The 141,372-nt window shown below is 48.9% G+C and overlaps 4 protein-coding genes across 17 annotated transcripts; 3 read left to right on the plus strand and 1 right to left on the minus strand.

The window, feature by feature from the left end:
* The first annotated feature begins 9,284 nt into the window (after window positions 1-9,284).
* Window positions 9,285-94,763, plus strand: LRP8 (LDL receptor related protein 8). 13 transcript variants are annotated; one of them, XM_007978698.3, is made up of 20 exons: window positions 9,390-9,558; window positions 10,360-10,479; window positions 47,659-47,781; window positions 56,076-56,204; window positions 59,693-60,079; window positions 61,020-61,142; window positions 64,136-64,174; window positions 65,436-65,555; window positions 65,629-65,754; window positions 70,121-70,295; window positions 72,382-72,609; window positions 74,206-74,324; window positions 74,563-74,702; window positions 76,164-76,305; window positions 78,273-78,425; window positions 79,279-79,503; window positions 81,561-81,629; window positions 86,243-86,415; window positions 87,547-87,723; window positions 90,062-94,763. In XM_007978698.3, the coding sequence occupies exons 1-20, from the start codon at window positions 9,444-9,446 to the stop codon at window positions 90,098-90,100; spliced, it is 2,922 nt and encodes a 973-aa protein (XP_007976889.2). In that variant the 5' UTR covers window positions 9,390-9,443; the 3' UTR covers window positions 90,101-94,763. The 13 variants fall into 13 exon arrangements, with proteins under 13 accessions (XP_007976890.2, XP_007976896.2, XP_007976901.2 ...); XM_007978699.3 differs by lacking the exon at window positions 64,136-64,174 and having other exon boundaries at window positions 9,285-9,558; XM_007978706.3 differs by lacking the exon at window positions 79,279-79,503 and having other exon boundaries at window positions 9,387-9,558.
* A 4,005-nt stretch (window positions 94,764-98,768) lies between these two features.
* MAGOH (mago homolog, exon junction complex subunit) lies at window positions 98,769-110,920 on the plus strand. Its single transcript, XM_007978697.3, has 5 exons — window positions 98,769-98,944; window positions 101,974-102,032; window positions 103,907-104,017; window positions 108,801-108,883; window positions 110,701-110,920. The coding sequence occupies exons 1-5, from the start codon at window positions 98,857-98,859 to the stop codon at window positions 110,798-110,800; spliced, it is 441 nt and encodes a 146-aa protein (XP_007976888.1). The 5' UTR covers window positions 98,769-98,856; the 3' UTR covers window positions 110,801-110,920.
* Window positions 110,921-117,112: 6,192 nt separating this feature from the next.
* Window positions 117,113-124,086, plus strand: CZIB (CXXC motif containing zinc binding protein). Of its 2 annotated transcripts, XM_007978714.3 has the most exons (8): window positions 117,113-117,201; window positions 117,426-117,509; window positions 118,847-118,903; window positions 119,265-119,346; window positions 119,557-119,588; window positions 121,300-121,377; window positions 122,107-122,172; window positions 123,440-124,086. In XM_007978714.3, the coding sequence occupies exons 1-8, from the start codon at window positions 117,196-117,198 to the stop codon at window positions 123,515-123,517; spliced, it is 483 nt and encodes a 160-aa protein (XP_007976905.1). In that variant the 5' UTR covers window positions 117,113-117,195; the 3' UTR covers window positions 123,518-124,086. The 2 variants fall into 2 exon arrangements, with proteins under 2 accessions (XP_007976905.1, XP_037856037.1); XM_038000109.2 differs by lacking the exon at window positions 118,847-118,903.
* CPT2 (carnitine palmitoyltransferase 2) lies at window positions 123,987-141,081 on the minus strand. The gene is made up of 5 exons (XM_007978713.3): window positions 140,772-141,081; window positions 137,080-137,160; window positions 135,459-135,565; window positions 126,828-128,132; window positions 123,987-124,927 (listed from the first exon to the last, which is right to left on the minus strand). Exons 1-5 carry the CDS (start codon window positions 140,921-140,923, stop codon window positions 124,596-124,598), a joined length of 1,977 nt encoding a protein of 658 aa, XP_007976904.1. The 5' UTR covers window positions 140,924-141,081; the 3' UTR covers window positions 123,987-124,595.
* Between the last annotated feature and the right edge of the window lie 291 nt (window positions 141,082-141,372).

A 141,372-nucleotide genomic window follows, 5' to 3' on the forward strand; every position in this document is an offset into this window, starting at 1 on the left:
ATGGGTATATGTTCCCCCAAATAAGGCAGTCAACCCAGAAGGGGAGGACATGGGATCTAGCAAGTGAGGGGTTCGACCCAGGAGAAAAGTGCAGAACAGTCTCCAGGTGACAACCAGGGCAGCTGGTCTTGTCATCAACCAGTCCAGGACACGGCAGTCAGAAATCCAAAGGGAATTCTTCAAGAGGAATAAGTTGGTAGAATACGGTAGTCCCCCATTATCCTCAGGGATGCGTTCCAATACCCCCAGTGGAACCTGATTACTGTCAATCAGAACACGTTTCTGTTCGTGTCTAGCACCCACAAATTTAATGCCTTTTCCATCATTACTAAGCATTCATCACACACAGGTGTTGTAACTTTTGCAGCTTGAGGTGCAACAGCAAAACTAGCACAAATTTCTTTCCTTCTTCACAATTTCATGAATAGAATCATTCTTACTGTAGATCTTAGCAACCACAGCACACAATTTTGTTTTTTTAATTTTCTTATTAAGTCAAGTACTTTCACCTTTCTACTTAAAGGAAGTACTTTACAGCTTCCCTTTGGCATATCGGAATCACTAGCAACACTCCTCTTGCACTTTGGGGCCCGTAAAGAAGTAAAATAAGAATTACTTGAACAGAAGCGCTGTGATCCTGCGACAGTTAATGTAGTAACTGGGGCGGCTGCTGAGTGACTGATGGGAGAGTAGTGTCTACAGCATGGATCCACTGGACAAAGGGATGATTCACATTCCAGGTGGGACGAAGCCAGACAGCACAAGATTTCATAGTGCCACTCAGAATAGCACGCCACTGAAAACTTACAAATTGTTTATTTCTGGAATTTTCCATTTAAAATTTTTGGACCATGGTTGACCTCAAGTAAATAAATCTGCAGAAAGTGAAACTTCAGATAAGTGGGGATTACTGTATTGAATGTGGGTGATTGTAGTAGGAGGAGATTTACACAAATGAGGGAGAGTTTAGAGAGGAAGGAGAGATAAATACATAGAAAACTAAGAAAGAAACAAAGCAATAAAGCAAAATATAACAATTATTAATTCCAGGGAAAACACAAAGGCATGCAGGAAAAAAGTATTCATCATGGCACACTACAAATAGCATTTACTTGATCATGATCACATAGAAATATTTTCAGATATTTCAAATATTTTCAGAATATGATACCAAATGCACAGACAACAAAAGAGAAAATAGATTGAACTACATCAAAATTGAAAAATTCTGTGTATTAAAGGACAGAATCAATAGAGTGAAAAGGCTGCCAATGGGATGGGAGAATAGCTAAAATATATAAGAATTCCTACAACTCAACAACAAAAAACTAAACAGCCCAATTGAAAAATGGGCAAAGGACTTTAATAGACATTTCTCCAAAGAAGATATACAAATGGCCAATAAGCATATGAAAATATGCTCAGTATCACTAATTATCAAGGAAATGCAAATTAAAACTGCAATGGAAAAAAACCTCACATTCGTTAGGATCTGTGTTAAAACCAGCAAACAAAAGCAGAAAATAACAAGTTTGGGCCAGGACGTGGAGAAACTGGAACTCTTACACATTGTTGGTAGGGACATGAAATGATACAACTGCTGTGGAAAACACTATGATGGTTCCCCAAAAAATAAAAACTAGAATCACAGTATGATCCAGCAATTCCACTTCTGAGTATATTCAAAAGAACTGAAGGCAAGGACTTGAAGAGATATGTGTACACTCATGTTTATAGCAGCATTATACACAGTAGCTAAAATGTGGAACCAACCCAACTGTCCCTTGATGGATGAATGAAGAAAGAAAATGTGGAAGACATACAATGGAGTATTCTGATCCTTAAAAAGGAAGGAAATTGTGACATGCGCTACAACATGAATGAACCTTGACACTGTTATGCTAAGTGAACTAAGTCACTCACAAAAGGATAAATATTGTATAATTCCACTTACATGAGGTGCCTAGAGTAGCCAAATTCATAAATACAGGAAGTAGAAAGGTGATTTCTGGGGCTGGCAGGGAGGAAGGAAGGGGATTTCGAGGTGGCTCACACCTATACTCCCAGCACTTTGGGAGGCTGAGGTAGGTGGATAGCCTGAGCTCAGGAGCTCAAGACCAACCTGGGCAACATGGTGAAACTCTGTCTCATTAAAAAGACTTAAAAAAAAAAAATTAGCTGGGTGTGGTGGTGTGCATCTGTAGTCCCAGCTACTCAGGAGGCTGAGGTGGAAGGATTGCTTGAGCCTGGGGCTGGTGGAGGGTTGGGGTGGGCGGAGGTTGCAGTGAGCTGAGATGGCACCGCTGCACCCCAGCCTGGGTGACACAGAGAGACCCTGTTTCAACCAATCAATTATCAATCAGTCAATCAATAAAAATATAAAAAACAATTTAAAAAATAAAAACTAACCCAAAATAAAAGCAAACAGAAAAGTACTGAGTCTGCCCCCGAAGGCCATGCAACTCAGGGGGTGGGCACCCAGGGCCTGAGCCACCTGCAAGTCACCTTGAGGAATGCCTGTCATCATGGGCAGAGTGGTCAGGGCTCCTGCCCTCCAATAGTCCAGGAATAAACAGGGAGCTCAGAGCTGATGGCCCTTAGAGAAAAGAGACATATCTGGGTGCACAGAGGCCCATTGTTTACGTGAATAGCCACACATTTATTTTAATATGTACTGGAAAAATATAATGAGCATATCAAGCCTGTGATTTCATGGAGATTATTGCTTAGGATGAAGCTAAATCTACTAAGTGAAAGGATTTAAGGGGAACCCTGGGATGACAGTAGCAGGTAAGGGGAAATAGAGAAAGTCACTCAAGCAGATGGGAATGGCTGCAGTTACGGAAAATACTGACCTAGTTCAGCCCCTCAGGTTAGGGATGGACACCCCAGGCCTAGAGAGGGAGAAGGACCCACTCAGTCTCCTACATAAGGCAGCGGAGGAGGAGGCACTTGTGAGCCCACCCTCCTGAAAGCACACGGCCAGGAGGCAAGAAACTGAGGCTGGGTCTGTCCTGCTAGTCTATGAACCCCTGAACCACCTTCATCCTCTCCTTTCCTTGCAAAATGAAGGGATTCTGCAGTTAATAGCAATAATGTAGCTAATATTAATGGTAACTGCAGATAATTCTTGTGGAGTTCTTACTTACTATGTGGCAGAAACAACCACAATGGCAATAATAATAGCAATGACTTATATAGTGTGTACTTAAGTTCTTAGAAGGTTTTTTAGGCCGGGCGCGGTGGCTCACGCCTGTAATCCCAGCACTTTGGGAGGCCGAGGCGGGCGGATCACAAGGTCAGGAGATCGAGACCATGGTGAAACCCCGTCTCTACAAAAAATAGAAAAAATTAGCCGGGCGCGGTGGCAGGCGCCTGTAGTCCCAGCTACTTGGGAGGCTGAGGCAGGAGAATGGCGTGAACCCGGGAGGCGGAGCTTGCAGTGAACCGAGATTGCGCCACTGCACTCCAGCCTGGGCGACAGAGCTAGACTCCGTCTCAAAAAAAAAAAAAAAAAAAAAAAAAAAGAAGGTTTTTTAGTACATAGTACACACTATATAAGTGTATACATAGTTGCCCCTCTCTATCCATGGGTTCCGAATCCTGGATTCACTCAATTTCAGATCAGAAATATTCAGGAAAAAATAATTGCATCTGTACTGAACATGTACAGGCCTTTTATCCTTGTTATTATTCCCTAAACAATACAATGTAACAAGTATTTACATAGCATTTACATTGCATAGGTATTATAAATAATCTAGAGATGATGTAAAGTATATTGGAGGATGTGTATACATTATATGCAAATACTGTATCATTTTCTATCAAGCACTTGAGCATCTGAGGATTTTGGGATCTGCAGGAGGTCCTGGAACCAGTCCCCCATGGATACAGAGTGAGGACTGTATTAATTCATCCTCACAAATCCTACGACAGTGTGTGGCCGCCAGCCTCCAAGACAGCCTCCAGATAGACCTCCTGGGAGTCACACCCCTACCTAGTTCCCTTCCACATAGAATAGAGCTGGCCTATGTAACCAACAGGATATTGCAGAGATGAGGGAGCATGACTTCCATGGTCAGGTCATACAAGACATTGTGACTTCATCGCTTTCTCTTTCTTTGATCAGTCTCCCTAGGGAAAGCCAGCTATGTCATGTGGACACTCATGCAGTCCTCTGGAGTGAGCCACATGGTGAAAAATGGAGTCCTCCTGCCACCAGCCAAAAGGGACTTGCCAGCCTTGTGAGTGAGCTGGCCCAGACACTCTAGCCCCAGTTAAACCTTCGGAGGACTGTGGCCTCACCAACATCTTGACTGCAACTTCATGACAGACCCAGAGCTACACCCATGCAACCAGGCTGCTCCCCAATTCCTGGCCCACAGACACTGTGAGAGATAATAAATGTTTATTTCTGTTTGAAACTGCTAAGTTTTGGGGTAATGTGTTTGCAGCAATAGGTAATTGATAGCATTAGGAAACATTAGCTAATGCTATCAGTGTTTTGCAGATGAGGGAATTGAGGCATAAAAGTAACTTTCCCCAGGTCACACAGGTAACAAGTGGTTTAAACCATGGCAGTTTGGATCTATGTAGAGTTCAGTAATATATTAGATCTCTCTTTTACAGGAATCAGGACACTTTGCCTGCTCAGAGGGAGAGAGGGAAAGAGACAGACACAAACACAGAGAGACAGTGACACGGAGAAGTGCGCCATGGGCTCACAGTACCATGTGAACGACTGGGGCTGCACTTGCGTAAAGTGAAGGCAGTGGAGAAGTGAAGTGAAGTGTAAGTGAAGTGGAAAGTGAGGGACAGTGGAGAGCATCCTTGCCCTTGCAGCTTGGCTGTGATTGGCTTAGGGCTGCTGGTCTCTGACCCTGGCTGGGCTGGTGACACAGTCTAAGGTACCTAGGGTGGGGGGTAATCTGACGCCCCTGTGCAGACCCCTCCCTGACTCCTGTCCCCCTGTGCTGACACTGTCTGTCCCAGGCGCTCTCTGCCCCCAGACCAGAGCTCCTCCAGGGAAGAGGTGGAGTCTTATTCATCTGTGTCCCTTGCCTAGCACAAGGCCTGCCAGAGCAGGCTGGGCCAGGTGAGCACAGAAGGCCCTCTGGCCCTGGCCCCGGAGAGGCATCATCAGTGGGGACAGAGCGAGAACCAGGATGATCCTGTTTCTGACTGGAGGAGCTCCCATTGGATGGATGAGCCAACAACGACAGTCCAGTGTGATCAGGGAGATTGGGACACACAGTGCCGTGGGGGCCAGAGGAGCAGGGAGGATCTCTTTGGAGGAGACTAGAAGGCTTCCCAGAGGAGGAGGCAGTTTGAAGTGAGGCCCAAATAGTAAACAGAAGCCAACCCATGCAGGAGTGTTTTAGGCAGAGGGCACGGCCTCGCAGAGCACAGCCTGGCAAAGGTCTGAAGCTCCAGTTCCTGGGGGGTAGAGTGAAAGAGTAGAGCGTGCAGAGAGTAGGCTGCTGGGGCTCCCATGGCTCTGGAGGCCAACATGGGACTTGGGAGTGGCAGGGCACCATGCTGACAGCAGGTGAAATGTCACCTACATCTGTCTCATGGGGAATTCATTATATTTGGGGTTGGGTTTGGGAGTTTTCTTTGGAAACCCAGGGTAGGGAGGATCTGTAAGCTTGAGTCAGTCCAGGATGGAGAGGGAGGGTAGGGGAGGACTGGAAGTCACCTGGGCGGCAGAAGTTTTACCAGGACCTCAGTGTCCATTTGGTGTCTTGTGTTCTTGTGTGTTTCAAGGACTGAGCTTTCTCCCTTTGCCCCTCACAGAAATTAACCAGTTTATGTGCCCTGAAAAATTCCCACCCTCTGGGTTTGCACACTGGCTCAGTCACTTACTAGCTGTGTGACCTCTCTGCTGCTTAGTTTACTCATCTGTAAAATGGGATAAACACAAAACCTGCCTCATAAAGATATTGTAAGGATTAAACAGGGAAAAGAATGTAAAACATTTAGAATGGTGCCTGACCCCCAGCAAGTATAAAATAAATACTGGCTATTGTTATTACCTTATGTGGTTTTCTTTTAACTTTTTGAAGTAAAGATAACTTACCTAACGCTTGTTATGTGTCAATCCTTGTATTTATCCTCTGAAGACAAAGATGAGGAAGGCATAGTCCTCCTAGGGGTACAAAAGCCTTCAATAAAGGCAGAAACAAGCATTGGTCAAATGTGCCCTGTGCCAAGAATCCAGGAATGCAGGAGAGCGGGCTCCTGTCCTCCGGCAGCTCGCAGAGTGACGAGGGAGACAGTTGCATAAGCAGACTGTGGCAACACAGGGTGGTCAGGGCTGTGACAAAGGGAAACCCAGTGACTGCAGGAGTCCAGGGAAGTGGCCCAAAGTGGGTGGAGGCTGAGAGGAGCCAGGAGAACCTCTGCTGGGGGGCTGTTGAGAGACAAGGAGTTGCCCACTTTGGCAACTGGCTGTGTGTGTTGATAGTGCGCACAAGGACTCCCCTGGGGAGGTCGGGGGATGCCTGGGCTCAGTCTTGATTCTGGGTATTGGAAAGCCATCAGGGGTTTGTGAACAGGGAATTGCGTTTGAATAACAGTAACAATAACTAACATTTCTCATGCAGCTACCATATACTGTATGATGTGCATGCACAATCTCATCTCATATCCTTACCCTATGAGGTGAGGACTGCCACCTTTTTCATTTTTCACATTTAGAGGCTGAGTCACAGAGATTGAGTTGCCCAAGTTCACATAATTAGAAAGGGAATGAACAGACTCAGACCCAGGCAGTCTCACCCCCAAGGCCTGTACTCTCCATCTCTTTCTCTCTCTTTTTTTTTTTTCCTTCCTTCCTTCCTTCCTTCCTTCCTTCCTTTTATTTCTTTTTTTTTTTTTTGAGACAGAGTCTCTCTCTGTCACCCAGGCTGGAGTGCAGTGGTGCGATCTCGGCTCACTGCAAGCTCTGCCTCCCGGGTTCACGCCATTCTCCTGCCTCAGTCTCCCGAGTAACTGGGACTACAGGCGCCTGCCACCATGCCCGGCTAATTTTTTGTATTTTTAGTAGAGACAGGGTTTCACCCTGTTAGCCAGGATGGTCTCGATCTCTTGACCCCGTGATCTGCCCGCTTCGGCCTCCCAAAGTGCTGGGATTACAGATGTGATCCACTGCGCCTGGCCTCTTTTTCTTTCTTTTTTCTTCATCTGCTGCCTGTAAACTTTAGCCCACACACTAATCTTACAGTTGGAATGAACCTCAGAAATTCCTTATCTCTTCCATTTCCCAGATGAGAAAGTGAGACTTGGAGATAGGATTGACTTTCCTACGACCACAGAGTGGAGGAGAAGGAGGGACTGAGTGGGATAAGCCAGTCTGGGCGGCAAGACAGGCTTCTATCTTTGTCCCACAGTCCCAGGCACCATTGTGCTTGACACAGAATCCAAACTCCCAGCTGTGGCCTACAAAGCCCTAGTGGTCAGGCCCTTGCCAACTCCCTCCAGCCTCACCTGAGGCACCCACTCCTTCCCTGTCACCAGGCCCCGACCCACCTTGAGGTCTCTGCATTGCCGCTCCCTCTGCCAGGAGCACCCTTCCGCTGGATCTTCATGGGGCAGGATCCATTTTGCCATTCAGTGGAATGTCACCTCCTCCGGGAGGCCTTGCCTGATCACTTCCTCTACAGTTACCCCCATTGCTCTCACATCAGTCTGTTTTGTTTTTTCCATAGAAGTTATGATGACCTGAAATAATCTTTTGTTTTCCTGATTTTGTGTGTATCTCTTCCAACTAAGACCTAGCTGCAGGAGAGCATGGAGGGACCTTATCTGTTTCCACACTGTATCCTTGAGCCTTGAACAGCGTTTGGCACATATAGGTGATAGTACGCCTGCATTTCTGTGTGCTAATGGTCTGTCTCCCCACCAGTCAGGGACCTCTCTGGGGCTGGCACCATGCCTGATTCACCTTGGCACCTGCAGGCCCAACACAGGGTTGGCACAGAACAGGGCCTGAAATGCTTGCTGAATGACTGAATGAACCAGGGACAGAAGGAGTGATGATGGCAGGAGCACCGTGCTGGGCTCTCTGGGGGTCTAAGTCCCTATCTGGTGGGGTAGACACAGACATGGCCACTGGGCTGCCCTTTGGGGGACTAGGGCTCAGGAGGCTGCTGATGAGACAGGGTGGTTTCCAAGTCAAGGGCTAATAGCACCCGCCCGTCTGTGAGGCAGGTGAAGGGGCAAGAGGGGAGGCAGGGTGGACCTAACACTGGCTCTTGGCACCTGCGGGCCAGTTGTTTTGCGTGGCCAGTGCCCTGGAATCTCATTCTCTAAAGAAGGTTGTGTGGGTTGGACCCAGCTCACAAGTCTGAGGCTGAAATGGAATCCCAGCTCTGCTCTCGGCACCCGTTCTCCGCAGCGTGGGTGAGGTGGGCTGCAGCCCTCCAGAGGAGGCGCCTTCTTACTGCAGAGGACAGCAGGGGCGGACAGCACGGGCCTAGGTGCGCGGCCCCTAGCGGCAGGGATGGCATCCCTTCCCTGCCCTCCCCCTCCCCCCTCTCCGCCTCTCCACCCCCCACAGACCTCGCCTTTCTCCATCACAGCGAGGATTCCTTGTCGTCCCTGCGGGCCCCCCTGATTGCCCCTCTGCTTAGGCGCCTGGAGCGTACTTACCGACGATGAATATAGTCCGTGCACCAGGCCCAAGCCACCTGCCTCACGTCCCCGCCCATGATCACATGAGCATGGAACATGCACAGATGCACATGGGCACGGAAACCAAACCAGCCACAGGGATTTATAATATCCCAGCCGGAGCCCATGACCGCTGCAGGGGTCCAGCTCTGCGCCCCCAGTTTCTCCCTGCTCATCCACATCTTGGTACCCCACCCCTATCCCTCCCTCCCCCGCCCCACGCGCACACTGCACAGGCCTATTCACACTGGAACATCATTTCCCCTCCCGCCCAGGCTCACTCCTAGACATCCCTCAGCCTCTCATCGGCCTGTCACCTCCTCCAGGAAGCCTCTGCTGCCTCCTCTGGACCTGCTACTTCCGGGGTCAGGGGCTCCCCTGGCCCATCCCTGCGTCTACAGAGCCCAGCACTCAGGCAAGCCCCGAGCGCCCGCTGAGAGAAGAGTGGACGAAGGCTAGGAAGGAGGAGGGCGAGGAGGCGGTGGCAAGCGGAGCGTGGGGCGGAGGCGGCAGCGGGAGGGAGTGCGCGCGCCGGCGGCGGCAGCGCAGGGCCGGGGCCGCGCGCCCAGCCTGAGCCCGCCCCGCCGCCGAGCGTCACCGAACCTGCTTGAAATGCAGCCGAGGAGCCGGGGCGGGCGGCAGCGGCGGCGGCGGCGGCGGCGGGGGCAGCGGCAGCCCCGGCGCCGCGGCAAGGACTCTGAGGACTGAGGCGCGGCGGCGGCGGCGCGGGGAGCGCGGGGCGCGGCGGCCGGAGCCCCGGGCCCGCCATGGGCCGCCCCGAGCGGGGCGCGCTCCGGCCGCTGGCGCTGCTGCTGCTGCTGTTGCTGCTGCGGCTTCAGCATCTCGCGGCGGCAGCAACTGATCCGCTGCTCGGCGGCCAAGGTGCGTGCGGCCGGTTCCTGCCTCGGCTCTGCGCCGCCCTAGCCACCAACAAAGCGCGGCCTAGAGGCCGGGGGAGGGTCAGAGTGGGGGGGTTCCCGAACCAGGGGGCTATCGGGGGCGCAGGGATGGACAAGCTCCCCGCAACGCGGCTATTCCTGAATTTGGCCTCTGCCCCCCGCCCCCGCGGGCCTCCGTGTTGAGGGCTCTGCCCTCTGGGCAGCGGCTCTTGGGAAAGGGGTGCAGGGGGGCTTGGCCAGCGGGGAACTTTGCCGAAGGGGAGGCCATTCATGGTTCCGGATGAGCTGTGTGATTCTCGCCGTTGGGGTTTATTTGACACGCGCGCTCCGCGGCGGTAATGAGCGGAGCCAGGCGGCTTCTTCGCTTGACAATGCGTTTCCGCAGACCCCTGCGCGCGGCGGAGAGAGGGGGCTGCCTGCCAGGGTGATGTGCCCGCGGCTCCCAGTGCGCGTGGCGCGCGAGTGCGGGGACTCCCTATGGGCTGTGTCTGCGCGGATCTCTGACTATGGGTCGCGTGTGCGGGTGAATGGGTCTGAATGGAGGGTACACCCAGGTCGTGTGACACTGTAAGTAGGTGCCTGGTCTCGCCGTGCCACCGAGCGGCCCGACATCCACGGAACCCCTGCCATCGTACCCCCTTTGGAAGGAGTGTGCCCGAAGCCCCGGGGTCTCCATAATCACCCCTTTTCCTCCTCCCCAGCGGGCCCTTCCGGGTGGCCCGGGCCGCATGGTGGGGAGCGGGGCCGAGCCCGCTGATCCAGCTCACGCTCCCTCCCCCCGCAGGACCGGCCAAGGAGTGCGAAAAGGATCAATTCCAGTGCCGGAACGAGCGCTGCATCCCCTCTGTGTGGAGATGCGACGAGGACGATGACTGCTTAGACCACAGCGATGAGGACGACTGCCGTGAGTGGCGGGCCGGGTAGCTCAGACCCGGGGAGAGAAGAGGAACGGTGGGGGAAACCATGCTTGGCGCGCACTTGGCTGCAGCCGCGGCGCTGCCACCTGCGCGGGCCTTGCCGCTGGAGCCTGCGACCGGGAAACCGCCTGGGCGCCGCCTCCCTCGGGGCCGGGTGGCTCTTAGCGACCCGGAGAGGGCAGGAAAGCTGGCGTGTCCTGGTGGGGCCGGGGGAGGAGGGCGCACCAAGCTGGGGAGGCTAGACCGGAGCTGTGGGCGGGGACGTGGCAGTCCCTGCAAAGTCTGGATTCCCGAAACACTGCCCTCTCGGACTCCTGCCTCGGCCCCGCGGGACGCGCGCGTGTTTCAAAGTTCCACGCAGCTCTGGGCCGCACTGCGCTCCTATTCCTGCTCAGTTTTTGTGAATGAATGGGCTCCCCAGGGCCCCTGATTGGCTGGGCGAGGACCACCCCATAGGCCCCCGTGGCCGGAGCGGCCAATCGCGGAGCAGACGGATGTGTGGTATTCGGGTTCCCTGGGCGCGGGGGCCCTGCCCTGGCCCCGCCCCGGCCACACCCCCGCGGACATCCTCAGGGTGGTAGGTGCAGGCGGGGCTCGGGCGCCGTTTTTCTGCCGAGTCACAGTGAAGACCTTTTTGAGCCACCGTGGTTAGCAGACCGTGCTTTCCTGCTAGCCCTGCCTGGCTCTGAGTCATGTGGCACTCCAGGAAGGAGGGTACCAGGAGGGAGAGTTTTTTTCCCGGAAGGGGCCCGAGAAGCCCGAGGCCACGCGTGAAACGGCTGCCGGCTGCCTTTGCTGGGCGTGCGCGACTGATTTTGAAGTTTCTTCTCAGAGTTCACGGGGTTTCAGAGTGTATGTGGGACCAGGAGCTAATTAGCAGGCAGTTGCCACGGTGGAAGAAATGTAGTTCCAGGAACAGAAAAACAGGGCTCTCCTAGAGACATAGACCCAGGCAGTCATTCATTCATCATTCGCGAGCATCTGCTGTGTGCCAGGCGCTGGGGCGCCCTCCAAGACAGGCCAGCCCTGGCAGCCAGGGAACACTGACAGGGTCTGAGGGAGGAGGGCAACAGGTGGACAGGCCCACAGCCCCACACTGCACAGGAAGGGTAGCGGGACAGGTGGACAGGCACCCTCTCTGTTGAATCCTTTTGGTTTTTTACTGTGTTTGTCAGTCTCCCTCCCGTTCACTTTCAGACCTAAGCCAAAGTTGGCTTTGTGACTTGTGCATGGCAGAACTAGACTGCCTGAGTCTATATCTCCTCCCTCAGTTTCCTCACCTGACCACTTGGGTTCACATAATTCCTGCCCCAGCAACCTCATGGGACTGTTTTGAGGACCAGTTCCAGAAGTGAAATTGGAAGTAATGAGACTAATGTGTGCTGACCATTAACTGTGCCAAGCACTGCAGTAAGTACTTATCTTGTATAAACTCCTTTAATCTTCACAATAGTCCTATTTTAGAGATTAAAAAACAAAACAAAACAAAAAACCTGAGGCACTGAACCGTTAAGTTACCTGCTTAGCAGCTACGGAGTTGTTAAGTAGGAGCCTGAACTTAAGCATCTGACTCCAGAGTTCCTAGTCTAATCGTGACCCTGCACCATTTCCCAGTGCTGCTGAGGTTATGAAAATGGCTGTGCCTTGCTAATATATTGCTGTGAATTTCCTCACTGGGAGTTGTTCTGTGGTCTCCTTAGAGTGGGAGTGGTGAGGACGAGGCAAGGAATAGAAACTGTGTTTCTGGGCTGGTTATGCCTTATCTCCCTGGCTCTTTATAACAACTGTCCTTGTGAGGATGGCTGCAGAGAGCAGCAATTCTCTTGTCATTCTACTTTCTAGATAAGGATACCGCCCCAGAGAAGTTGAGTGACTTAGGAAAGGTCACACAGCTCAGGATGACAGAATTTGGTCAGGATCTCTGCCTGCCTCTAGTTCAGGGCACTGTCTGCTGCGGTGGGGAATGTGGTGCGGAAAGCACCAGGAGTGTGATCTAGGAGCTGGAAAGACGGACTGTAAATGTTAGGCCTGGTGCATTTCAGCTCCATGTGAGGCTTTGGACAAGACGGAGGAGTGAGGTAGCTGGGTGCTGAGTGACGCCCAGGTGGGCCAAGAGCGCTCCAATGGCCAAGCTGGGCTCCTGCATGGCTCTGAGATGCATGGGGTAGAGTCACAGGCAGGGAGTTATTAAACAAAAGTGAATGACATCAAGCTTGGAGTGGAAAGGGTGGTGGCACTGCTGATAGTACCAAGTAGCAATCACACATGGCTTGTCTGAGCTTGTTTCCTCATCTGCCAAACAGGGGCAGCTGTCCCTCCAATGCTGGCTGTGCACATAGACACACAGGGCTGGCAAGAAGGGAACAGATGGATGAGTGTTCCCACCTCCACGGCCTTTAGAAATGGACTCCTGGTAGCCACAAAGAGAAACTGAAGAAACGGAGTGGGGCTTCTGTGGCCGTGTTGGGGCCAGGTGCTGGAAAATGTTCTTTCCTCAGCCCTTTCTTCCCCATCTGAGGGTTTCTCGCATTCTAGGCCACCTGCCCAGACTGAATTTCTTTGAACTGTTCTCCCCACAGGAGAGAGAGCTGTTGGCTCCTCCCTGAGGAACTCGTTATTAAACCTGGGATGGAGGGGTGATGGGTGCTGGGATAACAAAAGCTGCTCCTCCCTGAGCAGTCTCCGTGCCTTACCCCTAACCACCTCTTTGGCACACCACCCTGCAAGAGGGCCTGAGTAGCCTACCTTTGTACATCTCTGGGCCTGCAAAATGGGGGGTGAATTTGTAGATAGAGTCTGCGTGAGGCAAAATGAGTCCAAATTCCCAAAGGGGCCAGAATGCAGCCCCTGAATACCAAGAGGCTGGAAGGAGGGGACTTTTAAGGAGGCCAAGGAAGGCTTCCTTCAGGAGGAGACAGCTGAACTAGGCCTTGAAAGATGGTAATTAATAGCATTCCCCCAGAGTTTACCATTTAAAAACAGGTGGTATGGTTCCTATATTATACAGGACATAGACTTGGAGAGGTGAAGTGACTCCCCCAAGTCACAGAGCTCCTCAGGGTTGGAGCTGGAACTCAAACTGAGGTCTTCTAAGTCCTGAGCCTCATCCACAGTGACTGAGACTTGGCTCTTTGGAGACACAGCAGGAACTTGCAGGATGGAAGAGGGAAAAGCTCCTGGGGCTTTAGTTCCCAGCTCAAAGAACCTTCAAAGTGGAGGAAGGAGCTGGAAGCCAGAGAGCCAGGCCCAAGGAAGCCCAACCAGGAGAAGTCGGGTGGGATTCCTGGCTGCGGACCTGGGTCACGTAGGCCAGCTGGCCCCTTGGCCTCAGTTTCCTGTTGCTCCCTAGTGTCTGGGGGCAGAGGCAGAGATTCTCATCTCTGGCCCGGCCTTTACTTCCAGAGTCACAACAACAGTAACCATAGCGCCGATGACACTGACTAAGCACTTGCTGTGGACCAAGCGTCGTGCTGAGATTGTCCACGCACGATGGTGGACAATAGTGGGGCAACACTATGAAGTACCTGAATTAGTCCCATCTCATCGAGGCACAGACGGCTTATGTAACTGTCCCAAGGGTGTAGAACTGCTGGGGTGTGAATGCGGGTGACCAGCTATGGAACTTGTACTGTCTCAAGTACTGGTTGGTGACCTTAGGTAGGTCCTTCCCAGGCCTTCATTTCCCTGTCTTGAGATGACATCTTAAGGCTACTACACCTCGCTTCCTCCTCTAGGAAGTTCTGTGCTTCTCGTGGAAAGGCTGGGTGGACAGATAGATCGGTTTTGTGCTCCCTGACCTCACTTTGTTCAGGCTTCTTTGGACTCTTTTGTTATCCCAGCGCCCATCACCCCTCCATCCCAGGTTTAATAAAGAGTGGCCACAGGGAGGTCTCCCATGGCTGAGAGTTCATTAGCTGGGCAAGGCCAGGCTGCAGGAGTGCTGAGGCTTGCTGGGAAACAGCCTTGTAAATAATTAAAGCTCGGCCACAGCTCCCGGCCTGTGCCGTAGCCCGCATCTGGCCCTCAGTGTGTGTCCTGGACATGTGCTCCTGACACTGGACCCAGCCTCATCTCCTTCATGGATGGAGCCATATGATGACAGTGCGGCTCCTTTCTGAACCTCCCCGTCTTCATCCCAGGCAACTCCACCATCCAGAGTCCTCCTGGGGCTCCCAACTATCCGGAGGATAAAGTCAGTGTAGACTCCTCTGTATTTGGCCCTCTGTGACCTGCTCCTGTTACCCACTTCCCTGCAACCTCTTCCCACCTCTTCCCGTGAGCCTGTGACACCAAACTAGCTTCTGCCACACTCTCACCTTCCTGCTGCTTCTCACCTCGAGGCCTTTGTGTGTGCCATTCCGTCTGCCGGACGCCCTGCTCCCTCACTGGCTAGATTCATTTTATCATCTTAGGAGATTCGGTGCAAGTGTCACCTCCTCTAGGAAGCCTTCCCTGACACCCCATTGCTTCCAGGCTGAGATACAGGAGTTGAGATAAGGGACTTAGAGACCCATGTCAAAATCACAACCCAGACACACCTGGTTTTTACATCCCAGCTGTCGCCTCCTGGATGAATGGCTGTGAGGGTGATACTAGGCCCTTCTTTACAGAGATTAAATGTGAGGATTAAATGAGGTCACGTGGCCGGGCGCGGTGGCTCACGCCTGTAATCCCAGCACTTTGGGAGGCCGAGGCAGGCGGATCACAAGGTCAGGAGATCGAGACCATGGTGAAACCCCATCTCTACTAAAAACAGAAAAAATTAGCCGGGCACGGTGGCGGCGCCTGTAGTCCCAGCTACTTGGGAGGCTGAGGCAGGAGAATGGCTGAACCTGGGAGGCAGAGCTTGCAGTGAGCCGAGATTGCGCCACCGCACTCCAGCCTGGGCAACAGAGTGAGACTCTGTCTCAAAAAAAAAAAAATAAAAATAAAAAAAATAAATGAGGTCACGTGCCTGGTGAGCAGGAGGTGTTCAGTGAGTGGCAGTGGGTGAGGTTGTTCTTGGTGGGAGGGGTTTCACTGAGGTATCTAGGTACCCGACTCTGGTCTTTGCAGACCACCCTAGACCCCCTGCTTCCCCTGCCCCTGTCTGCTTAGCCAGAAGTCTGAGGTTCCTGCAGCTGGTGCTGGCCTCAGCCAGGGAGTTGCCCAACCACTGTGGAGGTGACAGAAAGCTGCTTGCAAAGGAGCTGGGGGAACAAATGAATCAAACAGGCCTATGGCCCTAGGAGGGGCAAGGGCTGGCTTCCCTCTGGCTGTGTGCTGGTCCTAGAGGCTGGCTTCTGTCCTGTCTGTTCCTTTCCTCTTGGCTGTGCCCAGGGAGGAGTGGAGGGCCTGCATCCCCCATGGCACTGCCCAGCAGGCCCTAGCAGGCCTTGGGAGTGTTTGCTGAAGACTTTCCCTTGGGCCCTCCCAGGTCAGCGTTCCCCTGTGTGAGTCCCTTGGGCCTCAGGGATGGTTGGCTTCTTCCTCCCCAATTGTCTGCTGGTGGCCAACTTGACAGCTTTCCTCCTTGGGGAAATGCTGGTAGCAGGTGAAGCCAGAGAGAGGGAGATCCCCAGGGCGAGTGAGGAGCGAGAGCCCAGAGGGCGAATGGAACAGGCACCCCCTCAAGGGATATAAATGCATGCATGCTCTCCCAGCACCGGGTTAGTGATCTACTCCCAGGCCCATGTTGTCCCAGGGGGCCAGCTCTGGGGTCTGTGGGAGGGTGTGGGGTTGTGTCCTTAGGGTTGTGGAGCCAGGCCTTACAGCCCCAGGCCTAAGTAACATTGGTAGCACCTGTCCCCAAAATGACCACACATCCAGATTACCCAGGCTCTGAAGGCCTGGCAGGGATGCCACCTCCTCCAGAGATGCCTTTTTAGACCCCTGTCCTCCAGCCCCTCAGGCCCTGAGCTCCCACAACGTGTCCTTGTTCTTCCTGCAGTCGCAGAGCCTTCTCCACATCGTGCGCTCTGCCAGCCTTGTGCTGGGCACTAGGGACTCCAAAGTCATTTCCTCAAGGGAGTAGCTAATAACAGCTATTGGCTGCCTACATCCCATGCCTGGGACCATGTTGGACAATTCGCATCCTTTAGCTTCGCTACTCACAACCTGTGAGGGCCAGTTTTTCATTATTCTCATTTCGAAGATGATGAAACTGAGGCTCAGAAAGGAGACGGGAGTTGGCCAATGTCATGACTGTTAAGTGGTGGAGCCAGGATCTGACCCAGGTCTGTCTGGTCTGGAGCCCAGACTCTTCTTAAGCTGTTCCCCGCTGAGCGCTGTCTACCCTGGTGGGTCAGAGTCTGGTGCTTGGAGGGTATGGGAGGAAATAGGGAGCAGTTGTAGGACTCAGCAACGCCTCCCTGGGCTACCTGTTTGTGACCTGAGGAGTGGGACTGGGGAGAGACCCTGTTCTCTGGAGACCCCACAGAGCCCTCACATAGGCCTCCCTTTTCCAGCTCCTGTGGGGATGACATTCCAATTTCCATAAGCTTCTCTCAGCCTTTGCCTGTTAGATGCTGATTCTCCTTCTGACTGTACGGAAGGGGAAACTGAGGACCCGATGATATATTAGTGATGCAGATGACCTCAGGGATTGTCTTTTACTCTGTAGTAACACAGGGCCTGGTTGCCTCCTCGCACCCAGGCTTAGAAAGGTGAAACCAAGGCTCTGATGGTCGAATTGGCTCCGTCGTCAGTAGGGACCCATTCTCAGAACTCAGGTGTCCTCATTTCTGGGCAGGACCGGAGTCAGAACTCTATGTGCTTCCCCCTCCCATCCCCACCCTCTCTGTTCCCTGCCGGATCCGGGAACCGGGTGCTCTCAGGCTGAGGGGTGGACTCAGTACCGAAGGGCTTTGGGCTCCTGACTGGGGACCTCAGGTGCACCACCGCTCCCACTGGGCCCTGCTTGCCCACCTCTGGATTGCCAAGAAGTCATCTAAAATACTCACCTTAATACTAAGAAGAGTTAGGGAGTGAGCTAGTGAGGGGACTTTCTCATGCAAGACCTCCTTCAGCCAGTACCTTGAGGTGTCATGACTGCATTTCACAGAGGAGAGAGCCGAGACTCTGAGAGATGAAGTCACTTGTCCCCCGGGTGGCCCCACTGGTCAGTGGCAGGACTGGGCCGTGCCTGTCTGGCTGCAAGTCTGAGGCAGCTAAAAGGGGATATGAATTCACACATCCCAGTCATGACGACAGTAAAGTGTGGCTTGGGGCCGCTCTTCCTTTCCAGGCGTCCCTCTTTGCCAGCATCTGCCAGTGGGTGTGCCAGCTCCCTCCTGAGCAGCCCGGCCCCTGGGGCACCCTCCAGCATGAGCTGGGTCCCCAGGCAGCAGTTTTAATTATCAGCCCTGCTCACCCCAGCTCCTCTCACAAGCTGCCATATGTCATAGACTCCAGTAATCACCCCGCAGCCGGAGTGGCATGGGAGGGGCTTCGGGGCTTCGGGGGAATCCTGCTCAGTCCTGACCGATCTTCTCACTGACTGTACCTGCTCTGACCTCTGTATCTCTGGTGGGGCCCAGCCTGGGTACCCACAATGGGAGAGCCAGGCCTAACTGCTTTGGGGGCATAGAACACAGCATACTCTCAGGTGCCATGGAGTGTCTCAGGTAACTGAGAGTCACCCAGCAAGCCCAGGGCTGTGGGGCTCGTGTGGTGCACACAGTTCCCATGACACCTCATGGCCTCCACACGCCTGCCCCTTGGAACGTGGCATGCGGCAGGACAGACAGCCCAAAGCCGTCTGCCAGTCTGTCTAGGAGTCCACGGGAGTGGTCATGGGGTCCTCATCCTCCCCTGGTCACTGGCCTTGAGGTGCCACAGGGGACTTCATCCCAGCCACTCTGGAGAGCATCTCAGTTTCCACCCCTCTCAACCTGCCATAATCCTTGGATGGCTTTTCCAGTTGGTGCCTTACAGGTGTGCTCCTGCGGGGCAGGCGGTGCAGGAGTTCATTATGATCGCCATTCTCTGATGAGGAAAATGAGGCTCAGAGAGGATAAGAGACTTGCCCAGTTATTGGTAGCTCTGGAGCTAAAACTCATTTCAACTGATTTTACTAATTTAGTTTTCCAGGGTAAGTAACTTCTGGTTAGCTGAAAGTAATTTTATACTGGCAATGAAAAACACAGTTAATAAAGAACAGGAGACGAAGGTTGCAGTGAGCCGAGATTGCACCACTGCACTCCAGCTTGGGTGAAGGTAGTCCCCACCCTTGCTAGTACCACTATTTAAGCAGCATAACCTTCTAGAGATTTTTCTCTCCATGTGAGCTCTTGGGCTTGAACGTATGTATTTTTTTTTAATAAAAATGAGGCCATGTTATGCCAGTTGCTTTCACATATGGCTTTCTATGGCAATAACAGTAGTCCACATCCTTGTTTTAAAGGGCTAGATAGTATTCTATTGTGTAGCTCTTTCATAATTTAATGACATTATCTCCCGTTGATAGATGTGTGTTTGGTTCTTCCATGTTTTTCCCTGCTCTATGCAGTGCTAGGATAGACATCCTTGAACTCCATCCTTGTGCGTTTGCCTGGTCCTTTCCTTAAGATAAGTTCTTAGGAAAGGAGCTGCTGAGTGTGTGCATTTTCGTCATTGCCATGCTGCTCCCTAGAGGGGAGACTCTTCCCCATCTCACAGCCCTCTCCCTCCATGGCCCCACAGCTCTCCTTTCCAGTGAGGCAGACAGCTGAAGGACTTCCCTCTTCTCTGAGCACAGGGCCACCTCATCCTGGTCCCACGGGACAAAGTAGCCATATCCAGGCCACAGAAAGCAAAGCCAGGAGAGAGGACAATGGTGTTCTGGCCCCAAGGGCTTTCACCCCCGCCAAAAAAATAAAAAGCAGAAGAGTACAAAACTGTTCCTTCATTCTTCTCAGATATTGGTAGACGGCATCTCCTCCATAGCATTCTAATTCCTCTATCTATGCCCCTAACTTGCTGTGTGACCTTGGGCGAATGGCTGTCCCTCTCTGAACTTCATTTTCCCTTCACTCATTTGTCCTTATTCCACCTGCTCTGCCCCCAGCACTTCGAGCAGAATCCTGTACCTGGAGCTGGGTTCAGGGCTGGAGTTGGCCAGTCCTGGCCTAGGGCAGGGATCTGTGCCTTACTACCTGGTGACAGTGCGGGGAGTATAGCTGGCTTGGTGGGTTGGATTCTGGGCAGGGAAACAGGGCAGCTGGACTCCTTAGCTCCACTTCCAGAGCTCCACCCTGAGGCCCAGGTTCCTTGGGTGACTTTCCCTGCTGCCTTCTTCCTGCACTCACAATTGGGCCGGATGCAGTGCAGTGATGGAGAAAAATGGAGTGAGGCCCACCAGCTTCATGAGACATTCCGAAAGGGGGAAAATGACCCCATATTCCAGAGGTGTGCGGGCTGATGAAAGCACTTTGCCCAGAGCCTGGCCCTAGAAATGAGCCTTCCCTTCCTGAGCCTGTGATTCCTGCACAGGGAATGGCTGAGTAAAAGGAACCGTCCTCAGCTTTCCTCCTCCTCCACCAAGGACACAACAAGAGGGCAGCGGTGAAATAGCAGCAGGAGAGATTTAGGTCAACTGGCCAGTTGGGAGGACTTGGCTGCCTGAGAGAACAGCAGCTCCTCGGGCTGGGAGGGACTGTTGGAGCCATCTCATTCCACCCCATCTGCACTGGGGCCCCAGGGTGGCTGCTTCCTGAGTGGCCCAGGGGGGCTGGTTAACCAGCCGGGCCTGCCACGGTAGTTAGCCACGCGGGGCCTTGGTTCCCCATTGGGTCGGGGGTAACATCAGAGACTTGGCAGCTGATGAGAGGCAGGAAGGTCCCATCAGGCCCAGGTTAAGCTGCCCAATTGAATAGCTAGAGGCCAAGGGTGGACTTTCCTGGTGGCCTGAATCCAGGGACATTCAAGCCAGCACTCCTCCCCTCCCTCCCTCCCCCACTTCCTGGACCCTGAGCTGCCATCTGCTGCCTTCCTTACACTCTCAGAGCCCTTTCTCGGCCATGGGCACGGGCACATGTGCGTGTGCTTGGGGGTGTGCTTCAGAGGAGGGGGTGTGTACCAGGAAGGAGGTGACTATTCTGGACCCGTGGAGGCTATGGGGCCAAGATGACACTCTTCTCCCATACCCACTAAGTCTGCCCAAACCAAGCCAGAGACCCCGCCCGCCCCACCAGGCTGTTGTGGTGGGGAATGATTTGTAGCTGGAGAGGCGCCAGCAGTCTCTCTTCCCAGCCTGCCCCCCGCCACAGCAGCCTCTCCTCCCCAGGCCACGTGTGCTCCAGCCCCACCCGGAGGGCTGCTTGTTATAAATGGCAGCCTTCCTCCTCGGCTCCCGCCTTGCCAAGTGGCCATTTGGCAGATGCTTGCCCCTCGTGGGGTCTCTGCCCCTTGGGAGTGGGGCATCTCCAGTCCCTCTTAGTCCCGTTCTGTGGAATTCTTTTGTTTTCCCCTAAGAGTCAGGGATTCACGTGGCAGGAGTCTGCCATGGCCAGGCCCCAGGTACGGGGTGCTCCAAGGAGCTGACCCTTTTCTCTGAGGCGCAGGGCTGGAAGCAGGGGGGCAGGAGCTGTGAAATCCAGCCCTATGGGGCCCCAGGGACCCTGCCGCAGCCCCTCACACAGGAGACATGGCCTAAACCATACGACTGTTTGTTAGAGCCTGCATCTACTGGAGGCTTTTTCCGTCTGCTTATTTTTGTGCCGAGCTCTGATGGGGCTGATTTTTTAATACCTATGAGCCAGTGAGAGCAGACTCAACATCAGCTGCCCATGCGACGCTCTTCTGTCTCCCTCCCCTCCCCATTCCCAGCCTGCCTCTACTGCCTGCTTCTCCAGCGTAGGGACCAAGTGGTACAGCGGCCAGCATGGTCTCTCCAGCAGCAGCTAGATCTGGCTTCCAGCTGCAGCTCTCCCACTTCCTGGTTGGGAGACCCCAGGGCAAGCCCCTTGAATGGAACCCCAGACTCCCGCTCTGTACAATGTGGGTAATAAATAATTCCTGGCCTATGTAAAGTACCAGAAACCTCCTTGGCCCTCAGCGTGCGAGTCCCATGAGGCAGTTGGTTCTTTTTACACCACTGAATTGGACCAAACCAGGGCAGAGTGGTCTGGCAGCCCATGTGGCTTGAGCCCTTGTTCTCTCTGCCACCTCCCCCACCATGCCTTGCCCTCCCCTCTGGCCATTGGTCTCTCCCACCCTTGGAGGTCCTGTGCTGATGTCTCCCCTCTGTGACAGAGGCCTGATCCCTTGCTGCTGCTGGCTAACTGACCTACCTGGCTGGCTGCCCTCCAGGCTGTCAGCCTGGTCTTGTCCCCAACATGCCATGTGACCTGGGTATATTCCTGCTCTGGGGCTCTGAGAGACTGAGGATTAGATCAGTGGTTTGCGTCACTAGGGGCAGCTTTTGAAATTCCACCCCAGCCGCTTCCAGGCCCACTTGGTGCAAAGCCAGCTGGGAGGTGTAGATGCGCAAGTCCCCAGGACAGGCCTCTACCTCATCCGTGAGAGGATATATCATGACATGGATAACAGCAGGGCCCTACCAGGCCGCCTAGGGTCAAGTCCACACCTCACTGCTTCCCAGATGTGGGGCCCCAAGCAAATGACTTCACCTGTCTGAGCACCTGCCTCATCTGTAGGATGGAGCCACCCCTCAAGGTGGCTGTGGGATTGATCGGTGAGTTCACTTGTGAGGCACACTAAGAGCGGTGCGTGGTGCACGCGCAGTGCTCAATTCAAGGTTGCCTGGGCTTCTTTTGACCTCGTTCTCTGAACCTCCCTCTCCCATCTGTCCTTCAGGAATCCCCGTCCTTACTGGGCTGTTGCACTGTGGGGTGGAATAGGAGGAGCCAGGGAGCCCCTAGAAAGACTCCTTTATCTCCCCTTCTCCCCTGCCGCTCCAGGCTGTCACTTGCTGGCCCAGTTTAATTAGGGAGAGGCCTTCTAGGGACCTCATTAGGAAATGAGCCCAGAGCCTTAGGGACCTTCAGGAGGGGTGGGGTGCAGAAGGAGATTACATTGTGGTTGGCCCTGCCTGGCCCCTGGCCTTGTGCCCTAAATATGCCCAGGAAGTTACAGACACTTGGTCCTTTAGTGGCCAGGACACAGGCCTGTGATGTGGTACATGGTCAGCCAGGGCTGAAGGAACCCATGCCTCTATCTCCTACTCCCACTGGGCTCTGGCCTCACCTGCCGGATCAGGGTGGAGAAGGGTGACAGAGGAGGCGTATCTGGTTCTGCTCCACCCAGCCCTGGTGCCCACTGTCCCCAGCCTGGCTCAGAGCAGGCCCTGGTGAAGGTGTTGAGTGAATGGATGCGTGATCTGTGGGCCAGGGCAGCATCTTCATTAAGCCAAAGCAGCCTCCCCCTTCCATTCCATGCAGGAGTTTCCTCAGCAGCCTGGTGGGCTGGAGGTCGGGGGTCCAATGCGTCCGGGGACTGGGCGCTCACTCACTGCCAAGCAGCTCCCCGCCCCTGGACTGCTCTTCCTGTTACAAAACCTGCTCTTCTGTCAATCCCAGATCTGTCTCCTACAGCTCTTCTGCCCTCTCTGATTCCAGCTCTGTTAATGGGGCCTCTGCTTACAGAGTCTGCTCCCCGCTTCACTGCAAGCCTGCGCTGTGGCCCTTCCTACCTGCATTCCTGCCACAGCCCCCAGGCTTAGGGAGGCCCAGCCTGTGACAGCTGACCTGTGGTGTGGGCTCGGATAAGGACTATCCTCTCTGGGGCCACTGCTTCTCTGGCTCCCCCAGCGTGGGGCCTGGTGGCCTGCACATTCACAGGCTCTATAAATGTTAGCTGTGTCCTGTGACTTACCTCCCAGGGCTTTGAGAAGTGGAGGGTGAGGACAGAAGTGCCGTGCCTGGAGGCAAAGGTGACATCATTATGGATAACTTGCTCTCCTGGATAGCAGGGCGGCAGTGCCCAGATCCTGCAATGACTGTGGCACAGCACATAGCACTAGGGGGCTGTGGCTGAACCTCTTCCGCCTCTTGGACTAGTCCAGAGCACAGGCATTGCCTGGGCCTTGGGCAGGAACCTGGGAGTCATCACAACTCCTCCCTTCCTTCCCCTGAGCCCTCACCTCGAACAGAGGAAGGAGGAAAGTCCCGACCTGCCTACCTGCTTACCTGCCAGTCTGGGCCTCCCCCCGCCCGCACTGCCGTGCCCTTCCTGGATCTCAGCAGCAGCCCCTACCTAGTTTCTGTTCTCTCCTCTAAACCTATCTTCGCTCTGCAGCTGAGTGCTCTTGAGAGTTGCAAAGCTACACCCTTTCCTTGCTCAGCTTCTGCAGTGACGTCCACCCCTCATAGGACCAAGTCTTCTTAACTGACATTCAGAGCCCTCAAGACCCGACATGCACCTGTCTCCTCTCCAGGTCTCACCTGGCACTGACCCCAAGCCCCAGGCGTCTCCTCTCCAGCCACACCCCCGGAAGAAGCCTCAGGCCCTTTCGCATGCAGGTCCCTAGCCTGGAAGGCCCCACCTCTGCTTGTCCAGCCTCACCTGACCTCCGGAGTCACCATTTCCAGGGTACTTCCTCCCCTGGGTGGGTGAGTGTCCTCTGGGCTCCCCCATCCTTGTGTTTCCCCACACTTGATACCATGATGGCCTGATTTAGAGTCTGTGGTTCATGGTGCAGACCACAAGCCTCAGGGGGACAGGGACCTGTAGAGGATGGCAGAGGAAAGAGGGGTGGAGGGTGCCTCTGGACTCTGAGTGTGCCCTGTGCCACCGACCCCTTGCTAGGTTTCCAGTCCCTCTTGCCGCGCATGACTGTATATGGTTTTCTGTGAGTCCCTGGGAAGCGCCTGCTGTGGACTGGAGCCTTTGGGTCCCAGCTCCAACATTCACTGAGGGTTTGTTCTGTACCAGGTGCCCTGCCAGGACCTGGGGAGGATCCACAGATGGGAAAGCAGGTCACGCCCTAGGAGCACCAGCCCCTAACTCAATGTGTGACCTTTTCTGAACCTCAGCTTCCTCCGCTGTGAAAGGGATGAGGACCTAAGACCCTTCCCTGTTACCTTGGGCACATCTATGCTGTGGCTGGGGGGGTCAGACATGGCCCCACATGACCCTGCGGCTGCAGCTAGACCAGAACTTCCTCTCCACTGGGCCTCTGGAGCCCTGGTCCAAGCTTCACAGGAGCAGGGTGAGCAGAGGTTTTGCTCTGTCTTCAGCGAAAACGTCCACTTCATTTGCCCAGCATGTCAGCATTGCCATGTGCTTACCATACATGAAGTGACCACGCCTCCTCGGCTGCTCAGAACTATCCCAATTTAAAACTCAGCATCCTGCATCTCAGGGACCCCTTCAGTTGTGAGCAAACTGGGACACTTGACCAGTCCAGCTACACCCCCAAGCCCTGGCCACTGCCCCCTCAGGTCCCCAGCAAGTCCTCCCCATCCCTTGTGGACTCTGCTAGCTGGGCATGGCTCACTTAATTGAAAACAAAGAAAAAGGCCAGGCATAGTGGCTCACACCTGTAATCCCAGAATTTTGGGGAGGCTGAGATGGGAGGATCACTTAAGGCTGGGAGTTCAAGACCAGCCTGGGCAATATAGTGAGACTCCATCTCTCCAAAAAAGAAAAAAAATATATATCCAGGTGTCGTAGTCCATGCCTATAGCTACTTGGGAGGCTGAAGCAGGAGGATTGCTTGAGCCCAGGAGTTTGAGGTTGCAGTAGGCTGTAGTCATGCCACTGCACTCTGGCCTGGGTGAGGGAGCCAGACCCTGTCTCAACCCCTCCCTGCCAAAAGAAAAGACTAATTTCTTCCTCACCTTTTGGGAGAATTCAAGAAAGAAACAGAGGCCCTTGGCAGGTCTGGAAGAGCAGGGCCAAGCATCCCGAGTGGGTAGCTGTGTGGATAGGGCCAGGAGACCTGGCTGCTGTTACAGACTGCCTCTAGCCCAGCTGTGTGACTCCCCTCTCTGGCCTGTTTCCCCATCTCTGCCCTGCTCACCTCGTATGACTGTGGTGAGAATGATAACATTCACAGGCCTGCCTGTGTTACCACTGCCATTTCTGTTCTTCCAGGCATGTGGCTATCTGTCCATGTCCCACGCTGGCCTCACTCCTCCCAAGTGGAGGGCAGTACTGAGATCGCCGTTCTCATGATGAATAGAAAGAAGCTGGAGGCGCTGGCCATGTGCATTGTACAAAGCTCTGCAGTGGACAAGGCCCTTCCCACGTGCTGCCTCCAGGCTCATAGTGGCCCTTGGGAGGTGGGCCCGCAGGAATGACTTCACCCATTGTACAGATGGGGACACTGAACCCATAGTCCCACAGTGTCTGACTCCTTAATGGTGGGGAGAAGGGAAGCCACATGGGTGGCCGGACTGTGGTCATGGTGTGTGGCAGTTACGAGTGGGGTCACCGGTTGGCTGGTCCTCTTCCCCTCCCTACGCCCACTCTGTCAACATCTTCATCAGTAGGGAGAGAGGGAGACAGATGGAAGAGAAGGCAGAGACACAGGAGTGGGGAGAGAGAGACGGGATGGGGTGGGGAGCACGCTGGCGAGGCTGGGGGCAGGGAGGGTCCACGCAGCGTCATTCCTTCCTCTGTGGTTCTCACAGTCTGTCTGCACCGATTCCTGACAGATGGAGGGAGGGGAGAGCTGGTGCCAAGAGGCTGTCACCACAGGCGGGCAGAGCTGGGGGAGGGCGCTTTGTGGCCAGGGTTTGTGTGGGGAGGGGAAGCAGCTGGTGGTCTGGCTGCTGGGCCTCCTTGGAGCCCACACCCCAGAAACTGCCGGGGGACAAGAAAGTGGGCAAAGGGTAAGCCTGCCACCTGCCTGGAACTGGCTGTGCCCATGCCCCTGTTCAGGCAGAGACAGCTACCCCTCGCCCCCTCCTCACACCCTGCTGCCAGCAGGGCCCTCCTTGTAAACCACGGATTCCTCCTGCGTACCCCTCACTGGGTGTTGGGGGTGGGCAGGGCCTGGGGACTGACCCGGAGCTGTGATGGAGGTGGACCAGGGCAGGGAGGTCCCCGGGATATCGGAGGGCATGGCAGCTCAGAGCAGGCTGGGGCCTGGGTCTTGCATCTGCTGGCTGGAGCTCAGCCCTCACTGTGCTGCCCTGGGTGTTTCCCGAGCTCCTTTTCATGGCACAGGGCCTCTTGCATTTCCTCCAGGCTCTGAAGCATGTGCAGGGCTGGGCAGGCATGACCCGGGGTCGATTTGGCACCCTTGTCATCTCTTGTGTCTTTATAGTATGGCTTTCTTCAGGCAGGACTGGCTTTCATGCTCCTTCCCAACCCCCCAGTGCCCAACACAGGGCCCAGCACAGAGGAGGGGCCCATTGTAGTTTGTTGAACGAATGAATGGATCGTTGATACCTCCTGGGATGGAGGCTTCACTCCTTTATACAGCAATTCTTTCTAAGATGTTCAGAAACGAAGTTCTTTCTGGTTCTTCCTGAGAGGCTCCATGGCTCCCAGGCCTGGCACAGGGATCACACAGAGACCCTGGCTGATCCTGCTGCCTGGGAGCAGCCCAGAAAAGACCAGAGACCTCTGAGCCAGCCCAGCTCCTCACAGGCTCCTGCAGGGCTGGGTCTCCACTGCACTAACCTCTGGGTTGTCAGTAATCATAGGTGTCACATATTGAGCCCTCACCCAGGCAGCATCTCATTCCATTCACATCAGCCTGTAAGGCGGGTAGTTCTCAGCCCGCATTTACAGAGGAGAAAAATGACTTCTTCTAGGTCACATGGCTTAGCAGGACACAGAATGTCTGAGTCAGGAGGGTGGGAGATGGGCTGGGGTGGGCTGGAGGAAGACCTCCTGGAGCATGGGATTGTAGCAGGGCTTGGGGGTACTGGGGGCTTGGCAGGAGGGGGCAAGGCTGAGGAGGGGCCTGAGGGCTTTACTGGAGGTGGAATCTGCCCCTGCCCCAGCCCCTGTCTCTTCCCTTCTCCCCATGCTGTCCCCAAATGGATCCCTGACACCAAGACTCCAACTGGGTAGTCCCAGAGGTGAGACCTGGGGACCTGGGGCCCAGATCCCTTCCTGTCCCCTGGAGGCCAGGGTGTGGGTATGCTCCAGGGCAGAGCTCAGGGCCGCTAAACTGACAGGAGAGGTCACTGCCCTGTCCAGTGACCTGAGACGCGCAGGGTTACAGCTGGGGGCATGGGGATTGCCATCTCTGGTGAGGCGTTGGGGTAGGTGGGTGGGGCTGGGCTTCCTTTCTGCTGCTGCTCAAAGTTGGTTCTGCTCAGAAGCATCCTCCAACTCATATGAATAATGGCGATCACTGATGATAAATGATGGTGTGCCTGCCCCATGCCAGGGCTGGGCTGGGTGCCCTGAGGACAGCTGATAGGAGTCGGAGGTGGAATCCATCCCGAGAGCAGGGGCACAGCTTTCACCACCTTTATCTTATCCCCGGAGCCTGGCATAGGCTGGGCCCTCGGGGGGCAGCTTAGTAATGCCTGAGTCATTGAAAAACAGTGACCTAGCCTCTCTGACGGGATGCCCACTGCCCAAGGGCACACTGGTCCCCAGCATGGCCCCGCAGCCTGACCTCTCCCTTCACCTTGGCTCTCTGAGTCCTTTGAGGGGCTGCTGCCAGCGACTGTGGTGGGTGGCTGGAGTCTCTTCCCCCAACGCCACACAGCGTGTGAGCTGGGGGAGCCACCTCCCCTCTCAGTGCCTTGGTTTCCTCTTCTGCACAGTGGTGTCATGGCAGGCCCTACCTCAAAGGGCTGTTGGTTGGGAGGGTTAAATGAGATGATGAGCCCCGCGCACCATCACCAATGATGCTTCTGCTTATGGGGAGCGGGGTGGGAAGCACCTCTGCTCTCCATGCATGACTTCATGAATCCTTTTTTTTTAAAAAAAAAGATGGAGTCTCGCTCTGTCGCCTAGCCTGGAGTGCAATGGCACAGTCTTGGCTCACTGCAACCTCTGCCTCCTGGATTCAAGCGATTCTCTTGCCTCAGCCTCCCGAGTAGCTGGGATTATAGGCGCCTGCGACCATGCCCAGCTAATTTTTGTATTTTTAGTAGAGACAGAGTTTCATCACATTGGCCAGGCTGGTCTTGAGCTCCTGACCTCGTGATCCGCCCATTTCAGCCTTCCAAAGTGCTGGGATTACAGGCGTGAGCCACTGTGCCCGGCGGGGGGATCTGTCCTGTCCGTTTACTGATAGAGATGGTGAGGCACAGAGAGGTGGGGAGACTCACCCAGGATCACATAGCATAGGAGTGGCAGCAGCAGGATTTAAACGCTGGTCTCTTGCACTCCAGGGTCCTCGTGTTAGCCAGTGCACCAGGCAAGGGATGAAGGACTTAGTCTGAGAGCTTCTTTGGAATTGGAGTTGCAGAGACTCTGGCTTCCTGTGCTGATCTCCTGCAAGCCGTCAGCCCCCAGTCACGTCTGTCAGCAGCTCTGAGAGCCCTCCCTGGGCCTCTCACCTCCCACATGAGCAGGGAATCAGCAGGCAAGGTCCGGGCGGTGAGGATGGGGGATTTCCCGACTCACTTGAGATCCGTCACAACATTAATGTTAATTAAGCCTCGTTAATTCAGCCCTCTGCTTACACACAGCTCCTGACAGCAAATTATTCATAAGTGAGGCAGTAAATTTATCACTGCTTTTTCCAAACATTTAGCAGCAAAGATGGTGCCCCGGGAAAGGCAGAGAGGAGACCTGGAGGGCCAGTGATGCTTGGTTCCTGCTAGCCTGAACCCCCCAGGATCCTCATGGCCTAGAGAACAAGGTGGGGCTCCCCGGGAGAACTGGGTGAGGATGAACTCTGGCCTGCTCAGAGCAGACTGCCTGGAGATGCGGTGAGCACTGTCTCAGCACTGACTCTCTGCTAGCTCTGTGCTCTGTGAACATCCCGTTCCCTTCGCTGTCCTCCCACAGTGCCTTGAAGCGTGCCCTGCACACAGTAGGGATCAGCAAAGGTGTGTTTGGATTTGGATGTGCAGCCCCAAACCCACCTCCATATCAGGAAAGCCTCGCTGCAGGGCAGTCTGATAGGAGAGTCAGCGGCCTCTGCAGGGACTGAGCGCCCTGCATCGTGAGGTGTGCAGCCAGGGCCAGACCGCTCTGCCGGGGCTGCTGGGAAGGGGTCTCTCCCTGTCATGGGTCATAGGAGCACTGTTGGAACCAGGATCAGACCCACATTCTGGGCCCCTTGCTAGGCTAGGTATCTACTCACCAGGTGAGGGCGAAGCCTCTCCTAGGTGTAGTGGGACCCTCTCGTCCTAGGTCCTGCTTCCTGCCTTGGCCTCAGACTGGGTCATGCCTGGCCCAATTGAGCAAACCTAGGCTTTGGGTACCTAGAATTGAAAAAAATTAATTAGAGCATTAAATGGCAGCCCTCTGGGAGAATCCCGCCATCTGGCTATCACGGGAGAGGCAAGAAAATCTATGCATATTTGTCTGCAGTGTGTGAGCGTCATATGAAGCCAGCTGTGCATGTGTGGGTGTGCAGTCTGTGTGCTGCAGTGTGTGCCCAGCATGACATGCATGTCTGAGTATGTTCAGTATGTGGTGCACACCTGAGTGTGCAAGTGGTGGTGTGTGCCTTGCTGTATGCACAGGTGCCCATCTGCAAGTACCCGTGCTATGTGCATGTGCCTGAGTGTCTGCACGTCTGTCTGAACACACCTCTGTGTGTGTGGTCTGTGCCCAGGCCTGCCTTTTTGGTGCAGTGAGCCAGGCTGGGCTGTGTGCAGATAGGGAAGGCACTCATGACTCCTCCTGGCTGAGGTGGTGGGCACAGACAGCTGTGTGGAAGGTGGGACGGGGTAAGTGTGGCAAGTGCACAGCTGGCCTTGAGTGGGTGAAGCAGGGCAGGCATCCTTGCCCTCATTTGACAGATGGGAAAACCCAAAACTGGAGCCTGGGCTCTGGGACTCCCTGCATGGTGCTCTTTCTGTTCCAGCGGGCTGCGGCCCTGGCTGGCACCTGTGCTTTGGCATCTTTATGCTGTTGGATTTTCATGGTGGCTCGAAGAGGTTCCTGAGAGAGTACCACCCCCACTACTCAGTATTGCTCAGGGGGCAAGGTCAGGATTCCCACTGCACATCCTGTGCAGGAATCTTGAAACAGGATGAAACAGGAATCTTCCTGTTTCATGGAGGAGATATCAGGGCTGCTGGAGAATGCTGGGCCTGATAGTCCTCTGACTGCGGTGTGACCTGGGCCCATCCTGTCCCTGTCTGAACTTCAGGGGTGATTGTAAGAACTAAATGAGGAGATATAGACAAAGGACTTCATAAACCACGAGATGAGGTGAGGTGATGTAGACAGATGAGGCCTGGCCCAGAGATGGCATCACACTATGATCAGGGCCAAAGCTGAGGCCCAAGTTCATGTGTCCCAGGGTTTCCTGAGGAGCAGGCCAGGAGTTGGGACCCAGGACAGAGGCAGGTGCCCTCCCAGCCTTGCAGACTCCGAACCTGTCCCCAGAACCATCTGCCTGGTGCGAGCACTCTCCTCCAGTTCCAGCCGCAGACACGTGGCTCATGGCAGTGAAGTAGAGCAGGAACGGACCCAGAGAGCAGTGGGACCCAACCCCTCATCCAACTGGTGTTGACGCTGAGGCCCAGAGAGGGAGAGTGGCTTACTCAAAGCCACACAGCAGCTTGAGGGTAGAGCTGGGACCAAAACCTAGGCCTCCTGGCCCCTGGCTCTGTTCTCCTTGGTACCACACTGTCTTTGGCGAGAGAAAGAGGACACAAGAGCTAGTTCGCATGCCTGGAGAAAAGGATGTGGGAGTGCCACCCAACTGGAGAGCACTGGAACAGACCAGAGCCCCACTTCCTGCATGAATGGAGGAGCTGAAGCAAGACTTCAATGATTACTGCTTTTCCTATGTATACAGAATGCTGGAGGGTAAACAGGGTTTGTGTCTGGGGTTGTACGTTCTGTATAGATGGAAAAGCCCCAGGCTTCCAGATTGCCTGCGTGCGGTGCCTTCAGCACGTGCTCCCTCAGTGCCTGCCTCCACCGAGCTGCTAGTCTGGTAGAGAAAGATGGTTGAGTGACACCAACGCAGGATGATGAAGCTGTGGGTCAGAAGAGGTCTCTGATCCCACATGGGGTCATGGAAAGCTTCCCAATAGAATAGAGAAGGGGAGGAGGGTCCTCCACTCCCAACTCCCAGAGAGTGAGGAACGCGTGCGCCTCAGACACCCTGGTTCCCCAGCAGTCTGGGCCTCATAAGAGCTCATGCTTGGGCAGGCTCACCTGGAATGGGTGGCTGGGTACCTTCCAGCTTCCTCCCCAGCTCCTCTCCTGTGCCAGGGCCCATACACGTGGGTGGAGGAGAGGCCATTCTAGAGGCCCCTGGCTCCCTGTGGGGCTTAGGAGAGACTAGTGTGGGGGTCGGGGCGGAGGGGCAGGGAAGGTGGCGGCCGGACCTCCTGTGACCTCCACTCATTGCCTGTGTGTCCAGGTGGGCCAGTCTTGGCTGCCCTGCTTGGCGTTATAACCACTGTGGTGTTAGCCAGGGACGAGGCTTCTGAAGTAGCCTGCACTGAGCCCAGCTGGCTGCCCGGTGATAATTCCACCCACCTTGACCTTTTTCTCCAAGGAACAGCCCTTCTACTTTATACATGGAGAAAACAAGTCACAGAAGAACCAGGTGGCCCAGGATGACAGAGGCTAGGCCTCCAGATGCCCTTTTAAAAACATTGCAGCAAAAACTTCTTCAGGACTCAATGTGTACAAAGCCTGGTGGTGGGGCTGCCACAGGGCTGAGAAAAAGGGAGGAGGAACTTCGGTCACTGAATATTTTCTGTGTGCCATCCCTTATGTCGGGCACTGATAGATGTGATCTAGCAACCAACTGCCCTCCGAATCAGGATCTACCACCACATTTTTAAATGAGGAAACATGGGCTCAGAGCGGTCTGGTAGCCTGCCTGGGGTCGCTTAGCTAGTAAGGGACAAAGGCGTGATTTGAGTCCTGCGTTCCTTCACCTGTTTTGGTGGGAGAATGGCCATGTCAGGCAGCAGATTGGGATCTTCCAAACCTTAGTTCTGGGAGGAGGGTTCACTTGCAGGAAAGACCAAGGTGAGTGGAATCATCTTCAGGCAGCCAGCAGTGCTCACTGGGAGGGCTGTTTAAAAGTGGCTTCCTCTTCAAGCTGTAGTGGGACCTGTCTTATTGGGGGAGCCATGCCAGCTCAGAACCCCTAGGCTGATGGACACCCCTCTGTAAGGGGCTCTGAGAAGTGGCCATTGTGGCTGAGATACGGGCCAGGATGCCAGTGGGCAGTGAGGGTTTGCTGGGCACATGACCCCACTCCTTTCCTCTTCTTGCCTCCCACAGCTGTGTCTGCCCCCTTCTGCCCCGCTCTGGCTGGAGGCACTGAGCTGGGGCTTGTGGCCATGAACTATCCCCATACTGCTCGCCCCGTGGCTGGCCTCAAATGGGTGGGTGGTCCTGACCAGAGCCCCTAGCCCCGGCCCTGCCAGAACCAACGCCCGGAGGCATGGCCACCTCCGCAGGTCTTACCTAACTGCAGGGCATGCCAGCATCTAGCAGGTCCCTGACACACAGGAGGCCTGCTGCTTGATTATTTTGGCTTCCAGCAGCAGAGACCTGAGACTTTCCAGGTAGCACAGGAGTCAGCAGAAAGCTTGGCCTTCCCAGAACATGGGACAGAGAAAGTGCCCTGGACAGGGCGGGGTGAGGGGAGGCTGCTGGTGGCCCCTCACTGAGCCTTTCTGCAGTGGGCCTGGGGACCCCCTCTGCCGTGCGCATTTGCCAAGCAGTCCAGTGGCTGCGCGTGGGCCTGCCTGTCCTCCCCCACTTTGGCATGGTTGTCTCCCAGGAAACGGGGAATTTTCTCTCATTCCCATCATTAGGGTGCCAGGGCAAACAAACAGTCTAATCCAGATGAGCCCTGGGCCACAATCACACTCTCTTTGGGGGTTTTCTCTTCACTTGGAGCAATGTTGAGAAGGCTGGAGTAATTGGTATTCCACCCAGGTTAATAGAACTGCTGCCTCCTCGGTATTATGCCTTAATTTCCTTTATCGCTCAGCAAGTTAGAATTCATCGCCCCTTTCCTTTCTTTTTCCCACCGAAACCTATCACCAGCCTGTCTGCTGGGTAAAGTCATTTCGTGGCAGCTCTTGGCTCCTTTCCACTTCCCTGGGAATCTTTCTGACCAGAGCCAAAGAACAAGGAGGGGTGAAAAATCCATTTGTACAAAGTGGGGATCTCCTGTTGAGAGCTTATTTCCCTCCCCGTTCAAGAGGAAGGAACGTGTTCAGCCTCCAGCCAGCACGGCTGACTGAGTCCCCTGTCGCTGAGAGCATTCAAGAGGGCAAATGGCCATATGTCAGTGGTGGGAACAGAGGATTCCTGCACTGGTAGGGGTTGGGGGAAAGGGACAGGCCTTTGCCACTCCTGGCGCCTGGATTAGATTAGAAGCTTCTGGAGTTTTGTTCTGTTTGTGAGTCTAAGATGTGTGATTTAAAACTGGAAAGATTCCGTGACTCATTGGTCCTGATGTTTAGCGGAATAAGCCTAAGTACTTATAAACTGTGTTTTACGATTCTCAGATCCTCTCTGAGACGAGGAGATTCTGTTCTGTGATTCAAAGACTATCTTATGATTCCTTAAGTCTCTTCAGTGGCAGTTCTGTTCCTGACTGGGTCTTGGGAGGAGTGGAATTGCTTTGCTGAAGTTGCCATGGGAGCTCGAGGCTGCTGTGGCCCCTTTTCTCGTGTATGAAATCCAAGGGCTGGGCCACATGGCCTCGGGGCCCGGATTCCAGGTGTATTCTGCCTGCAGCCCCCTTGGCTCCACTGGAGCCTCCCACAGGCCCTATGAGGACTGGCCGCTCCCCAGCACCTCACTGGACCCAAATGCTTTTCCAGCTGAGCCATGCCCCTTGCCTGTCTGCCCCCGGCCCTCTCCCATTCCAACAGGGAGGCAACCCAGCTCTCCCCAAAGTCCCTGCAGGAAAGCTGGAGCAGTGGGCGAGTGGTGGTGGTAAGAAATAAGCTGCATGATTGACAAGAGCTCTGCCTGCTTTTGTGAGGATGTGCAATTTACCATGAATTTCAACATTACAACCTCTCTTAATTCCCACCCCCTGAGGTGGTTAGCCCCATTTTATTGATGAGGAAGCTGAGGCTCTGAGAGGTTAAGTCACTCACGTATAATCACACAGGTTGTTGCCAGGCCCTGACTCTGGATCACCTGCTGTAGTACAGCCCTAGGGTGCCTGAGCAGCATGACAAAACTCTGTCTTTACAACAACAAAAATAAAAAAATTTAAAAAAAATTAGCTGGGCGTGATGGTGCACACCTGTAGTCCCAGCTACGTGGGAAGCTGGGGTGGGAGGATGGCTTGAACCTGCCAGGTTGAGGCTGCAGTGAGCTGATATACCAGTGTACTCCAGCCTGGCCAACAGAGGGAAACACTGTCTTAAAAAAAAAAAAAAAAAAAAAAAAAAAAAAAAAAAAAAAAAAAGGCATTGATTGGCCCAAGGTCATATGGCTTGAGGCAGGACCAGAACCCAGGTCATCTCATTCCTAATGCAGTGCAAGCAAAGGAAAAAGTGAGAGGTGGACATTCATCATAGAGTCTATAGCCAAACCGAGAAACAAGAACCCCAGGTGTAACAGCCACAACCCAGAACAAAAGGAGATGGGTCTTGGTTAGACTCCAGGGTGGTGACGTCACTCATCTCCCCTCTCTGGGCCTCAGTGCCCCAGCCGTAAAACAAGGATGCCGACCTTGGTGGTCTCCAAGCTCACATCATGTTAGGTTCCAGCCTAACATGAGCCCGAGGCCAGGAATCTGCTTGTTGGGTAGGGGTTATGGACCACACGCTCACACCTCCCTGTTGGAACCAATCCTGAATCTCTAAAGAGCTTCAGAATGGACCCCATTTCCCTCCAAATGCACTGAGAAGCCAGAAGCAGCCTTCTCCATCTGCTTTCAGAATCCACCTTTTCCTTCTGGAAAAACATAGTTCCTCGGAGCAGGCTTCCTTAGCCCCTACTACTGCCAGCCAAAATCACCCCTTTCTTTGAGGACCAACTTAAAATGTCTGTCTTCCAGGCAGTGAGCCCTCCCCAGGCCTGCCTCCTCTCCCTCCAGCAGACCTTACTCACAGGCAAGGGAGATGCGGGCTTGGAGACCACCAAAGTCAGCATCCTTGTTTTACAGCTGAGGCACTGGGGTCCAGAGAGGGGAGATGAGTGACGTCAACACCCTGGAGTCTAACCAAGATAAATCTCCTTTTGTTCTGGGTTGTGGCTGTTACACCTGGGGTTCTCCATTGCTCGGTTTGGCCATAGACTCTCTGAAGGAAGGTCCACCTCTCACTTTTTCCTTTGCTTGCACAGCATTAGGGATGAAACAACCTGGGTTCTGGTCCTGCCTCAAGCTATATGACCTTGGGACAATCAATGCCTTTTTTTTTTTTTCTTTAAGACAGGGTTTCCCTCTGTTGCCCAGGCTGGAATGCAATAGCATGATCATGGCTCACTGCAGCCTCAACCTCCCGGGCTCAAGCCACCCGACCACCCCAGCCTCTCAAGTAGCTGGGGCTACAGGTGTGTACCACCATGCCCAGCTAATGTTTTTTGTATTTTTGTTTTTGTAGAGATGGGGTTTTGCCATGTTGCCCAGGCTGGTATCGAATTCCTGGGCTCAAGTCATCTGCCTGCCTTGGCCTCCCAAAGTGCTGGCATTATAGGGATGCGCCACCATGCCTGGCCAATTCATGCCTTTTAAGGTCTTTACTTCCTAATCTCTCAAAGTGGGTGGTGGCCTCCCACCACACAGCTGGCCCTGAGGAGCCAGGCCAAGGGACTGGGGATGGAGTCTCAAACCTGTCACTCAACTCCACACCTGCTAAGGACCCAGGACCAGTCTGCTAGATTTCTCTTGGGCTCAAGGAGTATATCCCAATCAGACAATTTCCTTGTTCCCCAGCGCCCCCATGATCCCCACCTCTGAGCCGAAGGTCTTCAGTAGCCCCTGGCTTCAGGGCCCTTCCACTCTCTCCATTGAGCCCTTGCTCTGAGCCACGTGCTCTGCGTCTGCATCAGCCAGCAGCACACCTGTCTCCCCTCTGTGAGCGGGTACGGACCACACTGGCCCACACCACTCAGCCCCACCCCACACCTCGAGCACCCGCCTTCTGTCCCGTTCACTCTCACCTTGTGAGGTAACCCAGGCAGGCCTTTGAATGGTACACATGAAAACCTGACTCCTCTAGTGTCTAGGTGAGGAGGCTGAGGCACAGGAGGGTAAGGGGCGTGTCCAATGTCACCCCAGAGGTCAAGGGCAGCCTGGAGGGGTGCCCAGGGCTCCCGAGGCCCAGATCACTGAGAGGTTCTGGAACCCAGACAGGGCTTTGCAGAACTCCCCAGAGAAGCCCTGCGAAGGCCTTTCTCACAGCCGAGGGCCCAGCTGTCACTAGGTGAGACTGGGAAGGGTTTGCATCTCCCTGAGCCCCGTTCTATGACAGTGGCCGAGCCATGTCATAGAGCAGCTTACTGAGCTGCTGGGATGACTTCTGAGTCCAGTCTGGTCTGGTGGACGGCTCCTGAGGTCACCCCTGGCCAGTGGGGCCACAGATCTTCATCTCAGCACTGACAGCCAGGGTGGGCACAGCCTGGAAGGGGCTTCCTGTAGGCACTGCCTGGGTCTGGCTTGCCAAAAATACAGCAGCAAAATAAGCACCCCGTGGAGACTCGAGCTTGCTAACGTCCTACTTTGGTGTTGTGGGCCCTGGCTGGCCCCGGGCTGGGATCCACTCATTTCTGCTCTGTCAGAGGTGGGGAGATTTAGATGGGGGCATCATCAGACACCATAAACAGCTGATGCTTGAGCTGGCCTTCAAGGGTGGGAGAGTTTTGCCCATGGAGGTAGAAGAAGGGCTTCCGGCCTGGTGGGGCTATATGAGCAAAAGCACCTGGTATGAAGGCTGATGGCTTGTCCATAACCATTGAGTGGTTACTGGAGGCCGGTGATGGCCAGGGATGGGCCAGAGCAGTAGCAGGGCAGCTTGAACTATTCCTGAGTGTCCTGCTAAGGCAGTCGGTCATATTCAAGGGGAGATGGGAAGCCAGTAGGCAAGGAAAGATGGCTCTTTGATTATGGAGAGGCCTTTGGGAGGACAGTGACTACTGGCTCTGGATTTGTAGCCCCTGGAGCCACAGGAGTGGACTGTGAGGGGCTGGGGACCAAGCCACAGTTCCCTCCCTCTGTCAGCCTCACTCTAGGCCTGGTGGTGGGTAAAACCTGTCTGAAAAGGAGAGGAACTTAGAGCTTATCTCATCCAACTCACCATGCCATGACAGAAGAGAGCAAGGCACAGAGAAGGCCAGAGATTTACATCAAGGCCACAGAGCAGAGCCAGGCCCTCTAGGCCAGGGGTGGCAGACGGCCCATTGCTAACGCCATTCTCAGTGAGAGATTCTTAACCTCTCTCCAGAAAAGCTAGCAGACTCCCTGCACAGGCCTCAGCGATGTCACAGAGTGATACTTTAACCTGCAGACCTTCTGCTGGACACACAGGTGGGCACAGGTGGGCAGAGGCTCCCTGGATGACCAGCATGAGGCTGGGGGTGGCAGAGAGCTCACACCAGCCTCCTGGGCACAGCCTGCCCCACACTTCCTGGTGAGGAGCCCAGAGCCCAGCACAGAGGAGCACTCCAGAGAGGCAGCAGTCCCGCACCAGGAGATGGATTTCCCAATAACAGGTGCTGCCCGTTTATCACCAGGATGGGCCAGTGGGGCTCATCTTAGGAAATGCTTCTCCTACCAGCCTAATTGGTGAAAGCATTTGCGTTTTTCACTTAGCCAAGGCTGCTTGCTAGTGAGTGCAGTCTCTACCTAGTGGGCAGAGGGGAGGGTGCTGCAGCAACCCACTGCTGACATCAGAGGCCCGAGTGCTCTGTCTGCCTGTGGGTAGCAGTGAGGGGCCCACCACCACCCCCTACATACAGGCAGGGGTCATCACTCAATCATTCGCTCCATCAGAGGAGTGTCTGTGCCTCGTGGGTTCTTGAGTCCCTCCAGCGTGGCCTCCTTGGCCCTGGCTGCAGAGTTCTGCTCTGGGAGCCCTGAACTTCCCACTTGCAGTTAGTGGGGGCTGAGAGCCCAGAGAGGCCTGCCCCATGTCACACAGCATGTTGGTGGCAGAGCAGAGCTGGAATGAGATCTAGAACCTTCTCTTCGACTGCAAAAGAAGAAGCAGAAGAGCTGCCCCTCCTTCCCTCAGGAGGCTGGTGGCAAGAACAGAGCCTGGAATGCAGGGGTCCTTGGCAAGCTCCAAGGTCAGCCCGCCAAGGGAGGCAGAGCCATGGATCCATCAGCCCCAGGGGGCCTAGCTGGGGTTAGCCAGGGAGGTCGCCTGGTCGGAGGAGACCACATTTCCACTGGGGTAGGAGTGGAAGGGGAATGTGAGGTTGGGAACCTGGCAATGACTCTGGCTAGAGTGCCTAAAGGGTTTCGTGGCCTTGCCTTCTGGCCTCTGGTAGCTTCTACTTTAAGAATGCCATGAGTTTTCTTCTAGCTGTTTCTCTGGGACCCACAATCCCAGTGCCAAAATCTGGGGTGGGGCTGGCTGGAGCCTGGGAGAGGGCAGGAACGTGGTCATCTTCTCAGCGTGCTGCCTGCTCTCAGCAGCACCTTGCAGGCGCCAGCCAGGGACCCCTGCTGATCCCATCCCACCCACCTCTCCCCCATACCCACCTCCTCCCGGCCCCTCAGCTGCAACTCGTTCAATACCTCCTGCATGCACAAATCACTGGGACAGGAAGGCGCCTTTGTCGGTCTGTCCCTCGGAGACGCTCTTCTTCCCTGTGGTGACAGGGATGCCTACATACCCCAGCAAGGGCTTGGGCCTCCCTTGGTGACAGTGGGGCCAGGGTCTGGCAGTATCTGAGAGCAGCTGGGATGTACTGGGGCCTGGAGGAGGTGCTTGGCTGTAGGAAGCCCCAGGTGAGCCCTTTGGAGGAGCTTGCAACAGCACCAAGAACCACAACCCCTCCGTGTCATGGGGTCACAAATTCAGAAGGTCATCTGGAGGGGGCCCTTAGAGATGTGTTCACATGAGGAGACTGAGGCCCAGAATGGGAAGGGGTGACACTCCTTCCACCGCGGGGTCCTGCCACTGCCTCCCATTTCATCTTTCCTCAGGCCTCCCGACCCTCATTTTCATGCCTTGGTGTTTTGGGGCAAAGGTGGACCACTTGTTTCTTGGGAAATAAATAGATTTACGGTCTTAGGATCTGGCTTGGTTAGAATTGTGTAACTCCTTAGTGGAATGGGTTGGAGGAGAGAACCCAGCAAATTTTGAGGGAAACTTCCCGATTTAAAAGCAAAGCCGCCCTCACCAAAAAGTGCTCCTTCCGCCACAGCCTCTTTATTCCGAATGGGGCGAATCCTTTGGCTCGAGCCCTTCATGTGTCTCCTTCCTCCTCAGCACCTGCAGCTTCTCAGTCTCCCCAGGTGGATGGGAGAGTGGAGGAAAGGGTGAATTTAGATGTCACCTGCTGATGGATGATGGTGGCTCGAGCCCCAGAGCCCGCTGGGCAGCACAAAGCCACTCACCGTGTCCCACCCACCACATATGGGTGCTGGCTGCCTGTACCCTACTGTCAGGAGACTGTGGGAACTGTTTGCCTCCTGGGAACCACGGGCCTTGAGTAGTCAGAGACTGTCCGCATGTGGACTTCTGGACTCAGATAAACAGTTCCTTGCAAGGAAGGCATCAGAGGCTGCCATCCGCAGCTTATCTACATCTCGGACTCTTGTCACAGGGGCTTAGGGTGCAAATCAGAGTGTTAGGTCCCTAGCGCATCAGCAGCAGAGCCAGGTGGAAGCTATTTGCAATGTTATAATGGACCCACGGGATCTTTAAACTGAGGGCTTTGGGAACATCACATGTCCAGGGAGGGGTTAGGATTTGAACCCAGTGCTGCTGGACCCCAGATCTGCTGGCGATGGGCTGTGGGTGCCACCCCCACCCCCACTTCCAACCATGCAGCTCCATTTTAATCTGTTTTATGTTGGGCGTTCACTTGGGAAAAGGGTTCCTCTGCTTAAAAATAGTTTGCCAGGCCCTGTGCTGAGCCCCAGCTCCATGCCAGGACCCGCCACAGCGGGAGAGGGTGGCTCTGGCAGTGGGACAGCCAGCAGGCCAGGGTCCCCGGGTGGGGTACAGGTTGCTCTGGGCCACGGTCTCCTCCCCCTCTCATTACTGTTGTGTCATTGCTGCAGCCAGAGAACACTCCGGGTCTGTCGTCCTGTTGACTGGGGTGACAGTTTAATAGTAGCTTCCTGGACTGTCATTTAAATCTGCCTGCCAGGTTAGTAGGCCAGGGGTGGGCTGGCACACCCCCTGCCCCCACCCTGGATCTTCATTCTGCTGGAAGCGGTCGTCCTGGCAACGCCAGGGCCTGGTGAGCTCTGTGGAAGGGTAACTGTTGGTGGGAGCAGCCCTTTCATCTCCCCGACCCCGGTACAAGTGGCCCAGCTGCCTTAGGGCTGGGCTGCAGGGCCAAAGCCAGCCACCCTGCACTGGCCCACACCTGAGAGAGGAAGTGGGAATAGCCGAGTCCCTTCTGTGCACCCAGCTTTCCAGTGTGGGGGCTTTACCTTTGCTCTCTGCCTCTCAACTGCCCTAGGAGGGGAAAGAACCTGCCCAGGTTGCTGAGCAACGATGTTGAGCTGGAATCCATCTTTCTTAGGGATCGCTGCTCTGCCTTCAGAGAACATTCTCTAGAGCCCAAGACCTGACCACAGAAACCAGAGATCAGTCAGAGCCTGTAAGGCTGACGGCTCTCTCATCTCCCTGCTCTAGGTGGCCGGGTATAAATTCTCTCTGTCCTTTCCTGGGCCCTTCTCTAGACATGTCCCTGCTCTGAGGATTGGGGTCTCCAGGGGGGTCCCTGCAGCTTCACTCTGGGCTCTATGCTCTGTGAACACCTTGTTCTATTTTTTATGGCCTAGTGGGGCTGGCCCAGAGGCAGACGGCTAAGTACAAGTACCAGGCTGCTGTGTGAACATGGGCCAGTCCCTCCCTTCTTTGCACCTCATCTAATCATTTGTAGGATGAGAGGCTTACGCCCTAGCAGTGTTTTCCTAGGTGTGGTTCATTGGACCACTTGTTTCTTGGGAAATAAACAGATGTGGCATCTGAAAAAGGAGTTCCTTGGTTAAACAAGCTTGGAAGACTGGAGGAAACAATCAGATATCCTCACTGCAGTCCTTCTCAGGGCCTTTATAAACCGGTGGGCGTCATGCATCTTCAAGGGGGAAAATAGTGTCTATCCCAAATATCCTGGTGCATGGCCACCCCTGGGCTCTGTCCTGCCCCATACCCCTCTCCTCTGCTAGGGGCCGATTTTCTGTCTTGCACAGCCTCATAAAACCCAAAGGAAGCTCTGGCAGCCTGGAGCTTTGGGGTTTTTTGGCTGCTGGAGAGCAGTCCTGTGTTTAGCAAGAGGCTGGATGGGTCCCTGGGTGAGCTCAAGGAAAGCCAGGCCCCTGTGCCAGGCCTCTGCAGGGCAGCTTGGTGCACAACTTGGTGAACAACTTCACCAGGGCAAGTTGTTCCCTGGCCTGGTGGATCTCCAGGTCCCTTGCCACTCACCTCGTCCCAGCCCCTAATGGTCACTCTGCCCATTCCTCTATGCTCCCAAGCCCCATTATCCTTCTTCCTGGAATGCTCTTCACTGCTCTCTTCACTCCCACAGTTTGGCTGACTCCTCTTCTTTGAACAGAGTGCCTCTGCTCCAAGAAGCCTTCCCCGACCCCTGGGCCAGGTCAGGTGGCCCTCGCCTGGCTTGCTGGCCACAAAGTGGGATTGGGAGTCATTACCTGGGTTCAAGGGCAGCCCTCCCACAGACATGTGCTGTGACCTTGAGCAGTCACTTCTCACTACGCCTTGGCTTCCAGTCATGTAACATGGGAGACCCACGTAGGGGGCCTCAAGACTCTGGAGTCCAACACGGCAGGACATTCGGATTGCCAAGAGGAAGCCACACGGAGCAGTGCCCCTGGGCAGCCCTGACTGATCTTTATTTCGAAGCCTCCTCTCTGCACTGGGGCTCCAGGATGTGTGTGGGTGGGGAGCAGCATGGGAAGGATGTCTCTGGAGGCGGGGGAAGCCAGGAGGTGCTGAGTGATTCTAATAATTTCACAGGATCACAGACACTCAGTGTGGAGAGGGCCTTAAGACTTAGTCAGCACCACACCTCCATTCCTTAATGAGGAGGAGGCAGGCTCAGAAGGTTTGAGGGATGGGCCCAGTGTTACACACACAGCAGCTGGGGCCAGGACTGTGACTTCACACACCTCTAACTTGCGCCTTTTTGCTTTTCAGTTCATAAAGCTTTGGGGTTATCCTTAGCTTATTTGCTTCTCACAATGACCCTGTGTGTCCCGTGAAGCAGGGATGGTATCCTTGAGTGCAGACGAAGAAAGTGCAGCTCAGAGGAGTCATGTAACTTGCATAAGGTCACACAGCCTACAAGTGGCAGGGCACAGTTTGATAGACCAAGGACTGTCTGGTGCTCTCCTTGGCCCATGTTCTTGTTATAAATAGCATTTCCCACTTCCTTTGTCCTGGATTTCCCATTCTCCCCCACTCTACCCTGGGGTCAACCCCTCCTCACTACCCCTCTGTTGCCATGGCACCAGATTATGATGTCGCAGACCCTGGTTGACTATGTATCACTCCTGGGCTGAGGGACTCACAGAGGTGGGCATTGTCCAAGGGGCAGACTGGCATGGGGGGACATAAATCCCTGGAAACAGGGAGCCATGAGCCCAGCTGCGGAATCACCCTGGGAACCAGAGCCAAGGCCAGCAGAGTAGGGGTCTGGCATGGCTTGCTCTGACAGCCTTAGAACGGCAGCACAGCCCTCATCTCGTGGCAGGGCTGATATGGTCTCTTCACAAGGGACTATTGGGCTCATTGCACTGAACGGCCCGACACGGGGTGTTCACTAGGATCTCCCAGAAGAGTCTTTTTGCCTTTTGTCCTTGTGACAAAGCTGCATGGGAAAGCCACATCCCCACTTGCCCAGGTTCACCCCGAGTTGGCTATGCCAGGAGTCAGTCTCCACTCTGACTCCAGATCCAAGTGATGGGGCCCTCCAGCGTGCTTTACTCTAGTCCCCACTCCTGGCCATCCATTAGCAGAGCAAAAGCCGTCCCAGGCCTGGGTTTATTCTGCTGCACACTTCTGGGCACATTCCAGGAGACCTGAGAGGTGTTTCAGTACATTTGAGGACTCTCGGGTCCTCATTCTTAGCCTGGTAACACTGAGGTGGCTGAGGGTCTGAATGGAAAGAGATCAAGCTTTGGCAGCTGCCACAGAGAGTTGAAATCACACTTCTGCCACCTAACACCCTCACCTCTAAGCCTTAATATCCTCTTCTGTACAATGGGATTAACAACAACTACCAAGATAGCTGTGAGGAGTCACTGGGATATTGGGTGAAAGGTGCCAGGCCAGAGCCAAAAGGTGCCAGGCCAGAGCCAGAGTGGAAAATCTCCAAGCCGGTCCAGCCAGTGAACAAATCTGTTCCCAAAACCACCACCACAGGGCACTCTCCCTGCAGCTGCCATTTCCCAGCTGGGGCTGACCTCAAAGCTGCCCTCTGGGACAGCAGTGGTGTTTTTGGCTGCTCTGGCCTCCTTGCCCAGTGCCTGCAGGGCTTGGCACATGGAGGACAAGCTCACCCCCAGGCTTTCAGAATCCCAGGCAGGGCAGGGTTTTTGGGGGGTATCTGGTTGTCCTGTGCCCAGTGACAGAGCCCCATCATCACCTTCTCCAAGCCTGCCCTGATGTTTTGGGCACATCTGACCAGACATCCTTGCCGGACTTGCCTACTTGCTTTTAATTCCCAGAGACTGGGCTGGGCTGATTCTGTGTTCTCAGTGCAGAACGTAGAACGGAAGTAAGGTTCATTGAATGTGGAACTGAAGCTTGCACAGGGCTTGCTCACCTACTGTAAGGTTTTTTTTCCACATCTGATACTGCTGAATGTTTGTTTGGGGAGCCATGGTGGGGATGAGCAGGCATCAGACTGTGGGTTCAGATTGTGACCCTGCTCCCCCAATATGTGACCTTGGACATGTAACTTAACATCTCTGGGCCTGGATTTCCTCATACATCAAATGAGTACATAGCAGGCCCCTTGCCATGAGGTTTCTTGGGTAAAAACACCTGGCAGAGACTGGCACAGGGGAAGCACCCAGTAAGTGTTAGAATGAGAAAAAGAAGAAACTAGGATATACATTTATTTTTTTTTGGATGCTGAGCTTCTTGTGAGGGAAAAACCACCGGTGTTCACATTAGGAAATTCCCCAGGTGCTGTGGTTCATATTTGTACTTACTTTAAGATGATTACCGACTATGATTTACCAATAGGTGGTATTCGTATCTATCACTGACAATGACCTCTCAGTGCAGGAAACAGGGCGGGCTGCTCCAGGGCCCTGGGCTGAGAGGCGGGAGAGCTGTTCTTATCCCTGCCGTGCTGTATTTCCCTAAGCCAGCCCCTTTCCCTTTCTGGGCCTCAATCCACACATCTGAAGGTGGACTCTGATTCCTCAGGTTTCTTCTAGTTCTGCACATACAGAGGCATTCTTCTAAGCAAAGTGTGAAGAAAATTCATCTTAGAATGCAGATGTACTGCAAAGATTCCACTGAAAAGGACAGACATGGAACAGATTCAGAGACCCAGTCTCTCTCACTAAATCCCTGCCAGGCTACCCGGAGGATGGGGAGCAGGCCTGCAGCGCCAGAAGCACCCAGAGGGCCTGTGGATAGATTTGAATAAAGGTGGTCCATGGAAGTAGCTTCCTCGGGAGAAGACAAGTCCCAGAGCTGCAAGTATGGAGCAGAGGCTGGGCAGCTGTGCTCGCATTTGGCTCAATGTCCCCCACTGAGACCTACCCCAAGCTGGATTCTTGTGAATTTGACAGTCCCTGTGCTGCAGGGACAGGGAAGAAAGCAAACCATGTTGGACTCGTGATCAGTGATGATCTAGAACAGAGATCATCGAAATACAGGCCACAGGCCTCGCCTGTTCCTAGTTTTTGTAAATAAAGTTTTATTGAAACATAACCATGCTCACTTATTTATCTAATGTCTCTGACTGCTTCTGCCCCATAGTAGCAGGGTCGAGTGGTGTGACAGAGACCATTTGGCCCTCAAAGCCTAAATAGCTACTATCTGGCCCTTCACAGAATAAGTTTGCCAACCTCTGCCCTAGAAGGACACTCAGCAGATTGTGGGAGCTCAGGAGGCTCCCACATCAAGAATGGAGGCGATACTTAAGCCCAGTGTGTAATGGAAACAAGGCGGGAGGTGGGGGAAAGGGCTTTCAGACTAAAGACAGCTTGGACAAGGCATGATGGTATAAAAAGCATGGGGTATGTAGGGACCTACCTGCAGCTGAGGTGGGGCTAGATTGGGAAGTATGAGGAGGGGAAGATGAGGGAGTGGGGCAGGCTGGGGCCACGGGACTTCTCAGCCTCTGGGGAGAGGCCGCATGCTATGGCCCCTAATGTTAAATCCATCCCAGGCTCGTTCCAGGGGGGGACTTTGGTGGTCTAAGCACCCCAAGGCCTGGGGTAAGTCACTGCTGTGCTGAGGTATCCTCTTTTAGGCTGAAAAGAGACCCCCACCGCCGCCCCCTGCCGCCTTCATTTCTGGGCCTCCTGATCTGGAACTACCACACCTGAAAGTTTATCTCTCATCAGATCACCCTCCCTTTTCCTGATGAAGAAACTGTGGACCAGAAAAGGGCCATGATGTGCTTGAGGGTACAGAGCAAAATAGCACAGCAGTGACTCGAATCCAGACCTCCGGACTCCCTGCCCAGTGCTCTCTTCCTCACCTTGTTCTGTAGTGGGTCCTGGACGCTTGGTCCAGCAGGAACAGGGCATGTGTGAGTTCGATGCAGATGAGCCCCCAATTATTCAGAGGCCTAGGGCTGCTATGGAGGGTGCAGGGTGTCAGGGGTGGAGTGCTCAAGGCCCCTTCCGGTCTCCAACACCCCCTGCTACTGGGGGTACCCAGGCAGCCTCAGTTCCACCATGGAAGGCCTGACAGGGCAACTGCTCTCCCCCGGGCCTGCTAGGTGCACCCAGTGCTGTGCTGCTGCTTGGGAAGAAGCTGGGGCACCTTGTGACATGGGCAGCCATCTCTTTTCCTCTCCTTGATCTGGAAACTCTAGTTCCTCTTAGGACAAGACACAGAAAGCAGCAAAGAACCAGACTGGGGATGGTACCCGTATTCTTATCTCAGCTCCGTTACCAGCTGTGAGCTCTCAGCCTGCTATATCCCCTGTGTGGGCACAGAACCCCATTCCTTCAGCTTCTAATTGAGACTCAAACCCTGAAAACAACAGCAGCTGCCACTTCTCCAGCATCTGCCATGTGCCTGAGTCTGCTGCAGGTTCTTCATACATTATAACTTCTTGTTGCTCCTCCTCACTGCCTTTTGTCTTCCTCTTGCTATTCTGTAGATAAGAAAATGTACACTCAGAGGTTAAGGAACATCCTCAAGGTCACACAGATAGGAGGAGGAGGAGGAACTGGGATTGAAATCCCCAGAGCAGTGTGGAGATCACCCCGCAGGCTGTAGACACCTGGGGGCAGGGACTGATTTGGGTGTCTTGCCCAGTAGATCCTCCTTCCACTGCTCTGAACACAAAATACCTCATTCATCTTGCCACAAAGGAATCATCTACGTGTAGGATTCATGGTCACAAACTGCCTGGTGCCTGCAGAAGGGACTTTGACTTCCAGTCCAGTTGGGGAAAGTGGGACAGGCAGGTAAAGAGACTGAGAACTGGCTGAAGGAGCTAAGGCAGCTGCTGTAGGGTATCAGGGAAGGCTTCCTGGAGGCAGTGGCAGTGGAACTAGACATTGAAGGGAAGCAGGAGAGTGACAGGAGTATGATAAGTCTTGTCATGTTTGCTGGATTTGAGCTCTTGGACTTGGAGGGCAGAGCAAAATGTCACCTGTCTTCACGCAGTGTTCAGATGCCTAAGGAACAAAGAAGCTTGTCTCTCCTGTCCTCTGCCCTTGGTCAGCAAGGCAGTCCGTGGCCTGGTGGGGCTGTGGGAAGCCCTGTGGTCCGGCTTGCAGACCAAGCACATCCTGGTTGCCCCACCACCCTCCTGACTGCTCCCAGACTCACTACGCTCTCCTCCTTACCCTGCAGCCAAGAAGACCTGTGCGGACAGTGACTTCACCTGTGACAACGGCCACTGCATCCACGAGCGGTGGAAGTGTGATGGCGAGGAGGAGTGTCCTGACGGCTCCGATGAGTCCGAGGCCACTTGCAGTGAGTCCTGCCCCTCAGGCTGGGTGGGGGTGGGCCTCAGTTTCCTCCTCAGATCTTCCTTATTGAGAAGCTGTGAGGCTCAGGAGAGGTGACCAGTTGAACACTGTGCCACGCCCTCAGGGCGCTCCTGGTAAACAGGTGTGTTTAGTTGCTGGTTTCTACTGTCCTGTTTCTGGGCTTTCTTCACAGCCCTCTTGCAGATTGGACCCTGTTTCTGTGGCAGCAGCAGCTAGAAACAGTCTTGTCAAGCCCCTCTGCCCAGAAGGAGCCCTAGCATGTCCTCCAGGCCTGCCTGCTGCTGTTCTTGAGAACTCCGACCATAATTCCAGGAGTGCCAATGGCAGCTGGCGCTTCTTAAGCCTTTATCATGTGCTAAGCTCTCTGTGTGCATTAATGCTGTTTATCCCCACAGCAGCCTCATGAAGCAGATACTGTCATTTTCTGAGTTTTGTAAAGGAGAACACTGAAGCTCAAAGAGGTTGAGTGACTTGCCCAAGGCTACCCAGCCAAGACTCTGAGGCCCTGGCCCATTCCTCTATCCTGGGTGGGCTGAGCCTTGGAGCTCCTGCCTCCATCACCAGCTGGGTGGTGGCAGAGGCAGGCGGGGGGAGGTGGAGGCCAGAGCTGAGCCCCAGGCCTGCCCCCTACACTCAGGGCTTTGTCTCTCCATGATTTATTTTCCAGGCCCTAATCCTCAAAGCAAACTTACACCCGGCAGGTCATTCCGTGACATTTGTTAAATTAAAAAGGAGATGAGAAGGGGGCGGGGAAGGACCCCGCAGTCCAGAGGCAGAGCTTCAGCAGCGTAAGCCCGAGACAAAAGGCTCAGGCGAAAGCATGTGGAGGATGGTGGGGCTGGCGGGGACCCGAGAGCCCCTCTTTAGGGGTAACAGTCGCCCCAGAGGTAGAGGTGGGGACAATGGAGACCGGAGTTCCATCTAATGCTGTGGCTGGTGATAACTGGGTTTCCTTGTCTCCTAGCAACAGAGCTACCAGTCTCCACATAAGAGAAAGAGAAAGGGAGAGAGAGAGAGAACAGAGCAAGAGCGGCCCCCACCCGAGACAAGGAGCCCTCATTTCCTCGTACAGCTGCTCCTGGCCTCCCCAGCCATGCCACAGGCCCCATCCTTTCCTCACCCATCACGTGGACAAACTCCATGCTGTACTGGAGGCTCCCAGGCAGGAGGGAAGCCCAGTGCTTTGTCCTGAGCTTCAGAAGGAACAAAGCCCCACCACGCCCACTTGTGACTTTCATCCTCTTGGCAACCTAAGGAAGGAGGGGGATCCCCATGTAAAGAGAAAGAAACTGAGGCTGGAGTCGGTTCTCCCCCTTGCCCAAGGCTAGCTAACAAGAGGCAGAGTCATGTGCAGCCTGGAGTGTGTGCTTGGGGAGGGGTTGTGGCTACAGGGGGCTTTTCCTTCACTGCAGTCAGCCAGCTTCTCCATCTGTACCGCACTCCAGCAGATACTCCGACACTGGGGATGGAAAGGGAAGGGAGAGGAGCCTCATTGTGGTTATTAGAGGGGGCTGCCTTGCTACTTGAGGGCTGGGCTCCCCTTCTCCCCCCGCCTCCACACTCCCGTCTCTATCTCTTTGTGTGGATGTCCCTTTTCATCTTCCTTTCTGTCCCCTTCAGGGTCCCACCCACCCCTGCCCTCTTGGGCTGCCTCCCTTCCCTGCTCATCTCCTATCCTCACCCTCCCTCTCGCCATCTCTCCCCCCTGCCCTACCCATGTGTCCCTCTGTCTTTCTCCCTCTTGCCCATCCCAGCACCTGCCCATCCCTGCTGCCTTCCCATCCCCTGGGCTGGGCAGGGGCCCTCCTGCCTCACTCTTCCTGCCTCCCAGGCCCACTTTTCACAGTTGAGGGACAACTAGAGACCCAGAGAAGTTGATAGACTTCCTTCAGAGACACACAGCTTATTCATGGCAGGTCTCCCTTTTATGAAAAAAGGCTCTTCAAGCTCTCTGAGGTATCACAAGGCACCTGTGGGAGCAGTAGCCAAAGCAGCACCCCAGGAGACAGAAGCCCAGCTCTCCTGTGGGCTCTCCCAGCTACTCACCGTGAGGCCCTGCATACCTTCCCACCTCCCTCTGGGTCCTGATCAGTAACATTCCAGAATTCCAGAATCTTCTCCATTCCTAGATTCCTAAACTCTTAGTATTCCGAGACCCCTTTTCTCCCTCGCTTGTGCTAGCTGGGGTGCAAGAGCCAGGATGCCCACTTCCTGTATTACATTGCTCGGCTGGAGGCAAGGCAGAAGACTGCCTGGAGGAAGTTGGCCAGAGTGGGAGCGCCAGTCAGGGTCAGGCAGAATTTGGGGCAGCAGGACCTGATAGCAGGCTTGCTCACTCCTTCCCAACTGAATGAGAACCTAGCAGCCAACCTACTATCCATTTAATTGGTGTTGCCATAGCAACCTCCACGGCCTACCAGGTTCCTGGGGCTGTGCCAGCTCCCAGGATGGAGCCCCATTCCCTACCCCTAAAAGAAAGATTATAGGCAGTAAAGTGTAGTGAGTTTGGAATCGGATATAGTTGGGTTCAGGTCTTTTAACCTGTCAGATCTCAGGCAAGCTGCCCAGTCATCCTGAGCCTCAGTTTATTCATCTGTAAAATGTGGTAATGGACCTGCCTTAGAGGGATTGTGAGAATCAAATGAAAGAATGCAAGTGTCATTGCTGGAGTAAATGGCAGTGTTATTTGTATTATTATATTTTGGCTGCAAGCCCTCTCTCCCCAACACAACAGTTTGTTAGATATTAAGATGTTAGATTCTTATAGTATTAAAATAGTGTCAGTGAAGGGGTTTGCACTGAGCGGGAAAGGGATTTGAGAGAAGGTCCCAGTTCTTGTGTTTTCCCCCATTATATTGTCTGACCCTAGCTGGCTGGGGTTTCTCCTCTGGTTCTGGGTTCTGTACCTTCAAATGTAGTGAGGACTCACAATGGAAAAGCCCAGAACATTTGCCTAGTGGCAATAGCATTTCAGCTCTAATTATAGCTCACTTGATTGGGGATGGCTTCTGACCCACCTTCAAGCGTCTGTTGGGAGGGGCGAGGGTGGGGGAGGGAAGGATGGTTCAAGGTGAGTTATAGTTCTGGATGCTATTTATTTGAATATGGAGGCTTTTTCATGCATCTTAGAACCTTTCCACCTGGAAGGGGGGCCTCTCTGATTAACCAGGATTATCTTCCTATTACAGATCAGAATATGGAGGCCCAGAGATTTTCTGAGCTCACTCAGTAAGTTAGAGACTGACCCAGCTAGCAGCATTTTGCCTGGCCTCAACCGAAGGAACTTGGTGTAACTCCTCGTCCTGCACCTTGGGTGGCCCCATGCTGTGCTTCCTGTGGCAGGAGCTGTACTGAGTGACACTAACAGTTCTCACCACCTGAGCCTCTGGTCCCTTAGAGCTGGCAGTCCCCATTTGGAGGTTATCTGCCCGTAAAACTCACGTGGGTTGACACTATATGCTCCCTCAATGGGCAGCCACCAAGTACTTTCATTCTTTAATTTAACAGACATTTCCCTTTTTGTTAATTTGTGAATTTATGAATTAGAGAAAGTACCAATGGATTTGAATTTCTGGGGCAGGATTCTCTGGGAATTTAAATGCCTTTAAATGCCTTGAGTCACTACAGGATACAGAGTTTCATGAAAAGCCCCCTTGCCAGCTTTGGAGGGTTCCTGTTGTCTGGGAGACAGTGGGATTCTTCATTCCTGCCTCTCAGAACCTAGGGTACTTGGAGAGCAGGCCGAAGGCATATGGTCCCCTCAGGGGGCATCTGTCACAGAGGGAGTGGCTATCCTGGGATGGGGTCTGCATCGTGGTGGACCATGTGGACTCATAATGTGCATTCCCCAGTGGTGACACCGGGCCCCTCCCCAGCCATTGGCATTTGCACTTCATGAAATTAAACAAGGGCAAGTGTTTTCTGAGCTCCTAGTTTGTTCTAGGCTCTGAGTGTAGGGATTTCCATATGTTTCCTCATTTAAGCCATCCACTAACCCTAGGAGATTATTCAACCCCATTTTCAGATGAGGGGAGCCAGAGTGCAGAGAGGTTCAGTAAGTTGCCTAAGGACCTTAGTATTAGTAAATGAAATTTGGGCCCAGGTCTGTGTGTCTCTAAAACCCAGGCTCTTTCTCCTACATCATGCTGCTGGGAGCCCTTGGGCTTCAGTTGTCCTGAGAGTGGACATCAGATGGCCATCGTGCAGAACCTGCCCAAAGGCTCAGTGAGCCCCCTTCCTCCAGTGACCTCTCTCCAGGCCAGAGGTGCCAGGGAGACCAACAGGATCTGCTTTTCTCTTGTGCAGTCATTAGGTGCAGTAAGTTAAGCAGTGTGTTTGGACCTGGGATGGAAGTCCAGATCTGCCTCTCACCACTAGACTTTGAACAAACAACTTACTCTCTCTGGGCTTTACTTTCTTCATTCATAAAATAGAGGTAATAATATCCACTCATAGGGTGATACCATGTGTCAGTAATTACCCAGACCAACTTCCCAGGACTGTGGAGTGGAGAGGCCTGACATAGGACCCTGCAAGCCAGGCTCCAGTCCTACCTTTGGGGGAAAGCTACAACACAGGAAGGACAGTGAGGTTCCAGGAGAGACAGGAATTGGAATACCCAACTGCCAGTAGCTGTGTGACCCTAGGCAGGTCCCTTCCCCTCTCTGGGCCTTGGTCTCCTGCCACTCCAAGGGTGTTCATCAATGTGACCTCTGAGGCCTCTCAAGTGCTGCATGCCAAGAGCCTTGGCTCTTTGAGGGAGGAGGGCTGTTATCAGGCACTGCTGAATCCTCGAGAGCCTATAATTAGAGCTGTCTATTTAGGGACACAGCAAATGTCTTATTAATTATAAAGAAAGGAAGCAGACAGATTGTTTAATCATTGTCCTTGCTGAAAGGTTATGCAATTAACTATATAAATATTCATTAAAAGTTCAAGCAGCTGCTTGCTGCACTGGGGTCTGTAGAACCCAGGCCCCTGGAGGTGAAGCATACAGCCAAGGGCCCTTTCAGTCACCTGGGCTTTTGGGAGGAGAGTTTGGGGATAGTTTTGGAGCATGTAGGGTTTGATGGACAGGCAAGGCTCTAGTCATAGGAACCCAGGCTCGGTCTCTCGCCTGCTGTGCACCTTTGGGCCAGTTACTTGGTCTCGCTGAGCCTCAGTTTCCTCATCTATAAAATGGAGTGCTTACATGCAGGACTGCTGCCCTGCTGTACTCTGGGTATGCCACTTATGTGGTGACCTTTGTAAATGGCACCCCTGGAATTTGCACTGGCAGCCCACAGGGCCTGCTTACCTTACAACAGACATTTGTTGCTCACAGTTCTGGAGGCTAGGAAGACCAAGATCAAGGCACCGGCAGTTTCAGTGTCTGGTGAGGGCCCATTCCTCATAGACGGCACCTCCTTGCTTCATCCTCACATGGTGGAAGGGGCAAGGAGGCTCCCCCTGGCCTCTTTTCTAAGGGTACTAATCTCATTAATGAGAGCTGTACCATTATGGCTTCATCACCTCCTAAAGGCCTCACCTCTTAATGCTATCACATTGAGGATTAAGTTCCAACATGGATTTTCAGGGGATACCGACGATCAGACCATGACAGAATGAAATGAAAACATATAAAATTCTCATCACAGAGCAGCCTGACACAATGTAGCCTGACACACCGTAGCCTGACACAATGTAGGTGTTCAAAAACTGGGAGTCCCCTCCTACTTCCTTGAGAGGTTCTGTTTCCTGAGGCCTGGCTTAGGGATAAGTAGTTGCTTTGACCTTCCTTCCCATTGCTGTCTTAGGGGCTTGCAAGTATATGGAACATCTGTATCGCTTTTATGGTAGTGAATTGAAAAGAGATGAAACATCCCGTGTCTTTTATGCTTGCAGAATGGTAACTAACCCAGGAGTTCCCAAATAGAGGTGCATGGGAATCACCTGGGTTTTGGTGGGGAGTTACGAAAATGCAGATCCCTAGGCTCTGCCCTAGAAGTCTAGATTCAGCCGGTATGAGCTGAGGCCAGGAACCTGCACTTTCAGTAGCTCCCTCACCCCCCATCCTTTGATGAGAGGACCCCCAGCAAAGCACTGGTCAGCTTCAGCTTCCTGTGTTCCAGTGGGGCCCAGAGGGGAGGTGCTTACCTGGGGTCCTGCAGTGTTAGTGATAGAGGTACCCTGGAAGGACCCCATCTCCCAACTCCCAGTTTCCCTTCACCACCCTGCACTGCAGCCCCAAGGTGGCCTTTATAAGAGGCCTTTGAGTGTCAGTACTTTCCAGAGCTCAACCTGACAGTTCTTTGCTCATCCATCCCACAAGTCTGCCAATCCTCGAGCAAGGGAAATTTCTGTGAAAACGAATCCCAGGAATCCTGTATTCCCAAGGAATTGCCCTGTACTCATGAAAACATTCCTAGGGATAACCTTGGGGACCTCACTTTCAAGGGCCTAAGGTACTCTTCTCCCATGGCAGTAGTGGGGTCTGGGGACCTTGACACAGATACCTGCCCCCCTCCTCAACTCATCTGTGCCCTTTTCTATATCCCTTGTGGTCTCTCATCCCAGCTATAGAAATAGGAAGAGGAGAAACTGGTCTGAGATCAGAGAGCAAAATGGAGGGTGAGGCATGAGTAGCCCACTGCCTCCGGGGGGAAATGGATTGTGCCAGGTCTCCGGCATCAGACACAGCTGACTTTCAGTCAATCCTAACGCTGTTGTTTACCAGCTCTGTGACCAGAACTTAGTGCTTACCACCATGTTTGTCACACAGCAGTGCTCAAATACTCAATGAATAAGCAAAATTCAGAGTCATCTGTTATGTGTGGATAATCATAATAGGTAACATTTAGTAAGCACTGGGCTGGGTATTCTTCTAGGTGCTTGCTTTACAGACATTAACTTAGTCATGATAACAATCCTATGAGGGATAGTATTATCCCCACTTTATTGGCACAGAGATAAGAATTGTTGGCCAAGGTCACATAGTCAGTGAGTGAGTGAACTAGGATTTGAACCCAGGCAGCCAGACTCCAGAGCCCATGTTCTCCACCTCCATGCTGGAGGCCAGCACATAATCCTCTCACCCTGCTGGCTTATTGTGAAAATTAAATGGAAGCGTCTAGCACCATGCCTGACACGTCCTAGAGACCACAGAAATCGGGCCTCCTGCACACTCTGGAAAGCTGTCGGGAGCCAGCCACAGAGGTCTGAGATGCATCTGCCTTGGCTGAGCCTGTCACATGGGTCCGGCAGAAACTCATGATAAGAGCTGTCCCCAGCCTTGAATAGGGTTCTCATTCTTTCTTCCAAATTGAGATTCAACCCTGGGGCTTCAGACCCCTGATTGAGTCAGCCTCTGATTGCGGCTGCAGTAATTATAGCTATGCAGTCCCGCTGGGCCCTGCTATGCAGCAGCTGTTCTCAGCAGCAGGCTCAGCACCATCACTCGGGGAGGGGGCTTAGAGGCGGGCCGATTGGAGCCGTTGGGGCCTTGGTGAACCCTCTAAATTTACAGGTTCCAATCATGGAGTCACTGATCTGGAAAGCAAACTGAGGCCCAGCTGGGACATATCTCACCTAAGAGCACACAGCTGGGAAATGACACAGATGAGTGCAGGGCATGGTGGCTCCATGTTGCCGGAACTTAAAGTGGAGGTTTGGAGGGATGGGAGGTGTGGCCAGGAGAGGCAGGCAGGAGTCAATGGATTAAAGAGGAACTTGAGGCCGGACGCGGTGGCTCAAGCCTGTAATCCCAGCACTTTGGGAGGCCGAGACGGGCGGATCACGAAGTCAGGAGATCGAGACCATCCTGGCTAACCTGGTGAAACCCCGTCTCTATAAAAATGTACAAAAAACTAGCTGGGCGCGGTGGCAGGCGCCTGTAGTCCCAGCTACTCGGGAGGCTGAGGCAGGAGAATGGCGTGAACCCGGGAGGCGGAGCTTGCAGTGAGCTGAGATCTGGCCACTGCACTCCAGCCTGGGCGAGAGAGCGAGGCTCCGTCTCAAAAAAAAAAAAAAAAAAAAAAAAAAGAGGAACTTGAGGGCCAGGGACCAGGGGGCCATGAAAGATGTTCTGTAGAGAAGTGGTGGGGTCAGATTTAGGATTTGGAAACTCCTGGGACAGACAGAGGCTTCTTCTCAGCTGATGAAACTGAGATATGGGCCAGGAGAGCCCTGATGGACTCCTAGGGCCTTGGACCAGATGGCTGGAACAGGGTGGTTGGACTGGTTGGCACCATGCCCTGTGTCCCCCTTGGCTAAGCTATGCATGGACGTCTGTCTCCACAGCCAAGCAGGTGTGTCCTGCAGAGAAGCTGAGCTGTGGACCCACCAGCCACAAGTGTGTACCTGCCTCATGGCGCTGCGACGGGGAGAAGGACTGCGAGGGTGGAGCGGATGAGGCCGGCTGTGTTACCTGTGAGTCTGGGGTCAGATCCCCAGGGTCTGCCAAGCATGGTCAGGCAGCCTCAGGAAGTGACAGCCACTTCTGGGGAGGGGCCCAGTTGCCCGTGGGGCTTGGTAGGTGGAGAGGAAAGGATAAGGATCAGGACATTAGTAATGGCTAGATACTATGGAGACATTGTCTTCTTTCATCTTCACAAGCACCTCATGAGCAGCCATTATCATCCCCATTTTATAGGTGAGGAAATTGAGGCTCAGACAAGGGAGGAAAAGTACCCAGGGCTGAGTGATGAAACCAAGATTCAGATTCAGGACTGGACAGCAAAGCCCATGAGCTTTTTTACCATGTCTGACATCTGCTCATCCATCCCACAAGTCTGCCAATCTTCGAGCAAGGGCAGGGGGACCAGGGAGGGTACTGTATGGAGAAATGGTGGTGGCCTGAGCCAGAGTGCCAGCAGTGCTGGGGGGAGGGGGACGGATTCCTGAGGTGTCAAGGACGACTGTTGCTGAAATATCAGATTTGAGCACAAACGTCACAGGGCAGAGAAGATATTCTCAGCAGCCTCGGCAGGGACAGATGGAAGTGGCCACTGGGACAGTTCCACATCACTGAGCTTCAAACACAGGATTATCTCCTTCCCAGGGAGCAGGCCAGCAGGGCCTGGGCCAGTGAGGAGCATGGCCAGGCCTTACTTTTTCAATTCGAGGGGCACCTACTGTGTGCCAGGCCTGAAGCCAGGCTCTGAAAGGGACAGTGAGGTGAATCCTACACAGTCGTCCCTCTGGGAACACATGATTAATGGGAGAGACAGACTGGCTGTCGCTACTGGGCTGTGCAGCTGGGCTGAGATATGGGCGGTCACCCTGGAGGGCTTGCCAGGCACTTGCCCGTCACTGCTGCCTACTCCCCTCTGCCAGCCTCTATATTTGCATCCTATCCATCTTTCCTGGCCCAGGGAAAATGCCATCTCCTCCAGAGGTGTCTGAGTAGTTGCACTTTAAGATTCTAAGTCTGGAATTTGATGTGTCTGAAGCAGGAAGCATCTGGGTATGGAGGGAGATCCTGGCTGGGAACAGTAGTTTCAAAGTCCCAGTGATGGCACTGGCTCACTTCCTCAGCTGTGATAATTTTGCTGGGACTCACTGGCCAATGAGAATCCTCTTTCCTCTTTACCAACCCCCATAATCAGATGATTCCTCCAATATGAAGGCCGCTACTGCAAGGGATGGGAGCTTCTCCAACTAGGGCATGTTGGAATAGGAACATTCCCCATTAATTATGGGAGACAGGGGTGTCAGGTCTTACTGGGCTTCTGTGCTACAGCTCCCACCCTCCTAGGCAGAGGAGAAGGAGTCCTCCCACCCCTCATCTCTCTGAGCTTCTTCCATTTGTGAATGCTAGGAGTAGGGTCTCTGGGGCTATGTAGGCCTGAGAATATGGATCTTAAAAGTTACTGTTGGCTCCAAAACCTCAGAGAAAACTCAGTATGAAGGAGCACTTCCTTGCTATCAAAATCTTCAAGTAAAATTAAAAATTAGGGCTGGGCGTGGTGGCTCACGCCTGTAATTCCAGCACTTTGGGAGGCCGAGGCAGGTGGATCATGAGGTCAGGAGATTGAGACTATCCTGGCTAACAGGGTGAAACTCTACCTCTACTAAAAATACAGAAAAAGAATTTAGCTGAGCATGGTGGCACGTGCCTGTAGTAACAGCTACTCGGGAGGCTGAGGCAGGAGAATCACTTGAACCCAGGAGGCGGGGTTGCAGTGAGCTGAGAGCGTACCACTGCACTCCAGCCTAGGTGACAGAGCGAGACTCCGTCTCAAAAAAGAAAATTTAAAAAAAAAAAGCACTTCCCATTGGAACTCCCAGAAAGCAGTGAGTCCGCCCTCCCTGCACATGCACAAGCTGGGAGGGGACAGGCAGGAAGGGAGCTCATCTAGGTGTCAGTGTAATCTTGAGGGGCAGTGGCACTAGCAGCATGTGCTTTTTCCACTAATGCCACAGTGTCTCAAAAGTCCCGGAGGGGAAAAAAAACACAACTGTCAGACACTTGGTAGAGCTGTCAGAAATGCATGACACGAGCTACCTACCTGGTGAAACTGAAGACATCACTCTTTATCTTCAGTAACAATGAAAATTCACATTTTTCCATCAGAAAATGAAAACACAGACTCTGGGCGCCCCCACGTGGAAAGATCTGGTGCTGCCACCACCACATCACCTTTGGCCACAGCCATGCCCCACCAGGGCCCCCCAGGGCCATGTCTTGGCCTGTGTGTGAACACACAGGAGGGAGGGAAGTGAGGAGGTCACTGCCCTGAAAAACTGCTGGAAAAACTCCAGGAAGGGAGGAGAAAACCAGAAAAGCCAAAAGGAGGAGACAGAGTAGGAAAGAAAAGCCCCAAACCTGAGTTCTGGTTCTCTTGTTGTCATGGACTGTGTGACCCTGGGCAAGCTGCTCCTCTCTCTGGGCCTCAGTTTCCCCATCTGGCAATAGGGCTGGCTGGTCTCTAAGTTCATCCCGGCCGCTGAGCTCAGACTAGCTTATCAGAGAGAAGCCCAGAGCCCCAGGCAGAGCTATGAGGCTTATTTACTGCACATCCCATAATTACACCTCATACCTGGGCAAGACCAGTTCCATCCACTCCACACCCACTCACTGCAGGGAGCTCTGTACCAGGCCCTTAGGACAAAGGAGGGACACCCTTAGGCAGTGTGGATTCATGGGGCAGATGGAAAAGGACATGAAACTCAGATGCCTGCGCGACTGAGGGGCTCAGAAACGAGGGCAGAGGCAGAGATTTCCCAAGCAGGGAAACACCAGAGTGTCACGGAAGAGGTGGAATTTGGGCCCTTGGAAGATAAGAACTCATCATTGCAAAATGTAGAGACAGTGGTGGGCAAGAAGTAGGTTCCCAGTAGATGGAGCAACTTGAGCAAAGACTTGGAGGTGGGAGCCTATGCACTGGGCCCAGCAAATGGTCTAGCATGGCCGGAGCTGTGAACATTCAGGAGTGAGGTGATGGAGCCACAGTACTGACCCAAGAGACGCCTTGGATACCAGGCCAGGGGACTCAGGTGGAACAGTGCAGGTTATGCTATGCATCGCTATGCTATGAAGAGCCAACCCCAGACCCTGGTCCCCGGGAAGGGTCAGTGTCATTTAACAGATCATGTCCTGGGCCCATCACAAGGTCCTTCAAGACAAGCAGTGCTGTAAGGTTTCAGAATGCCCCTCCTAGTTCCACCATGCTCATGCTCATTTACCCAGTGAGGCCTGGGGGGCTCACGAAGGGCAGGTGTGTTGCCTGTCACCTAGCATGTCCGTGTTGGAAGCCCGCCTTCGCTGTGCCTAACTGTACGTCCACCATTCAGCCCCCAAAAGGGACTTGATCTGGCCCCCGGGTGAGGGTCGGAACCCCTGTAGCCGGACCAGCGGGGCCCCAGGTCAGCCGGGGAGGGGGTCGGCGGGCCGACCTGCTCTCTGTCCCGCGCAGTGTGCGCCCCGCACGAGTTCCAGTGCGGCAACCGCTCGTGCCTGGCCGCCGTGTTCGTGTGCGACGGCGACGACGACTGCGGTGATGGCAGCGATGAGCGCGGCTGTGCAGACCCGGCCTGCGGGCCCCGCGAGTTCCGCTGCGGCCGCGATGGCGGCGGCGCCTGCATCCCGGAGCGCTGGGTCTGCGACCGCCAGTTTGACTGCGAGGACCGCTCGGACGAGGCAGCCGAGCTCTGCGGCCGCCCGGGCCCCGGGGCCACGTCTGCGCCCGCCGCCTGTGCCACCGCCGCCCAGTTCGCCTGCCGCAGCGGCGAGTGCGTGCACCTGGGCTGGCGCTGCGACGGCGACCGCGACTGCAAAGACAAATCCGACGAGGCCGACTGCCGTAAGCCCCCTCCATACCGCCCAGCCCCGCCCAGGGATTGCGGATCCGCTACCCGATCCCGATCCGCCAGGTGCAGGCTTCCTTTCATTGCCTTACCTGAATACATTACCTGGGTTTACTACAGAGGAGACCGAGGCTGGGAGAAGTGAAGTGACTTGTTTGAGTTCATGCAACTGCCGGGCTGCGGAGCTCAGGTTTAACTCCAGAAGCCTCCACTGGTACCTGTGTCCGTGCTGTGAGCCCTCCTCCCACTTGTACTTCCCACTCCCATCCCCCAACCCCTCTACCCAGAAACCTGGCAGGCTCAGGAGCTCCTCCCATCTCTTTACCTGCTAGGCCTGCTCATTCCTCAAGGCCTGGCCTAGACTCATCTGACCTTCCCAGCTGGGCTGGGTCCCTCTGCCGGGCAGGTCTCCAGCAGCCTTCTCTTACAGCTCATCTCACACTTATGTCCCCATCTGAGCATTCCTCAGCCCCGCTCTGCACCCTGAGCTCCTAGAGGATGAGGCGGCTCTCAGGAGTCTCTGGGCTCCCACCCCCACTTCCACCCCTCCCAGCACAGCACCTGGCACAGGAAGGTTTGCCAAATGGATGATGTCATTAAGTAATGAGCACCAAGACTCAAATGAAGGTCGTGTGTCTGTTCTGAGGAGTGGCCCTGGAGAGAGGCAGGGACAGGGAAACAAGAGACCTGGGTTTAGTCCTGAATCTGCCAGCCAGAGTGCTGTGTGACCCTGGGCAAGGCCTTCCCCCTCTCTGAGCTTCAGTCTCCCCATCTGTACACTGAGGTGCCTTGGCCGGGTGTCCTTTGAGGACTCCTAAGTTCAGCCACTGGTTCGGTTTTTGCCAGGGGTGGCTATGGCATGGGGATGGGGGTGGTGGGGAAACTGTCTTAGCACCACACTGACTCTGATCCTCTCCCTTTGCCCTCTCCTGGCAGCACTGGGCACCTGCCATGGGAACGAGTTCCAGTGTGGGGATGGGACATGTGTCCTTGCAATCAAGCGCTGCAACCAGGAGCAGGACTGTCCGGATGGGAGTGATGAAGCTGGCTGCCTACAGGGTGCGTGTGGTCAGGGCACAGAACACATCTTCTGTGAGGATGCCCTGGGCTCTGGTGACTCTCCAGAGAGCAGAGTTGGAAGGAGTTTTCCCTTGGTCTCCAAGAAGCATTTTCCCCCAAAGCACCACTTGCCCCTAAATCACCTGGCTCCCTTCCCATGGGGTCCTAGTGGCACCAGAATTGGATTTGTAAGGACTTTGTCAAAGCTGAAAGACGCCTAGGGCTACATGACAGGGCATTTGGGAAGTCCAGCCCCCACCACTTGTCCAGGTCCCAGCTGCTGAGTGGCTTCCCTCACTAGTTCCCAGGCTGAGCAGAGGCTGAGTCTTGCTCCCCAGGGACCCCCTTTAATTCTCAGATGGTTCTTCTGGCCCCCACCTGCCCTCTGCAGGAGCAGGGACCCTCCTTCACTAGTCATCTGGGGGAATGGATAACAGGTTGGGCAGTGTGGCAACTTCCCCTCTCTGGGGTCCATGGGGCAAAGGTCCCCCCAGGAGATGGTCAATCCAGCCTCTAAGGTCTCTCTAGAGCTGCTGCCTGGTCCCTCCCAAGACCTGAGTTCTGCAAGATGAGACGCAGATCCCCACAGCCCTGCCCAGCTACATGAGGCTTAGCCTCCTAATCATCCCTGGGATCCTGTCCTGTGAGCAGAGCTTCCTCAGGTCCTGGATTTACCTGTCTATCCTGGGCCACCCTCCAGAGACCTGTGAGGGGTTAGAACTGGAGCTCTACTTGCCTCCTGTGGGCCCCAGCCCAGCCCAGCCCTTCTTGTCCAAAGTCTCACAGGCACTGTCCACTCTCTTGTCCAGCCCAACAGAGTCACCTTGTGAGGGTCCCCGCAGATTTCAGTGTAAGAGTGGCGAGCGCATGGACGGCAGGAAAGTGTGTGATGTGCAGAGGGACTGCCGGGATTGGTCGGATGAGCTTCTGAAAGTGTGGTGTAGTGCCTGTCTACGCCCACTGGCTGGACTCAGTCTCCTGCCATCCCTCTCCTGGTATCTGGGCTCGAGGCCCTCCAGTGCCCCCTGCCCTGACAATTTCTGCTCTGACCCTCTCTTTGGACTCATGTGCTGTCCTATGGCTTCACATGGGGCTTTTCATCCCCAGGCCTCTGGTCTACATCTCTACAAAGTGCTAAGAGCTTGTCCATCCCAGGTACTAAAAAATTACGTTTTCTCTCACAAACTTGGCCTCTCCTCATTCCTTCCCCGTTCAGACCTCTGAGACCTTCTGGAACTTTCTCTGTTCCTCGGTGTTCCTGCCCTGCTGACCTAGCCAGGGCCCTGGGCTCTGAGGTCTTCTAGCCGCTTGCAGAAGACCCAGCAGAGGAAGAGGTGGGCACAGCAGGCAGGCAGCCAGTTGAAGCATATCCCAGGGCCACTGCTCGGGCCATACCTGCGTGGGAGTAGGGCAGGCCTTGCAGCAGGAGCTGGCATCATCCTAAGTCCTGAGGAGTTCAGACCTGATGGAGAGACCAGACTTGTAGGCCAGACTAAAGGGAGACCTGGATGGAAGCGGCTGCCCTGATGTCGGCTACAGCTGTCAGGGTGGGTTTCAGGCTAGAAAGAACAGAGGCTCCAGGCTCTAGGTAGGGTGGGCCTCCCAGAGAACATGCTGGAAACCCAGTGTGGACTCCAGGAAGGTTCATGAGTCTTTTTTTTTTTTTTTTTTTTAACTGTTCCCAGGTCAGGGCTTGAGGGAGATTTGACAGAGAAGCCCTGGGAGGACAGAGCCTAGGTCAGTCCCTCCCTCTCCTGCCTCCTGGCAGACTGTTTCCTCAGCACCTCCCTCCTGGGCGCTTAGAGGAGGTTCATCCTCTGGAGCTTCCCAGGAAAATCATATTTCCTCCCCCTTTTGAAGATTAAAAAACTGATTGTGAAAGGAAGAGTAGCTGAATGAAAGTGACTCAGCTTCTACCTGAGCTGGCAGGAGGCAGATACTCCCTCTGCCTCCAGGCCCTGCCAAGAGAAGTCCCAGAAGAAGAAACTTGTGGAAAAAGAGACAGGGAAGCCAGAGCTACTAAGCCTAGCTCCCCCCACACCCAGACTTGGAGTAGCCAGGGACTACTATCCTACTAAACCCTCTCTTCTCTCCCGTAATTTGCATGACACACCAAAGAGGAGTATGTACACACGAGCTTGTGTCTGCGTGTGGCCTCTGTCTCTGTGTTGGTGAGAGGCCGGTGTCTGTATCCATGTCTTCTTCTCTGAGTAAAGCAGGGGAACTGCATTCATGCATCTATATGTGTGACCCCAAGTATGTGTGAATGTATTTATGGAGTCCATGGGACTGTCTGTGCTCTGCACATAAGCTAGTATGTGTGCATGTAGTTGTGTGCATGCAGGTGTGTGCATGTAGGTGTGTGCAGTGACACCACTTCTTCCTTCCATGGAAGGAAGCTGCAAATACTACTCTGGCCCCTCTGCACCACTCTACCTCATCCCCCTCCTCTCCTGGCTCCCCAGCGGAATCACACCCAGGCTAGGTAGAATGAAGAAGGACTGGAGACTTCCCTGCAGACATTTGGGTAAAGGCTACAGGGGCAGACCTGCTCTCCTTTCTCTTCCCCTCACCTACCTGAGCCCTGGAGAACTCTGTGCCTTCCTTCATCAGAAGCCAGTCACTTTGAGCTCTCTCCTTTCCCCTTTCCCCTTTCCCCTTTCAGGGCCATCCCACCTACACATGCCACTTCATCAAGTGCTCAGTAAATAGAATTGTTGGGTTGCTGCTACCTGCAAAAGGAGAGGAAGGAGGCGAGTGGATGCATGATGGGGGCAGTGGGTGAGTGGGAGGACAGATGAATGGATGGTGCTCAGGGAATAACACAGGAAAGGAGAGGTCAGGGAGGGCTCCGAGCGACTGAAAAATTCCTGGAGGTGGGAGCTGCCATGGCTCAGCCCACCTCCAAAGGTCTGGGGCTTCCCAGGGCTGGGTCTGGCTGAGTCATCCGTGGGTCTCCCAGTCATGGGGTTGCTGTGGTCTTGTTCTTTCAGTTCCGCCAACATTCCTGGGAAACAGGAGGAGGCCCAGGGGTAAAGGGGTTATTCCCTAAGCATGGCTCAGGCTGGAAGTGGGGGCACCCCATAGCTGTGCATGGCCTGGGGTGGGCAGCTCAGACCAGCTACATGCATGGCCATGGCTGGCTCAGCTCAGCACTGCTTGGCTTGGCTGGAGTGGCAGTGCATGAGCCTGGGGGGCAGAGGGGTGCGGCACCTCCCCTTGGCTTGTGGAATTAACCTTCTGTGACTCTAAAGCTCAGGAGATGCTGTGAGAGCATTGGTCCTGGACTCCCTGACCTCCCCTAAGACCCTGACAGAAGGTAGTGAGGGAGTGGAGGATGGGGAGCCAGAACAGATGATCTCCGGGCATCCCTTCACCTCTTGGAGCAGGTGGTAATCCTGGGACCAGGCCCATGACAAGATGGAGGAACAGGGACAGGTGCTGAGAGGAGAGGAGTTGAAAAATCCCATCATATTAGTTCATGAAAGGAGAGAATTGATTTAGCAATGGCTCCATGTAAAAAAAAAAAAAGGCCCAGGAGTCTTAAATAACCACAAGCACATTAGGGGGCATTCTGTGTTGTTCAGGTTCCTTCTGGGTGGCAAACTAGCTCTGGGCCCTGTCCAGAGAGGGACATCGACAGATGGAGTGAGTCCAGAGAAAGGCACCCAGATGGCAGGAGACCAGATATCAGTGCTTTAAGGAGGCTCTGAGGAAGCCTGTGCACCCTGGCTAACCCCACACAGCAGAGCTGGGAGCAGAAGCAGAAGCCTCAGCAGGCAGTGCTGGTCCACAGTGGAGCCGGCTGCCTCAGGAGGGAAGTGGGCTTCCTGAGGTTGGAGATATTTAAGTGGAGCATTTTGGAAGGGATTCTTAGGGTATCCTGAGGGTTGGATGTGACACATACAGGCCCCTTCAACTCTGAGGTCACAAGGAAGGAGGCACTGCAAGAAACATGTTTGTGAAAGGAAAGACCTTGGGCCACTGGGGAAGGCCTAGCTGCCTCCAGCTTGGTGGTGGACAGAGCCCCAGCTGGGAGGCCGGGGACCTGAGTTCTGGTTCCACTCTACCCTGTCTCTGTGTCTGGCCTTGAGTAGGGACCTGCCCTCTCTGTGCCACCTCCTGCCCAGAACACCTGGTAGATGAGGCTGAGGCTCAGTGAGGTTGTGGAGCCCTCCTGCCTCTGTGGGAGTCCCACTGCCCGAGGCTCTGCTTCTGCTCTAGGTCCCACGCCTTCCCTGCCCCCACTCCTCCTGGGCTCCTGGACCTTCAGGAGTCCATGTCCCTCCCCAGGGCTAAACGAGTGTCTGCACAACAATGGCGGCTGCTCACACATCTGCACTGACCTCAAGATTGGCTTTGAATGCACGTGCCCAGCAGGCTTCCAGCTCCTGGACCAGAAGACCTGTGGCGGTGAGACCTTCTCCCACACCCCCAAGCAGAAGCAGATCCTCCTGCCAGTTCTGACCCCTGCTCCTCCCCACAGACATTGATGAATGCAAGGACCCAGATGCCTGCAGCCAGATCTGTGTCAATTACAAGGGCTATTTTAAGTGCGAGTGCTACCCTGGCTACGAGATGGACCTGCTAACCAAGAACTGCAAGGCTGCTGGTAAGGACACCCCAAGGGCAGAGGGGCAGCTCTGAAAGGGATATAGGAAGCAGCATGCTTCCACATGTGAGGAGTGGATGTGTACATGTGCGCACACACAAGAAGGCAGTTTGTGTTACTGAGAAGCACAGGAATCTTCTGTCCCTTGTCTAGCTTGGGAGAAAGAATTCAGCCAAGAGACAATTAGTAACATAAGCCAAAGGTTTATTAAGGAGATAAGACTACAGTCCAAGACAGGAGCGGGCTGACCCAACTGGGAACAGCAGCAATAGCCGTGTTTCTTTAAAGGGACAGTGCACTCTGAAAGGTGAGGCAGAGCAGGGCAGGCTGCTGAAAGAGAATGAACCGGCGGCAGCCCTGAGAGTTCTGCATTGGGTCTTTTTCTTGAAGTTCCTGTCTCTGTCCTAAATCTCTGCCTTTTTCTTTGTCTAGTTTTCCCATTCTTGCTTACAGTCCCTGCCTGTTCCTCACCTAGTTTCCACCCAGGCTTGTGGGACCTCCCTTACAATTAGCTTGTGTGCATGCCCAGCTCTGGGCACAAATAGTACCTAATGGCGGCATCACTCATTACCACCACCCCAGGAAGGTTGTATAGCAGTCAAATCTTATTAGGCCTGCATATTTCTTAGGAATTTCCCCTTTGCCCTCCCCTTCCTCCTCAGCATATGGCTAGCTACATTCTGATGGGTGAACTGCAGAGTGAGCAGTTACTGGGCATCTTAAAGGGCGTTCCTTTCTGCACAGGTATTTCCCCTCCTCTCTGCTCATATCTAGCATGCATGTTTTGGGTGGTCTCTAGGTGTGAGATTTTCTAGGCTTCCCTTTTCTCAGGGACTCCCCCTTCTACTCATGTCCAGCTGTCTGCCTACTCTAACAGTTGCACGTACAGTGCTCAGAAGTGTACATATACATCACACACACAATGCACTGCACACTAACACCCACACAGACACTGTATAGAGCCACCTAATACAGCCCACAGAGATGACACTCATACAGCAGAATATATAGACACAAAATTGAACCACACAGAGACTACACACACAGCATAAGGAGTCTATACAAAGAGCACGACCTGGGCAGACCTACACATTGATCAATTCAGCCAGCAAAATTAATTCATTGTATTCAGTTTTTTATAGTGAACAGCTAACATTGTAGTAGACACTGGGAGTTCAGCAGTAAACAAAATGGATGCAAATCCCTGTCTGCCCTCAAGGGACTTATATTCTAATGGGTGAGCCAGGCTAGGAATCAGGTAAATAAATAAAATATAGTGCATGGCAGATGGCGATAAGGGCTAAGGAGAAATACAAAGTAGAGAATGGGACTAGGGAAGTCCAGGTGAGCAGGGGGTTCTAGTTTTAAATGGAATGGTCAGGGAAGCCCTCACTGAGAAAGTATTTGAGTAAAGAAGATGAAGGGGGGCAGGTGTGGTGGCTCACGCTTGTAATCCCAACACTTTGGGAGGCCTAGGCAGGAAGATCACTTGAGGCCAGGAGTTCAATACTGGGCAATGTAGCAAGACCCCATATCTTAAAAAAATTTAAACATTAGCCAGGTATAGTACCATGCACCTATAGTCCCAAGCTACTCAGGAGGCTGAGGCAGGAAGATCTCTTGAGCCCAGGAGTTTGAGGTTGCAGTGAGTTATGATGCCACTGCACTCCAGCCTGGGTGACAGAGTGAGACCTTTTCTAAAAAAAAAAAAAGTGGGGAGTGAGGGAGTTGAGACAGTGAGCTACCATGCAGTTATCTGTAGGAACAAGCATTTCAGGCTGAAGAGACAGAAACTGCAAAAGCCCTAATGCAGGAGCATGCCTAATATGTTCAAGGAATAGCAAGGAAGCTGGTACAGTTGGAACAAGGAAACTAGGAAGAGATGAAGCCAGAGAGGTAGCTTGGGGCAGCCCAAAGGGCCTTCTAGACCATCGTAAGAGCCAACTCTGGATTTCACTCCAACTAGGGGGAAGCCATTGAGGGCTCGGAGTAGGGAAGGGACATGGCGTGACATTTTAAGAAGGTCCTTCTGACTGCAGTGTTGAGAACAGACTGTAGAGGACAAGGGAGGAGGCAGGGAAACCACTTAAGAGGTCATTGCAATAATCCAGAAGCGAGGTGATGGTGGCTGAACCCTTATTCCCACATTATTACTATGGGAATAATGAGAAGTGGACAGACTGCAGATATAGTGCAAAGGCCAGCCAACAGAATTTGCTTATGAATTGAATGTGGAATCTGGAAAAAAAAGTGTTAGAGCAACTGAAACAATAAGATTGCTACGTATAGGCTTGGGAAAGACACTGAGGGAAGCAGGTTTGGAGTAATCTTAGGCTGTTTTGGACATGTTAAGTTTAAGAAAACTGGTTAGGTGTCCAAATAGAGATATTGAGAAGGCAGTTGGATATATGAGTCTGCAGTTTATATGCAAGTTAAATATAATATACAACATATAAATTATAACAATACAGCAGCCATAATAGTGACAGGTAGCCCATAAACCCAAAAAGTAAACCACCCGAACTGTACAATATGTAACACATACATTAGTATATCACATATAGCATGTAACCTGTTCTTGCCCCCATATAGAACACATTTAATACATGACACAGATTATGTACATGCACTGGAGACAACACGCAACTACCCATTCATATACAAAATATACACACATGAATATTTCAAGTGCAATTACATAAAATCTCAAATCATAAACACACGGGTTCCTGTCACAGTCACAGCTATCATTTAAAATCACTCCAACATGCCCTTTTAACCTGGCTCCTGCCTTCAGGGAGGTGAAGTGTCATTGCTGTCATTTTGGTGTGAGGGAAATCACAGCTTGTCAGTGGCAGAGCTGGCCTGGAACTCAGCTTTCATCCTTGCCCCTTCCTGCACCTTCAGCCCATTCTCCATGCTCTCTATTTGTACCACAATTCTCTCTCACTCCCACCCTGCTTTGAATTAGTCTCCATCACTACACACAGGTCACACACCAGCCCCAGGCCCTACATGACTCTGTGCTGGTCCCATCCTCCAGGGAGCACATTAGCTTGGCAAAGATGCACAGTGATAGGGACTGGTGGCTGGCAGAAGTGTCAGCTGGAAAACAAGAGAAGGAGGCACAAGGAGCTTGAGGGGCAGGCGTTACTAGGAGCAGCCCCTCAGACAGTGTTGGTGCCTGAGAGTGACCCAGTACATCTAGAAACAGGTGGGAGCTGGTGCTAGGCCCTCAGAGGCCCGTGGGACAGTGACCTCCCATATGGAGTAGCCAGGAAAGTCTAGGTCACTTGTTTATCATCTTAAAATCTAACCCTAAATCTAAGAAAAAAACAGGCTTTGTGTATATATGAGCAGTTATATGTTGTCTCTACTGCATATATATAATCTGTGCTGTATATCATATATGTCCCATCTCTGCCATTGGCTCAGGTTAGAGAACAAACTCACCCAGCTCACAGGACCCTTTGTGATCTGGCCCCTGCCAATCTCTGAAGCTCATCTCTTGCTACGTCCCCAACACTTTCTATCCTGAGTTATCTTTTTTTTTCCTTTGAGACAGGGTCTCTCACCCAGGCTGGAGTGCGTGGCACAATCATGGCTCACTGCAGCCTTGACCTCCTGGGCTCAAACGATTCTCCCACTTCAGCTTCCTGAGTAGCTGGGACTACAGGTGTGTGCCACCATGCCCAGCTAATTTTTTTTTTTAAGAGATGGGATTTTGCCATATTGCCCAGGCTAGTCTCAAACTCCTGGCCTCAAGCGATGTGCCAGCCTCAGCCTCCCAAAGTGCTGAGATTACAGGTGTGAGCCACTGTGCCCAGCCCCTAGTTATCATTCTAAGACACTTACTTGCTCAGGTAGTTCCTTCTTGAACCACAGCAGTAGAGCCCAAGCAGAGAAGGTGGTAGTTGCTGGAAAGAAATACATGGTAGGTGGAAGGGACAACCTGAGCAAAGGCCCTGAGGCAGGAAGCCCATCCATGGCCTAGGTAATGGTATCTGGTAGCTGGAATCAAGCTATGTTGGAAGGGCAAGTAATGAGGCTGGACAGGGAACTTGGGGTCACACTGTGGAAGGCTTTCAGTGCAGACCTAAGGAGAAAATGGGTAGCCATAAAATATTTTGGAGAAGTTTGTATCTAATAAAAAGAAGAAAAATCCTCCTGCTATGCATGGTGCTCTGCATCTTCAGATTTCTGTACTCATTATTTCATCTGCTCCTGCAACCTGTAAAGTAGGAATTGTCACTACTATTTTAAGGAAAATGGGTGTGTCACCCAGCAAGCCAGTGGCAGAGTCTTGGTCTCCAGGCTCCCTGCCTTTTGCACTGATTCTTTCTCTTTCAACCTCCCTGCATGGCAGCTGGCAAGAGCCCATCCCTAATCTTCACCAACCGGCATGAGGTGCGGAGGATCGACCTGGTGAAGCGGAACTATTCACGCCTCATCCCCATGCTCAAGAATGTCGTGGCACTAGATGTGGAAGTTGCCACCAATCGCATCTACTGGTGTGACCTCTCCTACCGTAAGATCTATAGGTGAGCGGCCACATCCTCTGCAGCAAGGCCTGAAGAATGGGGGTGAGGGGTAGTGACAGATGAGGAGGGGAGTAGTGGCCTCTGCCTCTAGAGTTCCTCAGGACAGAGTTGGGGCTTGGGAAGAGATGCAGGATCACAGTGGATATGGCACTTCTGGGAATTTACTGGGGCTAGAGTAGGCTGAGGGCTCCCTTGGGTTAGCAGCTTTAAGCCCCAAACACTTGGGATTTGTCTGACCTCTGGAGGCCTAATATGGAAGCACAAGACACAGGAACTGTTTGGCCAGGGCAGAAAGGAAGAAATCCTGGCTTTGCGGCGGACTTTCCAAACAGCTCACATCCCTGCGTACTGGACCCTGGGGACTTAGAGCTGGTCCCTGCCCAGAGGATCCCAGTCACAACACAGGGACATCCATTTGTGATGATCATGAGAAAGTACAGAGGAGGCCTCTGAACCCACCTGGGCATCTGATCTGGCATGCCTTCCCGGATGGCATCACCCCAAGGCCAGCGTTTCACTGTGTCTTTGACGCCACAGTCAGTGGACCTGACTTGGCAAAGCTCTTCACACACTGGAGGAGGTTCTCTCCTAGGACTTTCTCAGCTGCCAGCAGCTTGCCTCCCTGCATGTCTGGGACCCCTTTAGGCAGTCATGTCCTTTCTTTGTCCTGACATCCACTTGGCAGGAGTGCCAATGACCAGGGGCTGGGTAGACACTGAGTCACTGATGAAAGAATGATGGATAGATGGGTGGATGAGTGGATGGAAGCAAATATAGCAAGTGCCACTCACTGACAACTAGATTCCTGCCTCCCCGCAACACAGACACTCGGTTCACACACACCCAAAAACATAACTAGAACAATGCCTGTCCAAGAGTTGTAACTGAAAGAGGCAGGATTTGGTGACAGACTAGATATGGGGCTGAAGGAGGAAATTTACTCCTTCAGAGTGAATTTTGGGAGTTCCAGGTTTTTGGCTTGGGAGGTTTCATGAATGGTGGTGCTGTTCTCTGATGTGTGAAGCAGTGGAGGAGGATCAGGGCTCAGGGGTTGGATCGTCTGGTTGGCCGAGGGGAGGGGAATGGGGATGAACAGTTTTGGATATATTGAGTTCAAGGTGTCCATGGGACATCCAAGGGGAGCTAGTTGGCTTTGCAGTCTGGATCGTAAGAGAGCTGTTGGGATTAGAGACTTAGTTATTGATGGCAGTGGACACTAAGGAACTAATCACCCAGAGAGAGAGCAAGAAGAAGAAAACCTTTGGGGAAACAGCATTTAGGAAAGAAAGTCCTGCTAATGTTGCCTCCTTAGTGTCTACTGTATTCTTAGCCCTTCTCTCCATTCTCACAGGCACGGTCATTCTTCAGACTCTCTTAATCTCCCACTCAGATGCTGTAACGTCCTCCTAATCAGTTTCCCTGCTTCATTCCCTCTCCTTCCAACCCACCCACTCCATAGATGCCATAGTGAACTAACATGCTTATTGGACTATGTCCTCTGGCCTGTCCAGTTACCACGGGGGATAAAACCTTATTCCTTGGCATGCTACTCAAAGCCCATCAGGATGGGGTTCCTGCCTATACCTGCTTGCAGTCTGACACCCACATAAGTAGCTCCCCTGAGTATCTCACTGTTCCAGAGCAGACTCACCTCTGGCCATTTGCACAAGCCTTTCTTTTTCCCTAATGGCTTTCTGTCCTAGTGAATTTGTGCTCTTGGTGAACTTGTCCTTCAGGACTCAACTATAAAGCCTTCTCCCACCCTCTGGGATGAGGTAATCTCCATGCCTCTGCTGCCATAGCCTCTAATGCTTTCCATAATCACATTGTATTATATCTGGCTCACTCTAATGGGCAGAGCTATGGGGCAGCCCCACCTTAGAAAGCCAGAGACTGTGGCCCATGTAAGTCTGTACCCCTAGCCTGGTACCCCAGGGAATGTGTAGAGTGGAAATTATCCACATTCCTCTAAAAATCTATTGCCATGGCCCAGATGGAAGAGACAGAGGGGAAGGGTGCACAGGTAGCTCCAGATGGGCCCATGGGTGGAATATCTGCCTCATGGTCATCTCTGTTTTCTCTTAAGTGCCTACATGGACAAGGCCAGTGACCCCAAAGAGCAGGAGGTCCTCATTGACGAGCAGCTGCACTCTCCAGAGGGCCTGGCGGTGGACTGGGTCCACAAGCACATCTACTGGACCGACTCGGGCAATAAGACCATCTCAGTGGCCACAGTTGATGGTGGCCGCCGATGCACTCTCTTCAGCCATAACCTCAGTGAACCCCGGGCCATCGCTGTTGACCCCCTTCAAGGGTGAGTGTCTCAACTTAACTTCCCATTCTCCCACCATAGGTGCTCAGTCCTCTTGTGTCTGTCACAAGAGCTATCTTGAGGGCTCTAGAAAGCTCTGGCCCACTCAGACACAGGCCATGGGGAAGAAAGTCTTGTTAATCCCCAACCAAGGTTCTCTGGGCATTGGTCACCAAAGCTCTCCCTGGACTCTCCCACCCACTCATTATATCGTAGAATTGGAGTGTCTCAGAGCAGAGCAGGGCTCTAGAGATGGCCTGATAGAAGCTCCTGGGGGAGGAAGCCTTTCCTCAGGCTGCTGTAGGTGGGCATCTGGCAGCTGCTCACATACTTCCAAAGACAGGTAGCTCATTACCTCCCATAGGGCCTGTTTCACTGTGGGGCAGCTCTGCCCATTAGAAAGTGGGTCTTTTCCCCTCAAAATCCCAAATCTATCTCCCTACAACTTCCTCCATTGGCCTCTGGAGTTACATAAAACATGTCTATTCCCTGCCCTGTGGGACAGCCAGCAAGATTTGAGGACCAAGATCACTGGTCTGTTCTGCTTCAGACTGCCCACCTCCATCCCCACCCCTGTTGCCTATGGTCTCTGGGCCCTCACCACCAAGGCTGCCCTGCTGTGGCCTCCAATTTTGGGAGTTAGGGATTCTGAACAGAACAGGACTCCCTCTCTCCCTCAGTGGGGATATCTTGAGATGGTTTTTTTAGTGTTGTATCATGTTAAGTTTCCCAGAATCAACATCTGCTCCTACTGCTGTTTCCTTGTTAAACAGGGATAAGAAAGCCCTCTTCTTCGAGCAAGGGCAGCTGGTGAGGGGAGTACCACATGGGAGGTTATGTGAGGCCTTGGGAAGTGACTGATAGCTGCCATTCACTAAGCATAGGTCACGTGCTCCCAGCACAGAACTAGGCACTCTGATGGATATGGAGCCTCTCCTCTCACCCTCTCTTCAACCTTGTTCTCTATCTGTTCTCATGCAGACCTTGTGTTGCACCTGCCACATCCTGTCCCTCACATCATAGAGTTACACCCAGCCCAACCCCAATCTATTGTGGATCTGTCAGGGTCCCAGCAGGAAACCCACTGCATACTCAAGATAATTGGAGGAGGGTTAATAAAGGGACTATTTACAAAGGAGTGGGTAAGGTCTAATTTACTACCTTGGATTAGTAACAGTGGGCTGCTACCTGCCCTAGTAGGCCTGAGGAGACAGAAGCAGGGAGGGTTACCTGAGTTAGGAAGCTCATCCACTTTCTCCTCTGAAACCAGAAAAGAGAGGGTTTACTAGGGCCTTCCCCACAGTGACACCCTAAGGCTCCAGTTAGCACTGCCAGAAATGGGAGAGATGGGGTCACAGGCTATTAGCTGAGTCTGGGCGCAATCTCAGAGAATACAGTTTTCCTCAAGTTCTCAAATGAGGTGAAGGCTAAAGTGCCTGCTAATTCTAAGATCTGATGGTTCAAAAGAACTTTAGAGGTCTTCTCAGTCCCTACTAAACATAACCCTCAACTATTCAATGGGTTATTGAGCTCTTGTGACTCAGACTACCCCAGTCATGTCCCCAACAAGAAGCCAAATTGAGTTATTTTGTCTTTTAGGTTCATGTATTGGTCTGACTGGGGGAACCAGGCCAAGATTGAGAAATCTGGGCTCAACGGAGTGGACCGGCAAACACTAGTGTCAGACAATATTGAATGGCCCAACGGAATCACCCTGGGTGAGCCTTGCCTTTCATGGGTTGGGGGCCTATTCTAGTGCCTTGTCCTGATCACTGTCTGGAACTCCATGAGTCTTGTTTCTGGGTCCTGTCATGGTGCCAGTGACTTTGCTTCCTGATGGTTGCCCTAGGCTGGCCCCAGTGTGAGGCCTAGAAATGTGGGCAGGGAGGGGTACAAAGGAACAGAGCTCCACATTGGGGTCCCAGGTTCAAGACCTGATCCTGCTTCCTTCCCAAGATCTGCTGAGCCAACGCTTGTACTGGGTAGACTCCAAGCTACACCAACTGTCCAGCATTGACTTCAGTGGAGGCAACAGAAAGATGCTGATCTCCTCCACTGACTTCCTGAGCCACCCTTTTGGGATAGCTGTGTTTGAGGTGAGTGCTGTAAGGAGAGGCATGGGCCCACTAGGAAGCTGAAGCCTAGAAAATACTTGTTCAAATAGGATGAGTCCCTGAGACTTGTTCAAATGAAAACAGGAACAGGGAAACCAACTGATTTGTTTGTATACAATCTGTGAGCTGCCTGCACACAAAGGCTCTGCAGCCCACTCTCCACCTGGCAGTCTTTCCCATGCTGTCTTCCCAAGACCCCTCTCTCAGAGCACTTCTCACAGGTGAGTTGCTAGGCATGTATGTTTCCTCTCTATGCCCTCAGCACCCAGCACTGTAACCCATATACAAAAGGTACCCACTAAAGGGAGGAAAGGAAGAAGGAACATACCTATCCTTAGAATCATTTACTGGATGAAATGGCCTGAGAGATGCTGTTCAGCTCTGCACACTTTTATTGACCTCTGCCAGACCCTGGGGTCACAGAAGTGAATCAGACACTATCCTAGTCTGAAGAAGCTCCCGGGAAAGTGAGGAGCCAAGACTCTCCTGTGCCCTGATCCTAATGACTTTTCTTCTCTGGAAATGAAGAAGCCAGAACCAACCAAGGTCTCACACATTCACCTCTTCCCCAAAACTAACTCCACCACCAAGGGGAGGGAAAGCAAGGGGATGATGATCTGTGGTGGGTATTGGCAGGATTTGCTTGCAGCAAAGTTACTCAGCACTGCTCTGAAGTTGTGGGCAAAGCTCCACCTCTAAGTCCAGCTCCTGCTTTAAAGGACAGGTGTATTGGGGCACAAGTGTATGTGCTTGTGTATATACATGGCATGTACTTGTAAAGTATGTGTATGTGCATGGGTAAATATAAATGCATCAGAATAAAGGTGTGCGTTCCTCTAAGTGCTGGTGCCTATGTGTGTACATACATATACTAAGATGTATTTAGACTGCATATTTAGGGGCAAATGTAGCTTTTTGTGTGTGGATGAACATTGGGTATGTGTTTAGATCTTTGTATGAGGATGCACAGTTGTACCTGTACATGTGGATTTACTGACAGATGCACATCTAGGCTTATATGGACTAACCATGTGGACTCGTGTGGATATCCAGAGGCTACAGGAAGCCCAGCAGGACATAACCCTCATAGCTCACACATCCCTTCCAATCTTGGTCCCAGGCCCCAGTAACGATAATGCTATAGAGATTTAACCTGGGGTTTCTGCTGGGCTCTAGCAAGCAGGCTTAGTTCAGCATGAATGAGTAATATTGTGGCTGTCAGTTCAAAGCACAGAATCACCGAATAATCCTCTAAGATAGAAGGGAACGAGGAGAGGTCCATCACAGATTAGAGACTGAGAGCCCCACCGTGAATCCATGGACAGGACAGATCAGGGGAGATATCAGGGCAGTTCTTGTGACTATGGTTTGGGGCCAACCCCTCAGACTGAGGTCATGGATTTAGACCCCAGGCCTCCCATCCTCTGCATCTATACCCCACAGGACAAGGTGTTCTGGACAGACCTGGAGAATGAGGCCATTTTCAGTGCAAATCGGCTCAATGGCCTGGAAATCTCCATCCTGGCTGAGAACCTCAATAATCCACATGACATTGTCATCTTCCATGAGCTGAAGCAGCCAAGAGGTGAGCTGTCTCTGGTCCTAGGTCCCAGGTCCCCTGTCTGTGTCCTGCCTGCAGGCTGTGTTCACATTCAGGTCACAACTCAGCAACCCCAGAAATAATAACAACAATCCCTCTTGTTGGTAGAGTACTTTTTCATCATATATTTTGTCTCATTTTACCTCAAGTTCTTTGTGAAATAAGGCTGGGTATAAATTAATACATAAATGTCCTGTTTTTGCCAATCCTACAAAGTGTGGGTATTACTCTTCTAACAGTTGAGGAAATGGAAGCTCAGAGAGGTAAAATAATGTTAGCAGGTGGCAGAACTGAAACCTAAACCCAGGTCTGTCTGGTTCCAAAGCTGCTTTCACCATGACACATTGCATCTATCTTGCCATTTGGAGCCATTTTGCAGTAGTATAAGCTAATGTATCCAAGGGCCATATAATAAGTCAGCTTATTGGTTGGGAATAGAATCTAGGAATCCTACTAGTAGGTTGTCCCCTCCTCTATCACTAGGATATACTAATTCTAACTAACTGAAGTGTTGGCTGCCAGGGTGAAAGTGGGAAAGCAAGGGAGTGTAAGGAGATAAGATTGGTGCCTGATTCTAGACCTAGAAATTTAAATGAGAGACATAGTATGTGGCACATGGAAAAACAAAAACCATGGGCTTATCGGCTTTGGAGCCCAGCAGACCTCAATTTAAGTTCTACCTCTAGTCTAGACATGGTGGCTCCTGCCTGTAATCCCAACACTGAGAGGCTGAGGCAGAAGGATCCCTTGAGCCCAGGAGCTCCAGGCAGCAGTGGGCTATGATTGCATTACTGCACTCTGGCCTGGGTGACAGAGCAAGACCCCCATCTTTAAAAAAAAAAAAAAAAAAAAAAAAAAAAAAAAAAAATTCCTAGAGAATAGCTTTGACGAGTTTGTTCTCTTTGAGCCTAGGTGTCTTTATCTGTCAGTCTGGGATGTAACGTCCCCACCTCTCAGAATTGTTGCAAGGATTAAATGAGAGTGTGGGGATAAAACACTAGGTATGGTGCTGGAAAGTACCCAATAAAAGTAGTAGGGAGGCCGGGCATGGTGGCTCACACCTGCAATTCTAGCACTTTGGGAGGCCAAGGCGGGAGGATAACTTGAGTCCAGGAGTTTGGGACCAGCCTGGGCAAGAAGGCAAGACTCTATCACTACAAAAACTACAAAAATTACCCTGGTGTGTGGTGGCATGCATCTGTAGTTCCAGCTACTGGGGAGGCTGAGGTGGGAGGATTTCTTAAGCCCAGGAGTTTGAGGCTGCAGTGAGCTATGATTGCACTGCTGTACTTAGCCTAGGCAACAGAGTGAGACCCTGTCTCAAAAAATAAAAAATAAAAAACATTTTAAAAGTAGAAGGGCTTCACAATTGCAGAGATGTAGAACCAACCTAAGTGTCCATCAACTAATGAGTGAATAAAGAAAATGTGGCATATATACACCTTGGAATACTACTCAGCCATAAAAAGGAACAAAATGATGTATTTTGCAGCAACCTACATGGAGCTGGAGGCCATTATTCTAAGTAAAATATGATAGGAGTGGAAAACCAAAAACTATATGCTCTCATTTATAAGCAGGAAATAAGCTATGAATACACGGGGCATACAGAGTGATATAATGGACTTTAAGACTAAAAAGGGGGAAGGTAGGAGGGGGGCTAGACATTAAAAAAAGAAAAAAACTACACATTAGGTACAATGTACACTACACTTGGGTTATAGGTGCACTAAAGTCCCAGAATTCACTATATAATCATCCATGTAACAAAAAACAACGTGTACCCCAAAAGCTTTGGGGGAAAAAAAAGAAAGAAAAAGAAAAAAAATATGAAAAAAAAGTAGTAGGGCAAGCTTTTTGAGCAAGCCAGGTGGAAGAGGCCTCATCCTCAGGAGGCAGGAATACCTGGCATGTCCTGTCTGTGCCCCAGCTGTCTCCCTCTCTGCCATTAGCTGCAGATGCCTGTAAGCTGAGTGTCCAGCCTAATGGAGGCTGTGAGTACCTGTGCCTTCCTGCTCCTCAGATCTCCAGCCACTCTCCCAAGTACACGTGTGCCTGTCCTGACACAATGTGGCTGGGTCCAGACATGAAGAGGTGCTACCGAGGTAAGCAGACCTTCCCGGAGGGATGGCCCCTGGCAGTGTCAGACCTTACCCTGCTGAAATCTTCCCTTGGCTTCTGGGACACAGTATGCTGCTGGTTTTCTTCCATCTTCCCTGGCTACTTGTTGCCTTTTTGGGGTTTCTCTTTTTTACCTTCCTTGAATGCTCATGCCCCCAGGATCCTTCCAAAGCTTTTTCTCACTCCCAAGGAAAAAATGCATGTTTACATAAAAATATTTTAAATTCAATTTCAGGGAGTTTCTGGAACCCTTTAAAAGCCTCAAATTAAGAACCCTTAATCTCCATGGCTTCGGATACATGCAGATAACTATGTACTTGCCTATTTCTCACCTAGAACTTAACAAACACTACACAGAAGCCCTTTTGCAATATGATTGGGACTACTAGTTAATACTTCAACTGCATACACAGATTCATGTCCCAACCTTGATGTATAGCCAAGACCTTTCATTTGAGCCTAAGTCTACTGCATTATTACTAATTTACAGGTTCAATTGTTTAAAGTGGAATAAGACTTTAAATCTATTGGTATAACAATATGAGTGTAAAATCCTTCTAGATTTATCTGATTTCCCCTCCCTGCAGTCTTTTTATTGCTGGTCTTACAACTAATTCCACAGCAATGTTTTAATGACTCATCTTTATTGAATCAAAGTGAAGTGCTTAGCATTCAGCTAAAGAAAAGATCATAGCCCACCGGGGAGATTAGGAAAGGCTTCACAGAAGTGGCATTTGAGCTACACCATGAAGATAAGTTCCTAAGTATAACTCAGAGGCAATAACTTAGGCAACAAAATTATCTGTCCAAGTGACCTCCATGGTATTTCCCCTCCAGCACCTCAATCTACCTCAACTACGACGCTAGCCTCTACCACGACGAGGACAGGACCTGCCACCACAAGAGCCCCTGGGACCACCGTCCACAGATCCACTGACCAGAACCACAGCACAGAGACGCCAAACCTGGCAGCTGCAGTCCCAAGCTCAGTTAGTGTCCCCAGGGCTCCCAGCATCAGCCTGTCTACCCTAAGTCCTGCAACCAGCAACCACTCCCAGCACTGTAAGGAAATGAGTTCTGCATTCTTTCATGACATGAGAGGGCTCCTAGGGAAGCCAGGATGGCGGGTATGTGATAAGAGAGAACCTACCAGAGCTGAATACTGCATATCTTTGAGGAGGTTACTGCTTATCTGAGAGGGAGGTAGAGTACCAACCTGCGATTTAGGACTCCTAGGTGCCCCTAACTTACAGAGGATCTGGCAGGAAGCTGAGACCCTGTGAACCTCAGTTGCTTCTCTTACAAAGTGGAAATAACCACCCTTCCACAACCTGCTTCACAAGATTGCCATGATAGACAAAGGCGTAACCGGTGTAACCGGAGGTGCTCACACACACAGCCGTTGCTGACTCTGCGAGGGTGTGTGTGTCTGTTTCACAAAGTTCTGATGTGTATATGAGGAGGTGTCCCTTGTGTTTGGAAAGCTCTGATCTCAGTTCCCAGCAGGTCCCCAGATAGTAATATCTACAACCATGGTCTCCTCATACCTCTTTCCAGACCTGGGATGAAAATAATTAAGTTCACCACTTATTAAATCATTGGGAGCAGTAATTATCACTGCTAGAAATGTTCTATCTCATTAATCAGCAAACACCTTTTTAATTGAGTCACCTGCCAGAGGGAGTTCGTTTAAAAGGATAAACTATCTTTTTAATTTTTCCCCTACATGGACAGCCCAGAAGCCAAGCTACTTGGCAGCATCTTCCTAATTGGAGCTATTTTGCCAGCGGAAGCTGGCTTTTTGGAGTGGAGCACTTACTCCGAAGTTTGCAGAGGCAGATGGAGCATGTGTCAATTCCAGTTCCTCTTATCCAAGGGCAGAGCCTCTCACCAGCTTCTCCTCACTGGCTTCCTCATGCTCTAGGTTTTAATATCACTGTCCAGTGTTCGCTGTGGACCAGACAGGGGAGGACAGCAGCATTTCCACAGTTAGCTCTGGAAGCAAGCAGTGCAGCTTTTTTCTCCCCTTAACTGTTAGATTCTCTTGGAGTAACATGGATAAACAGTCACACTGAGAGAGGATGGGCCTTGGGCCATTGCCAGGGCCAGTCATCTCCTCACCTGCAGCAAATGTAGATGATAGCTCCTTTTCACACCACAGGGAGCTGTCAGGAGGATCTAAGGGAAAAATGCTTTCTGAACTATAAAGTGCTTCACAAATGTTACAATGAAGATGGTTGTAAGAGTGAGAAAGATGGCATGGGATAGTTTTTCAAAAAGACAGTAAATTTTCCAAGCAGTTTTCAGTTTAAAATGTGCTTTTACATATCTTTTTAAAATTTAGACCCTACAACAACCCCTATCCCACTCCTAGAACTAGGCAAAGTTGTGCCAAGCATTTTATATTCATTTTAGATAAATTATTTCATTTAATCCTTACCATATCCCTAGGAGGTAGGTAATATCACCATTTGAAAGATATAAAAGTATAATATCATGTGCTGTATTTATAATATATAATAATTTGCCCAAGGTCACATGGGTAGTGAGTAGTAGAGCTGGGACTTGAACCCAGAAGTCTGACACAGAAGACTGTGCTCTTGATTCCTCTACACTATACTATGTCCCATTTCAATTACTTATGAGAAATAATCTGATAATGCAGATGGCCAGACAGCTCACCAAAAACAATACTGGCAAAGCAACAGATACTGATGGAAAAAGGCAAATGACCTAGTCCGTCAGCAACATAAAGACCTAAGTGCTCATCTTACCATGTGCAGCCCCCAGCTTCCTACCACCATGATGCTGTGGAAAGGTTATGGGACTTGGGGCAAGAGTCCTGGGTTCGAATCCCAGCTCTGCCACTTTTCTGTGAGTCCCCAAACCCCTCAGTTAAGACTCAGTTTCCTCACCTGTAAAATGGAGATAACCTCTGTCCTGCTTGCCTCACAGGAGTTGTGATAGGATCTGGAAAGACTGAATTATTAGGCAACAGCCAGGATCATCATTTTAGAATGAGGATGAGAAGCAGTTGGATAGTTCTTACCACTTGAGGCCAGTAGGGGCTTGGACACACAGTGACAGAGCATCATTCTGCAAATGTTTGTGTTTTACAGATGGGAATGAAGACAGTAAGATGGGCTCCACAGTCACTGCCGCTGTTATCGGGATCATTGTGCCCATAGGTGAGTGTGGCTCCCAGTCACTGAAAAGAGAGACCCTGCTCAGGCCTAGGAAAAAGCGCTAGCAGGGTAGAGAACTTGGCCTGCCCTGTTGACTTGTTCTGCCCTTGCAGCCTTCCTGCCCACCTCCCAGTCCTGATTTAATTTTGTTTTTTAGCCTAGCACACAAGGCTCTTCAGGATCTGGCCCCAGGTGACCTTCCAAGTGCATCCCCCATCTCCCCACCCCTCGATTCACACTGTACACTCCAGCCACATGAAGTGTGACTGTATGATCCCTAGGAATAGGGCTGGTATCTTGCTCACCATTCTCCCCAGCTCCTAGCAATGTCTGGCACATGGTAGGAAATCAAGGATTTGTTGAATTAATGAATACAGCTGCTTACCATTCCTTTAATAGGTCACACTGTCTTGTTTTCTTTCTGTTTGGTTTTCAACAAGTATTTATTAAGCAGCTACTATGTGCCAAACTCTGTGATAACAGGAGGAAAGGCAGTTAAAGATGAATAAGACATGGTTCTGTCCTACAAAAGTTTATGTCTTGTTGGAGAGACCCACATAACACAGATAAGTTCATTATGACCTGGTGGGTCCTAAGGTTAAGCTGCATGCACTGACTTCAGAGACAGTGCTGAGGATACACTTAGCTTGGGCTGAGGGAGAGGGGAAGAGGGCAGAGGAGGTTTCCTAACGGAAGTGACATTTGAGCTGGGTCAGTCAAGTGAAGGAGGATCAAGAGCAGTCCAAGCAGTGAAGACAGCATGAGTAAAGCCAGGAGTAGGAAATGGCCTGGAAGGGTCAGGGCGTGTGGTTTTAGAGCTAGAAGGAGATGAGTACGGCCAGAGTATAACACTTGGTTAAGCCCTCACAGAGAATCATGGGGGCTGATTCATTCTCTTCCACCCCGAAGTCCACACAGTATACTGTACACCCCTCTCTTAGCAGTCTCATCTCTTAGCAGTATCTTTGCATTCTGATTGTCCATTCAGAGCTTTATCTCCCTTACTTGGCTATGAGTACTTCAAGGACAGGAACTTTGTCCTTTTATCCTGGGAATCTTCAGTATGGTGAGTTAGTCAGCAAATGTTTTAAAAACTTCTCCCCTGTGTGAGACACTGTGCCAAGTGCCAAGGATCCAGGGAAGAAAAAGATAAAGACTTTAAGAGCTTTCAGTGTTTAATCAGGCAAAAATAAAGTCCTTTAAGGTAGATGTTAATACATGTCATAATGTGCTATAATAGGGGCATTTTGGATATAGATACAGAGGAACAATGTAACAGTGGCATGATACTCCTGTGAAGGGATGGTTGAAAGAAAGGTAATTCCTGAGTAAAAGTGGCGCTTCTGGAGAAGAAGGCATTTGAATTGGCCTTGAAAGGCTTCACCAGGAAAGATGATAGTGAGATGATTATTCCAGTATTATTTTGACTGGAGTGGAGAAAGATAAATGCACCCCTTTCTTGCCATCCTTTGCCCTATAGAAAGAGGCAGATGTATGCTGTTTTGCTGACATAACTCACTCTGAAATAATCAATATTTTTAATTTCTGCTAATCTGAGGAATGAAAGATGAGTATTATTTCCCTGACATGTCCCTGTGAGGTAGAGTATCTTTTCATAAGCTTATCAGTCCCTTTACTTATATTTTATCTGTTATGAACCACCTACTCACAGTCTTTTCTCATTTTTCTATTGGCTATTTTTTCTTATTTATAGAAATATTTATACATGATGAATATTAAACCTTTAAAATACATGCTACAAATATTTTCTTCCAGTCTGACATTTGGTTTTAAAGTTTGTTTATGGTATCTTTTGCCATGCATAAATATAAAACTTTTAAGTATCAGATCTGTCAATCTTTTAAGATTTCTGGGTTTTGTATTTCGCTTAAGAAGGCCTGCCTCACTCTAAATTATTAAAATATCTTCTGATGTTTTTCTTTTCTACTTTAAACTTTTTTTAGTATTTAGATATTAACCTATTTGGAATTTAAATTTTAGAATATGGGATGAGGTAGAAATTTACTTGTTTTTTCTCTATATACCTGTCTAGTTTCCCCAAAACCATCATTGAATAATCTATACTTCTCTCCTGACTTGCACTGTCATCTTTATTATAAACTACATCCCATACATACTTTGATTTGTGTCTAAGCAGTTTATCTTCCTCCACCGATTTATATATTCCTACATACTATTAGCAGAACTTCATGATATGTTATACTCACAACATCTTCTCAGTTATTTTTATTCAGTTTCTCTTCTAAGTGAACTTCAGAATAATCTTATCAATTCTATAAAAATTTTGGTGAAATTATCAAGATTGCTTTAGCTATATGAGTTTATGTGAGGAGAATATACATTTTTATTATATTAAAGCTTCCCAGCCAGAAATGTGGCATATCTATTTATTTCAGTCTTCTTTTATGTCCTTCAGCAGAACTTTATAGATCACATAGGACTTGCATATTTCTTCTTAGGTTTTCCTAGGTATTTTATATTTTATAGCTTTTTGATGGGCTATTATGAATGTATTTTTATTCCATTACATGTTCTTTCTCTTTTTTTTTTTTTTTTTAAGAGACAAGAAGATCTTGCACTCTTGCCCAGGCTGGAGTGCAGTGGTGCAATCACAGTTCACTGCATCCTTGAACTCCTGGGCTCAAGGGATTCTCCCACGTCAGCATCCCGAGTAGCTGGGACTAGAGTAGCTGGGACTACAGGCATGCACCACCACACCTGGCTAATTTTTTAAATTATTTTTTTTGTAAAGACCAGGGCTCACTCACCATCTTGCCCAGGCTGGTCTTGAACTCCTGGGTTCAAGCAATCCTCCTGCCTCAGCCTCCCAAAATGTTGGTATTACATGTGTAAGCCACCATGTCTGGCCTTCGTTACATTTTCTAATTGGTTCTTGCTGATTAAAAAAGAAGGTAATGATCTTTTATGTTGATTCTTGATTAACTAAAATTATTTCTGATAGTTTTTCACCAGCTTCAGAGTTCCTAAAAATATAAATAGCTGGCCAGGCGCGGTGGCTCAAGCCTTTAATCTCAGCACTTGGGGAGGCTGAGACGGGTGGATCACGAGGTCAGGAGATCGAGACCATCCTGGCTAACATGGTGCACGGTGAAACCCCGTCTCTACTAAAAAATACAAAAAACTAGCCAGGCGAGGTGGCGGTCACCTGTAGTCCCAGCTACTCGGAGGCTGAGGCAGGAGAATGGCGTGAACCCGGGAGGCGCAGCTTGCAGTGAGCTGAGATCTGGCCACTGCACCCCAGCCTGGGCGACAGAGCGAGACTCTGTCTCAAAAAAAAAAAAAAAAAAAAAAAATATATATATATATATATATATATATATATATATATATAGCTGTTAGTGAGAGTTTGGTTTCCTCCTTTCTCTTATTTATTTATTTATTTATTTATTTATTTTGAGACAAGGTCTCCCTCTGTTGCCCAGACTGGAGTGCAGTGGCACGACTGTGGCTCACTGCAGTCTCGACCTCCTAGGTTCAAGTAATCCTCCCACCTCAGCCTTCTGAGTAGCTGGGACTACAGGTGCCCACCACCATGCCCAGCTACTTTATATTTTTTTGTAGAAATGGGTTTTCGCCATGTTGGCCAGGCCTGTCTCGAACTCCTGGCCTCAAGTAATCTGCCTGCCTCAGCCTCCCAAAGTGTTGGGATTACAGGTGTGAGCCACTGCACCTGGCCTCTTCTCCCATATTTATACTCTTAAATTTTTTTCTGGCCTTACTGCATAGCTAGATCTCTAGGACAATAAATATTACCAGTGGTAACTGCCTTGCTTCTGTCTTTAGTGCATATTAATTATTGTAATCTTACTAAAACGGAAACCCCTTCTATACCATCCTAGATAGGTGATCATTCAGCCTCCACTGGGATACTGAGTGACTGCTAACCACCTTACGAAGCTACTTGCTCCATTTTTACCCAGCTCTGTTGGACAGAGCTTCCTCCTTTAATCATTAACATATTCATTTATTCTAAATCACAGCTTATGTTGCCCTCTGTGTCTCCTTCTAGAGATGTTCTTCTTCAGGTGGAGCCTCACCTTTGGAAATAAACACTGTACCTGGCCCCATCCCACTCTCCACCCCCCAGTTTTGGGAGAGAATGGTTTTCTTAGAGAAATATAGGGAAGCAGCAGCATTAGGGAAAAGGTGCAGTAAAATTCACTCATTCATTCAGCACGTTACTAGGCACCTACTCAGTGCTAGGAACTGGGCATAAAGAGTTAAAAAAAAAAAAAAAAAGGACACAGTCCCTGCCTTGAAAGAGCTATCTAGTTGGGAGTACAGATACATAAAGTAAGATACTGTGTGTGATCTGGGAGCACACATGAGAGAGCAACTGCCTCTGCGCACAGTTGGGGAAGACTTCACATTTGAGCAGGATCTTTAAGGATGAATAGTTAATAAATGAAAGAAGGGATGAGAGATGGGCTTTCAAACAGCAGAAAAAGAACATGCAGAAACAGAGCCTGAGGAGCAAGGGGCAGGAAAGGTGGAGTGGTGACAAGCCTTGCACTGATGTCTGAGCAGTGGGCTGGAGCCTGCTGGAGGTCCAGTGTCCTGTGTCCTTCCTCCAGTGGTGATAGCCCTGCTGTGCATGAGTGGATACCTGATCTGGAGAAACTGGAAGCGGAAGAACACCAAAAGCATGAATTTTGACAACCCAGTCTACAGGAAAACAACAGAAGAAGAAGATGAAGATGAGCTCCATATAGGGAGGACTGCTCAGATTGGCCATGTCTATCCTGCAGTAAGTATTTCTCACTGGGAGAATTCCTACCTTCTGACTGTCTTCCCTTCCATCCTTTCTTCTCCTCCCATCCTTTCTTCCTTCCCATCCTTTCTTCCCTCCATTCCTTCCTTCCGTTCTTCCTTCCTTCCCTTCCTTCTTTCTGTCCTTCCCTCCCTCCCTGTCTTTTTTCTTTCCTTCTTTCCTTCCTTTCCTCCTTCCTTCCCTTCCTCCTTCCTCCCTTCCTGAAACATTTATCGAGAATGTACCATGTATCAGGCACTGTTCTAGGCCCTGGGGAACACAGAAATGCTGGGGCAGGTGGTTAAGGTAAAAAGGTATCAAGACCATCTTGTACCTAGAGGCTTTTCCTGGCAGTAAAAAAGCCAAATGTCTCTTTCTGCTCAGTAAATTTTCAGAACCTTTGGCCTGGAAGGGTAACTGTGGCCATTTAATTCAAATGTATTCATTTCAATACTGTATGCCAGTTATGTGCCAAGCACATTAGATATCAAGTATTCAAAAGTCAATAAGGAATGTGCTTGCTCCCAAGAAGTTGGTAGGGAGTTAGAGATACTAACATACAGTGGTATAATTGTGTGCTGAGTGCCGTGGTGGAAGCTTAGGAGTCCCCTCTTCTAGAAAGCTATTCTTGGCTTGCTTTGTTCTCCCACAGTCCTCTGGGCCTCTCTACCTCACAGCCCCTGTCACACTGTAGTCCACTTGTCTTTTACTGAGTGGTCTCCTCACTAAACCCTAAGATCCTTGAGGGCAGAACTGTCTGATTAATCTGTTTTCCTGATGTCTAGCACAGTATGGCTGACTCCCAACAAATATTTGTTGAATAGATGCTATGGAAACATCAACAAGGGAGCTATTAATTCTGTCTGGAGAATCAGGCAAGGAATGCCTCACAGAGAAGGTGACAGATGGACTATGTCCTTGAAAGATTAATAGCAGTTTTCCCGGGAGAGAAGGAGGGAAATGGCATTCCAGATAGAGGCATGTGCAAAGGCTTAAAGGCACAACACAGCATGGCTTTTTGGGGGAATGAGGACCACGAAGTGGCATAACAGGTGTCACTGTTATACAGCAGAGTCAGGGGGCTGAGTGTGACCTCAGAGGTCATCCACAGTGCCATCCCCCTGTCAGGCAATCAGCAGCTTTGATCGCCCACTGTGGGCAGAGCCCTGTCTTGGGGAGACCAGAGAACTGGAAGACCCAGCCCCTGCCCTCAAGGAGCTTTTTGTCTTGCCGGGGGAACCAAGGTCACAGCTGCACCAACTCCCGAAGAACCCTCTTTCCGAGCTGCCTGTCGTCAAGTCCAAGGTAGGGCAGTGCCACTCTAAGTCTGAGGGGCTGGTGAGTGAGGGCATGAACCAAGGCAGGTGCAGCCAATCCTAGAAGGTTTTCTGGTTTGGGAAGGCTGCAAATTGTAAGCTGGGTGTTGGAGCAAAGAAGAAAAATGGGTTAGTCACAGACCAATGAATGGCATGTGGAAGAAAGTGATCAAGTTTGGGGCAGAGCAGACAGAATTGCTGCTGAGGCAAATTGTTCATGAAGGGGAGACATGGGAAATGAGATGGAGCAAATGAGGAGGGTTAGCAGACGGCCTTGAGGATCCTTAACCTCGGCCAGTCCAAAAAAAAATAGTTGCTTGACCAATTTTTGAAGATCAGAGGGGGCACAGTGGAAGAAGCACTGAACTTGGAGTAAGAAAATGCCCAGTTCCATCCTTCCACAGCCCTGTGATCTCAGTCACTTCTTTCTGCTCACTGTTATTTGTAAACTGAGAATAATAACCCGCATTCTACCTGCCTCCTGAGTTTATAAAGTACAAGTGAGATAGCACATGTAAGAGCACTTTGTGACTTACAAAGCACTCTGCACATGTCAAATGACATTATTTCCAGAGAAAGAAATGACTCAGGGGGAGTTACTCCTGATGAGTCTAAGGACCGAGTAATAAGCTTCTGCCAGTTGCAGAGAAATAGAGTAGTAGAATGAGGAAATCAACATTTATTGAGCACCTACTGTGTGTCAGATACTGTTCTCAGTGTTTTACATACATTATCTCATTTAATCTTCATAATAACCTTATCAAGCCAATATTATTAGCCCCATTTTGCAGATGAGGAAACTGAGACTCATAGAAATTGAATAACTTGCCTAAGGTCATAGCCAGGAAGTGGCAGAACCAGAATTCAAACTCCAGTCTGTATATACACAAAAGCCCATGCTCTGTCCTTTATATCATGAGGTAAATAGCCTTGAAGCTCTAGAAATCAATATTCTCAACAACCTGTCTCTCCTCTGTCCATTTCTCCGGTAACTGTACCATCACTACTGGGGTCTATCTTTGGCCTAGAGATCTGTCTTAGAGAGAGTGGGAGGGTGGCTGGACTAGAATAAGGTAGTCTCAATTATCTACACTAGTGGAGGATGGCCATTGCATTCATTAAAAAACTACAGATAACCCAAAGATGACTTGAAAGGCAGTAGAGTTACTTTTTATCATATGTAGAATGTCCAGAGATGGGAGATACTAGGTCTGATTCTATTTTATGCTGGTTATGTTGACCTAGGATACTCTGGGCCCTATGTGTTGTTAGGTACTACAGTAAACACTCTCCCTGTATTATCTCATTTGATTCCTCAACAACCCTGTGAGGTAGGTCCTATTACTATTCCCATTTGATAGATGATAAAACTAAGTCTCAGAGAAGTAAAGTGGCTGGCCCAAATTCACATAACTATAAGAAAAATACTGAAGCTGGGGAGGGTCTTTCCAAAGGAGGGTATCTGGGAAATGGAAAAGAGGCAAACAAGATTACATCAGGACTAGATGGGGAAAGTTAGATATTATCCTGGAGAAGAAAACACTCAGAATGAAGGGAAGGGAATTCAAACACCATCTGTAAATTTCAAAGGTTGTCCTATGTAGAACTGTCTCTGAGTCTGAGAGATGGAATCAGGGAATGTCAGAAGATATAAACAAACAAATTTCACATTAATGTAGAAAAGAATTTAAATCTGTTGTCCACAATGGAGTAGACTGGCTCAGGGGTTAGTGGGCTCACCATCTCATGGTCAGCCATTTTTGGCAGACAGGAGTCTAGCATCTACCTAATGAGTAGAAAGTAGAGGTGAGGGAGAGAGGGATGGAATTTAATTAACCTGCATTACCTCCCAATTCTGTTTAATCTGTTGGGAAGATGCAGTATATTACCTTCCCGAATGTGATTAGCATGCTAGAGACAAGTAACCCCATAGCCTGAAATTTAACATTTGCCAAAGCTAACCCACTGAAATTGACCAAACCTAAAATCCTATAAGGGAGGACTGAGAAAATTTAGATCTGTGCAACTCTTCTTTACAAAGATACAAAACAGAATGATGAAAAAATCTACAGCTTTGGATTCATACAGACCTGGGATCAAATTTTGGTTCAGCCACTTGCTATGTGATCCAGAACAAACCCTACTTAAGCTCATTGAGTTTGTTTTCTCATCTGTAAAATAAATAGAATAAATCTTGTCTCTTGGGATAGTTTGAAGATTATGTGAGCTAATACCTGTTAAAGTAACATAAGTCTGTACTTTGTCAATGCTCAATAAATAGTAACTCTTATGGATCTAATGATGAATTCTTTGGTTTGTCTCCCCAGCGAGTGGCATTAAGCCTTGAAGATGATGGACTACCCTGAGGATGGGATCACCCACTTCGTGCCTCATGGAATTCAGTCCCACCCACTACACTCTGGATGGTGTATGACTGGATGAATGGGTTTCTATATATGGGTCTGTGTGAGTGTATGTGTGTGTGTGATTTTTTTTAAATTTATGTTGCGGAAAGGTAACCACAAAGTTATGATGAACTGCAAACATCCAAAGGATGTGAGACTTTTTCTATGTATAATGTTTTATACACTTTTTAACTGGTTGCACTACCCATGAGGAATTCGTGGAATGGCTACTGCTGACTAACATGATGCACATAACCAAATGGGGGCCAATGGCACAGTACCTTACTCATCATTTAAAAAATATATTTACAGAAGATGTTTGGTTGCTGGGGGGACTTTTTTAGGTTTTGGGAGGTTTGTTTTTTGTAAATAAGATGATTATGCTTTGTGGCTATCCATCAACATAAGTAAAAAAAAAAAAAAAAAAAAAAAAAACTTCACCTCCCTCCCCCATTTAGATTATTTATTAACATATTTTAAAAATCAGATGAGTTCTATAAATAATTTAGAGAAGCGAGAGTATTTATTTTTGGCATGTTTGGCCCACCACGCAGACTCTGTGTGTGTATATGTGTGTGTTTATATGTGTATGTGTGTGACAGAAAAATCTGTAGAAAAGAGGCACATCTATGGCTACTGTTCAAATACATAAAGATAAATTTATTTTAACACAGTCCACAAGGGGTATATCTTGTAGTTTTCAGAAAAGCCTTTGGAAATCTGGCTCAGAAAATAGATACCATGGTTTGTGCAATTATGTAGTAAAAAAGGCAATCTTTTCACCTCTGGCCATTCCTGCGACCCCAGGAAGTCAGGAAAAGCCTTTCAGCTCACACATGGCTGCTGTGACTCCTACTGGGGCTTTCTTGGCTTTGGCAAAGGTCAGTGTAGAGACATTCCATGGTACCAGAGTGCTCAGAAACTCAAGATAGAATATGCCTCACCCTCAGTTACTCCTTGTTTTAAAGTTCAGCTCTTTGAGTAACTTCTTCAATTTCTTTCAGGACACTTGGGTTGAATTCAGTAAGTTTCCTCTGAAGCACCCTGAAGGGTGCCATCCTTACAGAGCTAAGTGGAGACATTTCCAGAACAGCCCAAGTTTACTATAGAGACTGGCCCAGGCACTGAACATCTGGGACATGCTGTGGTTGAGAATAAAGATGGTGGAATAGGTTTTATTACATCTCTTATTTCTCTTTTCCCCTTACTCTCTACCATTTCCTTTATGTGGGGAAACATTTTAAAGTAATAAATAGGTTACTTACCATCATATGTTCATATAGATGAAACTAATTTTTGGCTTAAGTCAGAACAACTGGCGAAAACTGAAGTCATATTTGAGGGGGAAATGGCATACACAATATTATAGTATATTGGATATTTATGTTCACACAGGAATTTGGTTTACTGCTTTGTAAATAAAAGGAAAAACTCTGGGTATATGTATAGATGTTCTTCATTATAGACACCTTCTTTGCTTTTCCTGGCCTTGCAGGAGGAAGGGAGAAGTGCTCTTTTCTATTTGTGGGGTCTCCCATTGGAAACATAATCCTATAGTCCCAGAAGGATTCAGTCCCCACTGGCTTTCCCATCCAAAGAGAAAGAGTTTGAGTTTCTTAACTCTGTTGTTCTGCCACTTACTCCCATTAGACAACCAGGGACAAGGTGCAACATGGAAGTGTTTGACTTAAGTAGGAGCAGAGGAGATGCATCTAATCTCATCATACCTGGAACTTGACACACTTAAGCAAATGCCTTCCCATCCCTACCTGCCAGATGCCCCCAACTCAATGAAGGTTGGATGTCTCACCAGCTTGATACCCTTTGAATTTTCAGTCAGACATTCTGGAGTTCTAGCATCCTGTACCTAGGACCTTCCTCTGCATCACTCTTGGTCTCCTAAACTCTAAGAAAATAACTATATTCTGGAGCTTGGGCACTGTGTTTTGCATAATCCAGCAATCTCCTCATGACATGCATGTGTTGATAGTCCTGAAATATTCATTGAGAGGGTAAATGCAGTTGACCTAGAATGACCAATACCAAACAGAATTTTAAGAACAGGTGGCCAACTCCTATGGAGCTTACTCACATTACCATTCTTTTAAGAACGGAGAGTAAAATTATTTTTGACTGAAGAAAAATGATGACAGTGAAAAACATGGAAATTTACTCAAAACAAGTGACTTTTTCTGTAACCTTCTTCCAAAGAAACTGAATTTTCCAAGGAATTAAATGATAACAGTGGATAAGGCATAGTTTCTAAACTTTCGGTCAGATCCTGGCATTCACAGAAAAAAATAATGAATGGGGTCTGGACATACAGCCTGAGATCTCAAAATGATGATGAAATTCACAACTTTCTCAGAGACATCCATGTTTCTTGCATATGCTATAACTGCAGTTTGAAAGAGGCAGCTATGGGAGCAACCCTTTACAAGAAACAAATTGTGAAATACTCACTTGTTGGACAGCAGTAAACAGATGAAACCTGAGGAGTCAGATCCACCTTCCCCCATTCACAGAGGCTTTTCAGCCTCATTTTGAGGTGTAGTTACATATCTTTTGCCTTTTGCCCCCTGTGCATAGGTATCTACAGCCAATCATAGATCACAGAGTCACTGGACTATAGAGCTGGAAGGAAGCTCAGAGATAATGCCAAGAGGGCAGAAAATGTATCAGAAGCCAGTCCCAGTGCTTTTCCTCCATTTCCATCTGCAGGAAGACTATTTTGGGCTGCCTGAACATTGTATCAGATCTGCTACCTATACTATGGTCTACCTCTCCTCCAGTGGAATTACAAAGGCACTAGCTGAAATGCCTTCTAGAAACAGAGAAAATGAAAACTACTTATCTACTTTTGATAGCACGGATTATTTATAAAACAGATTGAAGTAACCCATTAACTGGCAAAAAGAGAATGAGATCGGATTTCAATGTATGGCAGTAAGTCCTATTGATCCCTCCAGTTATCTCAGTATGACTGCAGTGTATTCATTCACTAAAACCACTCATTAGATACCAACTACACACCTGGCACTGCAGATGTAAAGGTCAGTCACACATGTTCTGAATTTACAGAGTTCACAGTAGCAGTGGAGGAAGATATATGTGGAAACAAAAAAGGCATCGATTCTATTCAGAGCACTGTTAGGGCACACTGGAGAGAGGGGTCTTTCTACCTAAGAAGATGAGGAATAGGGTCATCATAGAAGTGACTTTAAGTCTTAAAATTAAGAAGGGGATTCCAAGCTGCTTCAGGCAGAGACACACCGAGCTAAAACACAGAGGTATGAAACAGCATGGGGACTTTAGGAACTGCACAGTTCATTCTAACAGGAACAAAAGGCTCAAGGGGTCAAGAAATGAGGCTGTATGGAAAGAGGTTCAATGTAAGCACTTTATAAAATAGATTAATTTCTGATTCAATGAAGCATTTCTTGATCATTGTGTACAAGGCACTAAATTCATCAAGGAAAATTCATTAGGATGCATTGCCAGCACTTTGCAGACCTGATATTATTCAGCCTCAAGCTTTCCAGTGCCCAAAGGAAAATGCTGACTGCTTTTCACATATTTGAGTCAAAGATTTTTTTATATGGTCAACGAAGACTAATACAAGGGCAGTGGGATTTTCACAGAAGAATGCCATGTTGTTGAGAGCCTCTTAGATTTTCTCAACTGTGAGAGAGAAAACTGAAAATTTTGAAGACATTGAGTCTGGAGAGGGGATACCAATCACTGTCCAGTCAGGCGTTGGTGGGAATGGGGAAATGGCACAGGAATGCAAGCCTCTCCACCCTACCCCCGAAACTCCAGCCATACACTCATCATTTCACAAAATATGAATGAGTTAGCATTAAAAATTTCAGAGTAAATAATTCCTTTTCCCGAAATGCATGAAGATAGAGTAACAGTCTTCTCACACTGTATTTTTAGGGTATGGAAAATTTAGAAGGTTAAAGAATTACTGCTTCAATTTTTCAGTTAAAAAAAATCAGGAAGCTCTGTTCATTCAGGCTATGCACCATGTGCACAGTCAAGAATTAGCAGAAACCCTCTGCATTTACAAACACTTTGTGCTATAAAAAGTAATTTTTAAAAAGCCACTTGTGTGTGTGTGTGTGTGTGTATATATATATATATATATTTAAAACCAAGGTTTTGATACTTTTTTACAAAAACTGCAAGAGAAAACAGATACCTGTCCAAACCATATACTTTTAAAATAGCATTTTTTTTTTCCATACAAGCTGTTGTTAATTTGGGGGTAAAGTGCTGGTTTGCAAACTTCATCCAATTGTTCCCAAGTGGATTTTCCTTGTTTGTCTTCCCCCACCAACCCTCAAGTTACCATATTCGATGTAAGAATCAGGCATGTTAGAATGTTGTGTCACACTAACCAGTTCTGCTCTTTTTGTCTTTTCATTCAAGTTCCATTAGCTTCTGTACGCGGTGCCCTTTGCAGTCTGGTGTCTCTTCCAGAGGCGAGGGGGCTGAAGATGGCGTGCTGCATCTCACTAGCTGTACTAACATAATCTTGGTAAACTGAAAACCAAATGTGGACATTTGTAAAATCAGTGCACTGTTTCTAGAGAGATATTAAATTCATTTTTAAAAAATCTTTAAGTATTGTTTCATTGTAATACTTTAATGAGGGGGAGTGAACTGAGTCCCTAATGTGTACCAGTATTCTACATACATTATCTCAATCTTTGTCAACAATTTGGTGAGGTAAATACTATCGATACTATCCACTCCCATTTTATAGATGAGAAAATGGGTGAAGTAACTGCCTAAAGTCACAAGGTTATTTTTAGTGCCCCCTAAGATCAATTGTAATGTAGCATTCTCTGCCTAAATTTTCCTTCTCTGCCTCTATATGACTAACTCCTATTTGTCCTTGAGTACTCCACTTAGGTAATGCCTCCTCCAGGAAGCCTTCCCTTCTCTCTAAGACTAGGTTAGATAACTCACCTCAGTACTTCCATAACAATTTTTGCCTACTCGCATCCCAATACTTCTGCCCTACCATTCATTCCCATGCCATTGGGGTTGCTTTTGCCAAGGTCATCCAGGACCTCCTCGATTATAAATCTGGTAAACATTTTCAGTCTTGATCTTTCTTGACCTGGAAGCAGTAGTTAACACTGTTAGCCACTCTTTTCTTGAAATACTCTTATTTTGGCTTCCATGATACCATGTTCGTGGTTTTTCTCCTATCTCTCTGGCCACATCTTCGTCTCCTTTGCCCACCCTTCAAATTATGGTATTCCACTTCAAATCCATCCACTTTTCTATCTCCTTTACTTTTTTTTTTTTTTTTTTTTAAGAGACAGGGTCGCACTCTGTTACCCAGGCTGGAGTACAGTGGTAGGATCATAGCTCACTGCAACCTTAAACTCCTGGGCTTAAAGCAATCCTCCTGCCTCAGCCTCCTGAGTAGCTGGGACTACAGGCACATGCCACAATGCCTGGCTAATCATTTTGCTTGCCTTTTTTGTTTTTTTCCTTCTTTTTTTCTTTTTTCTTTTTTTTTTTTTTTTTGTTTGACAAGGTCTCTTTCTCTGTTGCCCAGGCTGGAGTACAATGGCATGATCTCAGCTCACTGCAACCTCCGCCTCTTGGGCTCAAGCAATTATCCTGTCTCAGCCTCCCAAGTAGCTGGGGCTACAGGCGCATGCCATCCTGCCCAGCTAATAGATTACTTTAACTACTTATCTGTATGTCATACGTCTAGTCTTTTCATTTTCCAATCTAACCCACAACACTGCAGCCAAAGTGTCTTTCTAAAGTGCCATAGCTGTATCACCACCACTTATTTCCACTTTCCTGTTTAAAGCCCTTCAACTGCTTTGCTGGCACTAAAATTCAGTATTCTTGGATGTGCCCAAACTCTTTTAATATGGTTTATAAAGCCCTTCATGATTCAGCTTCTGCCCCATCTCCAGCCTCATCACTCACTGTTCTATATTCTAATCATACAGTTCTGGGCCTCCGTCTGGAACATTTCCTTCAGGAACATTTCCCTAAGGACCCTACACTGTATTAGGAGTCACCTCATGTGCTTCCATAGTACTCTGTGCTTCCTTTATTGGTAATCTTATCCTCACATTGTAATTGCTTGTATGCTCCTTAACTTCCTCCTCTGCAAGCTCTGTAAAGAACTGTCTTGCTCAACATTGTATCCTCTCTGCACATGACACTCAGTGGATGCTCAATAAATGATGCTGAATACAGGCACAGCAGACACACACAGACCATGCTCTTTCAGTTACACCACGTCTCATATCCAGAAACCTGGATTACTTTACAGCCTGACTGGAGTTGTGTGTCCTTTAAATTTCTCAACACTTCTGTTATTTGCCACATCTGAAGATCCCCAGATTCACTTATGATTTTTATAATTTTACTCCTGGAAAATAACCTTGTAGCAATTGCTTAATCCCTCTACACACTTAACTCTAATTACCACCTCAAAATTGTTGTGATGATTCGAAAAACAAGCACAGGTAATCCCATTCAGCGTAGGAGCTGACATTTATTAGGTGCTTGATACCTGGTGGTTCCCTTTTCTCTTTTTTTTTTTTTTTTTTTTTTTGAGATAGGGTCTTGCTTCGTCACCCAGGCTGGAGTGTAGTGGTGTGATCATGGTTCGCTGCAGCCTTAGCCTCCCAGGCTCAAATTATCCTCCTACCTCAACCTCCCAAGTAGTTGGGACTACAGGTGTGCACCACCACACCTACCTAATTTTTAAATTTTTTGTAGAGACAAAGTCTCCCTATCTTACCCAAGCTGGTCTCAAACTTCTGGGCTCAAGTGATCCTTCTGCCTCAGCCTCCCAAAGTGCTGGGATTACAGGTGTGAGCCACTGTGTCTAGCCCCCTTCTCTTTTATACAGTTCCCCTGTTACCACCAATATGCAGTGTTTTGTAATAAAAATGTCTTATGGTTTTATAGCAATTTACAGTTTCCGAGACATTGTTTCTTATAACAGTTCTGCTAGGTGTACATTTTTATGCTCATTTTAAAGAGAAGGAAACTCTGAAGTCTAAAAAGTTGAGTCAGTTCACCTTTGGTTACAATGAGTCATTGTTACACAAAAGATTATTTTAACCAGTGTCCAATGATTTTTTTCCCCCACCACACCTACTCTACACTCTGCTGCTAATGCTTTTTCAGGGAGAAAAGGACTCATTGTTAAGACTGGGGGCCATGCGCAGTGGCTCATGCCTGTAATCCCAGCACTTTGGAAGGCTGAGGCGGATGGATCACCTGAGGTCAGGAGTTTGAGACCAGCCTGGCCAACATGGTGAAACCCTGTCTCTACTAAAAATACAAAAATTAGCTGGATGTGGTGGCACGTGCCTGTAATCCCACCTACTTGGGAGGCTAAGGCAGGAGAATCACTTGAACCCAGGAGGTTGAGGTTGCAGTGAACTGAGAACCAGCCGTTGCACTCTAGCCTGGGCAACAAGAGCAAAACTCTGTCTCAAAAAAAAAAAAAAAAAGACTGGGGGTAGGAATCAGAGACTGCTGTCCCGACTTACAGAATCTTATACAGTTCTAGTTGCCAGGCCCCAAGAATGATGTCATCTCAGCACTGTCTCTAGAACCATTCATTCTCTCTAAGTCTGGAACTTAGACAAGTGAAAGCAGGCTCCTATTAAATAATTATGATCTTGATTGCTCTAGCCCTACTCAACTGTAAATTTTTTCCAGAGCCAGAATGGCTTCACAGAGGACAACTTTGCCCTGAAAAGAGTCTCTTTGGTCAGTGGTCCTCAACTCTGACTCAACTGAGAGCTTTACAAAGAGTACCAATGCCCAGTTCCAGCGCTGGAGATTTTAATTGGCTTGGGGTAGAGCCCTGGCATCAGTATTTTTAGAGGCTCCCCAGGTAATTCCAATGTGCAGCCAGGCTGAGAATCACTGCTCCGTAAGTGGGATGTCTGGGGAGTGGGAGATCAAATAACTTCTCACAGCACCTATTCTAGAGATCAGTGGGGCAGAAAGATAGAAATAAAAGGTGGAAAAGGACGAAATGGGTAAGTGTGGGTGAACTAGTTCCAGGGAAACGGCAATCTCCACTGTGGATTCAGGGAAGGCGTCACTGAGGAGGGCTTTCTTAACAGTTCATTCAGGTCAATGGAAGCCATCTTGAAGCACACACATCGTGCGCGGCATCCTCCGGGGAGGTCGGGTCATCTCACCCTATTTTACTGCCGAGATGACCTAGGTCCAGAGACGGTAAAGAGCGGTGTACCACTCACACAAGTCGGGGGGGGGGTCCTGTGAACTGAGGTTGAGCCTGGCGGGCGCAAGGCTCGGGGTGTTCGGCCCGAGATCTTTAAGCGAAGCCACTAGACCCCGCGTTCAAAGCCCAGAGGTAGGCAGGCGGCTGGCTCTCGGCCTCAGGCCTGGAGAGAACCCAGCGGGTACCAACCTCAACCTCGCTCCCGCGTCCAGGTGGAGAGGCGGAACTGGTCGGCCCCGCCTCCGGGTTAAACAAAGTTCGTTACCTCCTAGGCGTGAGGGGGTGTGGCAGTCTTATTGCCACTTCCGGGCGAATAGGTTAGCGAGAAGGAACCCCTCCATTACGCGACGGCGTGGTCTGACGTCACTTCCGCGCGCCGCCGCAAACGTCAGTGTCGGGCGCAGACCGCGGCAGTGCGGCTGGCTGTTGGAAGTTCAGGCTCGGTTGTCTTTTGGGAGCCATGGAGAGTGACTTTTATCTGCGTTACTACGTGGGGCACAAGGGCAAGTTCGGCCACGAGTTCCTGGAGTTTGAGTTCCGACCGGACGGTAAAAGCAGCCTGCCGCCCGCCGGGAGCGGGACCAGGCCTGGGGGCGGGCGAGTGGGGAGGCAGAGGGTCGGAAATCTGTGGGGAACTAGAGGAGGAAGGGGCTGAGACCTGTGCAGTGCGGATCTGAAAGGAGCGCCCCTGTGTCTGCTCCACGGCGTCTTTTTATCCATACAACAAACGTTGGCTGAACGCCCACTGTGTGCCAGGCTTTGTTCCACTCTGGGGATACGGCAGCGAAGATAGACAAACTTCCTCTCTCGTGGAACTTGTGTTTTATTGCTGGGAGAGAGATCATAAAAAGATGATTCCAGATAGCAGTGAGTGGTCAGAAAATATGGTAGAATAATCGCTGGATGGGCTGCTTTTAGATAGGTTGGCCATTAGAGAGCTCTAATGGTATATTGCAGCTGAGCCCTAATTAGCAAGAAGGACCCAGCCTTGTGAAGCTCACAAGGAAGACCATTCTACCCAAAGGGAATACCAGAAGTCAAGGCTGCAGGGCGGGAATGAGCTTAGGCATGTCTCAGGTGGTCAGTGTGATTGAAGAGTGGTGAGCTGGGAGATGGCAGGAGATGATGTCGGATAGGTAGTAGGAGCCGCACCTTGTAGATCTTTATAGACCATGGTAAAGAGTTTGGACTTGGAAGGCCTTTTTTTTTTTTTTTTTTTTTTTTGAGACGGGTTTCGCTCTTTTTGCCCAGGCTGTAATGCTATGGCGCGATCTCGGATCATTGCAACCTCCGCCTCCCGAGTTAAAGCGTTTCTCCTGCCTCAGCCTCCCGAGTAGCTGGTATTACAGGCACCCACCACCACGCCCGGCTAATTTTGTATTTTTAGTAGAGACAGGGTTTCACCAGGTTGGCCAGGCTGGTCTCGAACTTCTGACCTCGGGCGATCCGCTGGCCTCGGTGTCCCAAAGTGCTGCTATTACAGGCGTGAGCCACCGCGCCTGGCCGGGCTTGGAAGGTTTTAAGCAGAGAAGAAATGTGATCTGTTCTTGAAAAAGCATTCTGGTTATTGGGTGCGGAATGGGCAACAGTGAAAACAGGGCTATTGATTAGGAGACTGTTTTCAAGACAAGAAAGATGTTGGGGGCCAGGCGCAGTGGCTCACGCCTGTAATCCCAGGACTTTGGGAGGCCGAGGTGTGCGGATAACTTGAGGTCAGGAGTTCGAGACCAGCCTGGCCAACATGGTGAAACCCCGTCTCTACTAAAAATACAAAAATTAGCCGGACGTGGTGGCAGACGCCTGTAATCCCAGCTGTTCGGGAGGCTGAGACAGGATAATTGCTTGAACCTAGGACGGAGGTTGCAGTGAGCCGAGATAGTGCCAGTGTACTCCAGTCTGGGTGACAGAGCGAGACTGTGTCACAAAAAAAAAAAAAAAAAAAAAAAAGATGTCGGTTGGGACTACAGAGATAGTAGAAATGGAGAGAAAGATTTAGGAAACTGTTGGAGGCAGAATCAACTGGACTTTGATCGTTGATAGGATTTTTTTGGCGGAGGCACTGTGGTGAAGGAAGGAGGAATCAAAGATGACAGAAAACATCCATTAAGCGGGCCACAAGGATGTATCTGACAGGCCCGGACTGTGAGGGAGATGGATTTGTAAGCAGGGACCAAACAGCGTATTAGGTGTTGTGGTAAAAAGAAACAGAGGAGACTTGCAGCAGAGAAGGGGCACCTAGCCAAGCCTGAGGGTCAGAGGAGGCTTCCTACATAAAATGATGGGAGGAGGGGATGTGAGGTATTGGTTAGGAGACCAAGATGAGTCAAGAAGGCATTTTAGACAGCATGCAAAGAGGCTGAAAACCAAAAAGTGCTTGGGATGTTTCAGGCAGAAACCAAGTTGTTCGACTCCAGCTGTGTGAAAGAAGAATATTGCAGGAGTGAGGCTGGAAAACCAGGCAGGGACTTGGCTTAGCCATAAGCCATGTTGAGGAGTTTGGATTTTTTTTTTTTTTTTTTTTTTTTTGGGATGGAGTCTTGCTCAGTCGCCCAGGCTGGAGTGCAGTGGCGCGATCTGGGTTCACTGCAAGCTCCGCCTCCCGGGTTCACGCCATTCTTCTGCCTCAGCCTCCCAGGTAGCTGGGACTACAGGCGCCCGCCACCACGCCCGGCTAATTTTTTACATTTTTAGTAGAGACGGGGTTTCACCGTGTTAGCCAGGATGGTCTCGATCTCCTGACCTCGTGATCCGCCCGCCTCGGCCTCCCAAAGTGCTGGGATTACAGGCGTGAGCCACCGCGCCCGGCCGGATTTTAACCAGGAAGGCAGCGGAAAGCCATTGACTTTATCAAAGTATTAGAGTAACCTAATCTGATAGATCTGTTACCACATCACCTTGTCCACTGTATGGACAGTGAACTGAATGTGAAGAAACTTGAGGCAGAGAGACAGCACAGAGACTGTTGGAATAAATTCACTGGGCTCATCTCACACGTATGTCTTCTAGTCTACATGTCTTCTGTTTCCTTCTATTTTCTCCTCATCCCCACCATATATTCACATTAACCTGTTAGATGCACACATGGACAAAGGGTCTTGTGTACCAAATGTGCTCAGTGATAAAAGCAACAGCTTTTCCATCGCAGAAATAGAGTGTGGCACAGTCACATGATAATATATGTAAACAGCATCCTACAGTTTTCAAAATGTTTTCACAACTTATTTGAGCCTCAGGAGGTCCTATGTGCTGGTAAGTTATCATTTACTCTGCCTGTTTTCAGAACATTCACCTGCAAAAATGTGATTCAACAAAGTCAGAAAAGAGCCTGCCTGTGTTTTTACCTCACCTGAGCTGCTTTTTGCAGTAGTTGTGTCTCAGCTGTATATTTGGCTGTTTAAGCCTGAAGTGAAGAACTGAAAGACTAGTATTGTTGAACTGCCTTAAGAGTAAATAATAAATCTCTTAGACACTTTGAGCAAGTTGGATACATTTTAGGCAACTGCCGATAGTCTTGGTATGGCATTGATGCTTTATTCATGTTTTTATTATATGTTGAATTTGGCTTTTGTCCCCACAGGGAAGTTAAGATATGCCAACAACAGCAATTACAAGAATGATGTCATGATCAGAAAAGAGGTATGCCTTCTGAGAGGCCTTCATTTTCTACATTTCAACTTTTTGTCTTGCATTGTTTTTGTTGTATCTAGTAGTATTGAAAGGTAAAGAACAGGGAGAGAGACATGTCTGTAGACAGCTTCTGGATTATTTCCCAAATCATCTTTTAGTTGGGATTTTTTTATTTTACAATGTGGAATCAATTACTGGTAACCATTGACATACCTTGGTTTGAACCCTGAGTCTGCTGCTTACTACCTCATGTGACCGTGGGCAAGTTCCTGGCTGAACTTGATTAAGTCTCTGTTTCTTCACCTGCAAAAACAGGGAAAATAAAAGCTACCTCCCACTCCCAAGTGCTGTCATAAAATTAAATGTGTTGTACTTAAAGTGCTCTGTATATTCCCTGGCACATAGTACCCAATGGAGAGCTATTTAATTTGCATCTGAGTGGGAAAGGGAGCATGGGAAAGCAGTTGATATCATTGAATGCATGTTAGATGTCAGGCATGGCATCTTATTTAACCCTGATTATAAGCCCATGTGATGGGGGAGGGTATTATAGCCCCCTTACAAATAAGAAAATAAAGGCCCAGGTATTAATTATGAGACTTGTTCAGAGTTACCCCTGCTAGTAAGAGATACAGCAGGAATTCCCAATTAAAGGAATTCCCCAGTAAAGTTTGTATTCTCCTCTCTGTGATTTCTACTACATCATTAAGGCTTCATCAAAGCTACTCTTTTAACCACTCTGCCACCTTTGAAAATGTCTTAGCATATATTTTTCATACTGTTGTTTTAGCTATCAGTTTTATGCTTATTCACACATGTCAACATCCTCACTATTTTTTTACACAGGCATATCTTTTCAAATACATTTTGCTCCTCAGGAGCATATTACCTAGTTAAGAATAACTGGCCGGGCGCGGTGGCTTAGCCTGTAATCCCAGCACTTTGGGAGGCGAAGGCAGGCGGATCACGAGGTCAGGAGATCAAGACCATCCTGGCTAACATGGTGAAACCCCGTCTGTACTGAAAATGCAAAAAAATATAGCCGTGGTGGTGGGTGCCTGTAGTCCCAGCTACTCGGGAGGCAGAGCTTGCAGTGAGTCGAGATTGCGCCACTGCACCCCAGCCTGGGCCACAGAGTGAGACTTCATCTCAGAAAAAAAAAAAACCAGGGCATGTAGGTGTTGCTCTCTCTTTTGTTTTGCTATAACAAAATACCTGAGACTGGGTAATTTTTAAGCCGTAAAAATATATTTCTCACAGTTTTGGAGGCTGGGAAGTCCAAGATCAAGGCACTGGCAGGTTCAGTGTCTAGTGAGGGCCCAGTCTCTGCTTCCACAACTGTGCCTTGTTTTTGCATCCTCCAGAAGGGATGAATGCAGTGTTCTCATATGGTGAAAGAACAAGCAAGGGGCCAGCTAGTTCTCTTAAGCTGTCTCCTAAGGCACTAATCCTATCCATGGGGGCTCTGCCCTCAAGGCCCAATCAACTCTTAAAGGCCCTATCGATTAACACTGTTGCATTGGGGATTAATTTCAACATGAATTTTGGAGGAGACACAAAAATTCAAACCATAGCAGGGGGCATTCACAGATCTATTTTGGGTTTCTTTGTGAGTTGGCTGTGTGGACAGGCGGAAGGGCCATGTGAACAGGATGTACCAGGAGGTAGTAACAGCTAGATGGGGGACTGAGGTGCAGTTTATTAGATACTTCTGACCCTGTCCCTCATCTGCATCATGCCGAGGTTGAGCATGAATGCCTTCCCACTTAAGGAGATGCCAGAAATAAGTCTGCAGGAACAGTTATTTTTATCTTCCATCACTATCTGAGTCAAAGCATTGCTTAAGGATACAATATACATTTTGTCTTTTAACTTGCTTTCAGGCTTATGTACATAAAAGCGTGATGGAGGAACTGAAGAGAATAATTGATGACAGTGAAATTACCAAAGAGGATGATGCATTGTGGCCTCCTCCTGACCGAGTGGGCCGGCAGGTATGTTTTATTGATTATCCTGTAGTGCAGAAATCTTACAAATAAGATGAGGTTTAGTGCTCTGCATATGATAGTGAAACTGTGTGCATGTGTGTGTGGTGGTGGTGGTGGTGGTGGTCAGTCCTGCAGAAAGCAGATTGCCAGCACCTTGGTCTAAGGAAGCATTAATCCCACAGGAAGGAACAGAGAGAACAAGTGCTGCTGGCCACCAAGAACCCAGCCTTGAATTTCTTCTTAGGACCCCCCACACTCCCTCCTCCACTTAAAGCTTTTGCTGCTTATCTCATTTACTAACTACTATGGACAAAGCATTGTGGAGATACAAAGAGAAGTAGAACATGATTATTTCACCAATCTAATGAAAGGAAAATCATACAAATAATTCAGTATATGTATTTAAATTCATGTGTATTTATATACATTATATATTCATTCCGAGCACCGTTTTGGTAACTAAAAAATAAAAGCCACTGTCATATTGAACTCAATTAACAGAAAAGGTATTTTCACTCTGACTGCTACCATCCTAATCCAGACTTCTGGACTTCTAATAGGTTCCCTTGTTTTTCCTCTTGTTCCATACCATCCATTTTTCCATCCTGAAAGCCAGTGTAATTTTTTTTTTTTTCCCGAGACGGAGTCTCGCTCTGTCGCCCAGACTGGAGTGCAGTGGCGTGATCTCAGCTCACTGCAACCTCCACCTCCTGGGTTCAAGTGATTCTCCTGCCTCAGCCTCCCGAGTAGCTGGGATTACAGGCACACACCACCATGCCCAGCTAATTTTTGTATTTTTAGTAGAGATAGGGTTTCACCATGTTGGCCAGGCTGGTCTTGAACTCCTAACCTCAGGTGATCCGCCCACCTTGCCCTCCCAAAGTGCTGTGATTACAGGCGTGAGCCGCCGCGCCTGACCAGTGTGATCTTTAAAAATGTAAATTTGCTTATGTATTCCACTGATTTAAACTCCAATGGCTTCCCACTGTACTTAAAATTTAAACTCCCACCTTATCTTTTACCATGCTTCCAGTCTGTCATGGTGTTCAAACCTTACTAGCTTCATTTCTGTTCCTCAGAAATACCTAGGTGGTTCTTACTTCAGGGCCTTGGCACTTGCCACATTCTGCCTAAAATATTCTTCCTTTAACTCTGTACAAGACTCTCTCTATTATTGAGGTCTTCAAAAGTCGGTTCCTCAGTGATATCTTGCCTGTCCATTCAATCTAAGAAGTCTCTTCCCATCATTAAGAAAAAGATCTGTTGTGCTGTCTTTGTGTGTGTGTGTGTGTGTGTGTGTGTTTTCTTTTTGCTTTCAGTTTCATCACGATATGTGTTGTCTTTGTAGCACTTATTGTCTAAAATTGTCTTACTTGCTTTTCAATTTTTTCACTGCTATATCTCCAGTGACTAAAATAGTGCCCATGTATAGTAAAAGCCCAATAATAATTTGTTAAATTAATATGAAAACCCATATAAACTCATGCCTAATAAACTCAAAATGATGGACCAACCCTTCAAGAAGAGTTTTTTTTAAAAATCCTACCCTCAGTACTTACTAAAGTTAACTTTAATTTATGTTCAAGGAATCTCAGTAATATCATATATATGTATTTTGCTTTACCATTTATAAAATTTTTATTTCTGTTAGCTTGTTCAACCATCACAACAATTCTGTGAAGAGGGAAGGGCATATTCCTTTATACCAGCAATAAGCCATTGGTACTGTAATTAAAATCAGTCCCATTAATAATTACAAGAAAAGTTAATAAAGAACTTGGGAATGCATTTAACAAGTTGTACAAAACCTGAAAGGGCTTTATAGAAGGACAAAAGTATGTATCGTTTTTGTGGATGGGAAGATTCAGTATCACATAGATGTCAGTTTTCAACAAAGTAATTTATAAATTCACTCTTCATTCAAATAAAAATCACAGTAGGGTTTTTTCCCGTTAAAATCAAATAGAATAAGCATTAAATTCATGGAAAATCAGAGGCAAGAGTAGCCAAAATAATACTGGAGATTTCTTATAAAACTGTGGTCATTTATAGTATGATATTGCCTCGGGAATTGACAGCTAAACCAATGGAACAGCATAGACAGCCCAGAAACCAACTTATGAATATATGGAAACTTGGAACAGCATACTACAGAGGTGGACTTTCACATTAATGGGAAAAGAATGAGTTATTTAACAAATTGTACCAGGACAGCTGACGACATATTTATGGAATGTTTTTAAATTAGGCTATAGAAATCAAAAATTTTAAACAGAATATAGGCTATCTTTTATTATTTATGGATAGAGAAGGAGTTTTAAAAACTCCTTAAGGGGTAAGATTGGTAAATTTGACTTCTTTACAACTTAGGTTTGACAAAAGATGGCAAGATAAAGTTGAAAGATAAGCCATAGACTGGAAGAAGGTATCTGCAAAACATAAAACTGGCAAGAGTTTTCTATCCAGAATATATAAAGAATTAGAAAGTAATAAAAAGACAGTCCCGTGGCAGAATGTGCAAAGGTTATGAATAACTTACAAGATCAAACAAGTGGCTAATAAATGTGAAAAGATTTACACCTTCATTTGTAAAATGAAAGAACAACAGTGAGATACCATTTCAGACCCATTAGAATAACAACAGAAAAAATCTGCCGAGTTTAAAAAATGATACGAGAAAAGAGTGAGAGTAAAATTAGTATAACTGTGTTAGGGAGTAATTTTGTGGTATCTGGGAACATTTAAAATACTAGGAATTATATGGAGACATTTTCACATATGTATAAGATGTATAGAAGAATATTCTTGCTACATTGTTTATAGGAACAAAAATTCAGAACTTAAGTTTATTTCAGTAGGGAAATGGAATACTATAGCATTTAAAACTAATGAGCTAGATCTGTGTAACTCAACATTGATAAATCTCAAAAACAATGTGGAATGAAAAATGCAAAAAGTATGTATAATATGACTATTTTTGTAAAAATTTTACAACACGCTACCACGTCTAGGCCAGGCGCAGTGACGCATGCCTACATTCCCAGCACTTTTTTTCTAAATTGGGAGGCCAAGGTGGGAGGATGGCTTGAGGCCAGGAGCTCAAGACCAGCCTGAGCAGCACAGTGAGACCTTTTTTCTACACACAAAAAAAAAAAAACCCTAAAAATTAACTGGGCATGGTGGCGCATACCTGTAGTCTTAGCTATTCGAGAGGCTAAAGGTGCAGGATGGCATGAGCCCAGGAGCTCAGGGTTACAGTGAGCTATGATCCTACCACTGCACTTCAGCTTCAGTGACAGAGTGAGACCCTGTATCTAAAAAGAAGTAAGTGAAAACATACTACCAAATCTGAAACAAGAATGGAACAAATCAGGGGATACAGGAGGGAGAACAGAATGGGAGACATAAATTTTGTAATATTTTATTTCTTTTAAAAAAAATCTGACACAAGTATGGCAATAATTTATAAATCTGAGTATTGGAAACATCTCAGTTTTTTCTATTTTCTGATTGAATTATAACAAAAAGTATACATGAATCAAAAAGAAGAAAAAGTAAGTAGGGCTCACAAGAATATAAATTCCACAGGGCAGAGCTCTTTGGTTTGCTTGGTTTTACTTATCTGTCCTGAGCACTGAGAACAATACTGAGCACCCAGCAGGCTACACATAGATCCTTTTTGAAGGTTTGTGATACTCATGTCACTGTTTGGAAATTGAGACCCACCATCATACAGGTAGGGAGTGACAAAGTGGGGATCAAACCTAAGGTCTGGAAGTTGCCTAGATAGGTTAGATCTTTTAGTTTTTGTTTTTGTTTGTTGTTGTTGGAGACAGGGTCTCATTCTGTTTCCTAGGCTGGAGTACAGTGATGAGATCATGGCTCACTGCAGCCTTGACCTCCTGGGGTAAAGGGATCCTCCCACCTCAGCCTCTCTAGTAGCTGGGACCACGGATGCACGCCACCACATCCAGCTAGTTTTTGTATTTTTTGTAGAGATGAGGTTTTGCCAAGTTGCCCAGACTGGTCTTAAACTCCTGGGCTCAAGTGATTCTCCTGCATTGGCTTCCCAAAGTGTTGGGATTACAGGTGTGAGTCACCATACCCAGTCCAATCGTTCGGCATTTTTAAAACATAGATATATTCATGTTACTCCACATTGTTGATGATGAAAACTCATACAAAATAGTACATAGGCTGGGTGCAGTGAGTCATGCCTGTAATCCCAGCACTTGGGAGGCCGAGGCAGGCGGATCATCTGAGGTCAGGAGTTTGAGATCAGCCTGGCCAACATGGTGAAACCCTGTCTCTATTAAAAATATAAAAAAATCCATCCTGGCTAACATGGTGAAACCCTGTCTGTACTAAAAATACAAAAAAAATTAGCAGGGCATGGTGGCAGGCGCCTGTAGTCCCAGCCACTCAGGAGGTTGAGGCGGGAGAATCACTTGAACCTGGGAGGCAGAGGTTGCAGTGACCCGAGATCATGCCAGTGCACTCCAGCCTGGGCAACAGAACAAGACTGTCTCAGGAAAAGAAAAAAAAAAAAAAAGACCTACGTAGATTTTTCCAAATCTGAGAAATGGTAGAGCCTTGAGGGTACAACTTCTTTTAAATATGAGCTGTATTTATCTCTTGTTTCTAGTGTCCAGCACAGTTCAGTGCTCAGAGTGAAGTGCCCTTGTTTTTGTGACCGTCTGTAGTCAAGTTTGTGTGATTTGGCAAATGATTAATCCTGTGTGTTTGATGAATAAGCCAATTCTACTTAGATTTTCTAAAATGTTTCTAGGAGCTTGAAATCGTCATTGGAGATGAACACATTTCTTTTACAACATCAAAAATTGGTTCCCTTATTGATGTCAATCAATCCAAGTAAGTGTGCATGATCTTTACATCCAGTTGTGTCTGTTTTGGAGCAGTTTGGTAAGAAACCTTAACCAAATTGGGACCATTATGGGAAGATCTGGGGCAAATGCAAAATGCAGGTGGGCAGCTTTGTCCTCCTTGTTAGGGAGGGACCCCAAATTATTTTTGAAAACTTGCTCCTATTACTTTTAGTGTTTCATTCAGCCATTGCTACTGCATTCTTCTTGTTGACACACACATACAGATTAATGCATAGGAGCAGCCAGAAAAAAAAATGGAATATGCCTAAAGAGTGCTCATGATAGGCCGGGCGCGGTGGCTCAAGCCTGTAATCCCAGCACTTTGGGAGGCCGAGACAGGTGGATCACGAGGTCGGGAGATCAAGACCATCCTAGCTAACACGGTGAAACCCTGTCTCTACTAAAATATACATAAAAAAACTAGCCGGGCGAGGTGGCGGGCGCCTGTAGTCCCAGCTACTCGGGAGGCTGAGGCAGAAGAATGGCGTGAACCCGGGAGGCGGAGCTTGCAGTGAGCCGAGATCCGGCCACTGCCCTCCAGCCTGGGCGACAGAGCAAGACTCCGTCTCAAAAAAAAAAAAAAAAAAAAAAAGAGTGCTCATGATAAACCGTAGAGTTACCGAGTCTGAATAGCTTTCTTAGTGTGACTGTTCAGACTGGCACATCTTAAAATCTGACTTCAGTGAAACTTGACATTTTTTAGGATCTAAATTTTATTTGATTTTAAATTTATTATTATTATTTTGAGATGGAGTTTCGCACTGTCGCCTGGGCTGGAGTGCAGTGGCGCAATCTCAGCTCACTGCAACCTCCGCCTCCTGGGTTCAAGTGATTCTCCTGCCTCAGCCTCCCAAGTAGCTTGGGCTACAGGCACCTGGCACCACACCTGGCTAACTTTTTTGTATTTTTAGTAGAGATGGGGTTTCACCATTTTGGCCAGGCTGGTCTCGAACTCCCAACCTCAGGTGATCTGCCTGCCTCGGCCTCCCAAAGTGCTGGAATTACAGACGTGAGCCACCATGCCTGGCCTTAAATTTATTATTTTTTACAAAAGCATTGGTTTGTTGAAAAGGGATAAAAATTTTAAAATTCATGTTGTCAGTGGGGTAGATTATCAAGTTGAGGCATGAACCTATGTACTACAAAGAATCCTTAGAATTTGGCAACTTCTTTGGCTCTTAAGTTTTGAGGATTCAGGATTAGATACGGCTCACTTTTAGCAAATGTTGGGCATGATTGTCTTCCTTTGGGCACTCTTCCTCCTTCTTAGCCAGTAATGCCACAGTAATCTTCAACCTCTTGGTCCTGGTTAGTACTACTACTTTTTAAAAAAGTGTTCCTAACTCTGAAAGTAATACATGCTCATTGTAGAAAATACAGGAAAGGTAGAAAAGTAGAAAGGGGAAAGTCATCCACAATCTTATCAATCAGACAACCCTTATTAATATCTTGCAGTGTTTCTTTTTAGTCTTTTTTTCTGTGCATTAATAGAATATATACTTTTTAAAAAGCATAAAAAATACAGTTGATTATTTTAATTATATTTTTTCACTTAATGTAAGCATTTCCCTATATTAAAAACTCAGCATATTTAAATTACCTCATAATATACCATTTTAATATATAGTCTTTTCCTTTTTTAGGGACACTTGATTGGTCAAAGTTTTAATACCGTAATGCAAAGTTTTAATGTTCCTTTGCAAGGAACATCTTGATAGAGAAATAATTGGGATTATTAAATGGTATCTTTCGCCAGTTTTCTCTCAATGTTTTAAACTTTTTTTTTTTCCTTTTGCATTTTAGGGATCCAGAAGGCTTACGAGTATTTTATTATCTTGTCCAGGACCTGAAGTGTTTGGTCTTCAGTCTTATTGGATTACACTTCAAGATTAAACCAATCTAGATTGAATATTGGTGTGGACATGGGGGAGTGGGTGGGAGTAGAAAATTTTGTGTATATCAGGGCAGTATTTTTTTATAAACTATAAATGATTGTCTTTAATAAATAAGTGATAAAATCCAATTTTTATTATTTTATAAAGATCTGAACATGTGAACTGTTCTCAATTACTTTGTAAAACACTAACATTCTATGTGAAGTATTGCCCCAAAATCAAGTCTAATCAACTCTCTAAACTACCATTTTATAGGAAATAAGAGAATACAGGAACATGTTTTAAAAATACAGTGGGACTTCAATCAGCCATATTGAGAAGAAATGGCAAATGATCTGGTTTCTTCAATAAATTACAAGGGAAACGGAATGGGAGCTTATAAAGGAGACTTAAGAGACACGTAATACAATGTTTGGACCCTATTTGGATAATGATTCAAAAAAATGTAAAATTAGACCAGATGTGGTGGCTTACACCTGTAATCCCAACACTTTGGGAGGCCGAAGCCGGCAGATCGCCTGAGGTCAGGAGTTCAAGACCTGCCTGGCTAACATGGTGAAACCCTGTCTCTACTAAAAATACAAACATTAGCTGGGCGTGGTGGCGGGAGCCTGTAATCCCAGCTACTTAGGAAGCTGAGTCAGGAAAGTTGCTTGGACCCAGGAGGCAGAGGCTTCAGTGAGCCAAGATCGTACCACTGCACTCCAGCCTGGGTGACAGAGCGAGACTCCATGTCAAAAAAAAAAAAAAAAAAAGGTAGGATTAATACCATTAAAGAAATTTAACACTGGTTTGATGATTTAGGTATGAAATAGTATGGTGGTTGGAGTTTTTAAAATCAACTTTTATAGATACAAATATTTTAGGTTTTCATAGGTATTTCAGTGTGGGGGAAAATGCTTTGGTTTCTTACATGATACAGGATAAAATGTCTGGTCTCAGAAAAGTTTCCCATTAATCCATTTTAAAATCAGAATACCAACAGCCATTCAGGACCAAGGCCAAGTTGTATAGATAGTGTGGGAATTTGTTCAGCAGGTAGACCTGTAGACAACTTTTTCTTTCTGCTAAATTGTGTGGGTTAAGCACAGTACTGGTTTAACAGATTGCACCTGCTGAAAGGAACTAGGTCTTACTAAGCCTCATTTGAAGGGAAGTGATTAGCCTAAACTTACCCCACTAAAAACAGGCCAGCCTGGGACAAGGTCCCAAGTGTCCTGACTCCTAGACCCATTCTTTTTCCACCACACTCTACTCCTTCAAAGACTATGGGGCAAGTTAAGAACAGCACTGAGATGTCAGGGTTCCTGACTCCAGTGCACCTCCTCCTATAAGGGTACTTGGGGCAATGAAGCAAGTTGGTAGTAAAGTAGACATCAAAAAATGACACTCTAAAGAACTGACGGGACCTCAGGTGATAAGTCTTTTTTTGTTTTCTGAGGCAAAAAAGAACTTTAGTGTAGAAAAATATTCTTGGCTAGGTGCGGTGGCTCACCCTGTAATCCCAGCACTTTGGGAGTCTGAGGCGGATGGATCACCTGAGGTCAGGAGTTTGAGACCATCTTGGCCAACATGGTGAAACCCCATCTCTACTAAAAATAAAACATTAGCTGGGTATGGTGGCACACGCCTGTAATCCCAGCTACTCAGGAGGCTGAGGCAGGAGAATCACTTGAATCCGGGAGGCGGAGGTTGCTGTGAGACGAGATTTTGCCACTGCACTCCAGCCTGGGTGACAAGAGTGAAATTCTGTCTCAAAAAAAAAAAAAAAAACAGGCATGGTGGCTCATGCCTGTAATCCCAGCACTTTGGGAGGCCGAGGCAGGCGGATCACCTGATGTCAGGAGTTTGAGACCAGCCTGACCAACATGGAGAAACCCCATCTCTCCTAAAAATACAAAATTAGCCTGGCATGGTGGTGCATGCCTGTAATCTCAGCTACTCAGGAGGCTAAGACAGGAGAATTGCTTGAATCTGGGAGGCAGAGGTTGCGGTGAGCCGAGATCATGCCATTGCAATCCAGCCTGGGCAACAAGAGCAATATTAGGTATTTATTGTCTCAAAAACAAACAACAGCAGCAGCAGCAAAAGAAATAAAAACAGGGTCTGACTGGTCTCAAACTCCTGTGCTGAAGCCATCCTCCTACCTCAGCCTCCCAAAGTGCTGGAATTATAGGTGTGAGCCTCTGTGCCCAGTCTCTCCCTCTCTCTCTCTCTATATCTATCTATCTATCTATCTATCTATCTATCTATCTATCTATCTATCTATCTATCTATGTATATCTATGTATATCTCACCCAGGCTGGAGTTTAGTGGTGCAATCTTGGCTGACTGCAACCTCCGCCTCCCAGGCTCAAGTGATCCTCCCACCTCAGGCTCCCAGGAAGCTGGGACCATAGGCATGTGCCACCATGCTCCACTAATTTTTTGTATTTTTAGTATGTGGTTTTGCCATGTTGCCCCAGCAGGTCTTGAACTCCTGAGCTCAAGCGATCCACCAGCCTTGGCCTCCCAAAGTGCTGGAATTATGAGCATAAACCACCGTGCCTGGCCCCTATTTATATCTTATACTGTCTATGTTTTGAAAAGTTATTTTTGATAGGTTCATCTTTTAGTCTTGCTACTCAAGATATGATTAGTAGTTTACACATAATTAGTGTTAAAATCTTTTGCATTTGTCTGTGTAGTTACTATTCCCAATGAGTTTTGTGCCATCAGATGATTTCTCATTGCTTGTTAACATCCTTTTCTTTCAGACTGAAGAACCTCTTTAGCATTTCTTGAAGGACAGGTCTGGTGTGTTGACAAAATCCCTCAGCTTTTGTCTGTCCAGGAAGTCTTTATTTTTCCTTCATGTCTAAAGGATATTTTTGCTGTAAATACTATTCTAGGATAAATGTTTTTTTTCCTTCAGTACTTTAAATGTCATGCCACTCTCCCCTGGCCTGTAAGCTTTCCACCGAGAAGCCTGCTGCCAGATGCATTGGAGCTTTGTGTGTTGTTTCTTCTTTCTTGCTGCTTTTAGGATCCTTTCTTTATCTTTGACCTTTGGGAGTTTGACTATTAAATGACATGAGGTAGTCTTATTTGGGTTAAATCTGCTTGGTGTTCTATAACTTTCTTGTACTTGAATATTTATATATTTCTGTAGGTTTGGAAAGTTGTTATTCCTTTGAATAAACGTTCTATCCTAATTTCTCTCTACCTTCTCTTTAAGACCAGTAACTCTTAGATTTGTCCATTTGTAGCTATTGTAGGCGTGCTTCATTCTTTTTTATTATTTTTTCTTTCAATTCTTCTGTGTATTTTCAAATAGCCTGTCTTCAAGCTCACTAATTCTTTCTTCTGCTTGATCAGTTCTCATGTTGAGAGACCCTGGTGCATTCTTTGGTATATCAGTTGAATTTATCAGCTCCAGAATTTCTATTTGATTTTGAAAATTATCTCCATCTCTTTGTTAAATTTATCTGGCAGGATTCTGAGTTCCTTCTCTGGGCTATCTTGAATTTCACTGAACTTCCTCAGTGACAGTGAATTCTCTGTCTGAAAGGTCACATATCTCTGTCACTCTGGGATTGGTCACTGGTGCCTTATTTAGTTCATTTGGTTAGGTCATGTTTTCTTGGATGGTATTGATGTTTGTGAGTGTTGGTCAATGCAGAGCATTGAAAATTAGGTATTTATTGTAATTTTCACAGTTTGGGCTTATTTGTACCCATCCTTCTTCAAAAGGCTTTTCCAAGTACTCAAAGGGAAATGAGTGTTGTGATGTAAATATTTGGTCACTGCAGCTGTAACTGCATCAGGGGGCACCCCAAACCCGGAGATGCTGTGACTCTTGTAGACGCAGAGGTACTGCCTTGATGGTCTTGGGTAAGATCCGAGAGAATTCCCTGGATTACCAGGCAGAGTCTCTTGTTCTCTTCCCTTACTTTCAAATAAATGGTGTCTCTCTCCATGCTGAGCTGCCTGGAGTTGGGAGAGGAGTGACACAAGCACCCCTGTGGCCACCACTGCTGGAACTGTGCTGTGTCAAACCTGAAGCCAGCACAGTAGTGGGTCTTGCCGAAGGCCCATGGTTACTATTGCCTGATTATTGCTGATGTTTACTCAAAGCCCAAAGGCTCTTTAGTCAGCAGGTGGTGAATCCAGCCAGGCTTGTGTCTTACCCTTTGGGGTGGCAGGTTCCCTTCTGGCCCAGGGTGGGTTTAGAAATGCTATCCAGGAGCTAGGGCATGGAGTCCGGGCTGTAGAAACCTACTTGGTGCTTTATTTTACTGCAGCTGAGCTGGTACCCAAGTTGCAAGACTAAATCCTTTTTACTGTTTCCTCTCTTTTCCTTAAGCAGAAGGAGTCTCTCCCTATGACTACCATTGCTGGGAATGCACTGGGTCACACCTGAAGGCAGCACAGTACTGGGTGTTACTAATGTTTATTCAAGGCCCAACAGCTCTTTAGTCAGCGTGTGATGAATCCTACCGGGAGTGGGTCCTCTCCTTCAAAGCAGCAGGTTCCCTTCTGGCCCATAGTAGCTCCAGAAATATCTGGGAGATAGAGCCTGGCAAGGGGGGCTTCAGGACTCTGTGTGGTGTTTTATTCTACGGTGGCTGGGATGGTATCCAAGCTGTAAGACAAAGTCCTCTTTACTTTCCCCTCTCCTTTCCTCTAAGGGAAAGGAGTCTCTCCTGGAGCTGTGAGCTGTGCTGCCTGGGGTTGGGGTACTGGTGACATAAGCACTCCTTTGGTTCCCCAGCTGGTATCTCACTATGCTGTGTGCCCCCCAACTCCACCAGCTCTGAGCTCAGCACGACACCAGGACTTGCCCAGGAACTGCTGTCTTTGTGGCCTAGACTGCCTTTCAAATTTATTTAGGACTCTGGATCACTTTAGCCAGTGGTGGTTCAGCTCGCCAGAACCTGACCACTGGGATGGATGATTCCCCTCTGGCTAGGGTTTCTCTAAGTGCTTCCTCTGTGGGCACTTGCTGAATTCAGCCCCGAGTTGCTTTCCACGGTGGCAGGGCAGCACTTGGTTCCAATGCAAAGTGCCATAAGCACATTCTCCCTCTGTGCCAGGCAGCCAGCTGCTGCCAGAGGATGAGGGAGGGGTGGTGGTAGCAATTCAAGACTGTCTTTCCTACCCTCTTCACTGCCTTATTCCTTTTTTTTTTCTTCTTCTTCTTTTTTGAGATAGTGTCTCACTCTGTCACCCAGGCTGGAGTGTAATGGCACGAGCTCAGCTCACTACAACCTCCACCTCCCGGGTTCAAACAATTCTCTTGCCTTAGCCTCTGGAGTAGCTGGGACTACAGGTGTGCACCACCATACTCGGCTAATTTTTGTATTTTAAGTAGAGACAGGGTTTCACTATGTTGGCCAGCCAGGTCTCAAACTCCTGACCTCAGGTGATCTGCCCACCTCAGCCTTCCAAAGCACTGGGATTACAGGTGTGAGCCACCATGCCTGGCCATTGCCTTATATCTCGATGTGATGTTAAAACCAGGTACTGTGATTGCTACCTGAGTTTTGGTCCTCATGAAGGTGCTTTCTTGTGTGGATAGTTGTTCAGTTTGGTGTTCCTACCAGGGAAGAGGAGGAGGAGGATCACTGGAGGGTTCTATCTGGCTATCTTGCTCTACCTCCTAGAAGAGTCTTGAATGTGCTGTTCCTTTTAACGTTAATCCCACAGCTCCTGCACGGTCTCAATGTAGCCTGGACGGGAGGCCACATAAAACAAAGTTCAAGAAACGTATGACAGAAGGATAAACCAGGTGGGCTCCCAGAGAAGAGTCACCTGAAGGGGAATGTCCAGTCGCAGGGACCACAATGAAAAGGATGTGGACACAGGGCAACCTCTGGAGAGGGGCCTAGAAACCAGGTCTCTTGGGTGAAACAGGAAAGGGCAGTTTAAAGAAAGGCACCATCCCCAAATCTGATAAACCAATACACTCTGCTTTTTAAAGTGTATTGGTTTATCTTTATTTGGTAGTCTTGGAACTCTTCCTTTTGTAGTTTTTCCCCTGGGCAGAGGGAGCTGACGTGATCTGAGAAGTTCGAGGGCAAGCAGAGTAGTGAAGCGCCTGAAAAGAACTGAGGGGCAGCAACTGTCTTGTTCGCTTAGAGCAGGCACAAAATCGGCGTTCAGTGTCTGTGGCACCACCGAATCCTGGAGTCAGGCTTCCGCTGGTCTGAGCACGGGTTACTCGCGAACCTGGCTGACCTTCACTGGCCCCGGATCCCCCGATGCGAAAAGCCCCTGGGCCAGGCGAGCAGCCGCAGGCAGAGCTCCCTGCCCCGCGGCCCCGCCCCGCCAGGCCCTACTGAGGGTGCGCAGACTGCACTCGCCTTTTACGACGCGCCGAAAAGCAACGGCCGCAGCCAGCACCGGGCGGAGCGGGTCACCATGGGGGTGAGGGGAGCCGCCCGCCGCGGGGACACGGAGGGGAGGTGGCGAGGGTCTGGGAGGCAAGAGCTCGCGCCAGGAGGAGATGAAGCGAGTGGGTTCGCGCTGAAGGAGCAGGAAGCAGAAGGAATGTCTCCCTGTGACACCCATGGCTGGGAATGCGGGAGGGTCGGGCCGGCGTGGAGCTGCGCAAGCACGGCTGACGCAGTTACTCTGGCCCTCCCCCTCAGAAAATCGCGCTGCAACTCAAAGCCACGCTGGAGAACATCACCAACCTCCGGCCCGTGGGCGAGGACTTCCGGTGGTACCTGAAGGTGCGGCCGGGGCGGGGCCCAGGGAGTGGCGGCCCGTCCTGATCTCAGTGCTGAACCGGAGCCTTCTCTCCGGCAGTATGAGAAAATATTTAACTAGGCACATTAAGTGTTCGGGGTTTTCCTAGTTAGAATTTTACGTTTGCTTTTTATTAAAGTGTATTGGTTTATCTCTAACTGGCAGTCTTGGAAAGCTTCATTTTGTAGTTTTTCCCTGTGTTAAATGTTTCGTGGTCTGTAAACGGACACTAAACGAAATGCTACTTGAAGGGACGTTGTGATTATTTAATAAGGTGAATAGTTCGCCTTTCGTTTATTGATTTGGTTTTCTTTATTGTGAAATAGTTTAATTTTGTGCGTAATCCACCCTTCCTTTTCCCTCCCACACTGGTAGAGCTAGTACCCTAGCGGCATGGTCTACAGAGGTCTCCCCTTCTCCAGCCGTCCGAGGCACTTCACTGTTCCAGATCCCAGAGCGTCTGCTCTGTTTTCCTCCTGGTCAAAATCCCAGCATCCTTCTCTACCTTTCAAAAGCCCTGTTCTTCAGGAAGCTGCCTCCGGACTACTTTTATTTCCCAGGATTTTGAAGCCTGAATACCAGGGCTTACTTGGGAGAATCTGTTCTTTGGCTTCAAGAAGCCGAATCGAGTGAAGGAGACAGAAAAATAGAGTCACAACAGAGTGATAAATACACCAGTGACATACAGGGCCTGTGGGACCATAAAGCCAACCAAGCAGAGTGGGTGGGGGGCCTGCTGAGGCCATTTCTCTTTTTTTTTTTTTTCTTAATTGACACATAAGAATTGTACATATTTATGGGGTATATGGTGATGTTGCGATATATGTAATATATAGTGATCAGATCAAGGTAGTTAGCATATTCATCTCAAACATGTATCGTTTCTTTGTGTTGGGAGCATTTAATATCCTAGCTATTTGAAACTCTTATTGTTAGCTATAGTCACCCTACAGTGCTATAGAACACTAGAACTTATTCTTCCCATATAGGTGTAATTTTGTATCTTTTAACAAATCTCTCCCTATTTCCCCCCACCCCCATTGAAGCCATTTCTGCACCACAGATGCCTTGAATCCCTGGCCACACTGAGCACTTCATAGAGGAGGGTGGGCATGCCGGCATATTAAACAGCCTTACCTATCTACCCTTTGCCTAGAGATAGGTCTAGTTTTGTCCTTGCTGGGGCTGGTGTTAGGGATGAAGTGAGATTGCCAACGAGAAGGTAGGCCATGAGCCTGCCCACCTCCCACTGCTCTTACCCCTTCCTTGGTGTCTGCCCAGCTGAGCCAGCTGCTTTACTAACATTCTTTTTCCCCCAAAGATGAAATGTGGCAACTGTGGTGAGATTTCGGACAAGTGGCAGTACATCCGGCTGATGGTAACTGTTCCCCCCCATCATAAACACGCACAAACACACATACACTTCTGGGCAGGGATTTGGGGAAACTGGCCTTCATCTCTCCAGTTCTTTGCTCCCTGCTTTTTGTGGTTTGGGAGGGCAGGTGTCAGTGTGATCAGCACTGGGTTCAACAGACATCTTTGAGATATGAGGCAGAGTTCAAAATCAAGGAGAAGCTCTTTTTATTTTCCTCAGGAAGCCTTCCCAGGAGTCTTGTCCTAGTAAGTTACCCTTTCTGGGTCTTGGTCTCTTTCAGTGGACAATAAATGGTGGGCTCAATCTCCTCAGGACCGTACATCTAATTCATTTGTGACTGAAAGTTCTGTTTGCTTTTTGCCAGGACAGTGTGGCACTGAAGGGGGGCCGTGGCAGTGCTTCCATGGTCCAGAAGTGCAAGCTGTGTGCAAGAGAAAATTCCATCGGTAGGTCAGGCTGTGCATACTGAGTTCTGCCAGGGTGGCCCACAGCTTCCTGGCACCAGGCTGAAAGTAGACTCATGTTACCTGAGGGTGGAGTCAAGCCTAAGATGCCGACACCTGTGCAGCGCGATCTTTTTCAGGGCCACATCTGGGCACCTGGCTGGGGCCAGGGCATGGACTCAAGTCAACTTTGTGTTCTCTTTTCTATTTCAGAGATATTAAGCAGCACTATCAAGCCTTACAATGTAAGTTTGTTGCTGTAGTGGCAGGGATGGTGGGTTTAAATCCTAACTGGAGTTAGTAGGTCTGGGTTCTAGAGTCATGCCTGCATCAGAGTGACCTGCCATAGGATATTCACTCATGAACTTATTCTTTTTTTTTTTTTTTGAGACGGAGTCTCGCTCTGTCGCCCGGGCTGGAGTGCAGTGGCCGGATCTTGGCTCACTGCAAGCTCCACCTCCCGGGTTTACGCCATTCTCCTGCCTCAGCCTCCCGAGTAGCTGGGACTACAGGCGCCCGCCACCTCGCCCGGCTAGTTTTTTGTATTTTTTTAGTAGAGACGGGGTTTCACCGTATTAGCCAGGATGGTCTTGATCTCCTGACCTCGTGATCCGCCCGTCTCGGCCTCCCAGAGTGCTGGGATTACAGGCTTGAGCCACCGCGCCCGGCCTCATGAACTTATTCTTTCCCTCAGTCATTTATTCACTGTACACTGAGTGCTTGGTATATTGCCTCTTGCAGTGTCTTCTTATGAGGGCTGGGCTGTGGGATCTCAGGGGACCTCTGACACAATCTAGCCGTTCAGTTTGCATCACTGAGAGCACTTGCCTTGTCTTCATTTTAGGGGACTAGCAAGCTTTCTCTGAAACCGTAGGTGGGGTAGTCCTTTGGTGCATCCCATCCTTTATAGTATCAATGTTATTAGACAGTTATATGTTACTATGGAACAAGTTAGCCCAAAGGTGAGGGAGGGAGTGTGTGCTTTGGGTCTCTTTGTTTAAAGAAAGCCAGTTATTTGTATTCACCTATTCCTTATTTGGTATTTATGTAAAGTATCTTGAGTTGTGCCAAATTCTTGGCTTTGTCCTGAAGTTAAAGAGAAATGAAATGAGGACTTGCCCTCAAGTACATAATAGTCTAGTGGAAAATATAGACAAATAAGAATCGAACTAGGGCCCTAACAGAGAAATGCCTTACCAGTACCAGAGTCCGAGGCTCTTCACTGTTCCAGATCCCAGAGCTTCTGCTCTGTTTTCCTTCTGGTCAAAATCCAGTCAGTGTGCAGGAAATTATTTTTACAGTGAATGACAGGATGAGACTGAATGTGTAGGCATGGCACTTGTGGTCCCTAAGCCCATAGGTCAGGTAGGCATGAATTTGTTGGCCATCTACCCCGCAAGAGGTGTCCCCTCCACATGCATAACCATTTCAACCGCTGTAAGTCAGCTCTCTCCCTTACTTAATGGCAGATAGTGAGCAAAAGGCTATGGCTAAGTGTACTGGGTCTGTTTGGATGATCTAGAGACTTTGGAGCTTAACATTCTTGTTCATATTTTTGGTGTTGATAATTTTATTTACTATTTATTGAGCACTGTGCTGGGCACTTTATATGCATTTCAAAATCTCACAATAAAATTGTAGAGGTTTCCTCGGCTGTATTTGACAATTTAGGAATCTTGGGCCCAGAGGGGAAGAGAGGCAGAGCTTACCTTACATCCAGGCAGGCTGACGCCAGCATCCACACTCTTCTGCAGCCTCCATGTCTACTGTCTACAGAAAGCCTCACAGGGAGCAGGTGCCCAAGGCAGGCTTCCTCTAAGAAGGGGATGAGTTGTTCCTGGGTCTCATGGTAGGCCTCCAGGGGCAGTAAGTGCCCATTTGGTGGGAAGGAGAGGAGCCATGAGGTCATCTTGAGAGCTCTTTTGGGCCTACCTCTTCAACACACTTCCTTTCTAGGCTGAAGACAATGAGAACTTCAAGACAATAGTGGAGTTTGAGTGCAGGGGCCTTGAACCAGTTGATTTCCAGCCCCAGGTGTGTATGTATCTTTCTGTGGAATCTCTGTCTTTGGGGAGGGGATGCGTGAAGTGACAGCCAGAACTTTGCTACCTACAGAGACCATGGACTAGACATTTCTCCTTTCTAGTGGTAGTAATAATTGTCCATTATTAAGTGGCTGCTGTATGCTTGGGCACCCATGCTGTCATTTTCATATGTTACCACATTTGATCCTCATGGTAACCCTATGAATTTATTCATCCTGTTCTTCAGATGAGTAAGGAACTGAAGAGATGTTGCAACTTGCTCAGGGTCACACAGTAAGCAATGGAGCTATAGTTTCAACCCAGGTCTATCTGACTTGAGCTGGTGCTTATCCCCCTTTATTTGTGCATGTTTCACCTCACAACAAATCTGTGAGGTAGGCAGAAGAGCAAATACTTCATCCCCATTTTATAAATAACTAAGGTCCAACCTGGGAAATGACATGCCCAGGGGCCTTCAGCAAACCAGGGGTAGTGGAAGGGATTATGCTGCACCTGCTGCCTTCTGGTCCAGGGCTGTAATTCAGAGAAACCATCACTCTAGTTCTGAGGCAGCTGCCGGGTCCTGGAAGATCAGCAGTTATTCCAAGACAGGTGCTCGTACTGCATCTCTGTCCTCCATCCCAAAAGTGTGAGAAGAGCCAGCAACCTGGCCAGCCCTCACTTAGAGCCCAATGCCTCCTCTTGCCAAAACTAACTGGTACCTTCTTGTCCCCTGCAGGCTGGGTTTGCTGCTGAAGGTGTGGAGTCAGGGACAGTCTTCAGTGACATTGATTTGCAGGAGAAGGTATGAGACTTGGGGGCTCTGGGAGGTATTATAGGGCACCTGGTGGGAAATATTTTTTTGGTGGACAAAGCTCATCAATGGAAAGCCAACTTTGTATTTTTGTGCTTTTTGTTAGTGATTTTGCTGTTGAAATGGCCACAAGTATAGTGCTATAAGTGCTTTCTAATGTTCCTACATATGGAAAAGCTATGATGCCCCTTACAGAGAGAATACGTGTTAGATAAGCTTTATTCAGGCATGAGCTATAGTGCTGCTGGCTGTGAGTTCATGAATCAACAATATATATTAAGTAAGGTATCTTTAAACAGAAACACATAAAGCTAGATGATTGATTGGTTGATGAAAATGTGACCAGAGGCTCATAGGAACCTAACCCTGTATTTCTCCAGGGAGTATTCATTCAGTATTCCCTAATTCAGTGTTTGTGGCGGCTTTATTGCACCTAACTACCATGAAGAACAAGAAAGAGTCTGTATTACTGGACGTATTACTACCCTGCAGATAAAAAAGCCTTGTGCTCAGGCCTTGAAGGACAAAAACTTCATTTCATTTGCATAGCACCTAGTAACAGCAGCTAGCATTTACTGAGCTCTTATATGTGCCAGGCACTCACTATGCTGAGTGCTTTTATTTTATTTTGTTTTATTTTATTTTATTTTATTTTATTTTTTGAGACAGTCTCACTCTGTTGCCCAGGCTGGAGTGCAGTGACACAGTGTCAGCTCACTGCAACTTCTGCCTCCTGGGCTCAAGTGATCCTCCTGCATCAGCCTCCCAAGTAGCTGGGATTACAGGTGCCTACCACGATTCCTGGCTATTTTTTGTATTTTTAGTAGAGATGGGGTTTCACCTTGTTGGCCAGGATGGTCTCGGACCCCTGACCTCAAATGATCCACCTGCCTTGGCCTCCCAAAGTGTGGGATTACAGGCATGAGCCACCACGCCCGGCTGCTGAGTTCTTTTAAATGTGTTACTTCATTTGATTCTTTCAACATTCAATATGAACTCCATTGTTGTCCTTTTTTTGTTTTTTTTTAAATAGAAGACAGGACTCGGAGAAGAGGCTTAGAGAAGTTAAGTGATTTGCCCAGTCACACAACTGAAAGAGCTAGAATTCAGGCCTGAGTTATCTGGCTTTGTTCAGGGTCATACATGTTCATGATTATTTGCGTCAAAGCCTGAGCTGGGCCTTTTAAGTCCCAGTTCTCTGCTCTCCACACTGCTGCATTCTGCCTTGTGAGGCTCACATTGCCATTTTGTTTCCCAGGACTGGACTGACTATGATGAAAAGGCCCAGGAGTCTGTGGGAATCTACGAGGTCACCCACCAGTTTGTGAAGTGCTGATCCCTCTTCCTGCACAGTTGCCCTTACAAACTGAGAAAGGACAATGTACTCCAAGCAGCAGAGCCCACAGAGGCTGGTTCCTTTGCCCCTTGTCTCCTGGCGGCTATACCAAACCTTCAACAATAAAGTCCTGCATGCTGGACTTTATTACAGTTTCCCAAGCCCCATCAATAAAGCCCCTGTTCATGCTGCACTGGTGCATGAAGGTGAAGTAAGGAAGCAGCTACTTCCTCCGCAAATAAGAATTCGTGCAGCAGCAGTTCACTCCTTAGGAATATGAAGAGTATTTTTAAGGAGATGGTATCTCCCCAGTAAAGGGCAAGTTTACAGAGAGGAAACTGCGATCCCACCATCACTCAATGAGCCAGAAGCCAATGGTGACGTACTATTACCTGAACTTACTGAACTTGCTGTTGGAAAGATCTTTGTGAGGATTACGAATTAGGTTAAAAAAAAATTAAGAACCATCTTCAAGCAAAAATTAAACTTTATTTCTGGCTTAAACAATAAATACACCTGAGTTAGTTTTCCAAACCTTTCCTCCTGATTAAATGCCCTTAAAACTGAAATCTCGTGTTATCTTTAGTTGTGATCTAGTCCCACGTGGAAATTACACGTTTAGCTTTAAAACCATGATTTTAAAGCTCAAGCCTGTAGCTGGCTGCCTAGGCAGCTTATGATTAGTTTCACAGAATAGCACCCACTGGCTACATAGGCCCCAATTTTTTTTTTTCTTTTTTGTTTTTTTGAGACAGAGTCTCGCTCTGTTGCCCAGGCCGGAGTGCAGTGGTGCAATCTCAGCTCACTGCAACCTCTACTTCCTGGGTTCAAGCAATTCTGCTTCAGCCTCCCAAGTAGCTGGGATTATAGGCACGTGCCACCATGCCCAGCTAGTTTTTGTATTTTTAGTAGAGATGAGGTTTCACCGTGTTGACCAGGTTGGTCTCAAACTCCTGACCTCAAGTGATCCACCCACCTCAGCCTCCCAAAGTGCTGGGATTACAGGCATACGCCACCATGCCCAGCCTCCCAGTTTTCATGATGAGGAAGTGATGGTAGCTTTTCATCTGCCAAGATGTTAACTTTTGATGGATTTGCCTTCTAAGGCATCAAACATGTCTTCTAAGGCCTTCTCCACACATTGGAGAAACTCCCGGGCATTGCGGCCTGGGTAGGAAGAGACATTGCAGCCTATCCAGTTGCCATGAACAGCATATCCAACACCAAAGCCATCAGAGACCACGGGGGCAAAGCCCCCAAGGTTCACTGCTGGGCTGCTTAGCGTGCTCGTGGACAGGACATTGTGGTTTATCTGCCCGTATGCAGGGTCCAGGTAGAGCTCAGGCAAGATGATCCCACTGGCTGCTGCCAGGTGCCGCAGAGCAAACAAATGTCGGTCAAAGCCCTGACCTGTGAGAAACAAAATGGAAAACTAGAGTCCAAGGACAGAAAAGGACCTCAGGAAAACCTCCCCACTTACCACATGGTAGGAATACCCATCACAGCATCCTTGAGAGTGGGGGAAGGCTCTGTCTACCTCTATGCCCACCACCAGCTGACTAACCTTCAGAGCAGCTCAAGCTAGAATATTTCAAATTATTTAGAAAATGTATTATGTCATATTTAAAAATAGCTGTCAACAGCTGAGCTAAAAATGAACCTAAAAGGAAAGCACAATTTTAAAGATTTGAAATCAGTTTAGTCAAAGAGTCAAGACAGTACACAAAGAGAGCTATGGACTCAAAAACTATGATAAAACTGTAAGTCTGATTCAAGTGTAAAAGAGAAGATTGAGTCAGTGGAACAAAATGGAAAGTCTGTTTGACCAGGGTTCTAATCTCAGTCTTCCTAATTTGCTGTGTAACCGGGCCAGTGGCTTGGTCTTCTCCTTATAAAATGGAGGAAGAGAAGACTAGAATGTCTTGGAGGTCCCCTTCACTCCCAGCACTTCATAGCAACATGAAAGGACAACTGTGACCCTCCAGGTCCTTTCCAGGTCTTGAATTTTATCAAAGAAAGGTAATGACAGATGACAACTGGGAAGAGTTTCTGAGATGACCTGTTTACAGAGAGCAGACACACTACAACTGAGGTGAAGTTAGTGGGGCCACAAGTTTAGAAATCCTAAATTTTCAAAAGTCAGTCTGATAACCAATGAGTAACAGAAAAAGGAGACTGGGTGCAGCGGTGCACGCCTATAATCCTAGTGCCGAGGCAGGAGGATTGCTTGAGCCCAGGAGTTTGAGACCAGCCTGGGCAATGCAGCGGGACCTCATCTCTACAAAAAATTTTAAAAATTAGGCCCGGAGTGGTGGCTCACACCTGTAATCCCAGCACTTTGGGAGGGCGAGGCAGGTGGATCACGAGGTCAGGAGTTTAAGACCAGCCTGGCCAACACAGTGAAACCCCATCTCTACTGAAAATATAAAAATTAGTTGGGCATGGTGCTGTGAGCCTGTAGTCCCAGCTACTCAGGAGGCTGAGGCAGGAAAATTACCTGAACCCAGGAGGCAGAGGTTGCAGTGAGCCGAGATTGTGCCATTGCATTCCAGCCTGGGCAACAAATTCCATCAAAAAAAAAAATTATTAGCCAGGCATGGTGGTGCATGCCTATAGTCCCAGCTACTTGGGAGACTGAGGCAGGAAGATTGTTTGAGCCAAGGAAGTTGACACTGCAGTAAGCCATGATTGCACCACTGCACTCCAGCCTGGGTGACAGAATGAGACTGTGTCTCCAAAAAGGGCCAGGCGCGGTGGCTCACGTCTGTAATCCTAGCACTTTGGGAAGCCAAGGCGGGGGGATCACCTGAGGTCAGGAGTTCAAGACCAGCCTGGCCAAAATGGCAAAACCCCATCTCTACTAAAAATACAAAAATTAGCCAGGCATGGTGGTGGGTGCCTATTATCCCAGCTACTCGGGAGGCAGAGGCAGGAGAATCACTTGAACCTGGGGGCAGAGGTTGCAGTGAGCCAAGATCATGCCATTGCACTCCAGCCTGGATGAAGGAGGGAAACTGTCTCCAAAAAAAAGAAAAAGAATGACACGTCACAGCTCAGAGTGACCTTAAATGAGCACAAAGTCACATGCATTCCCCCACGCCTGCTTAGGAGGCAAGAACATTCTGATCCCTAGTAGCTAGTGTGGCTGTTCAGACTGCTAGGGTAGAAAAGAAAACTTATTTGGGGAGTTGGCGATGGATTAAACTTAGTGAAGGGGTAGAAATCAGATTTGGAGTAGAATATGACTTAGGCTTGCTTACTCAAGCACTGAGGACAAGACCCAAGGGCATGCTCCCCACCCCTGCCTCACCCATTGCTGCTTCTTTGGTCAGCTGGCCATGGTACTTGGAACATTCAACCATCATCTGTTGAAGCTCGCCAGCACTGTGCCTGGAGGGCTCCCTGACAAAGGCCTCAGAGCACCTCTTTGTATAGATGGAGGCCGGGCGGATGGTCTCAGTGCGGCCGTGCTTGAATGCGGCAGTGCTACAGGACTCATAGGTGGCCACTGTCTGCCCGTACTGCCGCAGGAAGGCCATCTGGAAGGCCAACTGGGCAACTGCATCAGGACTCAGCTTCTGCTTCTTCAGGAATTCTTTGCCTCCTCTCTGAAACTGGAGGCAGTCGATAGTGAGGGTTTTCATGGTGGCATCAAACTTCTCCTTAGCAGCCATGATGCCAGTCTTTAAGGCATCAGTCAGCTTGAAGTTGAGTTTCTGCACAGTGACAGTAGAGTCAGCAGTGGCTGGCTGGCTCTGTGGAGTGATGGCAGGGATCTGAGTGCTGTCTTTAAATACTTCATTAAAAAATCTGAGCACTGCCACACCATCACCCCAAGAGTGCTCAAAGTGGACAGCAGCAGAGCCATCCTTGGCGATAATGAGGTTAAAGGATTTATCAAACCAGCGGTTTGTGCCATCCCCATGCAGCATGTTGTGGGACAAGTGGACAAGGTCCTTAATGGGGAAGTCATCTAGGCAGAGGCAGAACACAGCCGAGTCCACTTTCCTCAGGCTCTCCTCATTGCCACTACTCATCAGCTTCTGCCTGAGCTCTGCCCAGATGTCTCGGTTCTCACTGGTCAGGTATGCCAGAGGAAACTCGGGGGCGGGGCTGCTGTCTGAGAGAATGTACTTCAGATGCGCCTGGATTTCTGAGGGGCTCACAATGTTCCCATCTTGATCCAGGACATCAAAGATATAAAAATTTCCTTTCCTTAGGACCAGGAGGTGTCTGGCCTTGTCATCAGTGAAGAGTTCATCCCGACTGGGTTTGGGTAAACGAGTTGAGTTGAAAAGCCGAAAATACTGGGACATATCCAGGGGATATGCATTGACTAGGTAGGCCCCATACCAGGACAGAGAGGAAGGCACAAAGCGTATGAGTCTCTTGAAGGTGTCAGTGTCACTTTTTGCAGGGTTCAAATGGAACACTTCTGGCTCCAGAAGGCCATCCCGGAGTGTCTTCAGAAACCGGATGGCAGAAACAGTCATGTTGGTTGCCCGGGTGAGCTGGTCGTTATACTCAGATTTTGGGTCAGGATTGAAAGCCATAAATGGATTAAAGTTCAGAACAACGGAGTCTCGAGCAGATAGGTACATATCAAACCAGGGTCCTAAAAAATAAAAAGAAAAAAATAACATAAAATGTTAATGCTATTCCTAAAAATAAAATTTGAAGAAGAAAAAAAATTCAAGCATAGGCAAAGGAAATGGCATCAACCTCCAGCGGGGAGAATTCCCTGAATGTTTTTGCTCTGCAATAATTCAAGACATATAAATGGGGTCATGCAATATATGGTGTTTTGCATCTAGCTTCTATCACTTATAATAATGTTTTTGTTTTGTTTTTTTGGGACGGAGTCTTGCTCCTGTCACCCAGGCTGGAGTACAGTGCCGCAATATTGGCTCACTGCAACCTCCGCTACCCGGATTGAAGTGATTCTCCTGCCTCAGTCTCCCGAGTAGCTGGGATTACAAGCACCCTCCACCATGCCCAGCTAATTTTTTGATTTTTAGTAGAGATGGGGTTTCACCATGTTGGGCAGGCTAGGCTGGTCTCAAACTCCTGACCTCAGGTGATCCACCCGCCTTGGCCTCCTAATAATGTTTTTAAGATTCATCCATGTTGTAGCATGTAAGTTCTTCATTTCTTCTTATGGCTGAATAATATTCCATTATACGGATATACTATATTTTGTTTATGCACTCATCAGTTAATGGACATTTGAACTGTTTCCACTCTATTATGAATTACATTGCCTTTTTTTCTTTTAAGACACACCGGATTTCTGTTGTCCAGGCTGGATTGCAGTGGTGTGATCACGGCTCACTGCAGCCTTGAACCCTGGGCTCAAGCGATCCTCCCACGTCACCCTCCCAAGTAGCCAGGACTACAGATGCACACCACCAGCCTGGCTAATTTTTTTATTTTTTGTAGAGATGGGGTCTTACTATGTTGCTTAGGCTGGTTTCAAGCTCCTGGCCTCAAGCAATCCTCTCACCTCAGCCTCTTAAAGTGCTAGAATTACAGGTGTGAGCCACTGTGCCTAGCTATTAAGAATTATGTTGTTATGAACATTCTTATACATGTTTTTATATGGACATAGCCAGGAGTAGAATTGCTATCACATGGTAAGTCTCTGTTTAACCTTTGAGGAACTGCCAAGATGTTTTCCAAAGTGGCTGCACCATTCCCACCAGCTGTCTATGAGGGTTCCAATTTTTCCACATTCTCAGCAGCACTTGTTATCATATGTCTTGTTGCGTGGAGATATTCTGGTAGGTGTAAAGTAGTATAGCACTGCAGATTTGGTTTGCATTTTCCTAATGTTTATTAATTGCTTTTTCTTCCTCTTTGTTTTCCTTTCTGGGTTTAAAGGAATAAAATATGGTAACACTCCACTTGCATTCATGTTGGAACAGAATAGTTAATTCCCACCCCATCTCTTTAGGTTTCTCTTGCTTCATCTCCTTTCAGGGGCAACAATCATACTTGACTGCCCCCCGACAAGGGGGGAACATCTTCATTGTCCTTCTGTGTACAGTGTACATTTGTGCACTCCCTGTTTAGAAAGTACTCAAAAGGCTATTAGAACTATCAGTGCATGGATCACTCAGACTAGCCCTCTGAGTTCTTGTAGATGTTTTACCTGTAAAAATTCCAAAAGCAGTATTTTATCAGAAAATATGTCAGGGAAAGTTCCTTCTTGGATTAGTAAGCATGAATAAACTCTATAAATTAAAGGACCATCTTTCATTCAGGCAAATAACATTTATATGTATAGCACTGGGAAAAGGATTAATAGATGCAGATTTGTCTATTACTCATTTGTTGGTCCATCCACTCATTCCATCCCTTGAGAATCAGTGCTGTGCCAGGCCTTGGTCCAGGGGATTTAGAGAGGAATAGGACATGGTCTCTGATTCTGAAAAACTCTGGTGAAGGAGGCAAATAATTAAAACATAATGCAATGCTAAATGATGGGAGATAATACTAAAATAATGAGAGAAAAGTACTGGTGGATAAGATATATTTGATGTAAGAAGACATAAATTCATGCCTCTGACCCCCACTTAGCAAAAGAATTTCAAAGAGACATAAACCAGTCAGGCCAAGAGAATGGGAGATGAGAAAACAAATACTAGAAGCTGGAAAGCACTTATGCAACTGGTAATGACTAAAGCAGACTGGAGAAAGCCAATCCTAAATTGGCAGGAGAGAAAGCCAAGAAATCATATGATTTGCACAGCAGAACCCCCAGAGGGCTCAGTAGTTGGCAACCTAGATACATCTGGTTGAAGGACTGTTTAATTATATCACCACTACCACAACCTGAGATTCCCTCTGCACTCTGGTAGAAGACTTAAGTTTTACTCTCTGGAAAAAATAAAACTGGGGGCTGGGTGTGGTGGCTCACGCTGGTAATCCCAGCACTTTTGGGAGGGCAAGGTGGGTGTATCACGAAGTCAGGAGATCAAGACTATCCTGGTTAACATGGTGAAACACTGTCTCTACTAAAAATACAAAAAATTAGCCAGGCATAGTGGCACATGCCTGTAGTCCCAGCTACTTGGAAGGCTGAGGCAGGAGAATCACTTGAACCCAGGAGGCAGAGGTTGCAGTGAGCCGAGATCGCACCACTGCACTCCAGCTTGGGTGACAGAATGAGACTCTGTCTAATAAAATAAATAAAATAAAACTGGGAGACCTGAATCACAGTTGAGATCTCAAATCTTCTTCCCTTACTTACCCTACCATCTACAACACTAGCAACCTTTTGGCAGTTTACTAGAAAAGCCTCCGTAGGGACTCTAACCCAATGACACTATCATTAGGGGCAACCCCGGGAAGCAGTTTAGCTGGATCACTGTATTAGTCTGTTTTCACACTGCTATAAAGAACTACCTGAGACTGGGTAATTTATAAAGAAGAGAAGTTTAACTGACTTAATTCCGCATGGCTGGGAAGGCCTTAGGAAACTTACAATCCTGGCGAAAGGCGAAGGGGAAGCAAGCCACATCTTACATGGCAGCAGGAGAGAGAATAAGTGAGGAGTAGGAACTGCCAAACACTTCTAAACCATCAGATCTCATGAGAACTCACTATCACAAGAAACGCATGGGAGAAACTGCCCCGTGATCCAATCACCTCCCACTAAGTCCCTCCCTTGACACTTGGGGATTATTACAATTAAAGATCAGATTTGGTTGGGGACACAGAGCCAAACTACATCATTCCGCCCTGGCCTCTCCCAAATCTCATGTACTTCTAACATTTCAAAACACAACCATGTCTTCCCAACAGTCCCCCAGAGTCTTAACTCATTCCAGCATTAACTCAAAATTACAAGTACAAAGTCTCATCTGAGTCAAGGCAAGTTCCTTCTGCCTATGAGTCTGTAAAATCAAAAACAAGTTAATTATTTTCAAGATACAATGGGGTTACAGGCATTGGGTAAATGCTCCCATTCTAAAAGGGAGAAATTGGCCCAAACAGAGGGGCTACAGGCCCCATGCAAGCCTGAAATCCAGCAGGGCAGCCATTAAATCTTAAAGCTCCAAAATGATCTTTGACTCCATGTCTCACATCCAGGGCATGCTGATACAAGGGGTGGGCTCCCAAGGCCTTTGGCAGCCCTGCCCCTGTGGCTCTGCAGAGTACAGCCCCCATGGTTGCTTTTACAGGCTGGTGTTGAATGCCTATGGCTTTTCCAGGCACATGGTGCAAACTGTCAGTGGATCTACCATTCTGGGGTCTGAAGGGCAGTGGCCCTCTTCTCACAGTTCCACTAGGCTCCCCATTGGGAACTCTGTGTGGGGGCTCTAACCTCATATTTCTCATCTGCATTGCCCTAGTAGAGGATCTCCATGAGGGCTTCACCCCTGCAGCAGACTTCTGCCTGGACATCCAGGTGTTTCCATATAGCCTCTGAAATCTAGGAGGAGGTTTTCAAACCTCAACTCTTGTTTTCTGCACACCTGCATGCCCAACACCACAAGAAAGCCTCCAGTGCTTGGGGCTTGCACCCTCTGAAGCAATGGCCAGAGCTGTGCCTTAGCCCCTTTTAGCCATGGCTGGAACTGGAGTGCCTGGGACACAGGGCACCATGTCCCAAGGCTGCAAAGAGCAGCAGGGCCCAGGAAACCATTTTTCCCTCTTAGGCCTCTGGGCCTATGCTGGGAGGGGCTACTGTAAAGATCTTTGAAATGCCCTCAAGACATTTTCCCCATTGTCTTGGCTATTAACATTTGGTTTCTCATTACTTATGCAAATTTCTGCAGCTGGTGGCTGGAATTTCTCCCCAGAAAATGGGTTTTTCGTTTCTACTGCATGGTCAGGCTGCAAATTTTCCAAACTTTTATGCTCTGCTTCCCTTTTAAACATAAGTTCCAATTTCAGATCATCTCTTTGTGAATGCATATGACCATATGCTTTCAGAAAAAGCCATCTTGAATGCTTTGTTGCTTAGAAATTTCTTCTGACACCCTAAATCATCTCTCTCAAGTTCAAAGTTCTGCAGATCTCTAGGACAGGGACAAAATGCCACCAGTCTCTCTGCTAAAGCATAGTAAGGAGTGACCTTTGCTCTAGTTCCCAATAAGTTCCTCATCTCCATCTGAGACCACCTCAGCCTGGACTTCGTTGTCCATATCTCTATCGGCATTTTGGTCAAAACCATTCAACAACTCTCTAAGAAGTTTCAAACTGTCTGACATCTTCCTGTATTCTTCTGACCCCTCCTGTATTCTTCTGACCCCTCCAAACTGTTCCAACCTCTGCCTATTAACCAGTTCCAAAGTTGCTTCCACATTTTCAGGTATCTTTGTAGCAATGCACCCCTCCTGGTACCAATTTTCTATATTAGTCCATTTTCACACTGCTATAAAGAACTACCTGAGACTGGGTAATTTATAAAGAAAAGAGGTCTAATTGACTCACAGTTCCTTATGGCTCGGGAGGCCTCAGGAAACTTACAATCACAGCACAAGGTGAAGGGGAAGCAAGGCACATCTTACGTGGCAGCAGGAGAGAAAGAGAACAAGCAGGGGAACTGCCAAATACTTTTTAACTATCAGAGCTAGTGAGAAACCACTCACTATGATGAGAACAACATGGGGAAAACCGCCCCCATGATCCAATCACCTCCCTCCAGGTCCCTCCCTCAACACATGGGTATTACAATTCAAAGATGAGATTTGGGTGGGGACATAGAGCCAAACCATATCAATCACATTAGAGCAAATCTGTAACTGACAAGCCTCACCCTCATCCACATAGCTTCCAAGAGCTTTTTAATATCTCATTCATATCTAAGACAACACAGGATTATGAAGCATCTGAAGAAAGGGCAAAGCAAACAGGAAAAAAGCAACTTGAAGGCAATAGACTATGAAGAGAGACGAGATCTTTAAAAAAATTCTCAGAGATAAACTATTTTTAAAAAGAACACCATAAGAAGAAAAAAGAGCTTGTGAAAGCAAAAAATAAGAAAACAGGAGTTTTAAAAACAGGTTGAGAGATTAAAATTAAGTAAAGTCCCCCAAGACAATGGAACAAAAAGAGTAAGAGATGAAAACTGTGAGAGAAAAGATAAGAAAATTAGAGGATGAGACCCGGAAATTCTACACCTGAATGATAACAGTTCCACAAAGAAAAAACAGAGAAAAAAAATGGAGAGGAAGAAATCCAAAGAAATAAAACAAGAAAATATCCCAGACCTGAAGGATGAGATTCCAGATTCAAAGGACTCACAGAGTGGCCCAACAAAATGGATAAGAATAGACTCACACTAAAACACATTACCTGAAATTTCAAAACACTGGGGACAAAGAGAAAATTCTAAAAAGCTTCCAAAGGCAGAGAGAAGAAATAGTCAAAAGATTTAAGTCTCAGAATAACGTTAGATTTACCAACAGCAACACTGGATGCTAAAAGACAATGGAGCAAAGGCTCCAAAATTCTGTGGAAAAATGATTTCAAACCCGGCCAAATTATCAATGAAGTATAAGGGCCATTTTAAAATTTTTGCTTCCCATGTTCTGTTTCCAGATAGTAAAGGGAATATGTGCTTTGATTTAAAAAAAAAAAAAAGAAAGAAAGAAAAGCCAAGAAATAAGAAAATATGAAAGACAAGAAACATAAGTCCCAACATGAGAAAGTGATGATAGATGTCCCGGCTGATGGTGACAGAGCACAGGAGAGCAGCTTCACAGTAGGCCAAGAGGTTCACAAATCCAGACTACAGCATGTCGCAAGTTCTGGAAGAAGTTTTGTCAAGAAGACCAAAATGGATAGAATGTCCAATCTGCTTTCATGTATTGAGAGGAGATTCAGATAGCTTGTGAAGAGTCTGGGTGTAAATTAGTAAGCACATAGGAAACTAAACAAAAGAAAGGATGGAATAATTATTAACTTCAGAGAAAACAAAAACTTTGTACTGGAAAGGAAAAACCATCCCAATATGCTATATGAGTCAGCGGACAATAATGTTTATATGATCATAATAGCATAAACACTAGATACTGAGTTATCCAAAATTACAAATCCCTATGCTGTGAATGAGGGGACAGCAAGTACGTGTATACACATCCCACATATGTGGTGGGATGTAAAATACTGCTGAATTCTAATCTTCTACAATGAGATGTCAATAGCTAATGACTAAAGCGAAAAAATCAAGATGCACTAATGTAAGTATCTAATTTAGAGATACGAGGTATATAACAAAAGATTTAGGAGCTGAAAGTGAGAAGTGGGAAATAAGGTAATGATAAGGAAGTTGCTCTTTTTCCTAACAAGCCTTATAGAACTGTCTGATTCTTTAAACTATGTGCATGTATAACCTTGGTAAATGTATAAACTAAAAGAAGTGCTGTAGGAACAGAGGTGGAAGCAACCAACTCTGAATGGAGTGGAAAAAGGACTGAGGTTTCACAGAAAACCATCCTCCCTGGATCTTAAAAGAAGAATTTGCCAGGCCAAAAAAATGGTAGAGGGAACAGCATGGATAAAGGCACAGAAGAATGAAAGACTAAGGGTTCAGGGATCAATGAGGAGTTCAGCAGGAAGTGTGTCAGGGTGGGTGGTGAGAGAAGAGGCTGGAGAGGACAGTTCTGCCTGACAGTGAAGGACCCAGAATGATACAGGACATAGGACTTTAATCCTGCATCCTTTTCAGACAGGACCATTGATTAGGTTCTTCCTCAATCCCACCTACAGAGAAGGCCGGCCACCATTCTTGAGCATGGGCTGCAGTCAACACCTCAGTAGAGGAGGAACACACTCAGCCTTAACATTTTCCTCAGGAAGGGAGGATGAGATGTTACTTCATTTGCTGGTCTCACCAAAAATATCTGAGACCAAAACAGGAGAGAATATGCCTTACTTTTCATTATGGAGGGCTCTGGGAGAAATCATACCCATAGCCCAGCCTACCTACCCGAAATGTAGCTTGTATGTTTATTCTGTTTGTCCTGAGCAACCAGCTGCTCGTGCAGTTCTTTTCCAATCCCATTTTCAAAATTCTTGCAAAATTGTTCTGTTTTCCTAAAACATTCAAGAAAAGACAAAATCAAACCATGGTAGGGAATACGTGATTTTTAAGTTCATGGCAAGGAACTCAGAATAGAATTTTGGGTCCCCAACAGCATAGCCCTAAAACCCAGAATGAGATCAGAAAGTACCTCTAACCAGAACAGGAATCAATCTAAAATTGATAATCTAGACTACCTTCTTAAAATGAATGATTAGGAAAATCAATCAACATCTCACAAAATAATCCATACCCTAGGAGGCAGTTTGGCACAGAGAAAAGGACACAAGCTCTGGAGTCAACAGAAGTTAAGTCTGAATCCTAGCTCTGTCGCTTTTCAAACTGTGTGATCTTGGATAAGTTACTTGATCTGAGTCTCAGTTTCTTGATGTGTAAAACGGATAATACCACTTTACAAGATTAAAAATATTTATAAAGCTAAGGATTCAGAATATCCTAAAACATAATACTCAATAACTGGTAGCTATTACCATATCAAGAGAAACTTTAAATGACTAATAAGGAATACTTGAAAACAGAGGACTAGATTATGGATAATTCATCTGTTTCTCCATCACTTCCAGTGAAGAGTTCTGTGATTCCAATAATGCCAGTTACCTGTACAGAAAAATTTCCATTATGAAAAAAGAGTACTACACTAGGCTACAAGAGCTTAATGCAATCCACTTTTTGACAAAATTTGATATTATTTTCCAACTCTATGCTGTATTTGCTTCCTAGGACTGCTATAACAAAACACCACAAACTGGGTGGCTTAAAACAACAGAAATTTATTCTCTCACAGTTCTGGAAGCTTTATGGACAAAATCCAGGTGTCAATAGGACTATATCTTCTCTGAAGACTGGGGAAGAATCTGTTGCATGGCTTTCTCTTAGATTCTGGTGTTGCCAGCAATCCCTGGCATGCCTTGGCTTGTTGACACATCACTCCAGTCTCTGCCTGTGTCCTCATATGGCTGTCTCTGTGCCTTCTTCTTACAAGGACACCAGTCATATTTAATTAAGGACCCACACTACTCCAGTAGAACCTCATCTTAACTAATTACATCTGCCACAATCCTAATTCCAAATAAGATCATATACTAAATTTCGTGAAAAAGGGCATACATTTTGGAAGCATGCTATCCAACTCAATAAACATGCTTACAACGCAGACTTCTGGTCTGCTGTATGGTCTCCTCAGTGGACCTCCCTTCCAAGGGTACATGCTCTCTATAAATGACCAGGACCAGCAAGCCTCCCAGGTACACCTGCTAAGGGGAAGTACACATTTGGCATTCTGGCTTATAAACTATCTTCTCTTGAGCCTGTTTAGAGGAACTCTCAGGGCTCGGTCAGTCCTTCATGAATGAAAATCTATTTCCTGAACTTGCAAAGGCACAACTAGGTTCTGGGTTCCTGGAGACCCAGTCAAGTCACAAACATTCCCTGAAGCTTGGTCCACCACTACTTGCCAGCCTGTCTTGAACCACCCCAACTATGCTCACCCAAGGTTCTCAGTGTTTACCTGAACTGGCCATCATTCAAGAGAGGCTTCTGTGCACTGAGGTATCTCCTAATGGTGTCTTCAAGTTTGGGAATAGGCAGCCTGGGGAGAAAGCAGGGTCAGTGTAAGGCTGACAGTATGTGGAAGAGGTTAATTAGCTTTACAAGCTAATGAACTGATTACTAGATCATTAATTTCCTCCCCCAAAACCAATAATTGGAAGCCACAGACAAATCAGAATCTGTGGGTTTACTAATGCCAAGTATATCAGTGGTAACTCTACTTTTAAGTAAAATAACAACTAAATCTTTACATAAAATATGAATATAATATCTTAAATAATAATAATAGATTCAAAATGGGGAAGCAGAAGCTGCCCCAAGCATTCCTGTTTTCTGGTCAAAATGACAACACCTGTGCTAACACTGTATTGCCCTGATTTAATTCTAGCCTTAGTTTGAACAACTGCATTTTTCTCCCCTAGGATAAAATGAAAAGGTTCTATTTTTTAAATTTTCTTCTGCATTTTACAACAGATAATTATATAAGAGTGAAACACAGATCTGTCCAAGGGCCAGTTATATGGGGGCTACAGTCACTGAAAGGTAGGAATCAACCAGTAAGCCATGTCCAGACACCAGGAACGCCATTAGGAAGAACCAAATAGTCCCATGTGCTTAAATAACAGGAACAGCAATTTGCCTACTCATCATTCTCTCTGCTAGGAATTCCCAAAGATGGCTATGGTGATGAAGTTACTGGCTTATTGTGAAATTAAAACACATGGACAGTAAAGTGAGCTGTATTTTCTCTTCCAATTCATTTGTTTTATTGAAAGAAATATCCCCTAATAGCAAAACAAACAGAGTTTGTTAGGTTGCCTCTACCAACTAAAAATTAACACTGATATGCAAAATACTGAAATGTATCAGTCACTTAGGAAATGAAACATGATACATAAAGCAGTTTAAAAGCCTAATATAAGATATACTGTGGTTCATCAGTTTATTTTTAATGCATGTTTATCCACAATATGACAAAAATAAATCAATTATTTACTGTCATTATGGACTTAGACTGCACTAAGTACCCATTTACAACACTTTAACACCATAGATCCCCTTACATTCACTGACTTACTCAGAAAAATTCCAAATACTATCTCAGCTACCTCATAAATCCAGAGTTGCCTACATATGTTTCTTAAAATTTGGTTTTATTACAGTAGGGATATTCATGAAAGTTTACCTTCTTCCTTTTAAACAAAATTCTACATTAGAGACAATGGCAATTTGATTAAAAAAAAAGTCCTACTTAAACATTTCTGGAGTGAAGCTGGGCATGGTGGTTCACACCTGTAATCTCAGCACTTTGGGAGGCCGAGGCAGGCAGACTGCTTGAGTCCAGGAGTTCAAGACCAGCCTGGGCAACATGGTGAAACCCTGTCTCTACAAAAGATACAAAAAATACAAGAAATCAGCCAGGCATGATGGTGCACGCCTGTGGTCCCAGCTACCTGGGAGGCCAAGGGCAGATCACTTGAGGTCAGGAGTTTGAGACCAGCCTGGCCAACATGGTGAAACTCCATCTCTACTAAAAATACAAAAATTAGCCGGGCGTGGTGGTGCATGCTTGTAATCCCAGCTACTTGGGAGGCTGAGGCGGGAGGATCCTTTGAACCCGGGAGGCAGAAGTTGCAGTGAGCCGAGATAGGGCCACTGCACTCCAGCCTGGGCAACAAAGAGAAACTCTGTCTCAAAAAAACAAAATAAAATTGGCTCAATGAAGTTAACAGAATTGCCCAAAATTATAGCTAAAGACTTGCAGATCCAGAATCTGAAACTACATTCTACCAGACCTCAAAGTTAGGGCTTTTCACCAAGTATGACATCAATAAGTGAGTGTGAAAGATTATACATGTTATCAGTCTATAATCTGAGAGAGAGAAGGAATCTTACCTCTCATCTAACTCCCAATTTACAAATAAGGTAATGGAGGTCTGGGAGAGGTTGGCTGCTTAAGGTTATGCATGGGTGACTAGTGGTACTATTTGAACTGGAGTTTGAATTGGTACCTCCAGATTCCTACAGACTGTGCTGTGGATGGGGTTGGAATAAATGATCTTGAATATTCTTCCCAGCTTTCCAATTCTAAAGTGCAGAAAATCCCTCTGATCTTAAACCTGGGTGGGGCCCAGGCCTGCCTGAAAGTCAGTGACCATCTGACTCTGAACTTGGCAAGTGAAGACAGGTTCCATCCGTCCTCACCTTTCACCCACATACTGGCTCAGCTCATACACACAGGCTTATCCCACAGGCACAAAGCCCCTTTTTCTTCCTCCCTCCTGCTACGTGTAGATAATCTCATTTTCATTTGTCTTAGATGTTTGCATAAAATGTAATTTCACAAGAATCACTCGATCCTCCTGAGAGGGTGGGGGTATGTAGTGATGACGCTGGGTTAAATGGTCCCCGATGCGGAGAAAAGCAGCAACCCAGCAGCTCGGGTGAGGCCTGTGACACAATGTTTGTTTCACACACAGGGAAGGAGCCTGGCCTCTAGCTCCTGGGTACGGGGAATCCCTGAGGACAGTTTGGTGAGAAATAAGGTGAGAAGGGTCTTTGAGACAAATTTTGAACTTGGCTCCAGGAACAGAGTTACTCAGTAAGTTAGAAGTTAGTTTAGGTTTGGTTTAGAGGGTGAAGAAAATATCTAATATTGAAGAAGGAGACCTGGCAGCTCAGGCGAAGGCAGAGTTCGAAGGCTGGGAGAATCGGAAGCCGGATTTAAGAAAGTACTGGGGGAGGGAAGGGGAGAGGATTTACTAGGGCTATTTTCAGACTGGAAGTCGATTCTGGGTGAAGTGTTTCGAAGGCAGGGTAGCCCATGGTGAGGAGGAGAAGAGAAATTTGGGTAGGCCCTGGATCTGAGTATGATGGAGTGTGGACGGGGTACTGAGGGTGGTATCTAGAATTCTGTGAGGGTGAGCTGCACTTACAAGGGGTACTGTGGATGAGGTAGGATATTTTAAGGGAAGGAACCTGTTGAGGAGGGCTTGGAGAGAGTGAAAGGTTTCCGGGTCAACACTGGACTTAGGAGATTAAAGATTTAAAAACGTGGGGAAGGGTCAGTTGAGGGCAAGGGTGAACACTTGAGGGCTGTGCTTGTGGGGGCTGATGGGGGGTGAAAGAACAGAGTACTGGAGAAACGAGAGGTGCGGCTGAGGGTCCTGAGTGACAGGGGTGAAGGCGGTGCTGGGAGAAGTTGAGGAATGGTAACCAGGATGTATTAGGAATCAGCCTACCCACATTCCGGGCAGGAATGTGAGGCAGTCATTAAAGTACTTCAGGAGATACCACAGTCGCGGGGTTACAGCGGTGCTGGAAATATGCAGGTCTGGCATTTTTCAGGGAGAAGAGGACTTAGTTTAGCTGGCTGGAAGTCAGGTTAATGGAGAGGAAATCTGAGAAGGGTTCAAGATGGAGAATGAGATAGCATCGAGGGGTTCTGGAAGACAATTTGAGGGTTCTGAGGTTCCTGTGCTAGGAGATTCTGAAAGTCCCAAGACTTCCAGATTGGGGGATGTGGCAGCCTCCATGGTAGGGGTTTGGGGGCGGAAGCGGGTTCACTAGAAGAGTCATGAGTGACTGCAGTCATGTTGGGGCCGGTCCTGGGATGGCAGCGGGCGGCGGGGACCCGGAGGCCGGGCTCACCTGGGCAGGCTGTCCTGGTAGTGCATGGTGGGCACGATGCTGCGCTGCAGGTACTGGCCGGGCCCGGAGCCGGCGCTGAGGGGCCGACTGGGGGCTCCCGGACCAACCGCAGGGCCCCGGGGCCAGGCACGCAGCAGCAGGCGGGGCACCATCGTCCCGGGAGCCTGCGGCGGCGAGAACGCGGCAAATGGGTAGTTCTGGAGTTTAAAGACAAGACCGCCGTCGCCCCTTAGGGCCCGGGACACTGCTTCAGGACTCCGAACCCACTTCTCCTCCTCCCGCTGGCCACTTCCGGCCCCTGTAAGGCCGTCGGCTCCGCCCCTGACTGGCCCCTTCCGGACAGGGGCCGCCCACTGCCAGGCCCCGCCCACCACTAGGCCCCACCCAGAAGGGGGCCCCAGCCTCCGCACCGCTGGTCTCCCTTCCCTTCCCTAGGAGGCCGGAGACAGAGATCCGCAGCCGCGCCTTTCCCTTTTCTGGAGCAAGACAGAAATTGGAGCTGAAAAAGAAAAAAAAAGAAAAGCTAAGAAACGTGTGTGGAATCTGATAACCCAAAATTTGATCCAGGCTCCATCCCTGCGAGACTGTGGACTCAATTTTA

The sequence above is a fragment of the Chlorocebus sabaeus genome, chromosome 20 (genome assembly GCF_047675955.1).
Source record: "Chlorocebus sabaeus isolate Y175 chromosome 20, mChlSab1.0.hap1, whole genome shotgun sequence".
NCBI classification, from domain to species: domain Eukaryota; kingdom Metazoa; phylum Chordata; class Mammalia; order Primates; family Cercopithecidae; genus Chlorocebus; species Chlorocebus sabaeus.

Excerpts from the sequence above, each read along its gene's own strand:
- CZIB (XM_007978714.3), top strand. Across the intron at positions 118,904-119,264 it reads GGCAGTACATCCGGCTGATG|GACAGTGTGGCACTGAAGGG; the intron begins GTAACTGTTCCC and ends GCTTTTTGCCAG. Across the intron at positions 121,378-122,106 it reads CAGTTGATTTCCAGCCCCAG|GCTGGGTTTGCTGCTGAAGG; the intron begins GTGTGTATGTAT and ends TGTCCCCTGCAG.
- LRP8 (XM_007978698.3), top strand. The coding sequence starts at position 9,444 with ATGGGCCGCCCCGAGCGGGGCGCGCTCCGGCCGCTGGCGCTGCTGCTG. Across the intron at positions 64,175-65,435 it reads AAACAGGAGGAGGCCCAGGG|GGCTAAACGAGTGTCTGCAC; the intron begins GTAAAGGGGTTA and ends GTCCCTCCCCAG. Across the intron at positions 72,610-74,205 it reads GCTGTTGACCCCCTTCAAGG|GTTCATGTATTGGTCTGACT; the intron begins GTGAGTGTCTCA and ends TTTGTCTTTTAG.
- CPT2 (XM_007978713.3), bottom strand. The coding sequence starts at position 140,923 with ATGGTGCCCCGCCTGCTGCTGCGTGCCTGGCCCCGGGGCCCTGCGGTT. Across the intron at positions 137,161-140,771 it reads TACCAGGACAGCCTGCCCAG|GCTGCCTATTCCCAAACTTG; the intron begins GTGAGCCCGGCC and ends CTTTCTCCCCAG. Across the intron at positions 124,928-126,827 it reads GACCAAAGAAGCAGCAATGG|GTCAGGGCTTTGACCGACAT; the intron begins GTGAGGCAGGGG and ends TGTTTCTCACAG.
- MAGOH (XM_007978697.3), top strand. The coding sequence starts at position 98,857 with ATGGAGAGTGACTTTTATCTGCGTTACTACGTGGGGCACAAGGGCAAG. Across the intron at positions 102,033-103,906 it reads ATGTCATGATCAGAAAAGAG|GCTTATGTACATAAAAGCGT; the intron begins GTATGCCTTCTG and ends ACTTGCTTTCAG. Across the intron at positions 104,018-108,800 it reads CTGACCGAGTGGGCCGGCAG|GAGCTTGAAATCGTCATTGG; the intron begins GTATGTTTTATT and ends AAATGTTTCTAG.